At 50.5% G+C, this 123,182-nt stretch overlaps 3 protein-coding genes across 4 annotated transcripts; 1 reads left to right on the top strand and 2 right to left on the bottom strand.

Moving 5' to 3' along the window:
* Positions 1–38,505: 38,505 nt before the first annotated feature.
* Positions 38,506–65,547, top strand: NUB1 (negative regulator of ubiquitin like proteins 1; the record flags this gene model as incomplete). 2 transcript variants are annotated; one of them, XM_082847081.1, is made up of 15 exons in its annotated part: positions 38,506–38,576; positions 41,036–41,153; positions 43,629–43,796; positions 45,489–45,547; positions 46,570–46,640; positions 49,341–49,523; positions 49,720–49,811; positions 51,070–51,176; positions 56,482–56,668; positions 57,354–57,461; positions 58,179–58,331; positions 61,986–62,132; positions 64,080–64,175; positions 64,833–65,010; positions 65,264–65,547. In XM_082847081.1, 15 exons carry the CDS (start codon positions 38,506–38,508, stop codon positions 65,440–65,442), a joined length of 1,917 nt encoding a protein of 638 aa, XP_082703207.1. In that variant the 3' UTR covers positions 65,443–65,547. The 2 variants fall into 2 exon arrangements, with proteins under 2 accessions (XP_082703207.1, XP_082703208.1); XM_082847082.1 differs by lacking the exon at positions 38,506–38,576 and adding an exon at positions 38,644–38,705.
* A 4,805-nt stretch (positions 65,548–70,352) lies between these two features.
* WDR86 (WD repeat domain 86) lies at positions 70,353–94,322 on the bottom strand (the record flags this gene model as incomplete). The annotated part of the gene is made up of 6 exons (XM_082846192.1): positions 70,353–70,526; positions 70,858–70,961; positions 73,997–74,132; positions 81,239–81,659; positions 84,148–84,289; positions 94,160–94,322. The coding sequence occupies 6 exons, from the start codon at positions 94,320–94,322 to the stop codon at positions 70,353–70,355; spliced, it is 1,140 nt and encodes a 379-aa protein (XP_082702318.1).
* Positions 94,323–109,776: 15,454 nt separating this feature from the next.
* On the bottom strand, positions 109,777–117,404 carry CRYGN (crystallin gamma N; the record flags this gene model as incomplete). The annotated part of the gene is made up of 4 exons (XM_082846589.1): positions 109,777–109,909; positions 113,395–113,540; positions 115,230–115,478; positions 117,384–117,404. 4 exons carry the CDS (start codon positions 117,402–117,404, stop codon positions 109,777–109,779), a joined length of 549 nt encoding a protein of 182 aa, XP_082702715.1.
* Between the last annotated feature and the right edge of the window lie 5,778 nt (positions 117,405–123,182).

Below are 123,182 nucleotides of genomic sequence, written 5' to 3' on the forward strand. Positions count from 1 at the left end.
GTCACGTGTAGTTGGTGTTGGCCAGAGGGCCACTGTGAGAAGGTGAGGAGGAAGGGGAGGCAAGGAGAGGAGGAAGATGCCAGCAGGGGAGATGTTAGCAGCCCAGGGCTGGGAGGACGTGCCCTGCAGGAAGGTGGGAGACAGAGGGACAATCTGAAGGGAGCGAGGTGTCCAGGCAAGAGGATGCCAAGTGGAGACAGGGCAGGTGCCAGGCGGTGGGGAGGAGGGGAGGGGAAGGAGGGGAGGTGCCAGACACAAGGGAGGAAGGGAGGTGCGAGGCAGAGGGGAGGAGGGCAGATACCAAGCAGCGGGGGAGGAGGGGAGGGAGAGGATGCCAGTCAGAGGGATGGGAAAGTGCTAGGCAGTGAGGAGGTGACAGGCGTGGGGAGGAGGGCAAATGCAGGGGAGGGAGGAGGGGAAGGTACCAGGTAGGGGGAGGAGGCAGAGATGCCAGGCAGGGGGGAGGAAGGGGAGAACCAGAGAGGAGGCGGGAAGAGGGGCAAGAAAGGGAGTGGGGGGAGGTGAGAGTCAGTAGTGGAGGGGGGGTATCAGGAAAGGAGAAGGGGAGGAGGAAGCCAGGCAGGGCGAAGGGGGTGCCAGGTAAGAGGAAGGTGCCAGGAAGGGGAGGAGGGGGTAGATGCCAGACGGGGTGGGGGGAGGGACGCCAGGCAGACGGGAGGAGAGGAGATACCAGGCAGGGGGGCGGAGGGATGCCAGGCAAGGGAAGGAGGGGTGATGCCAACAGAAGCAAGACGGGTACTGCCAAGCAGGGAAGGCCGGGCTGCCGGCGCGGCGCGGCGGCGCGGCGTCTCCTCCAACGGCCTGGGGACCGCGCGGCGCGGGTCGCTCACCTGCTCCCCCGGGACCCTGGCCCGGAGCGCGGCTGCTCGCTCCCAGCTCGGCGCTCGGCTCGGCCCCGGCGCCTGCGCCGCTGCAGCCCTGAGCGGGGGAGGCGCAGGGAGCGTCTGCAAAGAGCGAGGAGCTTAATAATGAGTTAGGGATCAGAGCAGGCAGCGTCGCCCCATCCATCCGAATATGTGATCGCCAGGCTTGGAGCACCGCGGCGCGCCCTTGCCGGGCCCATTGTGATCTGCAGTCTGTGCACAGATGTGCCTTCGGGTCTGTGGATGCACCTACGCGCCCGTGGATTCACATAGACCGTCAGAGCGTCTGATGTGACCGCAGGCGTTACCTACTCTAGGACCATACACACGCACACACGCGCGCGCGCACACACACACACACACACACACACACACCCTGTGGGGCGGGGAGGGGGCTTCGGTTCCACTCCAGGTTCAGGAACAGGCTCTGACCCATGCCCCCCACCCCATTATGCACTTGACACCCATGGTCTAATCTGGGTTCCTCCCAGCTTTACTCCTGTCTCTGCGGGGACTCTGGCGGCCAAGAGAAGCCCTTTCTGGACGTCCAGCTAGATAGGCCGCTCTGGTCGCCCCACGGGCTCTCTGTCTCTGTGAATCTGAGTACTCTGAATACCTCATATCAATGATATCATACAGTATTTGCCCTTATGTTACTGGCTGATTTCACTTAGTGTAAAGTCCTCAAGGTTTATCCATGCTGTAGCATGGGTCAGAATTTCTTTCCTTCTAAGGCTGAATATGATTCTGTTGCCTGCAACAGAGAAAGACAAACATCATATGAAAATCACTTCGATGTGGAATCTAAAAAAATGGTACAAATGAACTGATTTACGAAACAGAAACAGACTCACAGACATAGAGAACAAACATGGTTACCAAACGGGAGGGGGGAGGGATAAATTAGGAGTTTGGGATTAACACATACGCACAACTATATACAAAATTCAATCATTCGTGAGTGAGACCTGGGGTTGTTCACTGTACTACTGCTTGAACAGCAAGAACTTGGAAACGTCTGAAGGTTCATCAACAGGTGACATAGTAAACAAATCACGTGACCAGTGTAAACAGGTGACAAGATAAATACACCACTCAATGACTCTATCAGAGTAGGGAGGGAATTCCCTGGTGGTCCCGTGGTTAGGATTCTGTGCTTTCATTGCTGAAGGGCCCGGGTTCGATCTCTGGTGGGGGAACTAAGATCCTACAGGCTGTGCAGTGTGGACAAAAACAAAAGACAAAACAAAACAAGGCAAAAAGACCAGTAGGGAAACCCTCTATGTACTGATAGAGAAGGACAGAGACGAATCTCAAAGATAAGACAAGAGAATAAAAGGAAAATGTGCAGAACAGTGTGTAAAGCGTGCTGGTGTGTGTGTGTGTGTAAGTGCATGAACACACACACACACACAGGCCTCTGGACAGATACAGGAGAAACTGGTCACAGCAGCTGCCTCTGGTGAGGGGCTGGAGGACAGAGATGGAGGGACCTTTACTTTCCACTGTGTTTTCTTTTGTAGCTTTTGAATTTAGAATACTTTACCCATTCAAAAAATAGGTAGTTTACAAAAATCGTTTATATCATCTTTTAGACTTTCAATATTTTCTGAGCACCCACTATGTAAAATCAGACCCCAAACCCATGAACCCACACGGGACCCTTTGTCTGTTCATCTCCCTCAGGCATTCTGCACTTCTTCCTGGAGCTGGTATTACTGTGGGCCTGGCCCTGTACTAGGCTCTGTGGGGCAGGGATATGAGACGCCGCTGGACCAGGTGGGGGATTAATATAGGTAAATAGCTCACTACACCAGGTAGAAGGAAGGAGTCCAGTCACAGAGGCCAGCCCCAATGCTGGGGGGGGTATGGCACGTAGAACGGAGGGTGCCAGGGACTGTGGGGAAGCAGGAATGGGGAGTTAGTGTTAATGGGGACAGAATTTGTGTTGCTAGATGAAAACAGTTCTGTGGATGGACGGTGGTGATTAACAGTGTGAACGTAGTTAACGCCACAGAACTGTACACTTAAAACCTGGTTAAGATGGTAAATTTTCTTTTATTTGTATTTTACCACAATTAAAAAAATTTTTTTAATGCTGCTAGAAAGGAAGAAAGATGTGAGATGTCCCTGGTGGTCCAGTGGTTAAGACTCCACGCTTCCATTGCAGAGGGGCACGGGTTCAAGCCCTGGTCAGGGAACTAAGATCCCACACGCCGCGTGCCCCACCCCCCGCCAAAAAAAAGTAAGAAAGACGTGTTTCTTCACCCTCACCACGTGTCCAGCATTATATCAGGTGTTTGTTCTTGCCAACAGCCCTGCAGGACGGACATTATTATTTGCATTTACAGAAGATAAAACACGAAGTCCTGGGAGGTCAAGTAACACGTCCGAGGCCATGTAACTCACACGTGGCAGAGCAGGGGTTCAAATCCATGTCCGTTGGGCTTCTTCCCATGCCCCCTGCAGGCAACTCTGGGGAAGAGGGTGGGGAGTTCGTTCATGGAAGAGGCAGCCTTGGTGCTGAGTCTTTTTTTTTTTTTAACATCTTTATTGGAGTGTAATTGCTTTACAATGGTGTGTTAGTTTCTACTGTATAACAAAGTGAATCAGCTATACGTATAGTATACATATATCCCCATATCCCCTCCCTCTTGCGTCTCCCTCCCACCCTCCCTACCCCACCCCTCTAGGTGGTCACAAAGCACAGAGCTGATCTCCCTGTGCTATGCGGCTGCTTCCCACTAGCTATCTATTTTACGTTTGGTAGTGTATATATGTCCATGCTGCCCTCTCACCTCGTCCCAGCTTACCCTCCCCACCCCGCCGGGTCCTCAAGTCCATTCTCTACATCTGCATCTGTATTCTCAGCCCTAAAAAGACACGAAATTGAGTTATTTGTAGTGAGGTGGATGGACCTAGAGTCTGTCATACAGAGTGAAATAAGTCAGAAAGAGAAAAACAAATACCATATGCTAACACATATATATGGAATCTAAGAAAAATGGTTCTGATGGAGCGGAGTCTTGAGAAGCCGGGCACCGGCCTGGTGAACTGAAGGGGCAGGCGAAGGAGCCTGCCCGGTGCGGGGGTCCAGGGTGCTCGCCCAGGAGTCTGTGCTTTGTCCCGGGCTGGTGGGCACCAGCAAGGGGCTGCTGTACCTTCTGGAGTTCTGGGCTTTCCTTGGGTTTTCAGGACTCGTCAGCCCCCTCCCTGCTTCATTGTACCCCAAACATACCCACAGACCAGGACAGGGAAGGTACAAAGATTCCAGAAAATGCTCTAAGAGGTAATCAGATTTTTTCTGATTTAGTGCTTTTCTTTTCTTTTTTTTTTTTTGCGGTACGCGGGCCTCTCACTGTTGTGGCCTCTCCCGTTGCGGAGCACAAGCTCTGGACGCGCAGGCTCAGCGGCCATGGCTCACGGGCCCAGCCGCTCCGCGGCATGTGGGATCTTCCCGGACCGGGGCACGAACCAGTGTCCCCTGCATCGGCAGGCGGGCTCTCAACCACTGCGCCACCAGGGAAGCCCAGTGCTTTTCTTTTCTTAAAGAGTCCTCCCTCAATTGTATAAACTTCAGGCGCCACAAATACCTGGACGTGGTCCTGACTGAACCCATAGAGCGAACTGTGAGTTCTCTTCTTCTCCTGGGCAACTTTTGTTTTCTCTGGAGTTCATAATTAGCTTAAAAAATACTTTATTTTTTAGAGCAATTTTAGATTCACAGCAAAATGGAGTAGAAAGGTTCCCATACACCCCCGAGCCCCCCCACCCCAACACACGGCCTCCCCCATCATCAACATCCCCCAGCAGAAGGGTACACTTGTAACTACTGATGAACATACACTGACACATCACAATCGCCCAAAGTCCATAGTTTACGTGAGGGTTCGCTCTTGGTGTTGTACATTCTCTGGGTTTGGATAAACGTATAAGGACACGTATCCAGCATTATAGTGCCATCCAGAGTAGTTTCACTGCCTGAAATCCTCCGTGCTGTCTGTTCATCTTTCCCTCTCCTAAGCCCTGGCCACCACTGATCTTTAACTGTTTCTATAGCTTTGCCTTTTTCAGAATGTCATATAGTTAGAATCATACAGGATGTAGTTTTTTCAGATTGGCTTCTTTCACTTCGAAATGTGCACTTAAGGCTCCTCCTTCCATGTCTCCTTGTGGCTTGAGGGCTCATTTCTTTTTAGAATAATATTCCATTGTGTGCATGTACCACAATAATAATTACCTTTTTTTAAAAAATGCTTGTTTGTTTGTTTGCTTAGTTTTCTATGTACTTATCAAATCAACCCCAAAGCTCTGCAGACTAACCAGACCTCTTCTCAGGGCATTCAGGCTCCATAGGCTCTTCTGGGGCCTTCTGACCTGTTCCACCTGGACTGGCTGCCCACAGCTGTCATCCTGGGATCCCCCTTCACGTTAATCTGGGGAATTCTCTTCACAGCTCTACTGTTCTTTCATTCATTCGACGAGTCGGTCGGTGTTGAGAGCTTACTGTATGCCTGGTGGTGTTCTGGGGACTAGGATACAGCAATGAATAAAATGAACCAAAAAGTTTCTTCCTGCTCGGAACTTGACTTCAAATGGGAAAGATAGACACCAAGTAAGAAAACTATGTGAGATGTTCATTCCAGGCATGCAAGCCTGCTTCAATGTTAAAAAATCTATCGGGCTTCCCTGGTGGCGCAGTGGTTGAGGGTCCCCCTGCCGGTGCAGGGGACGCGGGTTTGTACCCCGGTCCGGGAAGATCCCACATGCCGCGGAGCGGCTGGGCCCGTGAGCCATGGCCGCTGAGCCTGCACGTCCGGAGCCTGTGCTCCGCAACGGGAGAGGCCACAGCGGTGAGAGGCCCACATACCGCAAAAAAAAAAAAAAAAAAAAAAAATCTATGAATGTTGGGACTTCCCTGGTGGTCCAGTGGGTAAGACTCTGCCCTCCCAATGCAGGGGGCCCGGGTTCGATCCCTGGTCGGGGAACTAGGTCCTGCATGCATGCTGCAACTAAGAGTTTGCATGCCGCAACTAAGAAGTCCACATGCTGCAACAAAGACCCCGCGTGTCTCAACTAAGACCCGGAGCAGCCAAAATAAATAACTAAATAAATATTTTTTAAAAAATCTATCAATGTAACCTACCATGTTAACAAGCTAAAGAAGTAAAATCAAATGATCACATCAATCAATGCAGAGAAAGCATTTGACAAAATTCAACACCCATTCATGATGAGAATTCTCAGAAAAAGTGCAATAGAGGGAACTTCCTCAACTTGGTAAAGGGCAACTACAGAACACCTTGAGCTAACACTACACTTAACTGTGAAAAACTGAATGCTTTTCCCCTAAGATCCAGAAAAAGGCAAAAATGTCCACTCTCGTTACTCTTATTCAACACATTGCTGGAAGTTCTAGCCAGAGTAAAAAGGCAAAAAAAAGGAAAGAAAAGACATAGAAATCCTAAAGAAGAAATAAAAGTATCCCTATTTGAAGATGACGTGACTGTCTACACAGAGAATCCCAATAAATCTTTAAAAAAAAAAGCCCACAAACAAACAAACAAACCTCCTAGAACTAATAAGTGAGTTCTGCAAGGCCACAGATTATAAAAGGACACAAAAATCAATAGCATTCTATGTACTAGCAATGACCATGTGGACACTGAAATTTAAAAAAAAATACCATTTACAATTACTCAAAAGATGGAACTATTTAGTGTAAATATAACATGTGCAGGATTTATATGCTGAAACTACCCAATGATGATGAAAGAAATCAAAGAAAACCGAAATAAATGGAGAGACATAGCATGTAGATGGTTTGGAAGATCTGACCTAGTAAAGACATCAGTTCTTTCAAAATTGATATTCAGGTTAACTCAATTCCTATCAAAATCCCAGCAAGAGTTTTTGTAGATAAAGAGAAGATTATTTTAAAATTTATATAAAAAGGCAAAGGAACTAGAGTACCTAACACATTTTTGAAAAAGAAGAATAAAGTGGAAGAATCACTCTCCCCCATGTTGAGGCTTATTCTATAGCTACAGTAATCAAGACAATGGAATATCGGCAGAGGGATAGATACGTAGATCAATAGAACAGAACAGAGAACCCAGAAATAAACTCACACAAATATGCTCAACTGATTTTTGACAGAAGTGCAAAAGCAATTCAGTGGAGAAAAGATAACCTTTCACCAAATGGTGTGGGAACAACTGGACCTCCAAAGACACAAAAATGAACGCCACTTAACTCTCACACCTTATACAGCATTAACTCAAAATGGATCACAGATTTAAATGTCAAAGATAAAACTATAAAACCCTTAGAAAAAATATCAGAGAAAATCTTTGGGATCTAGGGCAAGGTGAACAGTTCTTTGACTTGACACCAAATGCACCATCCATAAAAGGAAAAACTGATAAATATTTTAAAAAATTGCTCTTGAATGACTCTGCTAAGAAGATGACAATAAAAGCTAAAGGATAGGAGAGAAGATGTATAAAACACATATCAGACAAATGACTAGTATTTAGACTATACAAAGAATGCTTGAAACTCCATACAATCCAATCAGAAAATGAGCAAAAGACATGAACAGACACTTCACCAAAGAGGACATAAGCGTGGTAAATAAGCCCATAGAAGGCTGTTCACTACCTCTAACCATTAGACTAGAAACTATCAGAATGGCTAAAATAAAAACTAGTGACAATACCTAATGCTAGTGAAGATGTAGAGAATCTGAACAACTCACCCATACATTACTGGTGGGAATGCAAACTGGTCCTCTGGAACAGGTTGGCATTTTCTTATAAAACTAAACACTCACTTAACACAGTAACTGCACTCTTGGGCATTTGTCCCAGAGAAATGAAAACTTATGTTCACCCCAAAATCTGCCTATGAATGTTCATAGCAGCTTTATTCATAACAGCCCCAACCTGGAAGCCACCCAAGCGTCCTTTGGTGGGTGAATGGTGGGTTAAACAAACTTGCATATCCATACCATGGGCTCCCACTAAGCAATGAAAAGGAATAAGCTATTGATACGTACAGCTACACAGGTGACACTCAAAATAAGTATGCTGAGTGAAAAAAGCTAGTTTCAGAATGTTACATACTGTGTGATTCCATTTATATAACATTCTTGAAATGACAAAATTATAGCGATGGAGAACAGATTAGTGGTTGCCAGGTGTTAAGGAGGGAGTGGGGATGGGAGGGAAGTGGGTGTGGCTATAAAGGGCAACTTGAGGAATTCTGTGGTGATGGAAATGGTCCTGTCTTCACTGCTATGCGAAGTTGGTAATGGCTCCTAGAGGTGGGTCCAAACCTAGTGCCCAGAACCTGTAAATGCTGCCTTCTTTGGAGAAAAGGCCTTTGCAGATGTAATTAAATCAAGGATCTTGAGATCAGGAGATTATCCTGGATTATCTGTGTGGGCTTCAAATGTCATTACAAGTGTCCTTATAAGAGAGAGGCAGAAGGAGATTACACATGCGTGGGCACGCACGCACAAGAGAAGGTGATGTGAAGACAGAGGAGAGGAAGGTGCAGCGGACCAGCCACCTGACGCTGGAAAAAGCAAGGAGCAGATTCTCTCCTAGAGCCCCCGGAAGGGGAGACAGTGCTGCCTACACCTTGGTTTGGGACTTCTCGCCTGCAGAATTGTGAGAGAATGAATTTCTATTGCTTTAAGTCACCTAGTTGGTGGTAATTTTTACAGTAGCCACAGATGACCAACATATTCACTGTATATTATACAATAGTTTTGCAAGAGGTCACCACTGGGAGAAACTGAAGGATAAACAGGGCCTCTCTGTATTATTTCTTACAGCTGTATGTGAATTGACAACTATCCCCAAATAAAAAGTTCAATTTATAAAAACTAGGGAAGGGAGATGAAAAGTTCGCTATGGGAGTGGGGTCAGGAGGGAACACCCAGTGCAAAGGCCCTGGGTTTACGGGCCTATGTATAGCTGGAAGCTCTGAGGTCAGAGAGATAATAGCCTGTGTGTGGATGGGGGGCAGGGAGAAGGGACCATGCAGGGCTCTGTAGGCTATTTTGAGAGCCTTGCCTTTTACTGTGAATGAGATGGGAAAATGTTGGAGGTCTGAGCAGGACAGACATGATCTGACTTATGTGGAACTGGACCAATACGGCTGCCATGCTGAGCCGTCACGGTAGGGGGCAAGGCAAGAGCGAGGACGCCAGACGGGAGGCTGTCCAATCACTCAGGTGATACAGAGACCGGATTTGAATAAAAGGTAGTAATAGAGATGGTGAGAAATAGTTGCATTCTGAGTATATTTGGAAAGCAGAGCCACTGGGATTTGCTCTCAGGTTGACCCTGGGTGTGGCAGTCCTGCAGGTTACAAGGACTGAGCCCGAGCCCCCCCGCCCCCCAAGAGGACGGAGCTGCCGCGCACTCACGGCATGGAGCAAATGCCGGGAGGAGCGTGTTTGAGAAGAGGTCAGGGCTCCATTCTGCACGTGATGCATGTGAGATGCTTGCTAGACATTCAAGAAGAGATGTCCAGTTGGCACTTGGATGTAGGCATTGGGCATTTAGGCTGGAAATGCACATATAGCAGTCAATGGTTAGGAAGTATTAATGCCACAAGACTGGATGAGGGTCCCAAGAGAATGAACATAGTTAGGGAAGAGGTCCAAAGCCTGAGCCTTGGGGCAGTCCAGTGTTAAGGGGTCAGATAACAGGAGAAACCAAGAAAGGATGAGAAGGGTCCGTCACAAATTAGGAGGAAAACCAGAAGAATGTAGCATCCTGGAAGGCAGTTTGAGGACGCATTCTAGGGAGAAGGCAGTGGTCACTGTGACAAATTTTGCCGATTGTCACTGAAGTCGAAGACCGAGCAGCGGCCACAGGCTATAGCCCTGAGGAGACCGTTGGTGAACGTGATAGCAACAGCCTTGGTGGGTCCATGGGGCAAAGGGAAGAAGAGGAGTTACAGACACAAGTACCCTTCAGAGAGGTTTTGCAGTGAAGCAGTAGCTGGAGGGAGAAATGGGGTGGAAAAGCTTTCTTTAAATTGGGAGAATTAAGAGCATGTTCGTAGCTGATAAGAAAGAGCCAGTGGAGGGACAGATAAATGATGCTGGGAGGGAGGGAACGATTTCTGGAACAACGTCCTTGTGTAGGTAAGAGGGGAGAGCACAGGTCATTCATCTACGACAGCAGTTTTCAACCTTGGGTGGACGTTAAAGTCATCTGGGAGCACTTAAAGATCTCCAGCCCAGGCCACACCCCTAACCCATTAACTCAGGGTCTCTGGGATGACTTAGCAGAGAACAGGCAGGAGGGGAGAGTTTGGGGGCACAGAGGCTGGTGGGCAGGCAGAGTGATTGTGGAAGAAGCTCTCTTCCGACTACTGCTGCTTCCTTGGTAAAATGGGAGAAAACTCACTACTGAGTGTGAGGCCGGAGGAGATTTTGGAAGCTTGGGGTGATGACCTGGGCGTGGGAAGATTGCAGTCATGTTAATGACAAGGTCTAGGGTGAGACTGTGGAAGCGAGTGGCTGAGGGAGGGCGGAGAATCAGGATCAGAGCGGGAGAGGAGTTTAAGAAACTGAGAGGCCAAGATTCTGGAAGGATCCTCTATGTGGATGGTCCGCTTATCAGGAATTAAGATGGAAGCAATGGTGGAGAGAGTGACAGCGAGCTAGAAGGATTCTCTCTGGACCCCAGACAGTGTAGGTGTGGGGCTGGGGGAGGGGCAGCTCTTCCTTCACCCCCGCCTTGCTATTTAGGCTTCAGCAAAATTGAAATTCCTAAAGATCCCAGATATTGTGTTGGAATTCCTGTTTCTTGTAACCCGTATCATCCTCTTTCTTTAATTCCTTGTTTGGATGGTAGTTCTTTATAAGTTATTATTATTATTATTGCTAAGACTATTGCAGTAGTCCCCTTCCTGGTGTTCCTGCCTCTAGTCTCATTTCATTCCACTTGCCCACTGACAAACCCCATGCCTTCTCCACATTTCCTCCAGAGTAACTTTCTGAACCACCAATCTGGCCTGGTCACTTCCTTGTTTGAAACCCTGCAACCACTCACTGCTCCTAACAATGCTATCACTTGCTGTGCCAAGCCCTGCTCTTTAATCTAATCCTCACAGTCACTGCAAAGGTGTGTGCTATCACTATCCTTATTTTATAGGGGACGGAACTAAGGCACAGAGAGGTTAGGGAGCTTGTCCCGTGCGTGTAGAACTGACATTATCATAGTACACAACGCCTCTCATAACTGGTCACCCTCTCTGTACAGCTTCCTTTCTTACCATTTCCTCCCACCTCAAACTTTATGCTTCAGTAAAGCTGAATTACTTAAAGGTCCGAAGATCAGTCAGGCTCCCAGCAGGAAGTCTATAGCACAGAAAGAAGGTTTAATTGAAGAAAGTTAATGAAGGGCCTCTTTGCGCAATGTGGGCAGGGCCAAAGGAACCAATAATGACGATGCAGCGTCCAGACACTAGCATTAGACGGAGACCAAGGGGGCAAGGAGAGGGGATGGCGCCCTCAGGACCACACGGGGTCAAGGCTGTGGAAGAGGGTCTGCGCAGCAGGGACTGTAGGGACACGCAGCCACTGTCGAAACCATGATAAATCCCCTGACCTACCTTTGATGTCCTGCAGTGCTTCCACTGGCCACATCCAACTAGAAGCCGGAAGGTGAGGGAGTCCGGATGATGCAGTCTGTCAAGGTCAGCCTCCTGGGACTCACAGCAGCCAGGAGAAGGACAGAGAACGGATCAGGAGAGACTTTTTGTCCTTCGCTTAGAGGAATAAATCTTGTGGTCCCACCCAGGGGAAACACCAGGTCCCAACAGCCACTGATCACAGTGAGGTGCTGTCAGTCAGTCATCATTCCAATAGGAATAGCGTTAGTGACCGACACTGCTCTGCACAGAAGGTAACAGGAAGAAAGGAAGAAAGAGAAAGTCCACTTGTTGCTGGTCACAAGACCTAAGCAGCTGCTCTTAGCTTCCTTCTTCCACTGCCCCGTCTGTATTTCCCTTGCCTTTTGACAGGGGTGGCCCCCGTATTCATTCCCATAAGATTCAACTTCTTAGTTGTCTTATCTTTCTTGAGTCACCAGTTTCCCACGGGCCATTATTTTTGGACTGAGGAGACTTGTGAGGCACTCCAGCAAACCCTCTGGTTCAGATACTGTTCTCCGTGGCCTATTCTGTCCCCGCAATCCAATTTCCCCTGGTAACTGCGACAAGTCAACCCGACCAGTACAGTTGGTTCAGCAGCGCGAGAAGCCCCGAAGTGGCTAATTTAATGGGCTTCCAATTTAATGGGATCAAGATTGTGTTCTCTGGGGAGAGTGTTCCTTCTTGTGCACTAGGACCTCCAAACCTACTGAGCCCAAGGTTATGGGGGAGAAGCAAACGTTCTGTAAGAGGGCTGTATGATGCAATAGCGAGAGAGGCATTTCTTCGTCCACCCTAGTCCTTCTGCAGATCCACACACCTAATGATTACTTCATGCCTCTCCTCTCTTCTTGAATCTCTCCAGGTTACACTGGAGACCAACTCGCATCTCTGGGGGTACCTGTCAAAGAACAGGCCCTGGGCTTCCCTGGTGGTGCAGTGGTTGAGAGTCCGCCTGCCGATGCAGGGGACACGGGTTCATGCCCCGGTTCGGGAAGATCCCACATGCTGCGGAGTGGCTGGGCCCGTGAGCCATGGCCGCTGAGCCTGCGTGTCCAGAGCCTGTGCTCCGCAACGGGAGAGTCCACAACAGTGAGAGGCCCACGTACCGCAAAAAAAAAAAAAAAAAAAAAGAAGAGGCCCTGTGTATTCTGGCTATGGGGGAAATAGCACCCTATATAGGTGGTTTCTCCCAGAGGAGACACCACACCCTCGAGGAGGGCACCTAGCCTTGCAGGGTGCTGGCCTGCAGTGGGTGCCAAAGCTGAGCCTTCAGGAGTCCATTCCCCAGTTCATCTAAACAGCTGCAACTGAGTATTTCGGTAACTGTGCACAGACCAGTGAATTCCTTGGGCATGAACTCAGTGCCACACATCTTTTGCTCTATAATGAGTTCCTTGGTTGGAGAGGATGTTGTGTGGGTTACCACGACAACGAATAGGGCATTCTGAAAATCTGGTGCCGGCAGAAGCTCTGCAAGTAGGGATAGAAAGTCTGTATCTGGAACAGGACTCCATTCCTAAGGGAACAAATGACTAGCTCCCTCCATGAAGGAAAAATACAGATTATTAGGCTGGTCCGCCATGTCGGGGATCCAGCATTGCTCTTTGTTAGTATTTATCAGTTCGGGACCTGAATGGAGATGATATGCATACTGGCCCTGGTGAGGAGTACCTACTGAAAAAGCAGTGGCGGGAGGGGCAGAGAGGCTGGCAGACATTCACAGGACAGACTGCTCATTTCATCAGCCTGATGACCCAGATCCTCTTCTGCCCCTGATGGGAACTTACACGACATCTCTGTGTCTTCACCTGGTGCTCCTTCTGGGACTTCTGTCCATGGGCCTCTTTCCCAGACTTCCTAGTCTTGACCATTAGAGGTGCCTGACCAGCCAGCCAGTCTGTTGCCCGTCGCTCATTAGTCGGTGTAGATCCAGAGCCCCGGCCACCTCTCTTCCAAAGCAAAGCAGACGATCAGACTGGCCGAAAGGGGACCACCGGGAGGCTCTCCCTTCACTACTGTCTTTCAGGACCATCCTTGAGTGGGACTTGAGGCAGTGGTCGCACCTCCATTTGACGGCAGCTATCGCACAAAGCCCCCTGTGAACAACAGACTGATTCTCCCTCCTCTGTTGCGTAGGCGTAGGGAGTTCCTCATGAAACTGTAGAGAGAATACGTTTCTGTTGCGTATGCCACCAAGTTTGTGGTGATGCGTCACAGAAGCCACAAGAAACAAAACTACCTTCCTAAGCCTCGGTTTCCTCATCTACAAAACACGTAGGGGGCCCCTTTGGGTGGGAGAAGAGACACTCCCAGGAGGCTGCAGCGGGGACTCACTCCCCAGGGCCCCGCCCACCCCACTCGGCCCCCCTCCTCTCCCCTGCACCGCACAGGTGCAGGTCAGCCCTGTGGGCCCCAGTACTATGTGACCCAACTGGCCAGAGATGATCCAGGTCAGCAGACCCGGGTCCTTCTGATCTACTTGGTGTCTCCCCCTCTGGCTGGGCTGCAACAAGCCTCCTCCAGCTCCCAGGGCCTCCGTTTCCCGCCACGTGGGCCAGAGGCTGGGAGGAAGCCTAGAAGGAGAGAGTAGCTAAAGCCAAGGGGAGAGAGGAGCTGAGAGCAGAGGAAGGGGTACTGGGCAGGGTGTCCTGTCGGGATGAACAGCACTGAGCAGATCAAGTGAGCCCACCTTGGGGCCACCTGCCAGCTCATCTCACCTGGGAAAGCCCTGCTCATCCTGAAGCCGGCACCCTGGTACCCAGAACTCCCTGCTCTGCCGGCCCACAACCTGCCCGGTCCTTGTTGGACTGTGTCCTCTCGAGAACCCCAGCTCGGCCAGAGCAGAGGTGGGCTCTGCCTTCCTCGCTGCAGCTCCCTGGCACCCAGCACACAGCAGGCACTTGTCGAGAGGACGAATGAAAGGGGCCGGCCTAAGATGGGGTCTGGAAGAGGCCAATTTAACGAGAACATCACCAAGGGACACATTGAGTTCAGCATTCAGGATAGTCCCCTCGAAGCTTCAGAGCTATTCTTGCCATCGTTCCCACCGCATCAATGAAGATTTGTGCCCAGGAAAGGTGAGGTAGCCTGCCCAAGGCCAGCCGGCTTGCCAGGCAGAGCCGGGCCTTGACCCCCCAGCCCGGCTTTGGAGCCCGGAGCAGCCTGCCAGTGGAGATCAGGGACAAATACCACCCTTGACACCCGCCTGCACGTGCTTACTGTCACCCCCCCCCCCGTTTCCTTGGAGGGACTGGCCCTGAAATGGGGGACATGTGAGAGGGCGGGACACAAGGAAGGAGCAGAGCAGGCCTGCCCTCCACTGCAGTCAGCGCAGGAGAGGAGCAGCCCCGGGACGGAGGCAGAAGGGCAGCTCGGAGGAGAGATGCGTTGCTCAGTTCCTTGCGCACATGGGACCAGCTGGGCAGAGAAAGGGGCCCAAGATTTAAGCCTTACAAACTGCACTGAATTCATGGGACCAGACAGGACAGCCCTGGAAGGCACTAGTCGTCCATTCTGCTCCTTCACCGTCCAGCTGACCTGGATTTGTTTTGGGGCGGGACAGAGTGGTCCAGGGTGGGGAGGGTGTGGGCAGGACCAGGGCTCCCCAGCCTGCCCCTCACTATCCACGTGACCCAGCTCTGCAGGAGTCCACACGAGGAAATGCGGGGGGGTTCCCTCTCCCCCAATATGCCCACCACCCCACGCCCTGTGTGGAGGGCCGGCTCTCTACCAGATCCTGGAGGTTCCAACCCTCCGTGCCTCAGATTCCTGATCCAGGACCTGCAGTTGTTCAACGTTTATGGTAATGACATTGTGACTACGATTTTTTAAAGTGTGCTTATTTTATAGAGTTACCAACAGAGAAATTTACATGAAATGATTGGATGTCTGGGAGTTGCCTTTAAAAATAAAATGGGTGGGGAGGCATGGGTGGACGGATAGGAGAAACTGGATTAGCCTTCGCTCTGCTTTGGTATATATTTGAAAATTTTAAAATTTCCACTGAAAACTATTTTCCCCTGAGGCTGCCGAGGCGGGAATCCTAAGATGCACCCTTGAGACCCGGCTGCCTCCCCCGCGCTGGGTTTGACCTCGGCGCCCAGGGAGGGCGCGGCGGGGACGCTCGGGCTCTGGCGCCACCTGGCGGCCCTCGCGGGACCGACACCCTGCGTTGCTTCCCGGGCGCGGGCAAATGGAGCGCTCCAAACCGGAGCCGGCCGCCCACGCCACGCCAGGCTCGGGCCCACCCGGTGCTGTCCTGACCTCCGGAAGCCCTTTCAACACCCCACCCAGCCGCGCCCTCCCAGTCCCCACTCTGACCCTCACTCCCCACTCCCCGTCGAGTCCCCTGGAGGGGCAGTTCTGGGGTGTGAGTGACGCAACACACCGGGGGACCTCCCGAGGGTGGCCAGTAGGCCCGGCCCACGCACGCGGCACATCCACTCAACTCCTTAGGGTCTCGCTTTTTGTAATTTTACCAAAATTACACAGACTAAAGTCAAATAGTTACAGGAAGCTGGTAAGAAAAGCAGCAGTTCCCTCCTCTCCACTTCCTATTCGCGGGGGCAGCTCTCTGTGCTTTTAGCTGATTCTTTTATGCTTTACCTCCACGTCACAAAACAACAGATTTATAATCTCCGCTTTTCATTTGAGGTGTTTTCTGCTAAGGATGGAGGATGAAGATTTAGCTCTTCTTCACCCCCTTACACTTCCTGTCTCCTCACCTCCCAGTTACATCTTATTTGGGGTTAGATCCATTTCCCCTTTAACAGGTTAGGTAACTGCTACTCACAGATGAGCCATGGTTATTCTTTCCTCTCTGCCATGTTTCATTTGCTGTGGATTTTATTAATTGTCTTGCGTGGGCTTTTGCTTCATGCTCTGTAGGTGTATCACTATTTTATCACCAAATTCTAACCAATTTACAAGTTGTATAAACTCAGCTATATTAGATATTCTGTTAACTTCAGTGTGTTGAAGAGCTCTTTCCTGGGGCCGTCTGCCCTGCTCTGATGTAAATGGGCTGGTATTTTCGTCTGGGGCCCAGCTGGTATCCTGGACTTACCCTCCTCTCACTTGGGTGGCAGCCCATTTCCTGGATCCTCTTTCTTCTGATTTCTTGCTTTATCCTCCCATTTTGACTGAGCACATCCTTCAGTAGCTTTCTGAGAAAGGGTGTGTGAGAGATGAAGTCTTGAGACCACACACCTGTGAACGTGTCTATTTCATCCTAACCCTCTGCAGCTGAGCTGGGTTTATAAATGTTGTTTGGGAATGACCTTCCCTCAGAGTTTTGAGGGCACTGCTACTGCCTAGTGTTGATAAGAAGTCTGAGGCCAGGCTTTCCTGTTGGTGCAGTGGTTAAGAATCCACCTGCCAATGCAGGGGATATGGGTTCGATCCCTGGTCCAGGAAGATCCCACGTGTCATGGAGCAACTAAGCCCGCGAGCCACAACTACTGAGCCCACGTGCCACAACTACTGAAACCCACGCCCCTAGAGCCCGTGCTCAGCAACACGAGAAGCCACCGCGATGAGAAGCCTGCGCACCGCAACGAAGACCCAAAGCAGCCCAAAATAAATAAATAAATACATTAAAAAAAAAAAAAGTCTGAGGCCATTCTGATCCATGATCTTTCCTATCAAATCTATTCTTTTTCTTTTTGGAAACTTTTAGAGTTTTCTCTTTATCCTTAGTATCCTGAAAATTCATGATGATGTGCTTTTGAGGGGGGTCTAACTTTACATTGTATGGGGCATTTAGGGTACTCTTTCAATATGTATTTCATGACCTTCGCTTCTGGGAATTTAGGAGAGAAAATAAAATTAGAAGATAAATCCAGAACACCCAAATTGCAGTTTTGGAAACAGGGAACAAAAAATATAGGAAAGAAATTAATTTGTAAAAATACATGAACATTTCCCCGAACTGAGTATCGTTAAGTCTGCAGATGAAAAGCCCTTGGAAGGGGCTTCCCTGGTGGTGCAGTGGTTAAGAATCTGCCTGCCAATGCAGGGAACACGGGTTCGAGCCCTGGTCCAGGAAGATCCCACATGCCGCGGAGCAACTACGCTCACCACAACTAGAAAAAGCCTGCGTGCAGCAACGAAGACCCAACGCAGCCAAAAAAAAAACAAAAACAAAAGTCCTTGGAAGTATTCAATGTGATGAATGAAAAAAGACCACGCAAGGCATGTGCTGGTGACATTTCTTGGCTTGTATTTTGAAGCTGCATTTAAATATTGCACAGAAATTATTTAGACCTTAGTCTACAGTTTGGGCACTAAGTGCTACGGCTGAAATGGGGGAGAATTGATGCTGTTTGGCTGCATGAAGATGTATCCAGGAAGGTTTCGCAGAGGAGGTGAAACTTGAGCTAGATTATACCGGATGGGTGGACAGAGAGGAAAGCTAGATGTTCCACATCAGGGAAACACTGAGCTTGTACTGAACCGGCAGGGTGTGCGTGTGTGCGTGCACAGGTGACTGTGCGCTGGGGTCAGGAGGCCAGGCTGGCTGGGATATCAAGGGAAGGGGAGGTGGGACCCTATCATGGAGGCTAGTCTGATCTGGCAGTAGCGGAGCCCTGCTCCTTATTTTCCACGGAGAAAACAATGGCCTTGCTGCGTTCAACCCAAGCCCAGTCACACCAGAGAGGACCCGGGCAGCTGAGGCCGACAAGCAGGTAGAGGTTCCTCTTGGAACGGAAGGGCAGTGGGTTCTGCTCATGTAAGTCACCCTGGGAGGACTCTCCACGACTCTCCCTTCTCTCCCCACCGAGTCAGAGTCTCGGCACCAGGAGGGATCTTAGAGCCACCCAGACACTGAGCAGAGGCCAGACAGGGCACAGGATTTGCCCGAGGTCACACTGTTCATTAGACACAGAGCTGAGTTTAGAACCCCATCTCTGGAGCCCCCCGCCCTGGGCTTTCTCCTCCCTGCCTGTGCTCAGGTGCTCACATCGGGAGAGGCAGCCTTTCATCTGAAGGTCACCTGCACTCAGCTGCTCAGCCTTGGGGGCATCATGGGGTGTCCCGCTGGGGAAGGAGGGGACAGTGGGCCAGAGCAGAGGGGGTGCTGTTGGCAAAATTTGACGTGAGGATCTGCATTTTAAGCTCATGTTGAGGATGTAAGTGCTAAGGGCAGTTACGTCCACTCTGCACGTGTCCCAACATAACATCCCATTGCTCTGCGTGTCACCGCCATATTCCCCAGGTCAGGGTCCTCAGGATGGCCCCTGTCAGAGGGTCCCGAGCAGCCAGCCCTCACAGGGAACCAGAGCCAGATGAAACACGGGTTCCGTTCAGAAATGACCCAGGTGCTCAGGTTGGCGTCCAGGTTGCTGGTAAGCAAGGTCTGGCGGTACTTACCCTCTGAGGTTGGGGTCAGCTCCTTAAAGGCTGGGGTCCAAGGACACCGTGTCGGGAATATGGGGTTTGGGGGTGGTGTCCCCTGTCCTTCCTGGCTTGTGATTTGATCTCTGACCACTTTCTTTTTCCAGGAAGGACAAGTCATTCTTGTGCTCCCTGGAGTCCCTGCTAATTTAATGTCATTTGTGTTTGCAGCCTTTTAGGTTATTTCACTTGTAAATTTCCCTCAATAATTCCAGCAACATTACTTTCAGAGTCCCGATTGCAGCATTTAAATTTTTTAGTATTCTGTGCACCTCCGTCCGAGATATATGGGCGCTGTCATCAGGGCAGCCAGGAAGGCCTCGGGGCAGCGGGATCTACCGCCGTTGCTTGTACAGGGGCTCTGAGACAAATGAGCTGCAGGAAGTGGTTGTCACTGCACTCGGCCGCACCCAAGGAGTGTCTGTAACGTGCAGCTCCTCACCAGCTGGTGAAACCCCACCTCATGGAAGCACTTACCACCCCACATCTTGGTCACTCATGGGAGATTATACATGTCCACACTTCTGTGTTTTTTAATAAATTTATTTATATATTTATTTTGGCCGCATTGGGTCTTTGTTGCTGCGCACGGGCTTTCTCTAGTGGTGGTGAGCGGGGGCTACTCTTCGTTGTGGTGCGCGGGCTTCTCACTGCAGTGGCTTCTCTTGTTGCAGAGCACAGGCTCTAGGCATGTGGGCTTCAGTAGTTGTGGCTCGCAGGCTCAGTAGTTGCAGCACACGGGCTCAGTAGTTGTGGCGCACGGGCTTAGTTGCTCCGCGGCATGTGGGATCTTCCCAGACCAGGGCTCGAACCCGTGTCCCCTGCATTGGCAGGCAGATTCTGAACCACTGTGCCACCAGGGAAATCCCACGTCCACACTTCTCAACTTCCAGCCCCGCAGGGTGTCCCCCTTGTACCACCACTGCGCCCCCAGACTCATTCTCCACCCTTCCTGTCTGGCTGGGTCTTGGGGCTGTGCCCCCAGGTGCTCAGGGGTGGACCGAGGAGGCCGGGCCTTCTGGTGCCTCAGGACGACTGCCCCTTCGGGCGGCCCCTCGCCCACCTCCAGCCTTCATGGGCTCTGCTAACACGACTGTCTAGGTCAGGCCTGGGCGTGGTTGCTGTCCAGGTAGGTCCCTTCTTGGGGCGGCTCGTTGCCTTAACCCTGCCCATAGGTCTGCCGTCCACTTCTGTCTGCTTGTTGCAGAACCAACCTCCCCAAAACTGAGTGTCATAAATGATTGGGTTTTTTTTATGCACCTGGGTTCTGTGGGTTGGGAACCCAGAAGAGGCAAAGACAGGAAAGTAGTCTCTGCTCCACGGTGTCCAAGACCTCAGCTGGGAAGACCGGAAGGCTAGGGCAACTCGACAGCTGGGGCTGGAATCCTGCGGAGGCTTCCTCGCTCACTGCAGGTCTGACAGTTGAGACCGGCTGTCAGCCAGAGCTCCTACACAAGCCTCTTGGTGTGGTCGCTCTACACGAGCTGGCTTGGGCTTCCTCACGGCATGGCGGCTGGGTCCCGGGAAGGAGCGTCCTGGGGAGCACAGTGAGGTCCATGGCATCTTATGATCTCACCTCACGAGTCCCCCAGTGTTACCTCCCCCATACTCTACTGCTCCAGGCAGCTAGAGCTGCCACCGCCGCTGCCTCTGGACACCGGATGTAGCTGTACCAGGGCTAAATGAGTCTGCATAGACCGACCTCGTTTAGTCACTAGCTTCCCATCTGAGGTCTGGGAGGGATGTGGCTGATTGGTGGAAGCTTTTATATGTGCTTGCCCTGTAGTTGCCAGGGAGGCTGAAAGGGTGAGGTGCCTGGCATTTTCTGCTTGGGGTGGGGGAGGTGATTTTTGTCTGATAAAAGGGTCTCTGTAGACACATGAATACAAATATATTAAAAGAGGTGAAGAACTTCAGATGCTGGGGTGGGGGAGGGAGTACTGAGTCCAAAGAAGGGAGGTTCAGCTCTGCAGCCCAGAGAAGATTGTAAGTTCTGACTTGTCTGTAACAGGTGTTGTTGGGATGTGCCCTCTGCTCGCCCCTTGGGCAGAGTATAAATTAAGTACAGTGTACATTTCCCCCTTTTTATCGATGGGAATGGTATGTCTGAGAAAAACTGGGATACCGTCTTTTAACTGCAATTTCAAAAACTGTTTCGGAACATTTTAATAAAATGAGTGAGAAATTATAGACTCTAGATTGCGGTTATAGGATATCTTCTTTTGGCATCTTTAAATTCAACTTAAAATCAGTAGGTTCTACAAAAGCAGTGAAGATGAAAAAGAAATTCAATATAAATTATTCTGACATTGAGAAGCAAATTATAACAACTTTCAGATCACATAAAAAGCAGTAATTGAGGGCTTCCCTGGTGGCGCAGTGGTTGGGAGTCCGCCTGCCGATGCAGGGGACGCGGGTTCGTGCCCCGGTCCAGGAGGATCCCACATGCCGCGGAGCGGCTGGGCCTGTGAGCCATGGCTGCTGAGCCTGCGCGTCTGGAGCCTGTGCTCCGCAGCGGGAGAGGCCACAACAGTGACAGGCCCGCATACGGCAAAAAAAAAAAAAAAAAAAAAAAAAGCAGTAATTGATTCAGGGGAAAATGTAAATTTTCAATAGAAGAAATGAATAGATTTTGGAATTGTTTGATGACCCAGTTAATGAATCGCATGAACACATTGGAAAAGAATGTAATTTCTTTGCTAATTTGACATGAAATGCTGACATTGACAACGACAAAATAAAACTCATAGACTGCCACTTCAGGGAGGTCATCCATGACACTCCCATGACGTTAATAAACGTCATTAATTCAAAGGGTTTTTAAGATTAGTCACTGAGCAAAATAACTCAAAATGCCCTGAAACCTTACCACTCATATGTGAAATTTGATAGAGATTTCCTTAAATGCAAAAGTAATCCTTAAAATTTACCAACAATGGGTTGTAAAGATGTTATTAGTCAGGGTCCAGTCAGGAGATAGAAACCTCACAGCAACTTGAACAAGAAAGTTTAAGATAAAGAATTAACTTTAACACTGTATACAAAAATAATCTCAAAATGGATTAAAGACCTAAATTTAAGACCAGAAACCGTAAAACTCCTAGAAGAAAACATAGGCAGAACATTCTTTGACATAATCAATATTTTTTTGGATCTGTCTCCTAAAGCAAAGGAAATAAAGGCAAAAATAAACAAATGGGACTTAATTAAACTAAAAAGCTCTTGCCTAGCAAAAGCAAATGAAACCATCAACAAAATGGAAAGACAACCTATTGGGGAACTTCCCTGGTTGCCCAGTGGTAAAGAATCCGCCTTCTAATGCAGGGGATGCGGGCTTGATCCCTGGTTTGGGGAACCAAGATCCCACATGCCGTGGGGCAACTAAGCCTGCATGCCGCAAACCTACAGAGACCACGTGCCCTGGAGCCGCACGCCACAACCAGAGAGAAGCCCACGCGTCACAACGAAGAGCCCGCACTGCAACGAAAGATCCCACGTGCCTCAATGAAGACCCCACGTGCCACAACTAAGACCTGACGCAGCAAAAAAATAAAGAATATAAAGAAATATTAAAAATAAATAAAAAGGCTTTGTTAACCTTAAAAAAAAAACCACTGATAACTATTTAAAAAAAGACAACCTACTGAATGGGAGAAAATATTTGCAAATGATGTGATGGATAAGGGGTTAATATCCAAGATAAAAACACAGCTCATACAACTCAACATGAAAAAAACAAACAACCTTATTTAAAAAATGGGCAGAAGACTTTAGACATTTCTCCAAAGAGGACGTGCCGATGGCCAACAGTCACATGAAACGATGCTCAACATCGCTTATTATCAGGGAAATGCAAACCACAATGAGATATCACCTCACACCTGTCAGAATGGCTGTCATCAGAAACAACACAAATAACAAATGTTGGCGAGGGTGTGGAGAAAAGGGAACCCACATACACTATTGGCAGAATGTACATTGGTGCAGGCGCTGTGGAAAACAGTATGGCGGTTTCTCAAAACACTAAAAATAGAACTACCATATGACCCCCAAATTCCATTCCTGGGTATATATCCAAAAAAACAAAAAACGAATTCGAAAAGATACATGCACCCCAATGTTCATAGCAGCATTTTTACGGTTGCCAAGATATGGAAGCAACCTAAGTGTCCATCAACAGATGAATGGATTAAGAAGATGTGGTACATATATACAAGGGAATACTACTCAGCAATAAGAAAGAATGAAATAATGCCGTTTGCAGCAACATGGGTGGACTTGGAGGGTATTATGCTAAATGAAATAAGTCATACAGAGAAAGACAAATACTGTATATCACTTATATGTGGAACCTAAAAAATACAACACACTAATGAATATAACAAAAAAGAAACAGACTCACAGATATAGAGAACAAACTATCGGTTACCAGTGGGGAGAGGGAAGGGGGAGGGGCAACGCAGGGGTAGGGAATTAAGAGGTACAAACTGTTAGGTATAAAATAAGCTGTAAGGATATATTGTAGGACACAGGAAGTATAGCCAATATTTTATAATAACTATAAATGGAGCATAACCTTTAAAACCTGTGACTCACTATACTGTACATCCACTTACTTCAATTTTTAAAAAAAATTTTTTAAAGAATTAACATTAACATGGGATCAGAGTAATAAAGGATTGGCTAGAAAGAAGTAAAGATGCTTACTTAAAGAACGCAGGCACAGCAGATGCAGGGAGTGGCCATCACCCCGGGTGAGACAGAGCTCCCACGGAAGCGGTCCCTCTGCAGGGCTGAGATCCAGAACTTCTTGGAGAGGGCTTGGTTCGCTGCAAGGCAGAGAAGTCACTGAGGTGCCAGGTTGACAGAACTTGCTGGAAATCTGCCCCTGTGGTGCCAGAAGGACCATCCACGGGGAGGTGTCATGCTTTAGAACCTGCCCCAAAGCCATGGGAGAAAATGCCAGGGGAATCTATTCACAGGACAGTGCCTTACGGGCCACAACCCCCCGTGAAGCTGCCCCGGGGGTGCCAAGGGAGCTACTGGCTGCTGGGAATCATTGGAGCTAAGTGCTGCGGAAGCCGCACGTACTGCTGGAAACCCTGTGTCTTGCAGGAGTCAGATGCTGGCGGATCCCCCTGTGCTACAGGAGATGGCCACCAGGAACGCACCTGAACCAGGAAGAGAAACCCCTTTCTCCTCCAGTGTCCCTACAGTGCCCTCTGCTGGCGAAACTTAACACATAGCAGCTGGCAAACAAATATTTCCAGGGTCCAGCTTAATTAATTCTAGAACAACGAAGAGATATTGGGAGCTGAGAAGCAATACATTGACAACTGGCACAGAAGGTGAAGGAAACTTTTCTAAATTACTAAATCACTAACTTTTTATCCACCATGGTGGAGGGAAGACCATCTTTTTTTTTTTTTTTTAGGGAAGACCATCTTTTTAATTTCTCTGACAAGATTATTGTCCTTTAAAGAGTTCGCCAAAGAAATTGTAGCCAGAAACTATAAAGAAAAAATGTTATAAAGGTGTAGCAGATAATTAATAATTCTATTTTATTTTTCTGGATTTTATAATGTTTGTGGTATTTTTCAACTTAAAAAAATTTGTAACATATTTTTCTCATTCTAAATATTTACTTCCATTCCTAATATTGTATTTAGTTATTGTGTCATTTTTCTCTATGAAAAAATGATGTTTTAAAATTATATATTTTAGAGTTCCCTGGTGGCCTAGTGGTTAGGATTCCAGGCTTTCACTGCCAGGGCCCCGGTTCAATTCCTGGTCGAGGAACTGAGATCATGCAAGCCACACAGCGTGGCCAAAAAAATAAAATTAAAAATTATATATACTTTAAACTTTATTGCCTAGCAGCATTCAATAAATGTTTGCATGAATTAAGATATATCTCCTGCTCCTTTTACTACATTATAGATTCCTTGAGGGCAGAAGTAGGGTTAAACTCAGAAAGGAACATCCGATCTAATTGGATGGGGAACTCAGAGAGGTCATCCAATCTAATCTCCTATGGACAGGAAGGAAAATGAGCCCAGTGCTCTTACTATCCTTCCCTGTGTGTGTGTGTGTGTGTGTGTGTGTGTGGTGGGGAAAGAGGACAGGGATAGAGAGAGAAGTGCTGCCTGAGCCCCTGCATCCCCGGGTGGCTGAGTCGGGCACCCGTCCACTCCCCTCCCCATTCTCGGCACTGAAAAGTGTGTTGGGAGCAGAGCCCCAAGAGGCTGTTCTTCAAAAATGGGAGTGGTTGGGGACATGTAATCAAAGTTTTACAAAGGTCCCGACAATCCCAGCAGCAGGCTGGGCCAGGGTCATGACGGTCGTCTTAAATGGGAAATCAACACATCAAAAGGTATGAACTTTAAAAAAGCTTAATACCCTTCACTTTCGCTCAAATTTTTGTACCGATTTATGTCTTCACCAACAAATTATGTAGAAGTGTATTTCCCAGCCCCCTCACCCTTGTCAACCTTGGATATTATCAACCTATGTCAGTCTAATAGCAGGCAAGTGATTTCTCATTGTGGTTAATTTGTGTTTAATTACTAGAGGGGTTGAACATCTTTTTAAAAGTTCGTGGATCATTTTAATTGTTCTTTTTTTTTTGGTGAAAACCTATGGTTGTTAGTTATTGCTGGGTTCCTCTTTTATTTAAGTGCTTCTTTAAGCTATTTAAAAGAGAAGTAGAGGGCAGATTCTACTAGTGGACGGCAGCCTAACAGTAGATCACTGAGTATCACGCCTGCACATAGTAGGTACTCAATAAACCTGTGGCAAATTAATGAAAGATCATCAAGCAACCTGCTTGGTGAGGTGTGTAGGGCACTATTCTGTCCTTCTTTTTTGCCCTCCTGATTGATTCCGAGCTTGGGTAGAGGAGTGAAATCTTTTCCTGCTTTTGAGGGGAGGGGAGCCAAGGTGGAGATAGGATGTGATGGTCCAGTACGAACAGGTGGACTGAATCCTACTTGGCTCATGATTTATAGAGATGATCCCAGAAAATACACCAGGGAGGGTGTGGCTTTCAGAACATGGCACTTTTAGTTCTTGCTTGATGACAGACTCAAGTTCTGAATCTCGCCACAGAGAGAGCCCTAAACTCGGGATGATTCCAAAATGTGGCAAGGTGCTGTCTTCAAAGTTACCCCTCACAATTTTCAATCTTCCACCTAAAATTTTCCATCACAAGCTTAAAAGGATGCAACTCCAAATTTAGTGCAGTTATTAACATATTTTAAAATAAGACTTATGTGACTCTTGGCTATACATGCAGTGATATCTAAATACCATAGCAATTTGATACCCACCACTTAAAAATACATAAACACACATCTTTGGTCAATTCATCTTTGACAAAGGAGGCAAGAATATACAATGGAGAAAAGACAGTGTCTTCAGTAAGTGGCAGTGGGAAAGCTGGACAGCTGCATGTAAATCAATGAAGTTAGAACACTCCCTCACATCACACTCAAAAATAAAACCAAAATAGCTTAAAGACTTAAATATAAGACATGACACCATAAAACTCACAGAAGAGAGCATAGACAAAACATTCTCTGACATAAATCATCAGTGTCCCAGGACAAAAGAAATAAAAGCAAAAATAAGTAAATGGGACCTAATCAAACTTACAAGCTTTTGCACAGCAAAGGAAACCATCAACAAAACAAAAAGACAACCAATGGAATGGGAGAAAATACTTACAAATGATGTGACAGACAAGGGCTTAATTTTCAAAATATACAAACAGCTCATACAGCTCAACATCAAGAAATGCAAACTACCCAATGGACATAAGACCTAAATAGACTTTTCTCTAAAGAAGACCTCCAGATGGTCAACAGGCACATGAAAATATGCTCAACATTGCTAATTATTAGAGAAATGCAAATCAAAACTACATTGAAGTATCACCTCACACCAGTCAGAATGACCATCACCAAAAAGTCTACAAATAATAAATGCTGGAGAGGGTGTGGAGAAAAGGGAACCTTCCTACACTGTTGGTGGGAATGTAAATTGGTGCAGCCACTGTGGGGAACATTATAGGGGTTCCTTAAAAAACTAAAAATAGGCTTACCATATAATCCAGCAATCCCACTCCTGGGCAAATATCTAGAAAAGATGAAAACTCTAATTTGAAAAGATACATGCACCCCAATGTTCATAGCAGGACTATTTACAATAGCCAAGACGTGGAAGCAACCTAAATGTCCACCAACAGATGAATGGATAAAGAAGATGTGGTATATATACACAATGGAATATTACTCAGCCATTAAAAAGAATGAAATGATGCCATTTGCAGCAACATGGATGGATCTAGACATTATCATACTAAGTGAAGTAAGTCAGAGAAAGACAAATATCACATGATATCACTTAAATGTGGAATGTAAAAAATGATACAAATGAACATATTTACAAAACAGAAGAAACAGACTCATAGACATAGACAACAAACTTACGGTTATCAGAGGGGAAAAGGGTGAGGGATAAATTAGGAGCTTGGGATTTAGAAAAAGAAAAATAAATAAATAAATAAAATAAAAATATATAAGTTCTTCTTTAACTGTTCCTTTTTCTTCCTAAACTTGTCTTTCCAACCACTTCCCACATCTAACTTTATCCTAGTATAATACATGCTATGTTTGGAAGTCTTTTATGAATTATTCCTATCAGGTTTCTCAGCAACATAAATATAAATTAAAATTTAAGGAAAGTTTATATCCTATGATCAGAAGTCTTTAAGTACTGAAAAGTTTCTTCTGGTTAGGGTTATCATTGCCATTATTAGTAACATGTATTTGATTAAAGCAATATATATGGGTTGCTAATTTTGGTAAATAATTGTTAAACATAAAAAAGTAAATTTTTATTGGAAATGCATCTCTTAATAAGGTGAATGAGGTTGTTTTTCTCTCCCAATCAGTTTATTTATCTCTCTACTGGAATAAGATACATTAACATCAGATCAGTTCCTTTTTTTAATTGTTATAGGTGCTGGTGCTGAGAAACTTCCACATAGATAAGTACAAGAGAAAGGAAGGGTTTTTTTTACATCAATGCCACAAAAGTTTTTGGACTCGAGTTATAAGCCAGAAATCATGCAGTGATCAGCAAGAAACTAACATGACATTGTAAAGCAACTATACTCCAATAAAAATTAATTAAAAAAAAAAGAAATCATGCCATGATCCATCATTAGCAATTCTTTTTTATGGTCTACCAGCTGATGATACAATCAGTTCTTGCGTTCTTCCTTGGTTCTGCGTGCTCCTGTGGTGTCAGCATCATCTTCCCTGGGCACTTATGCTGTCAGCCTGTGGCACTCCTCCGACGTGAAGAGGAGATATTGATACTTCCCACCGTACAGTCAGTGCGTGCTGCACTCAGTAATTTCACGGTGTGCAAAGAAAAAAACTGACAAAATGCTCAAACCCACCTTTCTGGGTAAGGTTTAGCTCAGTGGCCACCAAAGCACCTTCTGCCTGTTGGTTCCTGGGATGTCTGTGCAGGTATCTAGCTTTTGCCCGAATCTCATTTCTGTTTTGACACCTGTGCTTCCTCTACACATCCTCACTGCAAAAATCAGCTCCTGCTCCGCACTCACTGGAGTTTTCTTCTTGGTGACCACTCAGGCTGGCACATTTGCTGGAGGAGTTTCTCAAAACTCATTCTCCTTATATCTGCAGAAGGTGGACCCATCGTTGTCAGAGCTCTGAGCCTCTGACAAGTCCCCTGCACCACGTTTCATCTCTGTGCTCTGAGCCTTGTGCTTTCTTACGCATCCACGCCTATGCCTTCGATTTCTGTGCATGAGCACAGATGTCTCATAGTTATATCTCTAGCCAAGATCTCTCCTCTTTTAGTCATATTCTTCCCAGACATCCCTCTTGCCCATCTCAAAGACGTTTCCAAACTTAAATTTAATATCTCCAAAACTGAACTTTTGAGTCCTTCCAAACCTCTCCCTCCTAAAAACAAAAAACAGAAATGAAACAGGCCAGTTCTCTTCCAGGGCCTCCCATTCCCATTCAGTGACTGGTACTGCTGTCCACCCAGCCAGAAACGTGGGAGTGACCTTGACCCCTCTGTCCTGCCCACTTCCTGCAGCCCATCCCTTACAACCCCTGGAAGGTCCAATCTCTAGCTATGTCTTGGTTTGGGCCGCTCTTCTGCAGTCCTACCATGCACACTGGTTCTCACCATTTCAGTGGATTCTTGCCCCCAAGGGGCAGTCATGCTGGGCCCCACGAGGCTGGCTCATCCCTCCAACCTTGTCTGACATCATGTTTCCTTTGTTCTCTCTCTCCTCTAACCGCACTGTCTTACTTGGGGGGCTTCCTCCTGCCACAGGCTAATCCCCTTGTTGAAACTGAGTGCCCCTAAAACCGAGTGCCCTTACTAAGTTTATGACTAATCTCTATCCGAAACTTTATTCCCTTTGTTGTCCCACCCTTCTTCCCTTTCAGGACTGAGGAGTATCAAAGAAAAGGGGTGACTGAAGCCAAGCAGGACCCTGCAGGACCTTCCCTAGTACAAAAGCCCCTGTGCTCTGTGCTATGAGCATCCCGGGACCTGCCTTCTTCCAGCAGCCTCTCCAGTCTGGTTGCCTCTCCTGCCTGGCTCACCTCCCACACTGCAGCCTCTTTGGACTAAGGGGGTGTCCCTCTTGGTCAGACCCGCTCCAAGAGAGGCGGTCCCTTCTGGTCTGACACTCTCTTCATATTATGGGAAGGGCATGTATGGTTCCTAGCAAAGACAATGGGTATGTCTATGGTCGTGTAATGTGTCCAAAATAGATTCATCTTGAAATTTATGGAGTAATCAGAGAACAGAAACTTCTAATAAGTGTTCCTAGGGAATTATTATAAATTAGTATATATTTACTAGGCATCTGCTGTGCTAGGCACTGATGGGAGAAATAGAAATTTAAGATCAAGTCTCTCTTCCCTCAAAGAAGTAATATGCGCTTTTTGTCAAAATTAAAACAGTTCTGAGGTACAAAGAGTAAAAGTGAAAGGCCCTATTCGCTCCCTTCTCAATCCCTCTTGGTGAGATATTTCCAAGCTGTTTTCAGTGTTCTTAGAGGTAAATATACATGCATCTGTGAATGCACATACACACATACACCGGGTTTTTAATGGGACTATGCTGGACACATTGTTCTGTAACTTGCTTCTTAAGTTTTACACCTTCCCATGTTCTACGTGCATATAGGTCTACCTCATTCTTCTTAGTGGCTGCATCGTGTTTATAATAAGGACATGCTATCATTCATTTAACGTTGTGTATTGATGGACATTTAGTTTACTTCCAGTTTTTCCTTATCAGAGTCACACGCATAAGAAATTAACTTGTATAAATTCAACCATATGTGTTCAGCAAACAGTAAAAACAAACAGAGGAACAAGGAAGCAGTGAAAACAATGAGTAAGCATGCGTGGTGAAGAACACGGGTTCTGGAGCCAGACTACTGGATTCAAATCCTTCTCTGCCTCTTAGTAGCTGGGTGATCTTGGCCAAGTTACCTAAGATCTCTGTGCCTCACTTCCTTATCTGGAAAACGGAGGTAATGATGGTGCTTATCTCATCGAGCTCTTACGAGGATTAAATGATTAACACATGCAATGCGTTTAGAATAGTTCCTGGTGCATAGGGAGTACTAAATAAATGTTAACTATCATTCTATTATTATTATTAATTATTTACAGAGTAGAAGGTATAGAAGAAGTTTTATTAAATATGGCTAACATTTATGAATTGGTTAACATTACTTCAAAATTATTTTGGCTAAAAGAAAGTGGTGGGGTGTACCTACCTTCCCTGGTCTGCAGCTCGAGGGACACTGCAAAGTTTGGTAGAATAAGTCCAAGTAAGGTCTTGTTCCCTTTTCTTTTTCACTTAGCTTTTGAACCAGCAATGGTACAATTATAGATAATCTGAATAGTCTCTGTAGTGTGAATTGTGATATAACAAAACTTAAAGATACCTTTATGGATGTGTTTTAATAAACCCAGAGACAGAGGGCTGAGCCTGCCTTGTGCTTTGGGTCTCCCCAGTAACAGTGCTGATTATACCAGACTTGCACCTGCTAATGCAGCAGGTGGGGGGGGGGGCTTCCCAGCAAGGGTGAGGAAGCCGGTGGATGGCACAACCAGGAGAAGCAGAGACACACCTGAACAGGTAAACAAACTCCTGTTGCTAAGAAGGCAGTAAATCAATCAATCCTGTAAATCTTGGGGCTGCCCCAGATCCTTCTGGTCAAGAATTATAATCTAGTTTCCACGGAGTCCAACTGTGTTACCACGAGGCCCAATGAGGCTGAAGCTTCGGCTCTTCCTACACTCCCACGTGAACCATTACAGTAAATCCTCCGTTATCTGAGGCTCCTGAGTGAGTCTGATCTTTGACCTCACAGGGTCTAACTCAGACACTAGCAAATGGTTTCATAAAAAAGAAAATATAGGGCTTCCCTGGTGGCGCAGTGGTTGAGAGTCTGCCTGCCGATGCAGGGGACACGGGTTCGTGCCCCGGTCCGGGAGGATCCCACATGTTGCGGAGCGGCTGGGCCCGTGAGTCATGGCCGCTGGGCCTGCGCGCCCGGAGCCTGTGCTCTGCAACGGGAGAGGCCACGACAGTGAGAGGCCCCAGAAAAAGAAAAAAAAAAGAAAATACAGCCAGTAAGCAAACACCAGAAGGTGTTGGCCGTGCTAGTATGAAACACATACTAACATCACAAGAGCCCCAAAATATCTCCTTCCTCCTCTTCAGCTCTCCTCCTCTCCCTGCTCCTTCTTTTTCCCTTGAAAAAGGCAGATTAAAAAAATATTATAGTATCTTATAAACTTTCAACGAGTAGTAAATAAGTCACAGGGATCTAACGCACAGTATAGTGAATACAGACAAGAGTATTGTACGATAACTATGTAATGTGATGAATATTGTGACAATGGCAATCATATTACAATATATAAATGTCAATGTAACATCCTGTGCACAATGTTATATGTCAAATTTATTCAACAAAAAATTATAGTATCCAATTCTGGTGAGGGAGTAAAGAGAATGTATCAGTAAGTATGGAGAGTCTAAGATCTGTACCCTTTTATCTACTCATTCTACTTCTGGGAATGTCACCGAACAAAACAAAACAAAATAGAGCAACCAACAACCACAACAAAAACCCTAATTATAGAAAAAGCTTTACATCAAAGATGACCTTCACCACTGTAAATAGTGAATCATTAGAAACAACCTCGCAACTAGTTGTCTGCAATCAATGTCCAGTTCCCTTGCTCTGTAATTATGATGGAATCCCTGACCTAGGTCAGCACATGGCTGTCAAAATTTATGACTACATTTCCCAGCCTCCCTTGCACCCAGGTGACCATGTGACTAAGTGCTGGCCAATGGAGATACAAGCAAAAGTGAGGATATGGCTTCTGACTGAGGCTGCCCTACTCTCTGCCTAGAATGTGGATGTAGTCGTGAGCCACCTGGGACTGTGCTGATGTGGGCAGCACCTGGGGATGGCAGAGCAAGGAGATGGAAAAAGTCTCTCTGTCTGCACTGTGGAGCCACCATACTAGAGCTGGTCTGTTCCGATAAGAAAACTGTAAATTCAAATTTCCCTTTGTTTGTTTGTTGGCCACGCCACATGGCTTGCAGGATCTCTGACCAGGGATCGAACCTGGGCACCGGCCCGTGAGCCATGGCCGCTGAGCCTGCGCGTCCAGAGCCTGTGCTCCGCAATGGGAGAGGCCACAGCGGTGAGAGGCCCGCGTAACGCAAAAAAAAAAAAAAAGAACGTATGTTAAAGATTTTATTGAACTTATGAGGGAACTTAGGCAGATGTTATAAGGTGCCAAGAAGCACAAATTCATATGGAGTAAAGGAATGTTGAAATGAATGGAAAATGGAGGTAAAACTGGCTTTCCACAAGGTAGGAGGGAAGACACTTGAACCTTTACCTGAAAGGGCAGAATCTGCTTATTTACAGACAGGAATTCTGCATTGCTATTAGTTACCTACAGTTAGTTAGAGTTGTGAAATAGCTTCCTGGGTCTGATCAGGTGGAAGGGTGTGTTAACAGATAATGGGTACTTCTCCATCAAAGTACAAATGTTTTTCTCCAAAAGGAAGATTAAAAGAACCTTCAGTGATGGTATCAGCTCTGGACTACAGACCTCTGGACTCCTTTGAAGGGAGAAAAATAAACCCCTATTTTCTTAAGTAATAATTGTTGGTTTCTGCTAAACGCACCAGGGAAGTCCCATCACTTTTACTTTTTAATTTACACAGTGGTCCATCAATAAATTGAATGTCCACTCTCAGGGGTTATAAAGCAGCTTGCAGCAGACCAACGTTCCCACTAACAACAACTAGAAAAGCCAGAAAGAAACATCAGAATCCATCTCTTTGAAGGCAATGAAGAGCTGCTGAAGAGACAAGAACTGGAGGAGTTAAGACTCCAGAAAGCAGGGGCTTCCCTGGTGGCGCAGTGGTTAAGAATCCGCCTGCCAATGCAGGGGACACGGGTTCGATCCCTGCTCTGGGAAGATCTCACATGCCGCAGAGCAACAAAGCCCATGCGCCATGACTACTGAGCCTGCGCTCTAGAGCCCACGAGCCACAACTACTGAACATGCGTGCCACAACTACTGAAGCCCGCGCACCTAGAGCCCATGCTCCTCAACAAGAGAAGCCACCGCAATGAGAAGCCTGCGCACCTCAACAAAGAGTAGCCTCCGCTCGCCACAACTAGAGAAAGCCCACGTGCAGCAACAAAGACCCAACGCAGCCAAAAATAAAAACAAAACAAAACAAAAAGACTCCAGGGAGCAGAGAAACCCAGAGGGTGAGCAAATGTCTGTAGCCACTTTTATTTACCCTGAGGGCATCTGCCAATTCTGGACACAGGCATGAGGCTGAGGATCCAGACTTTGAATCCGCAGAGGGCCACTGCTGGGGACAGGCAAACAGCAGAGATTTGGGCAGAGACCGAGTGGGGAATTCCAAGGACATGTGCCAGATTCTGGGCAACTCTGTAGTTCAAGAAACTGAAATTTAAGTGGAAAGCCTCTGAAAAGCAGAGGAAGCTTTTGATAGACTTGCAAGGTGAAGATTTGCATTTGAGACCTTCTGGGGTGCTGGTGGGGTGGGTCGCTGCAGAGCAAACTCCAGGCTCCCAGGTGGAAGTTGGAGACACAGAGGTAGACTGAGCCCTACCAGGATCTCAATGCAGCTGTGACTCAGTACCAGATTGGCTACTCTTCTCATTGGTCTCGTGGAGGAAGGGGTAAACCCTCCCTGGAGGATAATAACATTTGAAGCCTCTACAACTTTTTACAAGCAAAATTTGGCATCTAGGGACTTCCCTGGTGGCGCAGTGGTTAAGAATCTGCCTGCCAATGCAGGGGACACGTGTTTGAGCCCTGGTCCAGGAAGATCCCACATGCCGCGGAGCAACTAAGCCCGTGCGCCACAGCTACTGAGCCTGCGCTGTAGAGCCCGCAAGCCACAGCTACTGAGGCCGCATGCCTAGAGCCCGTGCTCTGCAACAAGAGAAGCCACCGCAATGAGAAGCCCGCGCACCGCAACGAAGAGTAGCCCCCGCTCGCTGCAACTAGAGAAAGCCCACACAGAGGAACGAAGACCCAACACAGCCAAAAACAAATAAAATACATTTATTAAAAAAAAAATTTGGCATCTAATAAAAAATTACTGGATATATGAAAAACCAGAGAGAACAGACAATAGAAGCAGATCCACAGTTAATCCAGATACTGAAGTTACCTGACTTTAAAATTACTACGGTTAACATGTTCAAGAAAATAGAGGAAAAGATGGAGAATTTTACTTGAGTATTGAAATCTGGAAAAATAAATCAAATGGAAGCCCTAGAGCTAAAAAGTACATTAAATAAAATTATGAATTCAGTATATTAGACACAACAGAAGACCAGTGGTTTTAACCACTGGACCGCCAGGGAAGTCCCCCTCTGACTTTATTTTTAATTTTCTTGCATAATATGTGATTTATAAGGAGTTAAATTTAAAAAAAAAGTATTCTAGCATTCCACAGAAGTTTCTCAAACTGTAAGCCTACAGCAATGATCAGCTACTTTCTTGCCTCCATAGTCACCTTAGTTTTAATTCATCCCTAAATTTAAATCACAAAACAAATGTTGTATATAGAATTCTTTTTAACTTTAAAAATGGATTAAACAGTAGAACACAGATAGATTACCCAGAACTTAATTCAATAGTATTGATACCATGGTTTAATTTACTTCATCATCTCTGCCCGTATTTTATTTTATTTTTCAAAGTTAGTACATTGCCTACGTACGCATCTTTTGGGAGACAGATGAATGGAGTACTTGTGTTAAACATCTGGGGCCAGGATATGTCAGAGATTCAAAACCAGGACACAGAACATAAGGGCTAAATGCTTCTAGAATGATTCTACCCGAGTCACAGGTGAGCAGGTCGGGTCCTTTCTGAGAGTACCTGAGATCTATCCTCCCAGCCCATGTTTCCTGAGCCTCGGAGTAACTCTCATCTGATATTTTCATAACTTCTTTCAGCTTCTGTCATTTTCAAGGGTGAATGAAATTATGTATTCCCAATCAGATGGGAACAAACCTCCCTCTCCACCTGCTTGTTTTCTCTGTTCCTTCTACATTCCTCTCATCCAGCCAAGATGCTGAATAAAATGACCATATCTCCTAATATCAGTGAGACTGAAAACTTATCAGACTGAAAGTATGAATCATCATTCAAATTCCCCCCAAAATTCTAGTTTATAACCACTCCTTGGAAATTCCCATTTATGAATAGAAAAATCAAGAATGAAGTTATTTTCTTCTTAAATCCATTTCTCCATCTATAAAAAAATTAGTTTACCACACAACTTAAGCCACTGCATGTATATTGTTCTGATCCAAGCAACTACAAATAAAGCTGCACTGCCAAAACTTCCTATTTCTTTTCATTTTTTCTAGCAAGAATTGGTAACATTTAGCATTAAATTTCACTGTCATGCAAAGGATGTTTAAGGATTTTCTGGTTTTACTCCACGGGAAGTAGGATCAATTATGCAGAAGTCCCCTGATTCTCTATCACCACAAAACCCACAGCAACCAAAACACATACACAAATTAAGAAGAATTCTTCATCTCAAGAAATTGCAGTTGAAGCCACTAAATGTAAGAACAACAGAAAAGAGGCAGATTAATAAAATACAGTAAGAACCATAAAAGTTGAATTATGCGCTTTCATCTTGATAGATACTGCTATATCGCCCTCTTAAGAGTTGGACCAATTTAACCTTCCACAAGTAAGGTATGAGGGTGCCTATTTCCACATAGCCTTGTTATCATAGCATGGTATCCAATTTTTTTTCAGTCTGAGAGGTAAAAAGTGGTATTTTGGTGTAATTTTATATTTAGTATCTCATCATGAATGAGATGAGTAATTTTTTGTATGCTTACAAACCATTTGTATTTCCTTTTCAGTGAATCATATTTTAGTAGCTTTTGCCCAGTTTTCTATTTTGGTCTTTTTCTTATCAAATTGTGAGAGTTCTTTATGTACTAAAGAGATTTGTCTCTGATGTGAACTGGCAATATTTTCCCCCGTTTTGCCATTTGTCTTTCGCCTTGACTAAGAAGTTGATTTGGCCCAAGGTAAAGAACTTTAATTTCAAAGCTGTCCTAAGTGTTTGTGTACTCAAAGGAGGCTACGGAGGTAGGACACTCTTGTTTGGAAAGACACAGCCACCTGCCTGCTTCCTATGCCCTGTCAGGCCCGTGGGCAACGCCTGCAGGTCAGCAGAGGAAAAAAGGGAACGGATGTTGCTTGCATGGTGTGTGCAGAGTCCTCCCGGTGGGGCCCAGGAACACTGGCACACAGGGCACCTTTGGGAACACGTTTCTCTGCCCGAAGATGGATTTAGGCGCACATCCCACCCGAGGCTTCCCCCAGAGAGTGGGAGGGCACCAGGACGGGGGGGTCGTGTTTCCCTCTCCTGGTGGAGGGTGTCAGAGCGTGTGCAAAGCCTCTTTCAGACCATCCGCGGCTCCTGGTGTGATTCTAGACCCAACACATCCATTTTGGGAAAGGTGATGCAGGGGCTACTCGTGTCCTGGGGATTGTCCCGGTGTAGTGAGAGGACCAGGTCCTAGCGCACAGTTTCTCCACGGTGCCCCAGCGGGCAGCGGTACTGTCGTCCCGGGTGAGGTGGGGGCCAGGTAGCTTGCCCAGGTACCCAGGGCTGGAACCGGCTGCCGGGTGCCGGGCCCAAGCTCTCAAGCCCCAGCCCTCGGCAGTGCTAGAGCGGGTCCAAGGAAGGGCCTTGGGATTCGCAATGGAAGGGCCAACAGCCTCACCGGGGTAAACTTTCTGGGGTCTGAGGCGGATTCTAGCTTCCATTCCCGGGTCCTGCCAAGGGCGGGTGTAACCATCTCTCAAAGCTCGGCCAGGACCTGTGCTCAACCACCCAGGCTCTGCTCTCGACCTCTGAGCATTTCACACAATGCCCTCAAGATTTCATGCACTCTTGTATTTTTGTTTTTTGGCCGCACCACGTGGGATCTTAGTTCCCCGACCAGGGATGGAACCCGCACCCCCTGCACTGGAAGCGCAGAGTCCTAACCCCTGGACCGCCAGGGAAGCCCCTGTGCACCCTGGTCTTATTTCCTCACCTAGACATCCGACATCGGCCGCGCAGAGGTTTACGTGTATTGCCACATCCGACGGCAGAGCACTTCGGCAGCAGGCGGATCTCCACAGATCTCGTCGCCGACAGCGTGTGGGGACCGGGTCAGGAGGGCCAGCAATGAGCGGAGAGGCGCGAGGGCAAGGGACTGGGAAGTTCACCCAGGGGAGGCCCCGGCGGGGTGATGGACGGCGGGATGAAAAGCCAGACTTTAGGGGGAACATCACATCTGGCCCAGCCTGGCGGGGTGGGGGGGGGGCGGACCCGGCTGCAGAAGGTCCAGACTCTCCCTCGGGGGGGAAAAAGGGACTTCCTGCCAGGTGCTCTGGCCTCTTTCGAGGTTTCTGGAGAAACGAAGCCAGGCTCCATTTCCTCTGAAGTCAGGCAAACCGGGCCGGGCCAGCAGTCCCGCCCTGACAGTTCCTCAACCCTCAGAGGCTAGGCCGGCGGTTTCCCCAGCTCCCGGCTGAGGCCAGCAGCAGCTAGCCGTCCGAGTCTTCCCGCCAGCCCCGCCCCCGCCCCCCAGGAAGTCCGGGGTGGGGTCTTCGCCCCAGCTCCTTCTCGCTCTTCCCTCTGCCCGCCCACATCTTCCCCCAGCCTCCAGCCAGCGTCCTCGTCCCAACCCCGCCCCACCCTTGTTCCGCACTCCCACCACCCCGGTCCGTCTTATCCCCGCCCACAGCCTACCCACAACCCCGCCCCACATTAGCCCCGCCCACAATCCTGCTTCTCCGCCGCGTGGGGGCGGGGCGGCCCGGCGACAGAGGCTGCGGGGGCGGGGCCGGCCTCACCCGGAATGAAAACAAACGGCGGCCGCCGGCGCATCCGGGCATTCGGCGGGTTACGGTTGGCGCGGCGGTGGCGCAGGTGAGGAGACGGCGGCCGAGCGTCGAGTCCCAGACCCGGGTCTCAGCCGCGCCGCCTGGCGCCCCCGCTCCCCCGGCGCGACCCCGACGCCAACCCCGTGTGGGTCGGGCGCGACCGCAGCGGCGGGAGGTGGGCGCCCTGCGCGGAGGCTCGGCCGGGACTGGGGTCGGCGGGCCGGGGTTTCAGGTTGCGCCGGCTTTTCGCCGCGCCCTAGGTTTGCTCTGGGCTGGGCTGAGGTGCTGGGTACTTAAAAAGATTGAATAGTGTCTTTGGAGGGAGAAAGAGAAATATATGTATATATTAAAATTAATTAGCCATACAAAAAGCTTGAGTCATAACACTGTAATTCCAGATATGCCATTTGGGATTTATTTGCAAAGACAGATTTTCTTTACTGTTTAATGAGAAAACACTTTATTTTCTCCAGCCTTGACGATCTGATTCTGTATTTCTCAACTCTTTCCCATACTCTTATTTTTTAATACAAGATTCTTGTAATAGTCTGCCTAAGAGAAAAATTAATGTATTTTGAATGAATATATATATAGATATATATTTGAAAAGCTTTGGGGAAAGGTAGCGTTGATCGATTTATTACAAAAGTGAAAGTGAAATTTTAAAGGAACGTTTTATACCTTTTCGCTTTCAGTTTAGAGCAGTAGTGTTAATGAATTTCTGCTTTTGGTGGGGGGCTGTGTTGCCGAACATTGTATGGCATCCATGAAACGTTCAGTTCTCCAGTTAAAATCGGAAACTGATTTATTAAACCTTTTTCCCTTTTGATTTAAAATATGTATCCTCGTTTATTCGGTTGTCTGGAAGTGAAGTTTTGTAAGTTTCAAGACAGTGGTGTAATCTTTTCTCAAACATAAGTGGTGGTTCATAGACCCTCCTTGCTGTTTATTTGCTGGTTGGGTGGAGTGTGGGCTGCACACTAGGTTTAGGAAATCCCTTGAGACTTTGGTCATGTAGCTACTTGGATGGCAGAGGGCTGTGCATTCAGCCTTACAGATAGCTTGGCTCCAGTAAATGGCCCTCTCCCCACAAGTGATACTTTCGTGGCAATTTCTGAACATTTATCAGTAGAGAACTAACTTTGTGTAGTGGTCCTGTAAGTTATTTGTGTTTGGAAAGCTAATGCTTGTAAGTGCTAATATGCTTTTCTGTGTGAGAAGCAGTTTATTAGTGCTTGAAAATCTGGGGTTCTTTTGTAGGTTACCTGGATGCACACAGCCCCCTCTTTGATGTGTTTTTTTTCTTTATCCCTTTTCTCCCCGCTATCCTGATTACCCTGTTTCTTGCCTCCAAATTGATATAAAATAGATTTGAACTTTCTTTTAAAACACTTGTTTATGGAATACACTTAAGTTCTCAAACTTGATTTAAAAATCGGGTGAATTGAGTTTTGGGGAGTGTGGAATACAGGCCCTGAATAAAAAAAAGAAAGTTACTTATCTAGGTTACATTAACTCTTACATATTTTTTCACTCTCTAGAATGTGTCTTCATCCTTCAAGAGTAATAACTTTTGACTTTTCTTACTGCTTATCTGTTTTGGCTGTACTGCCCCTGTCAGCTGTTTGATCCTCTAGCCGCCTCACTCACCCCTTTGAATTGGTGTGCTAGTGAAGGTTGAGTAGGCAGCTCCATTGCTGTGTGTGATTCTTTGGGAGAGAGTAGTTACATGCACAGGACAGAGAAGCAGCAAGGGATTTCGCGATAGAAGGCAGAATCCAGTGGTCCAGTGTTGTAGGCAGAAGTCCCAGTGCTAGTTATGCTGCTGCCTAATTTTGCATCCTTGATTGAGTCATTTTACAAACTTGGGCCTTGGTTTTCTCATCTGTAAAATGATGACCCAGCCAGTATTGATTTGAATAGTATATGTAGATTTGCTTTTATGCTTTATCACAAAATAGCATGCATAACTTTCTAGTATTGTAAACACTAAATTTTTATTTTAAAAAATTCAGATATAGAAGATATTTGTTATGGATAGTTCATGGTTCAAGCTGGCTTTTCTTCATGTTTCCCTGCCAAGGTGATTGGTCTTTTGTGTTGAAATAGCCAATATACAGGAGAATTGATAAGCTCTGCATCGAATTGTTTAAGTTCACTACTTTAGGGATTTATCTTATCTTTTCTCTTAGAGAATAATAGCAGGTTAAGAAATAGAAAAGTGTAATAAACGTTGCTACATATTAGCAACTTTGAAATATGTATTTTTATGTAATATATATAATTGCATATGTAATACATATTTCAGTCTGTATATAATATATATATCTTTTAGAGAAGCCTGGAGCTAGTTAAAACCTAGTCTAAAAGTAATTTAGACTAAACTGGAGGAGGAGTGGAGGAGACCTCTGCTTACTCTAGAAAACCCATCAGTGTATTAGGTAAGTTATAAAACACTTTGAAATGTGGCATGGGGTATCAGTGATGTACTGTTTTGCTTTCAAGGATGGCACAAAAGAAATATCTCCAAGCAAAATTGACCCAGTTTTTAAGAGAAGACAGAATTCAACTCTGGAAACCTCCATATACAGATGAAAATAAAAAAGTTGGTTTGGCATTGAAGGTATTTTCCTTTTAAGACATTAATAATTAGTAGTGTTGTAAGTCTCCTTGGTAAGTAAGATTCTGAAGTCACCAGAAATTGCCAGGCACAACCAGGTAAACCTTTGGCATAACCAAAAACATGAGTGAAAAGCAGGTCCCACATTTTATTAGCAGTTGGCAAGCTTATTTTTATTTAAAAAGATTTTATTTATATGAGAATGGTATCTAATTATTTTGGCATATATCATTTCTAATACCTTCACGATGTTACCTAAGTTTATTAATCTGCGTGTTCCTGCTAGCAGGGCAGTTCCAGTGCCAGAAGCTTAGTGTGTGACCTGTTCAGCGTTAGTGTCCTGGTGGGTTCTCAGCCCTCCTTGCTACTGTGGTCTGCTGTAAAACAATGCTTCCCTCCCCCAGCTTTGTTTACACTATGGCTATCTGTTCATTTTTCCAAAATATATTTTCCTAATAATTATGCCTTGGTTTTTTTATGGTATCATCAGAAATGGCATCATTTTACATAAGTGAAACTTCTAGAAATTGAAGTTTGCCTGCCTTTCGAAGCTGAGGAACATTAATCATTTTTGATAGAAATCTATTATATTGGAATATCCTAGAATGTACTTCTCTGTTTTCTCAGTCTGAGTATATTGAGATAAACAGTGTAACATTTATCAAGGACTAAGAATTGTCAGGAGGGCATCAAATTGTCCTGTGTTGTGACACAATGACGTGCTTGGGAGGTGATAGTGATAGCTGTGTCAGGGTCTTAGGGTTTTCCTGTCTCTCTTGTTCCTGACAGGACTCACTTTTTAGTTTTTGCAAACCTTCTGATCTTTCTTTTGAATTTGCTTGTTATAATTTCTTGGCTTAGAAACTAGGTGTGGCATAATAAGAAAGCTGCTTTCTGTCCCCAGTTCCTGGCACGGAGCTCCTAAAACCCTTGGAAATTCCCGAGTGGTAAGGGTGACAGGGGCATCTTTTGTTCTAAGAGGCAGCTCTTTGGAGAGAGCTTCAGGGTGGGCCTGCTCGCCTAAAAGACCAGACTTTGATTAGAAGCTTGGAACTTGCAGCCCTACCCTCCAGCCTCTGGTGAGGGCAGAGGGCTGGAGATCAAGCTACTCACCAGCGGCCAGTGATTTTATCAATCGTGGCTACATAATGGAGCCTTCATAAAAACCCTTAAATGATGGATTTGGGGAGCTTCCAGATTGGCAGACACGTCCCTGCGCCAGAGAGTAGCACACTCCAGCTCCACAGGAACAGAAGCTCCTGCTCTCTGCACCCTTCCAGACTTTGCCACATGTACATCTCCATCTAGATGTTCATTTGTACTCTTTATAATAAACTGTAATAATAAGTAGAGCATTTTCCTGAGTTCTGTGGAGTTGTTCTAGCAAATTACCAAGCCTGAAGGGGTAGGGGTTGTAGGGACCCTTGACTTTGTAGCCAAGTCAGACAGAAGTGTGGGTAACCTGGTGCCTGAAATGAAGGCAGACTTGTGGGATTGAGCCCTTAGCCTGTGGAGTCTGCCTCTAACTCCAGATCGTTAATGACAGAATTGAATTGAATTGTAGGACATCCAGTTGGTGTCAGGAGGGGGAAAAAAAACCCTCACTGAGTAATTATGTTTATGTTTTCTAGAGAATTACAGAAAGTTTCGGGGTGTTTTAAATTTATTTTATTTATTTATTTTTGGCTGTGTTGGGTCTTAGTTGCTACGCACGGGCTTTCTCTAATTGCAGTGAGCGGGGGCCACTCTTCTTTGTGGTGCACCGGCTTCTCACTGTGGTGGCTTCTCTTGTTGCGGAGCACGGGCTCTAGGTGCACGGGCCTCAGTAGTTGTGGCCCACGGGCTCTAGAGCGCAGGCTCAGTAGTTGTGACGCACAGGCTTAGTTGCTCCGTGGCATGTGGGATCTTCCCGGACCAGGGCTCAAACTCGTGTCCCCTGCATTGGCAGGCAGATTCTTAACCACTGCGCCACCAGGGAAGTCCTCTGATCTGTTTTGTAACTTATGTGTATCATGAACATCTCCCCTATTATAAATATATACTTACACCGTCGTATAACCTGACTTGTTCTCACAAGTTAGGAAAATTAGAATGTTCTCTGTTTGTGTTTTTGGTTTTTTTGTCCCCACCCTTTAGTGGTATTGAACAGTTCATTATTCCTTAAAATAATTGTGTATATACTACAGTTACATAAGTCACAGCCCACCTTGCTTTTCCCCCCTAGTGTAATCCCAACTGGTCTTACTTTCTCTCTTGGGCCTATTTTCCTGTCCTTTCCTGGTTTTGATGTTTCCCTGGGTCCTCTCTAAACTCTACACCTCTCAAGATGTCCAGCCACAGTCTGGATTTCACTATAACAGGGGTGACCACCACTCATTAGTTATTTTGCCTTAGAGTCCCACGTGCACTGTTCTGTATTATACTTTTTTTTTTGAGTTGGTACTGTATTGATCTGTGTTTTTAAATTTTTCTTTATAGGACCTTGCTAAGAAGTACTCTGACAAGCTAGAATGTTGTGAAAATGAAGTAGAAAAGATAATAGAAGAAATACGTTGCAAAGCAGTGGAGCGTGGCACAGGCAATGAGCACTATAAAGCAACAGGAATTGCTACAATCGAAGTCTTCTTACCTCCACGGGTAAAAAAAGTGCGTAGTTTCCCCAAATTTACATAGTTACTAATACTTAGTTAACTTAATGATGTGATTAAATAAATGATGAGTTCTTTTTGAAGATACAATCCAAAGATAAAATTCTTTTCAGTTACTTTACATGTTGAACATTTACAAACTTAAAAGTCAATTTTATGGATTCTTAAGCTGGAACGTTTACAAAGTAGTCTGGCCTGCAGGCTTCAACATTCTTACATTTTCTAGAGTTTGAATGAACATTTAGCAAAAATGGGGAATAAAAGATTACTTCAGATTTTCTAAAACTGTATAGGACACATCACAAAGGAATTCGTCTTTTTTTTTCTATGCCAGTGGAAGCCAGAGGCAGAGCTGAGTGCCCAAGCAGGGCCACCGTAACCTGGGCCACCTGTGTCAGGGCCGCGTCCTCAGTAGTTGAAGTCCAGAAATGTTACTGAGGCAGGGCACCCAAGGGTGCCTCTTCAGACTGATCAATGTTAATTATTCTCAGAAGAAATGAAAATAAGTGTGTATAAGAGTTACCATATGACCCAGCTATTTTACTCCAAGAGGAATGAAAACTATGTCTACACAAAAACTTGTACATGAACGTTTGTAGCAGCTCAATTCACAATAGCCAAAAGGTGGAAACAACCCAGATGTCTGTTGGTGGATAAATGGAGTGCACGCATACAATGAATATTATTCAGCCATAAAAAGGAACGAAGTACCGATACTCTACAACATGAATGAACCTCAAAAACATTATGAAAGCAGCCAGACACAAAAAGCCACATATTGTGTTGTTCCATTGATAGGAAATATCTAGAGTAGGTGAATCTGTAGAGACAGAAAATATATTCATGGTTGTCTGTGGTGGGGGCAGGGGAGGGAATAGGAGGTATGGCACATGTTTGGTTGGGGAGATGGTGAAAATGTTCTGAAATTTGATTATGATAACGGTTGTCTAACTCTGTAAATATACTAGAAACCATTGACTCTTATACTTTAGACAGGGAACTTTAAGGTATGTAAGTTACCTCTCTATAAAGCTGTTAAAAATTTCTAGGAAAAACAAAGAGCTTTATTAGAAGAAGGAAATTATATATGTATCTATCTCAGAATGCCAGTTTGGGAATTTAAAGGGCAGTATGTATGTACAGGACTCTTCATTGCTAGAATCAAGTACCTGGGAAACCAGACCACCAGTCAGAAAGCTGATTGGTGAGTATGGAATCAGAGCAGATGATTTGCATGGTCTCATAGGTGTCGCTGGTGGTCCTGTATTTTCCTCTGAAGCCCAGCCATCCGAGAAGGAAAGGTTCCAGGAACATGTCTTGCTGCTCCCTCCTCACTGGGAGCGCCGAAGGGACTATCTCTTTTGCTCACTGAGGTGGCCCTAGTGCCAGAGGTTGTGGGATGGGTCCTGTGGAGCAGAGCCCAGCTCCCTTGAGTAGACAGGGGACAAACCCCAGTGAGCAGCTGACCTTCCCCCAGAGACTGAAGCCCTGCCTGTGGTGCCACACTGCTGCCCCCTTGAGGACTTCCAGGTCACAGGGTCAGCACACGTCAGGTTTTGTTCAATAGCTTCATGCTAGGCATGCGAGTATTTACATCATCTGATATCAACCTGTCTGGTTTTATAGGCAGAATAACAGCTCCAAAAAGTGTCAAATTCAAGTGCATTCTATTTGTCTTATTTTTAAATAGGATAGGAAAAACTTGTTGGAGACCCGACTGCATGTCACTGGCAGAGAACTGAGGTCTAAGTAAGTATCTGTGTGCCCTGTGCCCCAGGTGCTCTCAGCTCTTTTACACCCGCTCATTTGATCCTCCCTGGCCATCCTGTAAGAGAGATGGGGCAGGTTTGATTATCGTCACTGAATGGAAGGGAAAATTGAGGCTTTGAGGCTGAAGGACTTATTCAGGCTCACACTGGCATTTAAGGGCAAAGTGAGAACTCGGGACTTGCAGCAATCTCTTCACTTCCTGGTGTAACTTGAGATCAGGTGGGAACTCTGGATGCATGTACTTGATACGTGTTTGAATCAATGAATGAGTGATAGAAATAGGAGACAGCCTGATATTGGCCAGATCATTAGTTTTGAATTTTATTCCTTAGTGCACTAATAGCTTGCTGTGGTGTTCAGTGAAGTATTTCAGCCAGTTTCAGGCTGTTTGCCCATTTGTAAAAAGAAAAAAAATACCTGCCTGTCACATACCAGTGAAAACCTAACTTTTGAGACCTGGTCAATTACTTCATCTACTTGTGTATTTTTAACTGGTAAGTATTTTGAATACCTCCAGGGATAGCCAGTCAGTGTTTCTTAAAGTGATTTTTCTCATTTTCTTCTTTGGTCTACATGAGGGCTGTTAGGGATGGATTCAGGAAGCATCATTCATTCAACACACAATGAGCAGAAGATTATATGGAACAACTCCCCCTATTATGGGCTCCTCCAAGGAGACCGCAGAAGGTATAGAGGATGGCTTTTCTCCTGACATGCAGCTAGGGCCCTCCTGTTCAAACAGATACACAGCACCAGTGGTCTCTACTTCACAAGGAACCAAATAGTAAAACAGATAGTTTACAAAAGGACACTGTCTCTGACACAGTTTCAAATAACCATCTAGTAAGCTGACTTTATCTGAAGTAATGTTGTGAGTCAGTAAATTGGACTACTCGGTGTTTCTGAGAAGAATGTATAAAATAGCTATCATGATTAAAATCTATTTAATGGATAATAAATAACAAATTTGGTTACCTATAGTTTTCGGGTTTATTTTACAGGATAGCTGAAACCTTTGGATTTCAAGAAAATTATATCAAAATTGTCATAAATAAGAAACAACTTCAACTAGGTATGTTATGGCAAAGTATGCAGAATTTTTAAATCAAGTCAATAGAGAAATAATGACTTTGTATCTTTTTTTCTCACTCTTCCTCTGTTCAAAAATTTTGGGTGGCTTTATCACGTATATAATGCAAAACCAATTATTTTAGAGTTTACTAAAATAAAAATGTAAAGCAGGAAGCAACTTTTCCAAAGATACTCAGTACAGGTCTGGTGAAATGTTACAGAATGGAAGTCTAGGCGTGCTCAAAGTAAAATAGAGTTTCTAGTAAATTCTCCCTGAGGGAGAAGAGCTAAAGCTGAGTGAAGACGGGGAGGAGGCTGTGGTGGGGAGCGCTCCAGAGAGCCTCGTGTTAAAGCTCCATCGTGTGAATTCGAGGGATTGAAAAGGTCTAATATGGCCGAGTGTAGTAGGTGAGCGGAGGGTAGTGCTTCTTCAGGATGGAGGGCCAGGCAGTGAGGCCACACTGTAAAGATTATAGTGGTGCTCCTTAACCAAGGGTGATTTTGCCACCCAGGGGACATTTGGCGATGTCCGGAGACATTTTGGGTTGTCATGACTTGGTAGCAGGGGGCCAGGGGAGGTTGTGCTCATAACAGTTAATGGGAAGAGACCAGCAATGGTGCTGAACATCAAGGCACTGAACGGTCCCCACAACAGAGACTTAATGCAGCTCACGATGCCAGTAGTGCTGCTGAGGAACCCTGGACTTGAGCCTTACTCAGTATTAGAGGGCTTCTCTCTAGAGAGGTGGGAAGCCATTGATGCTGGGGAGCAGACACAATTATATTTGTGTTTCAAAGATCACTTTGGCTGCAGTAGGGGAATGGATGCGAAGGAGACACGAATGGCCTTGGGAGACCAGTTAGCTATTGCAGCAGTTTGGGCAAGCACTGTAGTCTGTTTGGTTTCCATTAGGTTCCTATGGCCTACGGAGAGTCAGGTTCACATCCCAGCCTGATGTAATGCAGCCTTCACAGCCTAGCCCTAGTCGTCCTTTCCAGCATCACCTCTAGCCATTTCCTGTTACCTGTTTTAGATATCTTTGAACTGTTTGTCATCGCATCTCTATGTTAATTAGTTTGTGGTATCCTTCATTGGGCAGAAATCCTTGATTTTGATGTTATCAGATCCATCAGTTTTTCACCTTATTGTTTGTGTTTTAAGAAGTTCTTTCCTCAAGCCCAGGGCTGCATGGATAGTCTCACCAGAGGTTTTTGTTTGTTTGTTTGTTTGTTTGTTGTTGTGGCTTTAAAATCTAGTAAGATGGGCTTCCCTGGTGGCGCACTGGTTGAGAGTCCACCTGCCGATGCAGGGGACGTGGGTTCGTGCCCTGGTCCGGGAGGATCCCACATGCCGCGGAGCGGCTGGGCCCATGAGCCATGGCCGCTGGGCCTGCACATCCGGAGCCTGTGCTCTGCAACAGGAGAGGCCACAACAGTGAGAGGCCTGCGTACCGCAAAAAAAAAAAAAAAAAAAAAAAAAATCTAGTAAGATGAGTCTCCCTCTTGGCTCTTCTTTATCATGGTAACTTGGCCATTGATGGATCTTTCTTTTTCTTTTTTTTTTTTCATTATTTATTTTTGGCTGCATTGGGTCTTTGTTGCTGTGCACGGGTTTTCTCTAGTTGCGGCGAGCGGGGGCTACTCTTCGTTGAGGTGCGCAGGCTTCTCATTGCGGTGGCTTCTCATTGCGGAGCATGGGCTCTAGGCATGCAGGCTTCCATAGTTGTGGCTCGCGGGCTCTAGAGCGCAGGCTCAGTAGTTGTGGTGCACGGGCTTAGTTGCTCTGTGTCATGTGGGATCTTCCCGGACCAGGGCTCGAACCCATGTCCCCTGCGTTGGCAGGTGGACTCTTAAACCACTGTGCCACCAAGGAAGTCCTCTATTTTTCAATATAAATGTTAGAATGGTTGTCGAGTTCCTAAATATATATATGTGTATGTATATGTACGTATGCATATGAATGTGTGTCCAACTAGAGTTTTCAGAAATGTGTTCAAATTTATATGCTCATAGTTCCTAATATTATTTTGGTATTTTATAATGTTTGCTATCTGTATTTACCCTTTTTCGTTTTGTTTGTTGTTTTTTTGCATCTTTGACTTAATTTTTGTTAGGTTTGTATATTTGATTAATTTTTTTCATAGAGCCAGCTTTTGATTTTGTTCATATTCTCTTTCATTCTGTTCCATTAACTTCTACCTCTGTCTTTATTCCCATTTTTTATATGAGGACGTGGACAGTAAGTGGTTCACTCAGGGCTATAGAGTTAAGAAGGGATGGAACCCAAGGTGTTTGTTTTTACCCACTTCAGTAAATTACCTCTCACAGTGCGCCGCTGCACTCTGGCCTCCAGTCCATTGCTGAGAACTGGATTATATCTCCAGCTAGAGGGTGGGAGATATCACGTCTCTCTCTGTAGTAGATTCTCAAACAGTTGATTGCTTTAGTTTGATCTTATGATGAGAATAAAGAAAATTACTAAGGATTAATTTAGTCACCTCATTTTCCCTGGCTGATTTTAACCAGTGCTTAACAATAACATAGGTAAACAGCCAAATTTAAACATCTTCTTACCAATCATGTGGCATGGTGGTTTGCAAGTGCTGACGCAGGCTTAAGGATTCCATTTAACATAGAAGATGGCCTATTACCCAGTAAATTTAATGACTCTTTTTATAACGTGCATTTCTGATTTTGACAGGGAAAACACTTGAGGAACAGGGAGTGACCCACAATGTAAAAGCTATGGTGCTCGAACTAAAACAGTCTGAAGAGGATGTGAGGAAAAACTCCCAGGTTGAAGAAGAAGAGCAGAATGAAGCCAGACTAAAAGAAAAAAGAATTCAGAGGACTAAGAGAGGCCTGGAGATACTGGCAGAGAGAGGTACACAGAGCTTCAGACTTTCGCTCAAGTCCTCAAAGGTGGCAGCAAATCACGCAGCAAATGGGCGGGAGCATGCGTGGGAGGGGAGTATCACATTTCTTGTTGGCCTTTCTTCCCCTACAGTCTAACATTTTTAATGTCACCATCATTGCTTTTTAACATTGAACTAATGGAGTTCCTTTTGGTTTTGTTGCAGCTGAGATGGTGGTGGATCCAGAAACCACACCATACTTAGACATAGCTAACCAGACGGGCAGATCAATCAGAATCCCTCCATCAGAAAGAAAAGTAAGTACTGTAAGAAATTTATGGCTTGTTCTTTGATCTGCTGTCAGAGCAGAAGTGGTTTTCTATTTGTTTTATCTTGGAATGTTATTATAAAGGATTAGAAGCAGCTTTCAGTCTCCAGCTCATAAACAGAGAACATGACCGTATGATGAGCACTGCATCTGGCCGGCTCACCCTGTGAGTTTCAGTGCCTGAGTACAGAAGGGCAGGACCTCACTGGCCTGGAGCAGTGGCTTCCTGTGGCAGTGTTTGTTTTGCTGTGGTTTATTTTACTCGGGGGCCTCATTCCCTAAGGGGCGGATCAGAAGGGGAGGCTGGGGCGCTAGGTAGTTTGGGGGAAGTGTGACAGATGATTCTGCCACCCCTTCCCCTGTCTCTCCACAGCCCCGTCCTCTAATTTGGAGTAAGGGTGAAGTGGTTTTACCTTTGAACATCTCCAAGGGGGTCTTTCTAGCAGCATCTACAACTTGGCCCATGAGATCAGTCTCTGAGCTGGAGTCCAGTAGCTTCTTATATGAAAAGCTTTAGTGACTGTGGGTCAAGTTAATTTTAATTTTTTGGTCTTTAAAGGACACTTTCGAGTTGGTTTCACTATATGAATTATGGATTTAAAATTAAGGATTAAAGTTACGTTTTAATAAGAGAGCTTTGTAATCTCATTGAATTGATTTTTTTTGGCAACTGTTTGCCCACTGCAGATACTACGTTCGTATATTAAATGATGATATTTAGATCTTTAGAGGAAACCTTTACAAAATGGAATTATATACAAATTCAAATCTAAAAATATTAATGAACTTTAAAGAAATTTGGATCACCTTGCAAAAATTGTTTTAGAAATGGTACAGTTGACAGATACTTCAGAAAAAAACCTGATTAAGAATAGAGAGTGAAATGAATGCTCTTTTTAGAAAAGATACAGTCATTACTGGCTGGTTTTTTATATGTTTAGTCTTATGGATACTAGAAATAGATCTAGATCAGCCGATACTAAAATAAAGTGATGAAAACGAAGGGACAGGTGCCGTTTCTGACCATTTCAGCCATGTTAAATTGAGTTCCTGGTTTCAGTGTTTAAATGAAATGAAGGTTTAATGCTGTTTTCCTTAATTTTGGCTTTTAGATTTAGTTGTGATCTTGAGTTTTTTGTCTGTTTGTTTTCACAATATTTGATTTCTTTAGGCTTAGTATGCTTTTAATATAATTCGTTTTATTATAGTTTAAAGTGATGTTTTTTTAAATCCTTATTTTTTCCTAGGCCCTTATGTTAGCTATGGGATATCATGAGAAAGGCAGAGCTTTCCTGAAAAGAAAAGAATATGGAATAGCCTTGCCGTGTCTGTTGGACGCTGACAGATATTTCTGGTAGGTGCTTTTGTACCTGGTGAAAGCAAGTTTGAAGGAGGATGACAGTTACACACAGCACCCTTCCCCCACCCCGTGCACTTCACACTCCGATTTTCACCCAAGATGGTTAACATAAAAGAGTAGTTATGGTGTAGACTGATTTGTGAACTGTTTCCCCGTCGCATTTCTAATTGATCTCTCTTCCCTGTAAAGCATTTTATAAACATAGGCACTATTTTTTTACAACAAGCATGTAGGGTATCATGTCTGTTTCTTATGACATGTTGTCAGCCTGCACTGTCCGTTATAAGGTCCCTGTCAGCTTTTCACTTAGTGATTTTGGTGTAGATGTTGATGAGCGTTCCCCAAATCCACTGTTTCATTAGGCGCTCCAAGATGGTGATAACGTATTATTCCTTCTGCATTTATTGCAGGAATTCTTTTGAAAAATATTTTTCCTTATCGCTGTTTGGTCCTCCTAAGGTACAATTTGTACAGAAAGACAGAATAAAATGCTGGGTTCTTTCTCTTTATTTTCTTCTTTTCAGAATAAATGAGTTGCTTCCCTAGCATCTTCCAAAGATGACATCACCGGTGAGGTTTCCCTGCTTTTTTTTTTTTTGCTTTTTTTTTTTTTTTTTTTCCGGTATGTGGGCCTCTCACTGTTGTGACCTCTCCCGTTGTGGAGCACAGGCTCCGGACGCGCAGGCTCAGCGGCCATGGCTCATGGGCCTAGCTGCTCCGCGGCATGTGGGATCTTCCTTGACCGGGGCACGAACCCGCGTCCCCTGCATCAGCAGGCGGACTCTCAACCACTGCACCACCAGGGAAGCCCTTTTTTTTCTTTTAAGTATCAGTATGAGCTCATGGATTTTAACACATTTGATACACTTCACACCTCAGAGCTTAAATTGGCTGTCTTCAGCTGGCAGGTGGTCCTGCATCCCTTTGACCCGATCCTGGGGTAATCTTTGTAGTCTCTGCTCTCTCGTGGCCAGAGCTGGTCCAGACTCATCATGAATATTTCCTGCCCCAGAGCAACAGCCAACACTTTCTCAAGGGCTCCTGGTTCCTCTTAATGGGAAACGGTACTGAGAAGCTATAATCCAGGCAGATGAAATATTTGAAAAATAGACTTGATGTTTGAAATATTCAAAAGGTAACAACGTCAGTGTTATTTTCTTTTCCGTTTTGAGGAACTCCCAATATATACAGTACATTCAAGAGGATAAATGTAAGTATATATAGTTTGCCAGCTGTACTGGCAGCACCCTTGTGTCTTAAGTGAACAAACTTAAATTTAAGCAAAAAGGGGGATTTATTGTCTAAAATATTTGGGAGGAGGGGGCAAAGCTGAAAGTAACCAGAACAAGGGCTTGGTGCCTCTCTGGTTTTCCTCCTCTGCCTCTTTGTCTTTGCTTTTTTCTGAGTGTCAGTTTTATTCTCTTCTGCTACAGGTAGCAGTGCAGGCTGTAAGTTAGGTCCTTAAATTCAGGTAAATTTTTTATTCGCTTCCATAATTGTTTCTAACTTTTTATTATGGAAAATTTCAAACATATAAAAATAGCAGCTAATATACTGAGTTCCCATATACTTGTAATCCAGCTTCAGCGGTTATTGAGGCATGGTTGACCTTGATCTGTCTGTATGAGCCTTTCTCAGTCTTTTCACCTTGGACACCTCCTTGAAATCATTATCAGGTCTCAGGGAGACCCTGAGTAAAAAAATAACTCCCTCTTCAGTTCATGGTACGTTAACATGCTCAGTGAGTAGTAGACATAATAATCCAATAATAATTGTCAGTGCCTTTTTAAGTAGAAAATACTGGTTTTTTCTACTGGGGATTTGTTCATGCAGGTCAACTTATTAGCGTAATTTTTGTGCGCCTTCCCTCTCTTGGTAAAAGAGATCAACTCTAATGCAAGTCAGCGGTGGAGGTGGAAGAAACTTAAGTTGTTCTTCCTTTGCCCCTTGATGTTTTTCGTGCCTGCTCCAAGTAGGCTCAAAGTTCTATCACAGCTTTCTTTTGTACATCTTGTGGTATGGTATGTAGTATGACTGAGAGTAATTTCTTTCCCCTATTTAAAGCTAAAAATGTAAGTTATACTTTTGGCCAAGATGGAGTAACAGGGACCGGATTTACCCTCTCCCCTGCAACAACTGAAAAACTGGGCAAAATGTGTAAAAACAGTGGTTTTCTGGCAATGCAGGACAGTGGTCCCTGAGGCGGGGAAACAAACGAGTGGAACCCTGTGAATTGTTTCAGCTCACTGCCTGGAGTTCCCAGGCCTCAGTGTGCGGAGGAGAAACCCAGGCAGAGCCTCCTGGTCTCCCCTGAGCGGAAGAGATGGAGCTCGGAATCCAGGGAGGCCACAGTGGTGGGAGGAGAGAGCTGCCTGCGGGAGAGTGCACAGGGCGCCCCTGGAGTCTTCTGCTGAGTGATGGTCAGCACAGGCCTGTGAGGTCATGCCCGCCCTGCCCCCAGGCTGGGAAAGCACCACCTCAGAGAAGCAGAGAGATCACAGAGGGCGGATAATAACCTGTGGGAAACGGGGCATTGGCTAGAGAATTCAGTAGGGTGTGGGAAGAAGGGCTAATTCTGCCCTACAGGCTGCTCTGGTCCCACCTAACAAAGCTTAAAACTAAGCCCTGAAAAGGTCACACCACTCTTTTCAAGTAACATGTTTTTAACTGCATCCCAAGCATCGCTTAATGGTATTTATTGAACCCATGTATCGAGAAACACACAAAAAAACTACACACAATCCAGTTCCTTACAGCCAGTAATAAAACTAAAAATGACTTTTTAGCCAACCTTCCTTTTAAAAAAAGCAGATACCTAAGCTTAGCTTACCTTTTTTGAAATTAATATCTTTATTTTATATAAAAAATATAAAACTCATGAGGCAAGTGTAATAAGTTTCTGTTAAATAACTGACTTGAGCCCAAATGGGATTTAATTTTTCTAAAGCTAGGCTCAGTATATTTTGTTTAAATCAACGTTATACATTGATTTTAATTAATGTTTTTAACATGAAAATTTATTGGCTATTGACTATTCAGGCTACTAAAGCAAAATCAATAAAAATATACTCTAAGACAATTTTATACAAGTCTTTAAATTTTTTTCTGAGTGACATGATCAGGTTCAAATATAGTCCTAACAGTTTCAAAATTATCATATACAGGTGATGTCATGATCTCTTTTATAGCCTATATAGGAATAAAAAGTGTTATGTGTTTAAACTAAAAGAATGAAACGAACGTCTTTAATGTGAGGCCTGTGCTGCGTTTTGGTTTTGGGTTTGGTTTTGGCTGCAGAAATACTCAATTCTGGGTCAAACTTATACGCATGATTTTATTTTTAACTGAAAGGAGGCAGTTTCTGTCCTCACTCTTGATGCTTTAGACACAAACAAGCCTGTTCACATGCGTGAGACTTTGAAAACTGGCTAAATGTCCGCTGCTTTCATGAGAATGGTGGGGTAGGCTTCTCTCCCAGAAACCGAAGGTGCCTACAGGTAGATCAGTAAATCTCACCTGGAGTGTAAGATCAGATCATGGTCCATGAACTTCTTCCTCTCCTCTCAATGTCAAGTTCTCAGGCCAAGCAGAAGATTCAGAGAAGGTGCCCCTCACCTGGTCATACATCTGGATGTGTGTGCATGTGTGTAAAATATGGTGTGTATGTTACAAAACGTTCACAAAGAATAGAAATGTTCAAAGAAAGAAACCGCAAATAAATAGGAAAATCCTGCTCTGAGAGATTGTTCTTACGCCCCAGTGGATTGTCTTGTACGTACCCTGGAGTGCAGGCACTCCACTTAGACTTCTGCTTTAAAGCATAAATGACAGAGACTTCCCTGTCATTGATGGCGCAGTGGTTAAGAATCCACCTGCCAGTGCAGGGGACACGGGTTCAATCCCTGGTCTGGGAAGATCCCACATACTGCGGAGCAACTAAGCCCGTGCGCCACAACTACTGAGCCTGCGCTCTAGAGCCCACGAGCCACAACTACTGAGCCTGCGTGCCACAACTACTGAAGCCCATGCGCCTAGAGCCCGTGCTCCGCAACAAGAGAAGCCACTGCAATGAGAAGCCCGCGCACCGCAACGAAGAGTAGCCCCCACTCGCTGCAACTAGAGAAAGCTGGCGCACGGCAACAAAGAGCCAACGCAGCCAAAATAACTAAAATGTATTTAAAAAAACCAAACATAAATGACAGAATCAGAGCTCTTCCCCGCCCCCCACCCCAAGCAGATTTTGATGGGCAGGATGGGAAGCTTGAGGGCATGCAGGTTTTGTAGTTTTATACCAGAGCAGTCTTACTTTTAGTAGAATACAAACAAAAACAGATGAGATCTTTAAAGTTTGTGAATGTTCCAAATTTTACTTTCTTATTGAAGAGAGTTCAAACTTGAGATCTAGATTTGCATTATGAATTTCTAACAATTACAATTTAAAATCAAAATAAATATTCTCGATGTCCATCTTTGTCAACCTTCCATTGCCTTGCTGTCTTCTCCCTTCCTCTGTATCTGGGTTCAGCCTGCTGCGACAGCTGCCGAGTAGCATTTAACCTGCACCTGGGCCCCAAGGTCAGCTAGGCATTCAGAGCCTGGCATTTGTCTGGATGGTTTTTCCCCTCCTTTAATGTGATGGGACGTGAATGCCTCATCAGAGTCTTCATCAACTGAGGCGTTCATAGTAAGGAAGGATTTTTTTTTTTTAGTGTGCTTTTAAAGCTTTGGGGTTCTAACTTCGGCTGTACATTAGAATTACCTAGGGGGATTTTAGAAATACAACATCCAGGCCCCACCTCCAGAGGTTTCTGTTATAATTGATATAGTGGGGTCCCAGCATCAGTATTTCTTAAAAACAAAAAAAATAATAGAAAAGGAAAGAAAAATTCCTCACATCCTGGTGATTCTAATTTGCAGTCAGGGTTGGAAACCACTGCTTTAAAGCATTGTCTCCCCACGTTTGCTGAAGGGTTCTGACACAGTGGCCCCGATTTCCGCTTCCTGCCAAGCCTCTTTCCCAACATGGCAAGGGTGTGTGTGTGCGTCTGTCTTGTCTGTCTGTCTCCCCCCCCTACCAGGGCAGGTGGTGTTGAGCTTCTTTTCTTGAGCCCTAACTCCTTTTTTTTTTTCCCCTTGGAAGGATTCAGATTATAAATATAGTTCCCTTCATAAACATTGCGATCTCTGTCTTAGAGTAGTCTTTGGAAATACACCAAAAACTGGAAAAAAAAAATTCCAGTAATTCACAAAAAGGTTTTTACTGCTTCTTGTCAGTGATGTCACTTCCTGTCTTTGGTAGCGAGTGCTGCAGAGAACTGCTGGACACTGTGGACAACTACGCAGTACTCCAGCTGGACATAGCGTGGTGCTACTTCCGCTTGGGACAGCTGGAATGCCTGGACGATGCAGAGAAGAAATTAAACATGGCCCAGAGATGCTTTAAAAATTGTTATGGAGAAAATCATCAGAGACTGGTCCACATAAAAGTATGTTGCTGTAATTAGTTTTAGGTATTAGTGAGCCCATTTGTAGAATTTGAGATTATTCCTGTTAAAGTGTTTAGACTGCTGCCGAAGGTGATTTATTTGATAGTAGTATGCAACGTGTTCTTTTTAAGCTATATTTTAAGGGGATTGTTAAACATCTTATAAGTTAGCCTGTGACCAGAGGAACACAGTTTTCTAGTCACAGAAACCCATTGATCAGCGTGACCGAGAGAGCTGGTGACTCTATTCATTAGAGTCTAATGAAAGGTTTAAATGCAGAAAATAGACATTTTGAACAGTGACAGTTCACACGAGTGAGTCACAGCTCCAGAGCTGGGCTTTGAATAAGGATTTTTCTCAGGCAGTTTCCACAGGTCATCAGAATTCTGCTTGGGAATTGCAGGGCAACATAAGAGATATTCCTGGTTTGGGCTTCTGCATACTTCCCTCCTGACCAGAGGGGGGCCCCCTGTCCTGGGCACCTGGAGATAGGTGTTCTGTTTGGGACTGGCGATGCCGTTGTACCCTGGGATCCTTACTTTTGCCATCAGCAATGGTGAAGCTAGAAACATTTTAGTAATGCCATTTTGCCCCTGTGGAGATGAAGGGAATTATAAATGTCAGTATTACAGACCTGTAATGAGAAATAAGACAGTTTTATCTTTTTTCCCCCCAATAATTCTAGGGAAATTGTGGAAAAGAGAAAGTCTTGTTTTTAAGACTTTACTTGCTTCAAGGTATCCGAAATTATCACAGTGGAAATGGTGAAGAGGCTTATGACTATCTCAACAAGGTAAGAAAGTGGATGCTCCAAAGTTGTGACCATTTTCACCTACTTAGTTTTTTAATCCCCAGAAGTTAAGTATTTCATGAACTCAGTGGTGTGTGACTGGTGAGGAAAGTGCACCTCCCTCCCAGTCCCTCCTTCACATATACCGTAAACACATCTGTATTTGCGAGAGTACAGGCAAGGTGCTGTAATAAGGAAACCTCAGAAAGCCAGTGGCTTTAATTGGCTAGAAGTTTCCGTTTCTCTCATCTGGCTGTAGAGGTGAGCAGCCAGGGCAGTGGGGCAGCTGGTGTCCTGTCAGTGCCTCTTCCAGCCAGCAGAGGGAGGGAGAGAGTCCGGGGCAAGCCTCTTTAGAGGGGTGACTCAGGAGGTGCTCCTGTCATTTCTGCTACATGCCATTGGCCTAGACCATCTGGCTACACTCAGCTCAAATTCAGGGGACTTTATTACCAAAAAGGAGGAGATAATGGATACCAGCCCCTCCCACAATCCTCAGCCTGTTTTCTCATGTTATACTGCATATAAGTCACGTGAGCAGAGAGGGTGTTGTCTGTTTTCATTTGCACTGGTTGATAATAGGTCACATTTAGAGGTTTTATCTAAAATCTGACACACCCTAATTCACACTGGGTACAATCCAATTTCCTTTAGGTTTTAGCTTTGTGTTAAGCTTTAATGTTACTATGGTTACATGATTCTTATATTTTTCTTTGTCTGTAGGCATGTCAGCTCTTTAAAGAGCTATATATTGATCCATCTAAAGTTCACAGTTTGATGCAGCTGGGATTTAGTGCCCAGGAAGCTCGGCTTGGCCTAAGGGCATGTGACGGGAACGTGGACCACGCAGCTGCCCACATCACCAACCGCAGAGAGGTACCTTAATGTGGTCTTGGCAACGCTTGGTTGAGGCCTTTGCCTTTGAGTAGGTGTGAAACTTGAGGCAATAGCAAAATTATTTCCAAAGTGCCTTAGCTCTCAGATATGAAAGAACAGAAAAAGAAAATTCCGTACTAGGTATTATTAACAAGGAGCTCTTTATTGCTTCAGACTCGGAAGTCAGGAGAAAAACTTGTCTTTTTTAATTGCATCAGTTTTCAGACAGTGCAGTTTCCTTCATTTTATTCTTGCTATGGTGGCAGGTAGCTCGTAAGTACAGTTATCCAAGCAGTCTTCTCTCTCTCTCTCTCTTTTTTAATCACGGTATATTTCTGGAAACCATTTTAAAGGGGTCTGTGTTTTCCAGGGAGCCATTGTTACAGTTCAGGATGTCATCCTTGCCTGGAAACATGAGTCAAATCATATGAACAACTAACATTATGTTATAAAAGCAAAGATTCAAAACTATAATCATTTAAAACAATTAGAGATAAGTACAGTAAAAAAAAAAAACTTTAGAATTTCAGAGTTGGAAGGAATGTTACCATATCGAACATGGTAGTTTTACAAATGAGGAAAACAGGCTCAGAGGTTGTCTTTTCCAGGGTCATGGGTCAAATTGGTGGCAAAACCTGAACTAAGGCTCTGGTTTTCTCCTGAACTGTCTAATTCCCATCTGAGAATAGCATTCTGAGTTTTTACAGAAGGTTCTGAAAAGCCAAAAGATACTATAAAATGGTAACCGTTACCACTTCACTTCCTAACTTTTTATAAGTAGCAAAAATAAGTTTTTTTTAAAAAATAGTAGTGTCCTATCAGATGTGCATTTAATGAATTAAACTATAAGCCCTTGGAGAAAATAAAAAAACAACAGAGTATATAGGGCAATTGACCGTGCTCACTCTTCCACTCAGTGGATGTGTAGTTGGGATGCTTTTGGTTGAAGGCAACAAATTCAGATTGGCTTAAACGCCCAATAAAGAGGGTAAGGGAGGGATTCACTGGCCTACTTAATTGTAAAGAGCCCAGAGGAGGGCTGGGTCTCAGGTTAGTTGATTCAGTGGCTTCGCCCTGTCGCTGAGTTCTAGTTTCTGTCTCTCTGCCTCCTCCGTGTTACCGGGGTCATCCCATCACACCAAGAGCATGGTCCGGGTCCCAGAATCCTCAGAGACGTTCTGAGCTGCTCACTGATTGGCCACCTTTGAGCCAGTCGCCGTGGCCAGGGGAGTGTCAAGACCTGACTGGCTTGAGCCTGTCTGCTTAGCTTAGGCTGGTCAGGGCCTACTTGGGGAACTAGTCAGCTTCCCACACCCTAGGGACAGCTGGGGTGGCTGGTGGGAAGACCAGCTCCGAGTCCCATCGCGTGTGAGCTCCCGTGAATCTGCTGTCCTCTCAGTTTCTGAAGCTCCGGGTTTGAATGTCTCACTGAGTAGAGGGTAATAGGTGATTCCTAAAAGTTTGCTTTTTTGTACCTCGTGGCCCTGAGTACGGGCCAGTTTCTCATCTGGCAAAAGAAACAGACTAATGAAACTGAGGTCACTTGACAGTGCTGAAGTGTTCCGAGGCCGTGAGAGGCAGCGTGGCGGCCTTCCTAAGGGATGTTCAGTCTTTTTGCCTGTACACAGCCGTGACTTTAGAACCCAGTTCTCTCACAACATTTGACCCTACTGTGTCGATAAGACTTCGCAGTGCAATGCTTATTGTCATTTCCTTGGTTTATTTTATTTTCCTAATGCTAGTATAAAGAGAAATATCATGTGTATCTACATGGTTAAGAGAAAACTGACTTAGGCATTTGTAATAAGGAAAAAGTGTTCTTTGAGGCCCCAACTTTGTGTCAGCTCTGAGGCCCGCGTCTGCTGGCTGGCTGGCTGGGAGGGTCTTTCTCTGCTTGAATGTTAATCGTCCTTCTTATTAGCCTTTTGAAATACAAGTGGAAGAGGCTGGAATGGCAAGCAGAGGATGGGACGGGGTAGAGGCATTTTACATGGTGTGTGTGTGTGAATCAAAGTGGAAATGTGAGTGATACGGACTACTTCCGCCGGCCCGCGTGGGTCTTGTGGTGAAGCGGGAAGGGTCAGCTGGGAGGCAGAGCCGGGGCCTGGGAGCTGGAGCTCAGGAGCGCTGGCTCCTGACTGGGTGTGGGGAGGGGCCGCTGCGGGACTGGAGCAGGTGCCTGAGCTGCCGGGCCTGTGCAGAAGGGTTCGGAGTCTCGGAGACTGGCCCAGAGGAGGCAGTTAGAGGGCGCGGTGGGGGTGCGGACCACAGCCCCGGGGAAGGGGGTGGGCAGCGGGATGGCAGAGCTGCCCAGCCGTCGTCAGCCCCGCTTGCCCACAGGTAGGTTCTCCACTGTTGTAAACAGGAAATTACAGGCTGAGGTTGTCTTCATCCCAGGAAATGTTGTGGGCAGTCACCCCTTCTGCCTAGTCCTACTACCAGCTTGGAGTATTTGGTTCCGTGGTGAGGATTCCTTTCTTCTCCTAAGAGGTGAGGCCGTGTTCTTGCTGTAAGAATGTAGAGGGGACCCTTGTTGCTTGGACTGAACCATGGAGGTAGGAGGAGATACATCAAAGGAAAAAGCTGTTTTCTCTGCTGTTCTCCCTGTGTTGGGCCGAGGGCGGACCGTTTCTAGAATGTGCAGAAGCTGTCTCTCTGCTCTGCTGTCGGTGATGACCTTGACTGGGGCACCTAACTGTCTTGAGAGATTTCTGTCTTCTCATTGGCAAAATAATGAGGTTGGATTCAGTTAGTGGTTGTCAAACCTGTTTTAGTTTTATTGTTTTAATCAGCAGAAATCCTTTTAAAATGATACTTGTGGGAATTCCCTGGCGGTCCAGTGGTTAGGTCTGGGCGCTTTCACTGCCGGGGAGATCCCTGGTCGGGGAACTGAGATCCCACAAGCTGCACGGCTCAGCCAGAAAATAAATAAATAAATAGAAATAAAATAAAGTGATACTTGCTTTCAAAACAAACTCAGAACTCTCCTGATGAGGGCTGGGGTGGGAGGAGGAGAAGAGACTGAACCTGTGGCCTTCCTCAGGCTCTTGGAGCAACGCCCGGCACCTGAGCCTCGGGGTTGAGAACCACGGGGGTAGGTGACCTTTGTCACCTGGCATTGAGCATTCTTGGGGTTTTAAGTGGACTAAGTTCTTACTACCCAGGGAGTGGTGGGTGGATCGGTAGCTTGGGCGCCATCTAGGACCCACCCACCCCCTCCACGGCCCCCACGTTCAGAGTCACATTTCGGTAAGATCCCAGGTGACTCAGCAGAGGCTGAGAAGCCCTCCCACCCATGCAGGAAGCTCCTCCCCCTGCTTCCTAGAAGAAGGCACGTCCACCTCTCCGGGGGTCCTCAGGATGTGCCTGCTGGTTCCCAGGGGCCTGTTCTGGTGCCAGGTGGTGGTCCCCGAGGTGCTCTCTTCCCTCCCTGGCCTGACGTCTCCGGCTCCCGCTGGGCTTCCCCGCGAGCAGCACACCCCTGGTCTCTGCCCTAGTGGCCCTCATGCTGGGTGGGACGGGGAGAGAGAAGGTCACCTCACCTTGTGGTTTTCACTTTGCCTGGTGACCCTGAGACTCCTATAGAGCATGGATTGAGAAGGCTTTCTACAAAACCGCAATCCCTAACTTGGTAACTCTGCTGTTTTCCTAAAGAAATTGGACCAAATAAGGAAGGAGGAAAAAGAGAAGAAAAGACGCCGCCTGGAGAACATAAACTATTTGAAAGGAATGGGCTACTCCGCTCGTGCAGCCAAGCAGGCGCTCCACCAGGCCAGCGGGAACCTGGAGGAGTCCCTGCAGGTAACCCCTCCCCAGCCTCTGGCCTCCCTGAGCAGCCCTGCTCCCGGCCCAGGCACCACCCCTCCACTTCTTCATTGAAGCTGCTCTTTTGTCCTTCCTGACGCCAGGAGCCCCACGGCTGCGGGCCTTCCTCTTCATTCCTGGTTTGGATCTAAGGGTCGGAACTCTCTTGTTCTCGAACCCAGTGGCAGAGCCAGCGTGACGAGCCCCACCCACCTCAGTGCCTGTCCACGATGCCGCAGGGCTCGCAGGGCAGGAACTTTGATGAGGTTTCTGTTTGCAGCGGGAGTTTAACAGTAAGGTGGAAGAAAGGTGATTGAAGTTTTAATGTAATTTTTTTGAATTCAAATGTTTTCTTTGAATATTTAGTTTTATTATTTAGTCAGTAGTACATGTTGGCAAAGGGGCTTTTTAAAGAAGTCCTCAGAAGTGACTAAACAGGTTGGGATCCAAATTAGTGGTAACTCTGCCCAGGTCCACGTCCTTCCAATTTTTGTTCAAGGAGCAGACAGGATACTTAATGAGGCAGGCGCTGTGCTGAGTCTCAGTGGAGATGCCGCCTGCCCTGGGGGAGCCCACAGGCTAGTGGGGAGACAGACGCAGAGAGCACAGTGGCGTAAGGGCTACCATGTGGGAGCGCAGCACTGGGTGGGGAGGCAGGAACTGCAAGCTGAGCTGGGGGGCGGGTCACGGGAGGGGGCCCAGCAGACGGAGGAGAAGCGGGGGCAGCGCTAAGGGCTGAAGCATGAGGCCGGAGGAGTTGAGCCCCGGGGTTGCCAAGGCCTGGGTTACACCTGCTGGAGGTGGGGCGGGGTGGGGAATGGCCAAAGATGGGGCTGGACAGGTAGGCAGGGGCTAGGCGGGCCGCGTCACCTTGTTTGCCCTGCTGAGGAGTTCACACTGAATCCTGCAGGCAGTGGGGAGCCTGCCCTGCCTTTGCCTCTTATTCTCAAGACCTCCCGTCCTGTTCTTCAGAGGTCCCCATTAGTTGGTCTGTTAACCCTTGGACAGCATGGGTCTGAAATGCGTGGGTCCACTTACGCGTGGACCTTTTTCAATAGTAAATACTATGTATAGTACTTCACGATCTGCAGATGCGGAGCAACTGTGGATACCGAGGGTCCACAGTAAGTTACACTTGGGTTTTCCACTGCGATGAGGGTCAGCGCCCCTAACTCCTGCGTTGTGCAAGGGTCGACTGAATTTTCAAATATATGTATTAATATATTTTTTTAATTCAAAATGTTATTTGAATATCTAATTTGATTTCTTAGAGAAATTTAAAAATTCTGAATATGTGAAGGGACTGATGGGGCTCAAAACTTGTTTTTAATTATACAAATAGTACATAAATGCATTTGATCGATATAGAAGTATTCAGTGTTAAAAGGGAAGTTCCCCAAAAGGGCTTTATAAGGTTAAGAGTAAGTATCATGTGACAGAGAAATCAAGGGTCCAAAGAACTCTGCTCTTCTCCTTGACATTGTAAACCTAGAGCATGTCACCTTCCAAAGAGAAGTCACATTGGGCAGCCCTGGACTGCTTATAGCTTTCCGTTTATAGCTCTTTATGACCTTGTCACCCCTAAGGCTGAGCTGCAACAAGCTTGTGTTTTCTTGGAATCCTTCCGCCTGCTCTCTCAAATCCTTTCCTGCTTCCTCAGATGCGATCTTTTTGCCTGAATAATCTTGTTCATCCTCCAGACCTCAACTCAGACACGACCTTTGGCGGGAGCCGCCTTTGAACAGCCGCCTCTCCAGCCGCAGCCTGTTCAGGGGTCCCCGTTCTCTGCTTCCACAGCACCCTGAGCCTCGTCCACCACAGTTTCTACACCTGTTCGTGTGTCCCACGGCTGTGCCTGCCTAGCGCGCGACAGGTGCTCAGTCTCTGCCTGAGTGACCGAGCGGATGTTAGTGATGAGTAACGGGTGTCCCTGTACGTTTTTAGATTCTGCTCAGTCAGCCTCAGATGTGGTGGTTAAACGATTCTGGTCCGGAAACCAACAGCCATCAGGAGAGTCCTTCTCGGGAAACCATTGACCAAGTGAGTGCAAGCGCCTTGTGCCCCTCTCCGCCCGCACAGCCTCGTGTGGGACTGGCTGGCGGGACAAGGCTGGCGGCCAGGCAGGGCCGAGCCCTTGGCTCCCGGGGCTCCAGGTGTGAACAGCCCGCCCGAGGGTGCAGCCTCTGTGCAGCAGTTGCAGCGGGTGGACGCGGGGCACAGGCATTTCCTTCAGAGTAGGAAACAGGGAAGCTGTGGGAAGGTTTTCTTCGGGCTTTTCTCCTCTTTCCTACACACGCCTCTTGGTGCGTCGCCTCCCGTTCCCCTGCCTGTGACCTGCAGGGATGTCCACGTGTGCCCCCCGTCACGTTAGCCTGCCTAGTGTGCTGCAGAGACCTAGCTAAGGGTCCCGGCGACAACGAGCTCTGTGCACGCAGCGCTGCCTCTGGCTTGCGAGCCGGCTGCCTTTCTGAGGCGACTGGGCACCAACGTGGCCGCCTCAGGTCTTCCTCCTTCCTTTCCAAGCTGCCTCACGCGCACGTTAGCTCGGGAAGGCCGGTGGTACATGCGTGCGGTGGGTTTTGGGAACGTGTGCCCCCGAGACCTGGCTCTCCCGGCTCTGCGTGGGGGCGGGAGTGCCGGGTGCGCGCTGTGCCGTGTGGCCTGGGCCCTCGCCAGTGCCGTCCTGCCTTCTCCCAGCTGGTGTACATGGGCTTCGACGCGGCAGCGGCTGAGGCTGCCCTGAGGGTGTTCCGGGGAAACGTCCAGCTGGCGGCTCAGACCCTCGCTCACAACGGTGGAAGTCTTCCTTCTGACCTGCGGCTCTCGGCGGAAGATTCTTCAGCAACGCCACCCACATCCCCATCCGATTCTGCAGGTGGGTCTGCGATCTCTGAAGACCGACGGGAGGGACTGTCTGCTCGAGCGGAAGCCGGCAGGCGGGGCTTGGGGCGGCAAAGGCTCGCGGGGGCGGCGAGGGGCGTTCGCAGACGTGCACGCTTCGGGCTGCTCGGGCGCTGTGGCGCGGGAGGGCCGAGCTGGAGCTGACGTGGGTCCCTTTGGTCCCCGTGGAGGTTTCTCTTTCTGTCCTCCTCCCTCAGCTCCCCTGTTGCTGCACTTCTTTACTGCAGGGACCTCTAGCGCCTCAACAGATGAAGATATGGAGACAGAGGCTGTGAATGAAATCCTGGAAGATATTCCAGAACATGAAGAAGATTACCTTGACTCAACTCTGGAAGACGAAGAAATTATTATTGCAGAGTACTTATCCTATGTAGAAAGTATAAAGACAGCAGCAAAGAGAAACTAAGTGATGAACAGAAGTGAGCACTAAGTTTCTGCTCATAAATTCTATCATTATGAAGAGTGTAATGCAGGTCTTTTTTTTTTCTTACGCTTTATCTGATTTTGCTCCAGAGTGCTTCCTACCTGGGGGCGGGAGGGGTAGGCGGGGAACAGGGATGTAAACAGAGACTTGGTGGGGTCCGGCGGGGGGTGGCAGGTGCCGGTCCCCAGGGTCCGTCTTGGGAACTGAGCTGCCTCTGGCCAGATCTTGCAGTTCCCAGCTGCCTTCAGGTTCTGCAACCCTAATGCCAGCCTCCCTGCTCTGTTTTTTCCCCACCCAGAAATGGGAAGGACTGGGATAGGGTGGCTGCTAGGGAAGGGATCCAGGAGGAGCTCATGGGAGCGAAAGCGGGCCCTGTCTCCTCCTCTTCATCCTGCCCTGCTCTCCTGCCCTCCTGAGCCCACTGCTCGATCGTCTCCTCCTTCCCGTGATGCAGCTCTGCCTTCCTGCTTCAGCCTCTCTGCCCCGTCCCGAAAACGTCCTTTAGATCCTCAACCACTGCAGGTGCTCTGGGGGGCCTGATGATGAGGCATCGGCTCCCACAGCCACACCAAACGGTGGCAGACGCCCTCAGCCTGAAATGTCTGTGTTTTGTGCTTAGCTTAGTAAAGTAGGCACTTGAAATTCCAGGCTGAAATTCAGAATATATATGTATTCAAAGTTCTTCTTTACAAAAATAAAATCTTTTATTAAATGGTAAAGTCTTAAATGCTAACCAAAGCAACTTATTTTTAATTAGCATTTTTAGATGCATTTCTGTCCTATTAAATTCACTGCTGGCTAAGGTAAGATACCTGTCAGAAATTTAGGTATATTTTCTCCAAGTCTTTGTAGGGTTTCTTGGGTATATTACGGAAGACTGTTTGTAAAGGTATGTTGTTAGCCTCTTAACAGCTCAAATAACCGTTCTCATTGCACCCTGCATCCCTCCATAAACGTGTATTACATGAAAAGCCTGTCCAGCACCAGGACGCAGCCAGCAGCAGCCGGTTGCTGGATGAATCAAGTGTCAGGTGTGTTCCCAAGGCTCTCCCTGCCTCCGGGAGTCACCGGAAGCCCCTGTGACAGGGCAGGTGGGCCACGTGGTTGCCGTCAGGGGGCTGGCCGAAATGCTCCAGCTTTTTCAGGAATCATTTTCAACAAAGCTTGGAGAGCAGTCCAGTTTGAATGGGTGGAGATCTTTTCTTGTCATTCTTTTAAAATGGATGATACAGATGGAAATAAAAGGTGGAAAATATATTCAAAAATTGTCAGCCTAACTTTGCAATGAGTTACTCAAACTCCTAAACTGTTGTGAGTGTTGAAAATGTCTGGGTGGTCTAGAGCTTCACTTAGTTCGAGACGTTTGCTTCCGTTGACTTCTGTGAGGAAGTCAAATGTATGCCCTCAAAAGCACCATCGATGTCTGCTGTTAAAAGATGAAGTGTATGTGGGGGAGGGGAGACTGAGTCGGGGAGGCGGGGTTTGCTTCCTCAGCGTTGGAAGCGGCCGAGAGCCGAGGCGATGAGGGGTTTCTAGCCTCATTTGAGACCATGTCAGACTTGGATTGGGGGCCTAGGTTGCAGCTTCTGGCTAACAAGTTACTGCCCTGGGCTTGGGCCAGGTGTGGCTTCTAGCTTCCCAAAGTGCTTCCTAATGATCTTGGAAAAGGCTAGGGAATTCAAGCCACACTAGCAGGTCTAGTGCTCCATTTTCCTATGAAGAGACACAGAGAAGCCAGTTCTTGAGCTTGGGACAGTGCAGACTATACCCTCCCCACGCACTGGGAGACGGGCTTCTGTCCTGGCTCTGCCTCTAGCTGGTCGTATGAAACTTGACAGGTGGCGACTGAGTGTCACTCCCTGCTCCGGAATCACTCCCTGCTCTGGAATGCAAGAGAAGGAGCAAAGGACATTTGTGATGAAAATGCTGTTACACAGGAGGGAGTGTGCTCAGCCTGAAGTCACAGGGGAGATGGGTTTGGGGGGGTTCTCCTTGGAGAGTCAGAGGGAAAGGACATTCCAGACCTGGGACAAATGAGATAGGAGCTGAGTGTGCCACATTCATGGGGTCGCAGGGGCTGTTCTAGACCCAGAGAGGGTGTGCTGGGGGAAGAGACTGAGGCTGGGAGGATTGCCGAGTCCAACTACAAAGCGCCCTGAAAGGCAGGCGGGGGTCTAGACTTGAGTGGTGAATACCAGGGCCGTGAGAGGGCTCCGAGCAGGATGGCACGCACAGGCCTGTGAGGCCGAGGGGGTCAACGACGGGAGGCTGCGGCGAGAACGTGCTGCACTCGGTCAGATCTGATGCCCATCGCTTTTATGAATTTCTGTCTGCTCTTGACTCTGGTGACAGTGCCATGTCCTGTCCTTGTCTTCCTGCCCATATGTCCTATAAGTACTTCCTGTCCTTCCCCTACCCAACTGAAGGTATTTATCAGAGGCAAGACTGTATCATCAAAGGCAAAGAAACATCTTGTGGTTATCTGGTCTTTATATCCTCAACATCTAGCAAAGCCCTCTGTGTTACTGGAATAAAAATTACCCAACAAAATTGATACAACTTTAGCCAGATTCATCAAGAAAAAAAGGGAGAGGGCCCAAATCAGTAAAATTAGAAATGAAAAAGGAAAAGCTGCAGAAATACAAAGAACCATAAGAGACTGCCACAAGCAACTACACAGCCATAAAATGGACAACCTAGAAGAAATGGACAAATTCTTAGAAAGGTACAATCTCCCAAGACTGAACCAGGAAGAAATGGAAAATATGAACAGAGCAATTACGAGCACTGAAATTGAATCTGTGATTTTCAAATCTTCCAACAAACCAAAGCCCAGGACCAGACGGCTTCACAGGCGAATTCTACCAAACATTTAGAGCAGAGCTAACACCTAGCCTTCTGGAACCCTTCCAAAACATTGCAGAGAAACGAACACTTCCAAACTCATCCTATGAGGCCACCATCACCCTGATGCCAAAACCAAAGATAGCACACAAGAAAATTACTGAAATAAAATTTACCCAAATATGTCATGCTATATAAATGCAAATTAGCGGTTTTTCACTTCTTACTCTTTCTCTGGGAGAGGCACGCTGGAGAAAACGAATGCAGCAGCCGTTTTAGGATCTGCCCCCAGTGGCTGGATAAGCTGCCTGCCCTGCTAGCGAGAGCTGTGGCCCCAAGGAGCGAGAGAGTCTGGTTACTCCGACTGCCTCTGTCAGCACAGCCGACTGAGAAGGTGACGAAATCGGCGCAGGTACTCAAGGTGGTTCTCTCTGCCTGCCCTCCCTGAAGTGCGCTTCAGCTCCCCCGAAAGCCCCTCGGGGTGGGCCTGCCGTTGTAACCGCAGCCTCGGGCCCTGGAGAAGAAGAACCGCTAGGAAGTGAACGCTCCCAGACACAGGCCGCGCACGTGGAACCCCTCACCTGTACTCTGTGCTGAGCCCCACCCAAAGAAGGCTGGGTGATGCCGCTTCTGCAGGTTCTTCTCACAGGCCAGCCTGTTTTCCTGGCGAGGCCCCTGGGTTCCCAGGGTTTGGGGGTCGGGCCTACAGCCCATCACAGAGGTATGCGACCCTTTCTACCGCCCCTGGTGGCAATACCCTGTACGTGTTCCCAAGGGGGTGGGATCCACCCATCAGGCATGGACCTGGGCACCCCAGCGAGCAGGTGAAGCCCGTCCTGCCGCGCATCTTGCATGAAGACACTGGCGCACCCACCTCTGCATCAAGGGCTGCCTCTGCCCGTGGAGGCTTGTCCTTGGCTAGACGCTGAGCTCTCAAGGGCAGACACTGTTCTCTGCAGCGTTTCCTCTTCCTGCACGGGGCGGGGAGCCAGCCAGGGCCTGGCATGGAGGGCCCTGTGGTTGCGGAACATGGGCCCCTCCCGGTGTAAGAGGGGCTGCTGGGGGCGGCTCCCCTCAGGGCCTCTTAGGGTCTGAGCCCCACTTCCCCTTTCATCCCCTCCGGGCAGGTACTCCAGCTGCCTCCTGTGTACACCTCCAGGGCCTTCACCACGCGGGGCGCGAAGCTGCCCCTGTGCGGGTGCCCTTCTGCTCCACACCTGAGAGACAGAGCCTCCTCGATTCCGGCGGGAGCAGCACTGGGTCCCCGCTGTCACCCAGGCAGCTGAGGAGCCGGTTCCTTGCTCCCTGGCCTCTCCCATGCCACTCCCCACTCCAGTGACGCTGCTGTGACACTGGAGGGGCTGTGAGGCCACAGCCCCTCATTTCACCCCAGGGGGCCAGGCCCAGGCGAGTGTGAGGCCCCTGCTTCCCGGCACCCCTTCTCCCTCTGAGATGGGGCTGGGACACCGTGGGCAGAACAAAAGACGACGTGTTGCAGAGCACTGTTAAGGACCTGTATTTTGGTTCTTCACAAATGGACAATTTGCCAAAATAACGACAGTCTGCGGCTTTTTTCTTTGGCCGCGCCGCGCGGCTTGTGGGATCTTAGTTCCCCGACCAGGGATCGAACCCGGACCCTCGACAGTGACAGCGCGAAGCCCTAACCACTGGACCGCCAAGAAGGCCCGGTCTGTGGCTTTCTGAAGCGTCCGCTTCGCTCCGCGGGCAAGGCTTGTCCTCGGAGTACCTCGGGCGCCGGGACCGTGGGGCTGGACACCCTGAGAGTCGGGAGGGTCCCGGGAGGGCCGGAGAGCAGGCTGAGGGCTGGGCTCCGCAGGGGCTCTGGCCGAAGGGGGTGGGACCGAGAGGCGGGCTGGGGACGCGGCGGCAGGCAGGCATGGCCTTCCCACGGGCGGCCTGGCGAGGGCTTCGGAAGTCAGCGGACGCGGAGGACAGGCACCACCGCCGCCCCGGTCCTTGCCCTCGGAGCCCCCGGTGCCGACAGCCGCGTTCCCTCCGCGGGTCCGTGGGCGGCCGGGCGGGGCGTCTCAGGCCGGCTGCAGGGGAGCGGCGGCGGCGCAGCCCACTTTGTTGCTGAAGAGGCGCGAGAGGCTGCGCTTGGGAGCGGCGGGACGCGGCGGCGGGGCGCGCGGCAGGCCGCGCACGTCCCAGAGGCGCAGCGCGCCGTCGTGCGAGGCCGTGTAGAGCACCTGGCCGTGCACCTGCGGGCGCGGGGCGTGGGCGGCGCTGGAGGGGGTGCGCCACCGGCCCCCAACCCCGCGCCTCCCCGCAGCTACGGGGTCACGTAGGTGCAGGCCCCGCCCTGCCTCGGGCCAGCGGCGGCCCGGGCCTCGGCGTGAGCCGCGAACGCCCAGGCCGCCTAATGGGAAAGGCTCAGCCCAGCGGGCCTCGGCCCCGGGGAGGCGCTGCCCGCGGGGGAGCGCTGCTGCCTGGCCCCCCCTCCCCACTTCCCCTCCGAAGCAGAGGCGCAGGCGGGTTCGCCCTCGCTCAGCCAACCAGCCACGGGCCCCCGGAGAGAGCTGGAGCGCCTACCTGGATGCAGTTGATGATGAAGGCGTGGCCGCGGAACACCCTCCGCAGCGCTCCAGACTGGGCGTCGAAGGCGCGCGCGCGGGCGTCCCCGCTCCCCGTGAACACTGTGAACACACGGCGGCACTTGCCTCCCGCCCGAGAGCCCTCGTCCCCTCGGGACTCCGCAGGGCGGGGGGCGTGGATGGACAGGGCGGGGAGAGTGCCGGGAACCCTCTCCGGGACCCATCCGCTCGCCTCCCAGGGATGTCATAATTGCAAATGGGAAACAGCAGAAGCCCCTTTAAAGGAAGGAGGCGGCACCTTCCCTATCTCAGTACTTTCCTGTGAGTTCAGGGTGACGCCCAGGGTCCCGGAGGCGCCCTCTGTGGGCTGCAGCCGGCTCTGCAGGACTTCGGCTGCCCCATCGCCCTTGGGTCAGGTCAGCCTGCCAAGTCCTTCCAGGTGCTTCCACCCCTCCCGAGTACCACCTGGGCCCAGCTTCCTACTCAGGCCATTTGGTGGAAACCTTTGGTGAAGCTTAGCTTCCCTGCCGGGTGTTTCTAGCAGCTCTGAAGCCCCTGCCTCGGGGGGTCATCCCTCCCCCCACCCCCCACCGTCTGAGCAGCCTCTTGGGGCAAGGACCAACCAGAAACTCATTTCTCCCCCTCCTCAGTAATGAACTTGGCCCTCCAAACACAACCCAGCGCCTCCGGGGTTCACTAGAGGGCCCCTGCCCAACCTCTCCCAGGGGGAACCTCCCGATTCTGCCTCCCTTGGGCTTTTTCCTACATTATAACTTAGTCCAAGAGTTCTCAAACTCCCGAGGGCAGGCTGGGCCCACCTGAGTTTCTGATTTAAGGAGGTCTGGGGTGGGGCCTGAGAACCTGCATGTCTAGCCAATTCCAAGTAATGCTGATACTGCTGGTCAGGGACCACACTGACGGCACTGGCCAGAGAAACTCCCTGGTCCACTTATCATCTTAGCCCGGGTTCTTCCAGAAGCTGACCCTGACACTAGGTTTCGAGTGCAAACAGTTCATCTGGCAGGGCATTGCAGGAAGTGGGGAGAGAAACAGGAAGGAAGGACTCCCATGCAGGTGTTTAAGGGAGCAGGTGACCGCTGGGGGCCCTTGGGAGAAGGGGCGGACAGGGTCTCAGAGTTGTTCTACACAGGGACAAGGACACTGGGCTACTTATCCATCAACTCCCAGCCCTCCCATGACCTGCCTCACAGGAAAACACCCTCGGGCGGAGGACCTCAGGTGCTGCAGCAGGAAGTGCCCCTGAGCGTGGTACCCATAGCATCTGCTACAGCCACCCAGCAGCCTGAGTGAGCCACAGTAAGCACCCCCTGGGGGCTCCCTGTCCTTGGGGTGTCTATTCCTTATCCCGTTTCCTGTGTCACCTGCCTAGTCCCAGGTTTGCTGCTAAAGCTACTAGTGAATGTGGACTTGGAGGGAAAGTTTCATTTCTCGTTCTCTTCAGCTCCTTTCCTGCCTTCCCCTCCACCAATGCACTGTGGTTACTGGGCATCCTGAGGGTGGGAAGAGGGTCCAGAATTAGGTCTGATCATCCTGTAGCCTGTTGACAAAGACCAAGGACCAAGTTCCTTAACAGCGGGCAGCAGGTAGGGTCTGTGGGATTTGCCGCAGCGGCAGGTTTCATCCCAGCCTCTGCCACCGGGAGGCGCTCTGGGCAACGTTCTTCTCTTTAAATTAGAGGTCCCCGACAGGAGCAGAGCCATAATCACACTTACAGGCTTGGACACAGGAACAGGAAAAAAATCATTTTTCTGCGTCAGACACCTAAATCCTGAGGGCATCTCATGCTCTATTTTCGGAAATCCATTCTATCTTCATCTAACACCTGTGCTGTGAAGTCAACTTGAATTTTCCACTGTGGCTCCTCCCCCACCCCAGTCTGCTCCCTCACTGCTGTGCTAGGAAGATGGTTCTCAGGCTCAGCTTCGCCTAGGGGGGCTGGCTTCCTGCTGCAGGTGTGTGTGTGTGTGTGTGTGTGTGTGTGTGTGTGTGTGTGACAGAGAGAGAGAGAGAGAGAGAGAGAGAGAGAGAGAGAGAGAGGACGCTGATGGCAAAATATAACATTGGGGATCGTTTTAGGAAAGAGATGTCCAGGAACCTGGGAGCCCCATGCAGGTGTGGTGAGGTTGTGGGTTTTGCTTCCCCAGAACAGTGCCTGTCTTCTGCATGTGTCTGGGGTGTAAACAACTGGCTAGTTGGACAGAGCCAGGAAAGCCCAGATGTGTGACAGTTTGAGACCTGTGGGACAGAGAGCTTGCTGACTACCCAGTAAGCCACACTGCCCTTCTTTCTTTCCAAAATAACCCTGATTAATCCTGGTGGCAGTATCCCCAGATAAGGGTTTTTATTATTCTGTCTCTTTTGCAGGCAGTGGTCAGAGAGATGTATGCAGAAGTCTTTGGGTGGAGTCTCCAGGAAGGATCTTTAAAGGGGCCTACTCATCTAGGAGACACAACCTTTTGCCCTTCCCCTCCTCTTCTTCCTGCCTGCCTAAAACCTATGATGGCTGGAGCTCCAGCAGCTATCTTGAACCATGAGGCCCCCCCCTTAAAGATGGCCGATACATGCTAAGGATGATGAAGTGAAGTGAAAAAAGGAACCTGGGTGTCTAACAACTTTGTGGAGCCATCCGTTCCAGCCTAGACTGCCAGCCTCTGAAATTCTTCTACCTCAGAGAAAAATAAACCACTATCTCATATAAATCCATCATCTGGACTTTATCTTATCTGTAGTCAAACCTAATGCCGAGTGAAGCCAAACCCATGCGGCCCTCAAGTCTGACTGGAGTTAAGTGGTGTCACCGTCTCGAGAGTTAGAATGTGTCCCTGAGACCTGCTGTTGACCTGAGGTCCTCTGAACAAGCAGGTCGCTGCACATCCTAGCGGGGTGAAGGTGGGAAGGAGCCCCTACATCCTTATTTGGAACTTCTTTTGCTGGAGGAACAAACACGTGCACTGAGGGGCCACAGCCGCCGCCCTTGGCCGCTGACCAAACTGAGTGGCAGCTGAGGCTCAAAGAGGGAGGAGTGCAGAGAGGTCTGGGCAAGAGCGGATGTGCTGGGGGGCGGGGCGTGAAGGGGACAGGCAGGCTGGGGCTACGGGGAGGGCGGGGTCACTTACAGGTGCCCGCGTGGTACTTGAGGGCGCTCACGCTGTGTCTGTGGGCCGCGAACGTGCGCACACGCTCGCCCGTGTCTGCCAGCCAGCACTTGACCGTCCTGTCGGCGCTGCCCGAGTACACGTGCCGGTTCACCAGCTGGGGGGGGGGGGGGCGGAAGGGAGGGTCGGCACCGGACACGGGTACCGCTGACCGTAGGGGGCACCCCGGAAGCCCCTCCAAACCTCTCTCTATGGAACGTGGAGAGGGGCACGTGCAGGTCTCAGTGGAGACACTGTGGACAAGCCAGAAATGCCCCTGCCCCTGGGTCGCCCCCCACCACTACCCACTCCAGCACCCAAGGTCACGATGCTCCTCTCTTCCCCTCAGGGCCGTGTAGCTCAGGCAGACCCGGCTTCAGATCCTGACTGGCCCTTGGCCAAGTCAGTCACTCTGCTCTCCAGCGGCTTCACCCGCAGACAAGGATCACGCCAGACCCTTCCGTGCTGCTCAGACACGACCGTACAGCGCTCGGCACCCTAAGAGTAAGGACCAGAAAGTGTCGGCCGGCACTGCTGCTGCTCCTGCCAGGTGTCTCTCCTCAGCAGTTTCCTACAGCTTGGCCCCCGGGAAGGTCAATGTGACTCCACCTGTAGCTACTTCGGTTCCCTGGTACTGTTCCAGCTGAGAAAAGGGCACCCAGGGCAGGGCTTTCACACTGGACTTCTGCTTGGGGAAGGGAGATAGGAGAAAGCTCTAGAAGTAACCTGACAGACCGCGGTGTGTGTAAGGTAGCCCTCTGCTGGGACCGGAGCTGAACACCCAGGGGCCGTCATGGGGTCCTCCCCCCTGCCCCTGGACACAGGTTCCCCCACTTCCCGCTCGCCGCTGCCAGCTGGAGTGGCATTCACACCCCTTCTTGGCGTTGCAGGAGGTTAGGAAAGGGGCTGGGAGACAAAGGAAGGGCATGAGGAAGTCTCCCTCCCAGGAGCACCCCTGCCAAGAGGGACAGGGTACTAGCGTGAGGGAGGCCCAAAGACAATTGAAATAATTCTGCAAATTTCCCTACAGCAAACACCACGCAGCCCAGAGAGCTCCCGACCAGCACAGCACCTCTGGTTATCGGAGACACGGACGAGAACCGAAGGCTGGCGGAGTGGGGTACTCAGCTGCCGTTAGCTGGCTGACGGCACCAGGCCTCCTCCCACTTTGCAGGGCCCAGGAAGAGGAGGGCAGGCTACAAGCCCCTGAGACAGCCATCCAGGACGCCGCTGGGGCCCAGGGGCCGCTGGAGGCTTAGGAAAGATGAGGTCCTTCTCCCAGGGGCAGCAGGCGGCGGGCCTAGTTTGTTTTGCGGGATCTTAGTTCCCCGACCAGGGATCGAACCCGTGCCCCCTGCAGTGGAAGTGCAGAGTCCTAACCCCTGGACCGCGAGGGAAGCCCCTGGAATGGGCATCCTTAACTCATCCCCAGTCCTCCTAGCTCGAGCACACACTACCTACCCATCTTGGCCACTTTCCACTCCAATTCCCACAGCTGACTCAGTTTCCCCATATTACTTCCCAGTTTAAATCCCGGAGAATAGGACTGTGGCCCAGTGCATCTTTCCACCCCACAGCCACAGCACAGGTCAGACTTGGCCTTGGGCCAATCGCTACGGCAGAGGGGGTGGAATCTCGAGGGACACGTATACCTCTTGGAGGCAGAGACTGAGGGCGGACCAAGTGGGCGACAGGCCTGGCCTGCGTCTCTCAGGCCCCGCCCTCCGGTCCTACTGGGGTTACGACTGGCCCAGCCAACGGAGCCTGGCTTCTGGCCTCTCCCGCTGGCGGTCCACTCCCCGAGGACAGGGCCACGTGCGATGTCCGCACACCCGAGGGCTCCTGCAGAACATCGCCCAGTCCTCCCTCCGTCTGCACCACCGTCGAGAAGGGCAGGGGGACCTGCCTGGCATCCCCACCTGCTCTCGGCCTTCGGGGCGCCCCCGTCAGCCCTGTGCCTGGAGCCTGAATGTGGCCCGGCTTCCCCAGGTGCACACGTGTCCTCGCTGTGCCCTGAGATCCCTGCACACACACTGTGCTCCCCTTTAAAAGTCCTCTCTGTGCTGATCCCCCCTCATCTTTTGGGGGAAAGCCACCCTCCAGGACCCCTCCTCATGCTGCCCAGCACTGTCTGCATCCTGCCCCCGAGGCCGACTGCCACTGGCTCCCAGTGTTTCGACTGTCCCCCCACCAAGTGTCACTCCCAGAGGCAGCCCCAGACCTCCAGGGACCACACTCTCCAAACAACCCACTGAGGCCCCCAGACCTATAATAAGGGGAGTGGGTACGGGCAGCCTGTGAGGTGGAGACCCCAGTGGCACATCTAGACCCCTCGGCCTCTGCAGCTCTGTCTGCCCCGCCCCGTGAAGGAGGCACCGAGCGTCCACAGCGGCCGAGACAAAGGGAAGACGCCTCCTGCGAATAGCGGGTGTCCCGACGACGCAGGGCCTGGCGCACGTGCTTAAAAAGCAGCACACTTTCAAAGCACAGATCCTGAGCCCTGAGGCTGATAAGCGGGCAGACGCCTCACTGCGTGCTTTGGCTGGTTTCCCGAAAGGACACCCACGGGGAGCAGCAGGGCAGCCCGTGGAGACCAGAGAGGCTCAAGGCAGATGGGGAAAGCAGGACAGACCCTGACAGGGCGAGTCACAAAGGCCGGTCCAGCGGAACTCCCTCCCAGCAGCCAAGGCAGCTCCGAGAGGACGGGACGGGGCTTATGGGCCATCTGCCTGCGTGCGATCCACCCAAGCAGAGGGCAGGCCTGGGGCTCTGCTGCTGCGGCCCCAGGGGCGCGGCCTTGCCCTCCCCTCCGCTCACGACAGGCCACGCACAGGGCAGCGGGAAAGCAGCAGCTGGGCCACGTGGTGAGCAGAGGGCCAGGTGCAGAGCACAGCCAGGCTCCGGGCACTCAGCCTCCTGTCGGAAGAGGCTCCCCGACTCCAGCACGGTATGGGGCCAGACACACCTTATGAAAACTGCTTGTTAAAAGCACAGGTTGCATGCTCAGTCCTGGGTTCAAATCCTGTCTCTGCCCTTTACCAGCTGTGAGACCTTGGGCAAATTGCTGCCCACTCTGAGCCTCCGTCTTCTCATGTACAAAACGAGAGAAAACAATCACCCTTACAGGTGGCCGTGAGGCTAAATTCAATAATGCACACAGCCTGATCTAACCCGGGAGCCGGTGCGCATCCCTAAAAGGCAGCCCCTCGGGCTTTGGCAGGACAGTGTTTTGTAGGAAAAGAACGGAGGGCCTGACGACGCTGCAGATGGGCAGATGCGTGCCCCGAGCCCTTGGGCGGCCCCACACCTGGCAGAGCCTTTCCTGTTCCTCTCTGGCTGTACTGGAAATGTTTATTTTAATATCTCATTTCAAAGGTGGGTACATAGGTGTCCCTCTTACCGTTTGCTATACTTTGTTTGAAATGTTTCATAACTAAAAATTAAAAAATATGAAGGGACAGGAAAGAGTCTCCACTTTCTCCTTCTTCACAAGGACCCCCCCGGTTGAGCCTAGACCCTGGAGCCCCTCCAAAGAGCAGGGGTAAAGGAGCGGTCCCCCTCGGCGGTCAGCGGGCTTGACCTTGAGTTTGTTACTTGGAAGTGAGCCCTCACCTCTGCTCTGGCCCACCTTCTCCGTAGGAGGCCTGTGCACTCCTGCTCTGCCCCCACCTGGCTTCTGGAACCCTCTAGGGTTCACGTGCTTGACCCTGGATACACATCCCACAGTGAAGAGGAAAGGCAGAGGCCCCCCAGGGCTTGGCCGATTTCTTGGGCCTCGCCTCAGCTCCCGGAAAGTTCAGAGTGGGCCGCAGGCCTGCAAGGAGGAGGCAGGATGCTGCAGGGAGTACCTCATCCACACGGGCCGATGGTTCAGAGATGGGCATAGGAGGCTGCATAGCTCTGTGAGCTTCCTCTCTTCTCCCCAACCTCTGAAAAGGTGGCCCCCAAGTTTATCTCAACACACAAAAGGGCCTGACCTGTTTCCCAGGGACGGTGTAAACACCACAGCTCCATGCAACAGGCCCCTCCGGGATCCCAGCGGACACCTCACACTCAGCCTAACGGGAAACCACGGATGACAACTCCCTCGCTCTCCACCTGCCGGCACGAGCGCTTCCTTCCTAAACAATGCCAGAGGCCAGGCCGCAGGGCTCACAGAACCATCCCGGAGACCCCCGGGAACCCTGCCTGCCTCTGCAGGGCATCTGGGAAGGCAGCCCACCGCTCGCCGAGCTGGGGGGGGGGTCGGAATTCTGGGACGTCCCCAAGGAGAGATCCTTCCCTGGCTTAGGTGGCTCAACCTGCATGTGGACGTGCAGGAAAGGGACAGAGGAAGGAAACAGACATGCAGACGTGAACCGAGGATCACCTATTTGGAGAAGGTAAGGTGAGCAGGGGCGGGGGGTGGCGCCCAGCGGTGACAGCAGGGTCCCAGGGACGGCCCCACGTGGCCAGGGTCTCACGGGCTGGGGCCGAGACTGACAGGTGGCCCTGCAAGTTTCTGATGGCAGCGGGGACGTGGGGAAGTCCTCCTATTAAAGAGGCAGATGGGGGGGAAGGGTCTTCCCCGACCCCACGGTGGGGAGAGGGAGGGACCCTGGAAAGCGGGCAAGGCCAGCACACCCAAAGGTCACCCGCACATGCGTCTCCCAAGTCGCGGTAACCTAGATCTGAGTTTGTACCGGGGAAACACAGCAGGGAGACGCGACGATACAGCATCCAAGCTACAGGGGACGTCTGAGGGGATGTCATATCAAAGCAAAGGAAGCCTGGACGGCCGGGAGTCAGCAGGTCCTCCGTTTCTCGGGAAGGCGCCAGGCCATCTGCTGTGGAGATGGTGGCCCTGGACCTTATCGAGCAGAATCTTATCCCCCAACTACTCTGAAAAACGGGGGCTTTTCTGCCTCAGTCCCGCCGTGGGGCGAAGCAGGCTGTGACTTAACAGCTAATGAAGTAACTAACCAACAAACCAAATAACCGCGTGTTTCCTGAGGCAAGCGCCACTGCTGCCCTGGCGTCAGCGCGCGTGCTGCCTTTGTGCTCGTCCCTTCAGGCTCTGCGTTAGGACCGGCCTCTACAGGGGGCCCGCTGCTCCTGACGCTGGGGGCGACCCTCCCCGCCCAAGCCGACAGCGCGGGCCCTGCCTCCTTCCAACTCTGACCCCAGGGGCCTCCACACACTGCACTGTGCCCACCCTCACCCCGCCCTGACCCCAACCCACCGCCCAGCAGGGCCCTCCCCCCATGCCCACCCCCTACCCCCCACCCCCACCTGGGACCCATCCTGGACAGACCCCGGTGTGTGCTCATGGGAACAACACTGACTTCACTCTGGGAGCTCCCCACCCCACCCCAGTGGCACCCCACACTACGAGCTGGCCTGGCCTTCGAGCTGCTCACAGTCTCCTGAGTACCCTCCTGCAGAGCCTGCAGGGCTCCCACCAGCTCTGTTCCCGGGCACATTCACTTCCACTGCTGTGCGCGACGCTGGGCTCCACGCCCTGCAGGCTGACTCCAACATGGGAGACGGACTTGCCCCTGGGCGGTACCAGAAGACTGAGCCCAGAGACCCCACGCGCCCTCAGGAACCCAGAGCCCGTCCCTCCATGCCCCGCCCAGGACGCATCCCCACTGCCCCCTGCACACCTCTCCCCATCACACACAGTGCTGCCTCCCAGGTGCCCGCCGGTCCTCCCTTCGCCTCCCCAAATCCCAGGATCAGATACCAGGTGGCTTAGGGACCTGCCGTAGAGCACAGGTAACTCTACTCAGTACTCTGTAATGGCCTAGATGGGAAAAGAACCTAAAAGAGAGTGGATATATGTGTATGCATAACTGATTCACTTTGCTGCACACCTGAAACTAACACAATATTGTAAATCAACTCTACTCCAATAAAAATTTTTTTAAAAAAATCAAAGTTAAAAAAAAAAAGAAAAAGAAAACAGGTGGCCAACTCTTAACTCAGTAACAACCAGCCCCCCGCCCTGCCCCCATCACTAGAAAAATGCAATTTATCCAACCAAACATGGGCCCTCTGCCGTTCACCAGGGGCCAGAGATGATTCTGTCCAAGCAAAGTGGAGCCCTTCTCTACTCCACTGGTCCTGGGGCCCTAGGGCTGCCCTTCACCTCGAGAACCCAAAACGGGCCTCCTGGCCTGGCTCTCCAGGGGACTGCCACACACTGCTTCCTGTCACCTTGAGGCCACCCCCATCGCTTCATCGGTGGCTCCCCAGAGGCTCGGTGCCTCTGAGCACTGCACCCCAACCTGCTCACCTCGGGTGTGGGAACTGGCCTGGAGAAGGAAAAGGGCTGTGGCCACGACCCGGGCCAGGAACATCCAGACCCTAATATCTAGATAGAGGGAGGGACCGTATGCTGCAGACATGCCCGCCAAGTGCAGGCCACACATCCTCATAGCAACACAGGCTTCATAGCAACAGTATCACAGGCTGACGGGCGTCAAGAACAGGCTCTGTGGCAGGCACTGCGTCCGCTGTCAACTCACTAAATCCTCACGACAACCCGGGGTGGGCACAGCTCCACGCCCGTAATCCCTGATCCAAACCTCGGCCGACGTGTTTCGGGAGTTTTTGGATTTGAGGAACACACTCGTGTTTCCACAGCAAAGGTACACGTAGTCCCAGGAAGTGAGATTAAACTTAACTACAACCAGCCTCATATCAAAATGAGTTTTGATGCCAAGCCTAAGAAAAAACCTTCCTTTTTTTTCAACTTTTGGATTTAGGAATTATGGACCACAGTTTGTGCGTAGACGTAATCCTCACTTCACACGGACGGAAACCAAAATTCATGTGTTGGCAACAGCCCTACCCCTGGTATCTGTGAATGTGACTGTATCTGGAAATAGGGCCTTTAAGGACGTAATTCAGTTAAAATGAGGGCATTAGAGTGGAACCTCATCCAGTATGACTGGTGTCCTTACGAGAAGAGGGAATCTGGAAGCAGAGGGAAGACGGTGTGAGGACACCAGGGGAATGGCCGTCTACCAGCCGAGGGGAGAGGCCTCAGAGGAAACCAACCCTGCTGACACCTTGATCTCGGACTTCCGGCCTCCAGAGCTGTGAGCCAATCAATCTCTGCTGTTTAAGCTGCCCAGTCAGTGGTACTTTGTTCCACAGCCTGAGCTGACTGGTACCCTGGGTGGGGCGGCAGCTCAGAGGAGGAGCCAGGGGCCTCCCTGGCAGCCAGGCCGGCCTCACCTCCAGACAGATGACGGAGCCCTGGTGCTCCTGGAACACACGCAGCTGCTGCCCACTCAGGATGTCCCAGGCTCGGACGGTGGCATCTGTGCTTCCAGTGAAGGCCGTGTGGCCAGGCGTGGCCAGCACCAGGCAGAGCACGGCACCTGTGTGGCCCCGCAGTGTCTGGTGGCAGCAGCCGCTGGCCACCTGCCAGACCTTAGCCGTGCCATCCGTGCTGCCTGTCACCAGGAGCCCCCTGGCCACGGCCTCCTCCGTGCACGGAGCCCCAGGGAGGTCCTGGGGGGCAGAGTAGGCTAGAGTCAGCACACAGTTGCGGTGGCCCCGGAACTCCCGGGCCACCTGCCCCTTGTCCACACTCCAGGCTCGAGCTGTCCGGTCGTAGGAGCTGCTGAAGAGCTGGTTGTTGGCGACCAGGATCCTGGTGGCAAGAGGGGAAGGGTCAGGGGTCAGAGCGCACAGGGCTGCCCGGCAGGCTGGCGTCTTACGTGTTCAATGAGCCCACGTGATGGGTGAGAAGAGTGAATGGTCCCAGTGACTGGGAGCCCCAAGTCTGAGAAAATCTCAAGGCTGAGGAGTCTGAGGCCCCCTGCAGCAGGGGAACAGTGAGGGAGCCAGGAGAGCCCACGGGGGGGGGGGGGGGGGGGGGCGGGGGGGGGAGCAGAGCCTGCCAAACAGTAACTATTCATGACTCCTATTCTCATTTTGATGTATGCTAAGACTTTCTCTGCAGAAAATACACATCTGTCTCTAGCATAGAACTCTGTGTATAACTTCAAAGGGCATGAGGGTGGACCCTAATTTACACACCACCCCCAAAGGGCTGCGGCCTGAACCTGGAATGGGGCGTGTCATCTGTGTGGCCACAGAGGGGTCAGGACCCCCATCTCAGTCTCAGAGGCACCCCTCTTTTAAAAGGTCTTGCCTGGGAGCCTAGCACGGGCAGGAGGAAAGATGGACACGGAACAGAGCAGACCTTCCATCCGCGGCCTCTCACCTCTGGGCGGTTCTCACTTCCCACAAGTCATTAAGGATGCAGCACAAGAAAAGCACACTTTCTATTGATGGCTTCTTCCCTAATGCCAGGAGGTACGGTCTTCACCACATGTGTGTTTCTAAAGGAAAGTGACGACGCGGTGCCTCGGGTGATGTTCTGGCGGCCCGAGTCCTGCCGGGTGTGGCCTGTGACGGCAGGGACGCCGGGCCGGGCCGGTGCCCCCAGAAGCTCACACACCTGGCCCGGCTCTGAAAACATGAGAACTGTAGCCCATGTTCTCACCTCAGGGCCATCACGCATTTGTGAGCAGTTACTTAATAATGCAGATATGCACCTAGAGATGTTTAGAACAGCCAACTGCTCAAAAGAGTGTGTGTGTGTGTGTGTGTGTGTGTGTGTGTGCATGAGCGCATATGTGTACGTGTGTGTGAACATGTGTGCACTCGGGAGCGTCTACACCCGGCAGAGCGTCATTCCCGGCCTTAATTGTCCAGATTTCCTTTTGAGGAGCCACTGATTCGTTTCCAGGTACAACCGGAGGGCCGGCTGGTCACCTGAGATGTGGCTTTCTCCCACCCACCCCATCCTCTGTCAGCCCTTCCAGCCACTCACAGCCTCACTAGAGGAGGCGCCCCAGGCCCACACTTCTCCTCAGTCACAAACTTCTTTCTCAAGAAAGAGTGTGGAAGAGGCCAGCAAGAGCTCAAATACGGGTCCCAGTTCCAGCCCTCCTCCACCCCGGCCTGCGTGGTGCTGGCTGGTCTCCCAGGACCCCGGGCCTCGCCTGCTCTATCTAAGGGGTGTAGGTGAGATAAAAGCTCAGCTGCAGGAGGCGGGGGCTGGGGCAGAGCTCTATGAGGTCCCCAGTGGGGTCCTTCCCCACTCAGAACCATCGAGCCAACACGAGCCTTGTGCCTCTCTGCTCAGCGATGCTCCCCTGTTCCCGCCCTGTGGGAGCACCGTTCCGTCTACAGGCAGCTGGTACTCCGGGCAGTTAATGATCGGGCTGACCCACCGCTTCCACCCACCGTGTGCTGGAACATTAGGCCGCACGGGTCCCACCTGGACCCAGGCTCCACAAAGCTCACGCTGCCAGCATCCCCTCTGGCTGAGAACATCCTTCCGTCCCTGCCCCCCACCCTGCCAAATGCCCGCCTGCACTGGGCCCTTTCCCTGCTTAGTTCGCTGCCCGGGCAGCTGCCCTTCCTGGTCAGTGAGGTCACGAGGGCCCCGGTGCTCAGACTCCTGCTCATACCGGGCACTCCCTCGGGAGTTTGCAACGGGCCCCAAGTTGCAGAGATAGTGTCCAATTGATCTGATCACCAAGGAATTTCCATGGCTCAGCTCAGACCCAAACTCAATACATTTTTGCAAAAATTCAAACCTCCATGAGAAGGAAGGTCTGGGATATCTTCAACAGCAACACGGAAAGGAGAGGTTTAAAAACACCCTCGACTCCCTCTTCAGAACAATCCCCATTCTGCCCCTCCTCCGAGCCCCCAGTCCACCATCAGGTACCAATTAAGCCATTTCCTGTGGAATTTGTTCCCTCGGTGGGAGCTGCAGCCTCCAACCCCTTTCCCTGCACCCAGCTGGGGGCAGCTGTGCTGCCAGGGCCATGGGAGGGCTTTCAGGCTCTGGTCTAAGTGTTGGTGGTGCCTCCCTGCCCCACCCCCACCTCCCAGCCCCCCCAACCTGCAGCCCTGGGCAGTTAGCGCTTGCTGCGCTGGGGACACTGCTGTCCTTCCACTGCTGTTGCTCCGGACTACCTCCCCGCATGTCCACACGTGTTCCCCAGGGAAGCTAAGTTCCTCCAGGGCAGGGGCCCCACAGCCTACATCTCTGTCCCCTGGGACTCGGCCGGGTACCATGAGGAGAGGCCGAGTCCTCCCCGCCTGGCAGGCACACCGACCTGTTTACAATGGATGTGTGTCCCCGGAACACCTGCAGACACTGCCCGGTCAGCACATCCCACTTCCTGATGGTGCAGTCAGCACTGCACGTGAAGGCGGCTTCGTCCTCCAGCTGGCAGAAGGTCACATAGCTTTCGTGCCCTGCAGGTGAGCGGGGGAGATGTGAGCACAGCAGGGCATGCCAGCTCCCGTTTTTCTTTGAGAATGTTTGAGATGGGGAGGAAGGGAAGAAAGCAGGGGGCGGCGAGTGTTTGCAGCAAGTCCAGTAGTGACTAGCGTGTTGAAATGATGCTTTAAGTCTGGGAGAATCTCAGGAATCGTGGGGGCCAGGAGCAATTCAGGCGGCACTTAGCCTGCCCTGGAATCCTTCCTCCCTCCTCTCCTTCCCTCCCCCTTCTTAGTCGTCTCCTTTTAGGCTTCTTCAAACTTTTCAGCTACTTGTATTCACTCCGTCATTCAACAAACCCCATGTTAAGACGCAGGAAGTACAGAGGCCAAGGGCATGGTCTTCGGAACCAGAATGCCTGGGCTAGAAGCCTGGTGCTGCTACTGGCTGCCCATGGGCAACTTATTTCACCTCTCTGTGCCTCGATTTCCTCACCTGAAATGGGGAGAGTGACAATGCCTATCTCACAGTGTTCCTGTGCGGCTGTGTAAACGCTAGGCGTGAGCTGTTCTTACATTTGGGGACAGACACTGTGGTAGGCAGAATTCTGGCCCCGAAGAGAGCAGGTCCTAATTGCTGGAACCTAGAAATGTTACCTTTCTTGGAAGAAGACACATTTATAGATGCAATTAATTAAGGATCTTGAGACGGGGAGATTGTCCTGGATATCAGGGTGGGCCCTACACGCCATCACAAGCATCCTTATAAGAAGGAGGCAGAGGGACTTCCCTCGTGGTCCAGTGGTTAAGACTCCATGTTCCCACTGCAGGGGGCCCAGGTTCGACCCCTGGTCAGGGAACTGGATCCTGCATGTCGCAACTAAGAGCCCACATGCTGCAACTAAAGATCCCGCATGCCGCAACTAAAGAGCCCTCATGCCACACCTAAGGCCCGGCACATCCAAATAAATAAATAAATACACACATAGAGGAGGCAGAGGGAGATCTGAGGACACAGAGAAGGCACCATGAAGAGAGAGCAGAGATTTGCAGGTGCTGGCCCTGAAGATGGAAGTGATGCGGCCACAAGCCAAGGGGTGCAGCAGCCATCAGAAGCTGGAAAGGCAACGGCATTCTCCCCTACAGGTTGCAGAAGGAACCCAGCCCTGCCAACCCCTTGATTTCATCCCAGTGACACTGATTTTGGACTTTTGGCCTCCAGACTTGTGCCGGAATAAACTTGTTTTAAGGAAACCCAGTGTGATCATCGGTCACAGCCGCTGCAGGACACAAATACAGAAACAGACATAATTAAAACACATTCCCTGCCTTCAAACAGAGCAGCCAGCCCAGAAGGAGGGACAGTCAGTCGAGCTTGATACGTGCTGGGACAGAGCGTGACGAGGGTCGACAGAGCAGAAGCCTGGGTGTGGCAGGCAAGGAAGGGTCTACGCAGTACCCGTGTCTGTCGGCAGAAGAGGAAGAGCATCTGGGAGAGAAGCTAGCACACACCAAAGCAGGAGGGGCCCCTGGGGCCAGAATTCAGGCATTTGGCAGAAACGGTGGATTAAGTAGACACAGTGAGGGTGGAGGTCTGGGACGGAGGGAGGGCCCCGCAGTATGGGGTCTCGGCCAAGTGCACCTGGTCATCCTCTTACGGGGCAGTTGTCAGATCTTTTGACTCTCACCCTGGCTGTGGGGTCGATGTTTACCACTCGACCATTATTAAGCAGCCCAGGAATCCTCCATCCTTGGACACAGTAGGGCCTGTTTTTCAGGTAAAAGTGTTTCCATCTCGGATATAAGCACTTCCAACAGCAAACTGAAGCTGACTCTACTGGAGAAGAATTCAGGGACCAGAAAATCAACGGAAGCAAAGGAATGTTAGACCTAAGAGCCACTTCACAGACGAGGAGACTGAAGAATTCAAATAATAACACATGGGAGCGTCATATTTATTACTTTAAGGATTTCGATCAGATTATAACATTTCATCTAGATGTCTGGTATCTTGTAGACGGGGAGTTAGAATCTCCTGGGTAGTTTCAAGCTGATTCACACTTACTTTTTTTTCTTTTTGGCCCTGGGGTCAAGCTTAGTTTCTCTTGGAAGGACCCAACTTCCTGAGTTCTAAGAAACAGAATTTTTTTTTAAAGTAAGAAAGAAACGTTTTCCCGTCTTCTTGGATAGCACATACCAGGCCTCTAGGAAAACAACATTTGCGTAAATTAAGTAAACACGGGAAGAGATTGCAGACTGTTTCCCTCAAAGTGCACATCAGTTTAAAAGTCGAGGGCAGGGCTTCCCTGGCGGCGCAGTGGCTGAGAGTCCGCCTGCCGATGCAGGGGACACAGGTTCGTGCCCCGGTCCGGGAAGATCTCACATGCCGCGGAGCGGCTGGGCCCGTGAGCCATGGCCGCTCAGCCTGCGCGTCCAGAGCCTGTGCTCCACAACGGGAGAGGCCACAACAGTGAGAGGCCACGTACCGCAAACAAACAAACAAACAAAAAGTCGAGGGCAAATGTGTTTGGCAAAACACAGCCCAGCTTTTTGCCAATCCCAAAATGTTTATAAAATATCTGAGGATTCTCAACGAGCTTCCCCCGAGACCGGATCAGCCATCAGGAGGGGTCGGGAGGACGCAGCACCATGAAGAGTGCCCAGTGCTAACCAAGGCCAGGAGAGGCTCCCTCGGGGTGTCACTCCCATGCCAGCTCCTTCCGTCCCATCTCAGCAGCATCTGACAGCAGGAAGGCAGAGCGTCATGTGAACCCGTCAACCAGGCCAAGAAAAACATTGAAAATCCAAGCGTGGCACCTAGACTCGGTGACACTGCAGCCATTAACCAAGACGGTGGGAGTGGGGCAGCTTTTCTGATACGCAGAAGTAAAAGAACGGATGTATACACTGATTGCAAATCAACAGAAATATAAACAGACTTGAAGAAAAGAGGTGATAATAAAAAGTTTTTCAATGTAAAAAAACTCATCCCCGAAGCTGGGCCCGGCTGATCCTCTGCTCCCTCAGGGGACTGGCCAAGCTGGCGGGGGTCCCTGCATCGCTCAAGGCTCTCCCCCGCACAAGCCCCTTCTCCAGCACAAGACGCCCATCTCACATCTGACAACCCAAGAAAGCGATCCGGGCTCAGAGCCCTTGCAGCACAGGGGCCCTGGGGGCTGCGGAGCGCGCCCCTGACTATAATCCACAGGCTATAATCCAGAGACCAACGACAGGGCTCCACCGCCCCAGCAGGATCACCAGGGGTGGAGGAGTGAGGGCTCGGAGAAGGGAGGGCCCATCATGTCTCCAGGGACCACAGCGCCTCGGCCACAAGCTGTTGGAATTGTGCAGAATAAGCAAGAAAGCCAAACTAAAAATAAATATTTTTGAAGGGATATAGAATGCAGATAAAATGCGGTTATTCTGTTCAAAAGAATATGCCGAGGCTCAGGGTTTCCTGCCAAGGTAGCCGGCCCTGTCTCCCCGCTTGCACGCCCCTGGACTCGCCGGAGGGTTAGAGTCCAAGTGCCCCCTCCCCATGCAGCAGCAGCTCGCCGCGCTGGAGACCAGGGTCTGCAGGGGCAGAGGGGCCTGGAGTGGGCACGGCCCAGCTGAACACGTCTTCAACTCAGCATGAAAACCCTGCTGCCCCTGGCGTCTTTCGTCTGCCCCCGTGGGTCCTCGTCTTCTCCAGCCTGCGCCCTGCAGCGCCCCCCACCCGCTGTGGGCTCCCGGTCTCCTCCGCTGCCCGCAGGGTTCAGACAGTCGGGAGCCCCAGGAGGGGTCTCTAGCTCGGGATGCGCTGGCCGAGGCCCTCAAACCACGGTCACGCCTCCCCGGAGGGAGCCCCCCTCCCCAGCCGTTTCCAGGCGGCAGTGACCGCTCCCACCCTCCCTCCTTCAGGCCTGGGGATGATGACAGCTCCTCTGGTACTCGCCGTAAGTACAGTGGTTCCCCACACTCTGCCCACATTTTACAAGCGTCCCTTTATTAGACTCTCCTCGAGTTACCATTCTGAGGTACCAGTTGTTTCCTGCCGTTGTCTGAGCACGGGAGCCCTGGCTGGAATGGACGGGGTCTGACAAAGCCACTGAGGACGCAGGCTTGGGCCACCCGCCCCCGAGCTCCCAGCCCGGGCTGATGCTCTGCTCACTGCTGCCGCCGCAGGGCCTGTCCTCAGCCCAGCTTCACCCGCTCCACAACCTTGACCAATCTCTCCGGCCTCCATCCCCATTCTCCTAAATCCGCACCCACAGGGGAGCTCACCTGCCCCAGACCGTGGTCTCCGCAGAACTTTAGAGTGAATTGCCAGTATGGGCCTCCTTCACATCCATACTTAAACTGTTTTTTTTTTTTTTTTTTTTTTTTTTGCGGTACACAGGCCTCTCACTGCTGTGGCCTCTCCCGTTGCGGAGCACAGGCTCCAGATGTGCAGGCCTAGCGGCCATGGCTCACGGGCCCAGCCGCTGCGCGGCATGTGGGATATTCCCGTACCGGGGCACGAACCCGTGTCCCCTGCATCGGCAGGCGGACTCCCAACCACTGCGCCACCAGGGAAGCCCAAAACAAACTGTTTTTTGATGGAATTTTTCCTTGACCAGGACAAAGTTAATAACGATTTGTTTGTGTCTGAGAGCCTTCCCTGTGCTCCCACCTGCCCGTTTAAAACTACGTATGAGATGATTCAGCAATCCCACTTCTGGGTATATACCCAAAAGAGTGGAAAGCAGGGCCTGGAAGAGATATTTTCACACCCATGTTCACAGCAGCATCACTCACAATGGTCAGGAAGTGGAAGCAGCCCGTGTCCACCGACGGATGATGGATAAAGAAGAGAGATGAGATCCACACGGCAGAACAGCCTTCGGCTTTCAAAAGGAAGGACATGGTGGCCCGTGCTACAACCTTGGGGACATTGTGCTGAGTGAAATGAGCCAGTCCGCAAAAGACAACTAATATGTGATTGCACTTATACAAGGCACCCAGAGGAGTCAGGTTCCTAGAGGCAGAAAGTAGAACAGTGGGTGCCAGGGGCTGGGGGAGGGAGGAATTAGGTTATTGTTCAGAGGGGACGGTTTCAGTTTTACAAGAGGAGAAAACCCCGGAGGTGATGGTGGGAATGGCTGCACAACATTTTGAGCGTTTAATGTCTCTGAACTGTATATTAAAAACGGCTAAGATGGTGAATATTATGCTGTGTGTTCTTTATAACAATTAAAAATTGTCTCAGTTCCAGGTCCTCCTGGGCCAAGAGGTGAACCCTGACTACCCCAGCCCACCAAGTTCCTGCTCTTCTGAAGTGCACACAGCCCCTTAGTTAAGCAGTCGTTCTTTCAATCCAATCTGCAAATTCCCTGGGGCGGGATCCGAGACTCTTGCAGCTTTGAATCCGACACAGGCACCCAGCGCAGTCAGGCCAACAGGCAGGTGAGGGGGAAAGGGCTCTGGACCCAGAGGGAGGAGCGCAGAGGGCTGGCAAGCCTCAGTTTCCTCATCTACAAAACGGGATGATAAAGAGTTGTGGGAGGCAAATGAGGAAGAGCTTTGGAGCTGGCATGGCACAGTGCCAAGGGGTGCTGTGACTCACTTCGGGCGTGAAGGATAAGACAGCAAATACATGAGCTAGGAACTCTTCATTAACTGGCTTGATGCCCACCATGACCTTGTGAGATTAGGTTCCTCTTGTCATCACCCCCAATTCACAGATAAAGAAACTGAGGCACGGGACTTCCCCGGTGGTCCAGTGGGTAAGACTCCACGCTCCCAGTGTGGGGGACCCGGGTTCAATCCCTACTCGGGGAACTAAATCCCACATGCATGCCGCAACTAAGAAGCCCTCATGCTGCAACTGAGGATCCCGTGTGCCGCAATGAAGATCCCGTGTGCCGCAACTAAGACTTGGCGCAGCCAAAATAAATAAATAAATAGGGCTTCCCTGGTGGCGCAGTGTTCAAGAATCCACCTGCCAATGCAGGGAACATGGGTTCGAGCCCTGGTCCGGGAAGATCTGGGAAGATCCTCTGGCCCCCAACTGCTTCTGCACCGTGAGCTCGTCTGCAGAAGGAAAACGCATGGCAGGAGCTGCCAACCCAGGCCGCTCTGCCCGAGAAATCCAGGCCTGACCCACCAACAGGCTCTCCTTTGAAGCCTTCTGTGGGCCCTAAGCTATGCAAGGAGCGGACACTCACCCCGAGGTGGCAGTGTCTACAATGGCAGTGGAAAGAGCCTGGATTTGGAGTCAGGAGGCCTGCAGGGTCTGCTGCTGATCAGCCGTGTGGCCCCGGGGGAGCACAGCTTCCCTGCAACTCTGTCCTGCCCAGAGCAGGGGCCACACGGTGGGCGAGAAGCCTCTCTGCCACCCACCAGCCGCAAGACCCTGGACAAGCCCTGCAACCACACTATGCTTGGGGCGTGCTGACAACAGCACCTGCCTCACGGTGTGCGTGTCTAGGAGACACTTAGAATATGCTGCATGTTCTCCTGTTCTCATCTATAAACTGGTGTTATCATAGCAGCACTATTCACAATAGCCAAGACACGGAAGCTACCTGAATGTCCACCAACAGATAAATGGATAAAGGAGATGTGGTGTGTATACACACACACACACACACACACACACACACACACACACACACACACACACACACCCCAGAATACTACTCAGCCATCAAAAAGAATGAAATAATGCCATTTGCAGCAACATGGATGGACCTAGAGATTATCATACTAAGCGAAGTAAGTCAGAAAGAGAAAGACAAATACCATATGATATCACTTATAGGTGGAATCTCAAATACAATACAAATCAACATATCTACAAAACAAAAACAGACTCACAGACATAGAGAACAGACTTGTGGTTGCCAGGGGTGGGGAGGGAAGGAATGGGAGCTTGGGATTCGCAGAGGCAAACTATTATATATAGAATGGATAAACAACAAGGTCCTACTGTATAGCACAGGGAACTATATTCAATATTCTGTGACAAACCCTAATGGAAAAGAATATGGAAAAGAATATATATAAATATATATGTATAACTGAGCCACTCTGCTGTACAGAAGAAATTAACACAACATTGTAAGTCAACTAGACTTCAATAAAATTTTAAAAATAAATAAATAAACTGCTGTCAATTGTTATTTTATTTTATTTTTTTTTTGGCCGTGCCACGCAGCTTGTCTTAGTTCCCCAACCGGGGACTGAACCCAGACCCTCAGCAGTGAAAGCGCAGAGTCCTAACCACTGGACTGCCAGGGAAGTCCCTAAACTGCTGTCAATTCTATCCACCTCACAGCTGCAAGGGTTAATACCATAAGAAATATGTACTTAGAAGGGTATTTATAAAATACAGGGCACTAAAATGTCAAGACATTTTTATTAATATTTCACTCATACAAAAAAAATCCTATGGACTTCCCTGGTGGCGCAGTGGTTAAGAATCCACCTGCCAATGCAGGGGACACGAGTTTGATCCCTGGTCCGGGAAGATCCCACACGCCACAGAGCAACTAAGCCTGTGTGCCACAACTACTCAACCCATGCGCCACAGCTACTGAAGCCTGCGCGCCTAGAGCCTGAGCTCTGCAACGAGAGAAGCCACCGCAATGAGAAGCCCGCGCACCGCAATGAAGAGTAGCCCCTGCTCGCCGCAACTAGAGAAATCCCGCGTGCAGCAACAAAGGCCCAACGCAGCCAAAAAAAAAAATCCCACAGAGGAGCAGTTGGCAGGTCCTTGCTTACCATGGGGGCCACACAAGGATTATCACACACCCAAAATGACTCTCTCACAAGTCTATTAGTGCAATTTCAGGATAAGCAAAGGTTACTTTTGTCCCCTCTGTCCTTGACAATTCTCAAAGTGCAAACCCTTATAAAAGAAACGACCCTGTCAGCAGTTTTTCCGTTTGATAGCGTTTTCCCATGGAGTGGGAAGGCCTCCAACTAGGGCAACAGAGGGTCCAGCGTGGCCTTGCTAGGAAGCAGGTTCTGGTGTCCTGAGGGGACGAGCCGCTGTGAGGGTCACTAAAGTGGGTGTGAAGGGGACTTGCCAGGCACAGAGCCGGGTGAGGATGGCAGGGCAGGGCTGGGCAGGACTGTGGGCCCTGGGGGCGGAGCCGGGTGCCCACGAGGCCAGAACCACCCTGGAAAGGACTGGAGCTTCCTGAGGCAGAAACTGGCCTACAAACGGGGCTCCCACGAGGGGTCCCAGGCCCAGGGCTCCCCGGGCCAGCCGATCAGCAGAGTCACCTCACAGCCTACCCCCAAAGGCTCAGTGAAACCCAGACCTAGGAACCTGCATCTCTGAAAGCCCTCCAGACACTCTTCTCATGTTTGGAAAGCAACACACACTGGATTTAAATTTTCTAACAGATCTGCACCTTGGCAGTGTGTGTGACTCTCTGTGCGTGGTGGCCAACTCCCCATTACCTACACCAGCTCCCAAACAGCAGGCAGTCCAAGATGCATCCCTACTGAGTTTTGACGTAAAACCAACAGGGTGCGACTTCCCTAGCGGTTCGGTGGTTAAGATCTGCCTGACAAAGTAGGGGACACGGGGTCGAGCCCTGTTCTGGGAAGATCCCACATGACGGGGAGCAACTAAGCCCGCGCACCACAACTACTGAAGCCCGCACACCTAAAGCCCGTGCTCCGCAACAAGAGAAGCCATCGCAATGAGAAGCCCGCGCACCGCAACGAAGAGTAGCGCCCGCTCGCCGCAACTAGAGAAAGCCCGCGCACAGCAGTGAAGACCCAACGCAGCCAAAAAATAAATAAACAAAAAATAAAACCAACAGGGTGGGACTTCCCTAGCGGTCCAGTGGTTAAGACTCTGCGCTTCCACTGCAGGGGTCACAGGTTCGCTCCTCGGTCGGGGGGGCGGGGGGGAACTAAGATCCCACGAGCCTCATGGCCCAGCCAAAGATAAATAAATAAATAAATGAAATGAAATGAAAAAAAGAAACCCAGCAGGGTCAGGATCCGCCAATACGGAAGCTAATTTACTCCCTGTGCCTAGATGAGCCAGGAGGCCTGGGGCAGGCCTCCCAGGATTTGCTGATTATGGTGGAAAAACCAACAGTGAAAAATAACTGTGCACACGGTGCAGGCAGCCTGGTGCTTCCACAAGGGGCTGTAGGAGCCACTCAGACGACAGACGGACCTCACACTCCTGTGCCGCAGGCATGTGACAGGGACCCGAGGTAAGAAAAACGTCCACCTCCCCTTGAGTAAGCCACAAATATAAATCGGTGTGGGTAGGCTGGCAGGGCTCTTTCGTAAAACAATTTTTACGCCTATGTGTACCTCCTGCTATTTCATGGACTTTCCAAACATGCCAAATTGCAGGTGAAATGAGGCAGTGAGAGAGCAGGGCAGGGGGGTCGAATGAGGGAGGGGGTTTTCGACTCTGCCCCACCATGGGCTGTGTAAACCGCTGGCGAACTACCTAACTCCGTGCCTCAGTTTCCCTGCCTGCACGAGTGGTGGGAAAACAGTACCACACCATGCGGAGTGCACTCCGCAGTGCCCAGGCCGATTAACAAGCCACCGTTGTGACTACAAAGGCCCCGAGAGAGGAAATGTTCAGCCAGAGGTCACAAGGCCAGTGAGAGACGAGGGAAGCTGAGAGGGGCAGAGCTGCGATTTCTTTTTGTTAAAACTGCCGTGATGGAAGGGATTTCACCCAGCGGTTGACAGGTGATCTGCGCCCTCGCAGCCTCGCCCCTCGGCTCACTGGCCCGTATCGCAGCCCCCTCTGCACTCCCACCCCACCCAGCGCGATGGGCGCGGGCTGGACTTGGGGGAAGGGGTCTGCGGACAAAAGCGCCCAGGTCTGAGGCAGGCGAGCGGCAGAGAGGAGGACAGAGAGAGAGGTCGGAGGACGCGGCCAAGCGGGTCTACCTTGCAGGAGGGCGCAGCACTGGCCGTCCGCGGTGCTCCAGAGTCGGGCCGTGCCGTCCTCGCTGCCCGTCAGCAGGCGCTGCCCGTCGGGGCTCAGGCTGAGCCAGTTGATGCCCCCGCGGTGGTCCGCGCAGACCCTCAGGGCAGACCCTCCGCCCCCCATCCCGCCGGTCGGGCGGCGGACTTAGGAGGAGGCTGCGCCCCGCTAGGGAGGGGCGCCCGGGTATCCTCGCCGCGGCTCCCTGTGGCTGCGTCCCGCGGCCATCGCGGGGCCCCCGGCCCCCGGCTCCTGCGGAAGCACGCGGCGCGGGTGAAGCGCCGGACGCTTGCTCCCGTGCGCCCACCCGGCCTCCCGGCCCGCGGAGGCGGCGGGGGCTGCGCTGCGCTGGGCGGCCCACTCGGGACTCCCGGTCCCCGGGTGCAGCAGTCGCAGCCCCACCGGCGCGGAACGCCTCCCTTGCCCGCGCCCCCAGGGAAGACCCGCACCCCACCTGAGCAGAGGCGTCCCGGGGCGCGCGGGAAAGCCCGGACCTCTTCTCGGGGCGCCGGGGACGGGGAGAACACGGGAAGCGGAGCGCCCGCGTACGCTCCCCGGCCCGCTCCGCGCGCTCCGGGCGGCCGAGGCGAACAATACAGTTCAGCCTGGCTCCTCCTCAGAGACCACCCCTCAACCTGTCCCTCCCACTTTCCTGGCCTGCGCTCCCGCCCCCGCCCTCGCCCCCGCCCTCGCCCTCTCGGGACAGACCTCAGCCCGCGGTCCCCGCGCCCGCCCCTGGGACGCTGCGGACCGCTCGGCGTGCGGCGGTTCCGGCTGCCCGGCCTGCGCCTCTGGGCTCCCGCCCCCTGCCACCCCCGCCAGGACCAAAGGCCGGGACGAGGAGGAGGAGAAGGAGGTGGACTGCAGGGTCTGGGCTGGGGAGACGCTCACGCCGGGAACTCACCCGGGCCCGCGGCTGCGCGCCACCACCAGGCAAGTCAGCTCCTTCCAGGCTCCCAGTCCTAAGGACCCTTGCCAGAGGGGCTCTCGGGGGACTTGGGGTCGGCCCTGCTTGTTGAAGAGCGCCCTTAGTCCGCCCTCGCTGGGGAATCACGTGCACACCCCGAATCCTAAATAAATCCCGCAAGAGGAGGGGGAGCCCCCCCTCCCCACCCCCCCCCCCGCGCTCCCAGGCTCGGCGCGCATCTCTGACTGTCCACCGAGATCTCTGCAGGAATCCGACGCCCCGGGCAGCGAGACCTCCTGGAGCGCGGGTCTGCGTGTTCCCATCAGGCAGTTCCGGTGCCGGCTCGGCGGCCGGGGGCGGGGGGTGGGGGTGGGGGTGGGGGTGGGGGCGGGGGGAGCGGGGTGACCCCCCTACTCGGATCCTCCAGGTCCTAAAGGTAGCAGGATTTCCCCGAACCCTCCAGGGCTCTTTAGAGAAGCTAGCCAGGCGATCTCAGATCGGATTTGTATCTGTGTGTTTTGGGGGGCGGGGAGCAGGGTGGCTTTGGAAAGCTAGCCCTCATCACGACGACCGGACCTTCTAATGGTTGACCATGTCCAGACTCCGAAAGAAAAGCCCATAATGGGGTCCCATGGGGCATTGGGCCATTTATTCTCCAAGTGGTCAAAACTAGAGAAACACATTCTTTCTTTCCCCAAATTTGTGAATCACCTTGCAGCTCTGCTTAAGGAGTGGGAACTTAACTTCGCAGGCGATGGGGGCCACTGAAGGGTTTGGGGGGGCGGGGGGGGGGTTAGACGTTTGGAGACGTTTGGAAAAAGACTGGTGGAGGTGGGTTGAAAGGAGGCAGGAGGGGGCTGCTGGGATCCAGCAGGAGAGAGGAAGGCAGAAAGGGCAGGGATATTCCAGAGGTGGACTCTTCAGAAGCTAGATGCCTGCTGGGAGGAAGGAGGGACTCTGGGAGTCCCCACTGTGCCGAGAGACTGGGTAGATGGTGGCTGATGACACCCGTTCAGAGGATGCTTCTCCAGGCTGATCATGAGTTCATTTCAGGACCTGTGTACTTAAAGGGGCCATTGCAACGTCCAGATGTGAAGACTGATGGGCATCTGGCCATACAGGTGTGGCCTACAGCTGAGGCCAGGCAGCGAGGGTGGGAGTCATGAGCATGCCTGGGAGCTGCTGCCCTTGGTGAAGGTGAAGTGAAGAGTGAGAAGACATAGGAAGAGTTTACACAGAGAGGAGCTGATACCGAGACCAGGGTTCTTGGCCTTCCCCAGTCAACAGAAATTGACTAGAGGCCAGACAAGAAATTCAGGCAAGGCTTTGTTGGGGCCCCTGCTGCAGCAGGGGGGAGGGGGGACACACAACAGGCTCCCCTGCTCTCTGGCTCCCTGTGTGTGGGGGTGAGCTTGCTCCTTATATGGGGTGAGGGTAGGGGTCTGGGGGTCAGGCTGGAGGGGTGGCATAGGTGTTTTACCCACCCTTCTGGTGGCGTTGTGTGCAGGGGGCATGCAGAGTACCCTGCTTTTGCTCCTGACTCCCATCTTCTGCTCCGGGCTCTTCAAAAGTGGCAGTCTGTGGGTTTTTTTGGTCTTTTGTAGCTTTTGCCCATAGTTTGCCCCGACAGCTCATGCATGCAGGTTTTTTTGCTTTTTTTGTTTTTTTGCGGTACGCGGGCCTCTCACTGTTGCGGCCTCTCCCGTTGCGGAGCACAGGCTCCGGACGCGCAGGCTCAGCGGCCATGGCTCACGGGCCCAGCCGCTCCGCGGCATGTGGGATCTTCCCGGACCGGGGCACGAACCCGTGTCCCCTGCATCGGCAGGCGGACTCTCAACCACTGCGCCACCAGGGAAGCCCTCGCTGGGTCTTAGTTGCGGCAGGCGGGCTCCTTAGTTGTGGCATGCAAACTCGTAGTTGCGGCCTGCATGTGGGATCCAGTTCCCTGACCAGGGATCGAACCTGGGCCCCGCATTGGGAGCGCGGAGTCTTAACCACTGGCCCACCAGGGAAGTCCCAGGTACTGGGTTTTGATTTGGGGTGATGAAGAAAGTATGACTAGATAGTGGTGATAGTTGCACAGCACTGTGAATGTACATACTGTCACTGAAGTGTACAATTTAAAGTGGCTACAATGATAAACTTTGTTATGTGTATTTTACCACACACAAACACAAAACATATTGTATTATTGGAAGAAAAAAGAGGGCTTTGTGAAACCTCAGTATTATTACTATTATAATTAATGTTTGGAAGACGATTATCAGAGAATTAAAATTATTGTTTGGGGAATAATACATGGCCATATACCCTTAGCACCCTGTATATACACATCCCACACTATGAGTGTTGCCAGGGTCCAGAGAAGGATGGGACCAGCATTAGATATTAGAGAGTCCCCTAGTCTCTGAGCAAGGGTCCTGAACCAGAATGCGCTGGACCACTGGGCTCAGGTCTCCCCACTCCCCACCCCCCTCATTCCCAGGATGACATGCTCTCAATCTCCTCCAAGGAGTCACTGTCCATTCTAAAAAGAGTCAAGTTTTAAAAACAAGAAGGCTTCAAAAACCAAATCTCCCTCTCATGACAAGAAAATCTCTTTTACTGGCCACTGTTTCACTGCTGGCCCCCAAAGTCAGGAGTCAGGCTGTCTGGACAAGAGAGTTGCCACTCAGGGACTGGACCAGAGGAAGGTTCACAGACTCAACACGCACATGGCTCTCCAAGCTCACCCCACATCCGGCACTGGAATGTCTGGGCCTTTCCTGGGTGTCTGACCAGGGCAGTGTTAGTAAAGACATGGCTATTCTGTAGTATTAAAGCCAGCTGGTAAACATCCCATCCCTCCAAATTTCATTTTATCTCCCCCACAGACTCTTCATGGCAGCTTTGGAGAAATATCAGAGGCTAACGAGACAAAGAAAGGCAGTTTTTCAACAGCTTTCAGAATTCACCAGCTTTGACTTCAAGTCTGGCTAATGTGAAGTAATAGGGATTGGATTTACCCTCCTGCTTCCTACCTGAAACAACCAAAAACCAGACACATAAAATATGTGAAATGGTTTTTAAGACACTGGGCATCTGGCAACAAAGGACAGCAGTTCCTGAGAGACAGGGACAAATGAGGTGAGTCCTATGAGAGGCCAACTTACTGCCCTGAGAAAATTTCCAGACCTCAGAGCAGGAAGGGGGAGGCTGGATGGAGCCCAGTGGACTCCCTGAGTTTCAGAAACAGCTGAACAACTAGGACAAACAAAGTGCCTAGAGTTGGTTGGATAAAGTACCAGAGAGCGGAGACCCCTGGAGACCTACGGAAGGTCCCTCTCCAGTATGCAGCTGGAGACAGATTAACACGTGCACAGGAGGAAACTACCCAAGGTGGGAAAAGGATTACTGCCCAACCCCACACAGGGTCGAGAGTAGTGCACCAAGGACATGAAAACAGTTATTGTAACTGTATTCCATGTGTTCAAAAGGTGATGTAGAAACAAGGAGTCCCAACAGAACTTCTAGAGATGAAAGCAATGTCTGATATTAAACAACAGCAACACTGGATGGAATTAACAGCAGATGAGGCATTTCAGAATAAAATATTAGCAGTAGAAACTATCCAAAACGAAAAGCAGAGAAAAAAAGAATTTTAAAAACGGAAAAAGTATCAGTAAGCTGTGGGACAACTTCACGCAGCCTAATATGTGAGTAATTGGAGTCCTTGAAGAAGTGGGGAGAAAGGAGGGAACAGAAAAAAAATATTTTATCCATAGCAGTAGAAACTATCCAAAACGAAAAGCAGAGAAAAAAAGAATTTTAAAAACGGAAAAAGTATCAGTAAGCTGTGGGACAACTTCACTCAGCCTAATATGTGAGTAATTGGAGTCCTTGAAGAAGTGGGGAGAAAGGAGGGAACAGAAAAAAATATATGAAAAAATAAGGGCTGAAAGTTTCCAAATTTGATGAAAGTTATAAATTCACAGATCCAAGGAACTCACCAAACCCCAAACATAAGAAACACAAAAGACACAGCTTCATCAAGAAGAATATATAATCTGATAGCCCTGTATCTATTTTTAAAACTGAATTTGTAGTTAAAAGGTTTCCACAAACAAAACTTAAGGCCCAGATGGCTTCACTGGGGAATTGTACCAAATATTTAAGGAAGAAATAAGACCAATTCTCTACAAATGCTTCTAGAAAATTGAAGAGGAGGGAATGCTTCTCAGTTCATTCTGTGAGGCAAGTATTACTCTGATATCAAAATCAAAGACATTATAAGAAATAAAATTATATGCCACTATCCATCATGAGCATAGATGCAAAAGTTCTAAACAAAAATTTAGCAATCGAATTCAACAATTATATAAAAAACATAAAACATCAAGACCAAGTGAGATTTACCCCAGGAATTCAAAGTTGGTTTAACATTAAAAAATCAATCAATGTGGGCTTCCCTGGTGGCTCAGTGGTTAAGAATCCACCTGCCAATGCAGGGGACACAGGTTCAATCCCTGGCCTGGGAAGATCCCACATGCCACGGAGCAACTAAGCCCATGTGCCACAACTACTGACCCTGTGCTCTAGAGCCTGCAAGCCACAGCTACTGAGCCCACATGCCACAACTACTGAAGTCCATGAACCTAGACCCCATGCTCCGCAGCAAGAGAAGCCACTGCAATGAGAAGCCTGCGTGCTGCAACGAAGAGTAGCCCCTGCTTGCCGCAACTAGAGAAAGCCCGCACGCAGCAAGGAAGACCAAACGCAGCCAAAAAAAAAACGATTGTGCTTCAAAGTACACTATCAAGAAAGTGAAAAATCAGTCTACAGAATGGGAGAAAATATTTGCAAATCATATCTCTGACAAGGCTTTGGTATTCAGAATGTATTTTTTAAAAATCGTACAACTCAACAATAAAAACACAAATAACCCAATTTAAAAATGAGGAGAGGATTTGAATAACATTTCTCCAAAGAAGAATACAAAATAACCAATGAACGCATGAAAAGATGCTCAACATAAACTAGTCATTAGAGAAATTCAAATTAAAACCACAATGAGATACCACTACACCTATTAGAATGATTAAAATGAACAAGTCTGATCATTTCAAGAATTCTTGTTGGCAAGAATACGAAACGACTGGAACTTTCATATACAGGCTCACCTCGTTCTATTGCACTTCCCAGATATTGCCTTTTACAAACTGAAGGTCTGTGGCAACCCTGTGTCAAGCAAGTCTGTCGGCACCATTTTTCCAACAGCATCTGTTCACTTTGTGCCTCTGTGTCACATTTTGGTAATTCTTGAAATATTTCAGACTTTTTCATTGTTATTATATTTATTACACTGATCTGTGATCAGTGACCTTTGATGTTACTATGACTTGCTGAAGGCTCAGATGATGGTTAGCATTTTTTAGCAACAAAATATTTTAAAATTAAGGTATGTACTTTTTTTAGACATAATGCTATTGCACACAGTACACGACAATATAGTGTGAACATAACTTTTATATGCACCAGCAAACCCCAAAATTTATGTGACTCACTTTATTGTTAGATTTACTTTATTGCAGTGATCTGGTTCAGAGCCCACATCTCCGAGGCGTGCCTGCACATCTGATGAGAATATAAAACAGTACAACCACTTCGGAAAACAGTTGGGCAATTTCCTAGAGAGTTAAACATACACCTACCATATGACTCATCCATTCCTCTTTCGCCAAGAGCGCGAAAGCATCTGTCCATGTGAAGACTTGCACATGAATTTTCATAGCAGCTTTATTTCCAATAGTCAAAACTGGAAACACCCCCAGATGTCAAGGCAAGAGTTTAGCTGAGCTAATGCTGCCTCAGCCTCCATTTTTTTGGCCGGGGGGCCTCCAGGGACCTTCCTGCTGTTCCAGGGGGCCCGTCTCTCCTTCCCTCAGTGTCCTGGTCTGATCCCTTCTACCCTTTCCGGCCCCAGCCCACGGTCCCTCCCATTACTCAACAATTAAATATAGCACAATTATTCTTGAAGTGGAATTACTAGGCTTCCATTTGCTGTTAAGGGGGCCAAGGGAGCTCTTCCCCCTACATTGCAGATTTCAGCCTCAGAAGGAGAAATGTTTGAGACAGAGAGACTTTCCTAAGCATCCTGATTCCCCCCCCCCCCCCCCCCCCGCGCAGGTGGCAGCCATCTTTGGTTTATGGTTTCAGACCGACTTTGCCAACTCCTTGCAAGTAATTACCTGAAACTAACCCATCATTCATACTCTTCACCAGCATCCTGCTTGCATCAGCTTACGAAGAGGTAAAACCAGGTCTCTGTATTCGCCGGCCAATGGGAAAGTGACGATTTACAAGGGTAGAAACTTTCTGACGTATTCCCCACCCCACCCCCAAACAGCACTAAACAAACAAAAATTCCTGTGCTTTTGTAATCTTTATTTTATTCCACTATAATTGAGTGACAGTCCTAAGGCAGGCACAACTACACGTTGGGTAGTAACTTTTGGCTTCCCTAACGACTTCTCAGGATAATTATCATCTTCCTGATTTTACTGATGAGGAAACTGAAGCCTCGCGAGGTTAAGCAAAGTCGCTCAGCTGGTGAGTGGAGATTGCATATCTGTTATCGCCAAGTCTAAGGGCGTGTCCACCAAATGACAGAGTCAGTGGCTTGGAAGGAGCAGGCCCACCCTCTGTGCTAACACATAGAAGGCTCGTGGTCCTGCCTTTCGCTCCAGTCCCGCTGAATTTTCCTAGAGAGATCTTGGGCACAGATCTGGCAAGAGTGCCTTTCCCCGAATATTCAGATGTGGGTGATGCCCTAAGAGCGTTTCTCTGAGGATGAGATAAGCAAGGCGGCAGTCAGTTTCCGGGCGGACACACTTGCCGTCAGAGACCTCAGAGCTTCTGCACGTGGGCCCCCGTGCTCTTCATCTGACACACTGTGGCAGCCTGGTCAGAGTGTGTGTGTGTCTGCATGTCTGCATGTGTGTGTGTGTGTCTGCATGTCTGCATGTGTGTGTGTGTCTGCATGTCTGCATGTGTGTGTGTGTCTGCATGTCTGCATGTGGGTTTGTGTGTGACTCGGAGGGAAGGTCAGGGAGCTTGCTGTAGCAACATCTGTTTTCACTCATTCCAGACGATTTCTAGCTTCCCTCAAGACCATGCGTTTGCTTGCTCTCTGTGTGGATTCTGAAGCCAAGTGTAATTCGTACCGGGGTTGCTAATCCTACAAAGGGTATTTACATGAGTTTCGGGTTCTTTCGAGTGGAGACCAGGGCCAGCTCACCCCTAACTCCACACCTGCCTGTATTTTGCTGGGAGCAGAAAGGGTGGTCGACCAGGGGTGTCAGTCAGCATTCTTTGGCTGAAACGAAAGAAGCTGGGTTTGGGGAGTTTAAGCAAGAAAGGGGGATTTGTTGGAAGGATAGTGAGTGAAGGAGAGATGAACACCCAGATTAAAGAAGGTCAAGAACTCGGGAAAAGCCAACGTCTCGGCAGCCAGAACTTGAGGAATGCATCTCTGGGATGTGGCTGTGAGTTTACTTGGCCCCAGCCCTCCTCTCTCCTGGGGTGATTTGGTACCAGATTTCATTTCCAAGGAGAGAGAATTAATTGCCCTACCTCGAGTTTCATCTGTTTGGGAGCAGGACCCTGTGACTGCTGCCTCAGCAGAATCACAGCAGCTGTAGTAGACCCAAGTTGCTCCCTGCCGGCGACCCTCTGGCAGGACCCTGTGACTGCTGCCCACTGCTCATACACAAACACCCTTCTCTCCATGGTCGCTGATGAAAAAGGCCCCTGCCTCCCAGGGACCGCCCTGTGGGAACCTCAATGCATCGCCCCACTCCCAACGGATGACAGTCCAAAGAGCCCCCGCCCACCCAGCTTCCCAGGCCCCTAAGTGGTGTGATAGGGTGGCTGGTCTCTGAGTCCAAGAGCATGAGGCATGTTCACTCGCATCGAGATAGTCTTTTTTTTTTTTTTTTAACTTTTTATTTTATATTGGAGTAGAGCCGATTACCAATGTTGTGATAGTTTCAGGTGCACAGCAAAGGGACTCGGCCATCCATACACATGTATCCATTCTCCCCTCCCATCCAGGCTGCCACATAACATTGAGCAGAGTTCCCTGTGCTCTACAGTAGGTCCTTGTTGGTTATCCATTTTAAAGATAGCCGTGTGTACGTGTCAATCCCAAACTCCCTAACTATCCCTTCCCTCCACCTTTCCCCCCGGAAACCATAAGGTCGTTCTCTCAGTCTGTCACTCTGTTTTGAGATACTGTCTTATCTTCTATAACCTATGGACGAAATGATAAATCAGATACCAAAACCCTACACTACTTAACAAAGAGAAGAATATCTTTAAGATGTGCGTGTCTGGGTCTGAAATCTAGGAAAACCTCTGCTGTGGTTGATGGCAGGAGTTAGGTACGGGCTCTGGAGTCGGCCGGCTGGAGCTCTTTGCTGCTGTTGCCACTTCTGGTGCAGCTCTGGACAAGTTACTGCTACCTTGTTAAGTCTACTTCTTTAGCTGTAAAAGAGACAAGAGCCACATACCCACCTCATTATAAGTAAAAAATAGTTTAGCACAGTGTTTTGGGCATAGTAGTTGCTCAATAAATGTTCGCTGTGTTGTCATTACTAGTATTTACTGATAACCAAGTATGGCCAGGCCCTGCTTCAACAGCCCGATTAGATTCGCTTAGAATTTGCTGAATGTTCCTATGTAAACAAGTGATGTTAAAATCTTCTCCCCCACAGAAAGTTTACTTTGGCATGATGCCACTGGCCTACCCCTATGGGATGTGATTAGCAAAAAATTCCTAAGAAACTTGTTCTTTTCTTTGCGGGAGGGATCTGCTGAGGACGCAGCTTGTGATGATCAGCATGGGTCCTGAGGACCCAGGGAAGAAATTCATTTCTGGCCGGAGTCCCAGGAATCTCTGTGCTTCTCTGGGGAAATGGGTTTATCTCTTGGACTCGGCCTCATGGAATCGATCTTGTTTCCCTGCTTGCTTTGGCCCAGTCCGGGGTCCCTCTCCAGCAAAGAATCTGGAGTTTGCTTGCTACATAGAGCATTGTGGAAGCTAACCTTACCATGGCCTCACCTTTTTTCTTCTTTTTCAAAAGTCCAATGATTCCGTCATATACCTTTTCCATCTGATTTGTTGAGGAAGGTGGACACTCTCCTGGCCGTGGCAGCCAGCCCCCACGTGGTGTCGTGGCGCTTGAGCCCCACGCCTCTCTGTGTGAAGGGCCCTGCCGTCTCAGAGGCTCCTCTCTGGCAGGCCCCAGGAAAGGATTTCCACCAGCCGCCCCGTTTGGGGGGCGCCCCATTCCTGCTGGCTTCTCTGTCCACGTGAGCCGGGAGCCCCGGGGCCCAGGGTGGCCTGGGCCCAGCTGTGAAGTGGACACGCTGCCCTGCTCCCCAGGCCAGGCACTCAGGGGCAGCCTCCCCAGTCCTCGATGGGAAAGGGACCCAGGAGACAACCTTCTCAGTCCCAGTGCTGGGGTCTCTGTCCTGGCTGTTGTGGACTCTGGGGTCCGTGGAGAGACGGGGTGGCTTTGTCTTCCTGTCCACTCCCCAGACTTTGGTCCCCAAGCCAGGCAGCCTGCAGCATCACAAATGCCCTCCCCCTCTTGCTGAAGTGGGACCCTGCCACACGACTGATAGCTCACCTGGCCCCCGCCCCCCACCCAGGGTCCATAGTCCTGAGGGCTGCATGGCCAGGAGCGGGGTTCTCACCTCTGACCGCTCAACCTGCCCCCGCCACATACGCTGACCGAGGGGCTGGTCTCGGCGTCCAGCGAGGCTGGCTCCAAACCCACAGGCCCGTCCAGGGCAGCCGCCGCCCAGCCCCCTCCCCTCCCGGCAGAGCCGTGCCAGGGCACAGTGTCCGCTGGACTCTTAGGGATGTTTTCAACCACTGATTCCAAAGAGGGGCTTAGCCTCCGGCAGCAGGGAAGCCAAGGGCCTATTTACAAAAGAGCTCATTTTACAGGTCCAGGCCTCACAGGCCCCAGTGCAAGGCACTCCCTCGGTGTCATCGGGCTCGCCCCGACATTTGTGTGGCTGGGCAGGGACTGGGGGTCAGGAGGTCAGGGCTCAGCCCAGGTCCTCACCCCGGCTCTCTGAGCCACCCTGCGGGAGGAACGACCCCTTGTGCACTTTCCATTCCCTCGGCAGCCATCGCACAGCACTGGATGGGGGGTGAGGGGTGCGAGTGAGAGATTCCCCAGGTACGGTCAGTTGTGGGCAGGTGGAACCCACGCTGTCCTCCAGAATCTGGGGAGGCTCTTCGACAGCCCTCAGCCCCCCAGCAACGAGAAGCCAGACTTTGTCTTTATTGTGGTGACATACACAGGACAGACGATTTACCATCCGAACCATTTTCCGGCGCACAGTTCATTAAACACCTTCCGTCGTTGGGCAACCATCACCACCATCATCTCCAGAACTTTCTCATCTTCCCAAACGGAAACTCTGGAGCTACATTTTTAAGGTCTCTCATTCAACAGGTTTTTATTGAAAATCCCTGTGGTTTCTTTCTTTTCCTTAAAATAAATTTATTTATTTATTTAATTTTGGCTGCATCGGGTCTTTGTTGCTGCGCGCGGGCTTTCTCTAGTTGCAGCGAGCGGGGGCTACTCTTCGTTGAGGTGTGCGGGCTTCTCATTGTGTTCTCATTGTGGTGGCTTCTCTTGTTGCAGAGCACGGGCTCTAGGCGTGCGGGCTCAGTAGTTGTGGCTCGCAGGCTCTAGAGCGCAGGCTCAGTAGTTGTGGCGCACGGGCTTAGTTGCTCCGCGGCATGTGGGATCTTCCCGGACCAGGGCTCAAACCCGTGTCCCCTGCATTGCCAGGCGGACTCTCAACCACTGCACCACCAGGGAAGGCCATCCCTGTGGTTTCTTGAGGGAACACAGATCTGTAGGTCTCTGGAGGTGGAGACAGGAGGCCGTGTCAGGGAACATAGGGGGTCCTCAGGGGCGCAGGGGACCCCGGGCTCACGGGGGTGGGGGTGGGGCAGCGGCAGCGAGGTTGTGGGAACATCTGTGGGGTTTTCAAAGGGAATGTTTTTCCTGTGATCCGACGGGCCTGATAAACAGCGCATGCGCGTTCCTGGTCGGCAGGGGGCGCGGGCCGGGTGGAGGGGGCGTGGAGCGGTCGGTGGGTGGGAGGACTGATGGCTGAGGACACGAGGATGGCTCTGGGAGCGCCCCGGCTCTCCAAACCGCAGAGTTGAGACAGAAGTATGTGAAGCATGTGTGAGTCTCTTTCGAAGGCGCTGGCCCTCGGTCCACCGACCCCCTGGACAGACATCAGACAAATTACAAGTCTGCCCACAAGCACTTTGCTGGGAATCTTGTTTTTCTTCTTGAGACAAAAAGCAGATTTGCTGACAGATTACGGAGCAGAGGGCTGGGGTGAGGGGGAGGTCACCTGGGAGCACAAGCCTATTGGTGAAGCACTAAATCACCAGTTAGTGAGGTGCTGGGGAACTGGATGAGTTTAGAGAAACCTCTGGAACGAGGGAAGGGCTGCATGCGAGGCTGGCTCCTCCCCTGGCTACCGGGGACTGGACCGAGCTCCTCAGCCAGGGGGATTCTTCCTTAATTCCCTAGGAGGGGCTTATCTTCACTGTACAGCTTGGGAAACTGAGGCACGGGGCAGTGACTTGTCCAAGGACACATCCTAGTGAGTAACAGAGACAGGATCGGGGCGGAGACCCAGAGCTGGCCCTTAACGCTGCTCCCCCCGCGTTCTGGGTGACGTCCAGAGCATCACTTACTACTGAGAGCCAGTATTCATACGGCACCTTCTCAGGGTTACTTGTTCGGCCTTTACAGCTGTATACAGTTGGAACAACAGACGCGATCACACTCATTTCACAGAGCAGGAGACTGAGGCCTGGAGAGACCATTTGGTTCATGTTATAGGCTGAAACGTGTCCCTCCCAAATTCGTATGTTGAAGTCCTAACCCTCAGAACCTCAGAATGTGACTGTATTAGGAGACACAGGGTCTTTCAAGAGGTGATTAAGTTAAAATGAGGTCGTCAGGTTGGACTCTAATCCAATATGACTGGTATCCTTACAAGAAGAGATGAGGACACAGACACGCACAGGGGAAAGGCCGCATGAGGACACAGGGAGAAGACGGCCCCCTGCAAGCCAGGGAGAGAGGCCTCAGGAGAAACCACACTTGCCAGCACCTTCATCTTGGACTTCTGGCCTCCAGAACCGTGAGAGAAAACATTTCCATCATCTAAGCCCCGTGCTGACTGATACACCTTGCACCCAGTTCACACCAGGCCCCGCTTCTCCCCGTGATGCCTGCTGACCAGGGTAAGGACGTCTGGATTCCCTTCCTCATGGGCCATGGGGAGTTTGAATGAGGTGATGCAGGGGACTATGCTTTTGAGTATGTGATTGCTACTGGGTGGACTACTGTTATTTTAACTATTGTATCGATAAAATACACCTGTATATGCAAATGTGTGTGCAGCGGAGTGGCTGGGAGCAAAGGTATCAGCGAGACCTGGTTTGAATCCCGACTGTTGTGTGACCTTGGGCAAGTTGCTTAACCTGTCTGCGTCTAGCTCTCCTTCATCGCGGTGATAACAAGCATATCACCATCTTGGTGTTATTGCACAGTAAGTAAAATTACACAGGTTCCCCTAGTACAGAGCCTGGCATCAAGTCAGAGCATAAAAGAAAAGCTCCATCATCAACATCAACACGGGGGGGGGGGGGTGGGGGGTGGGGAAAGGGGTGTGAGATCCTGGAAGCCTGGGGCCAGCCAGACCCGCTGGCCCCTCCCTTCCCCACTGGCCCCTCCCCTCCCAGGCCTGATGTGGAGCTCTGAGGGTCAGACAGTTGCAGGAAAGAGCAGCTGAGCAGGGACAAGGGTATGGCTGTGGGCAGGGCCTCCCACACGTGGGGACGAGTGTAGCTGAGGTCACACGGAAAGCACCACATCCCCGAACAAACGGGCAGAGAAAGGGAAAACAGGAGCATGGTTTTCAACAAACCCTCTTCTCGACTCACACGAGGCGAGGTACTCCGGGCTCAGAGATCTGACTGGTTTGCCGTTAGTTTTGTGGTGGTTTCTTTCTTTTTTTTCTGCTTGGTGTGCGGTGGCAGTTATGCTTCTATCATTTACACGATAAGCCAGTCCAAGTTAGATGCAAGTTTCAGAAGGATTCAAGTGATAAATGTGGAGAAAAGGAAAGCATATAATAACTTGAATACAATTGGAAAGGGTTCCTAATAATAGAAAGAAAAGTCAAGAAAAATCAATAAATCATTTTCCTTAGCACTGAAAATGTGTATATGTAAAGCATACGATAACAGATAAAGATAAATTGGGATAAGTAATTGCAATATATGACAGATAAAGGCCTATTTTTACTCCAAACTACGGCTTTCCATCAGCTCTGTGGTGGTTTTCAGTTGTTGGTTGGGACGGTGAGCGCCGCTGCTCAGGATTCTGGTGGGCAGCCGTAGGTGGGGAGCGCGGAGTTACCTGGGCCACTCCCAGGATCCAGCAGGCCCTCTCTCACTGGGGACAGGAGGCTGGACACTGAAGTATGGGTGGGGAGGCGTCGGGGGCCTCTTATTCCCGGAAATCCCACTACCTCCCAGGCCAGGCTCCTTCCTCCCTCTCTCCTGGGGCTGTGACCCCTATCAAACCCACCCCAGCAAGGTGGGCCCAGTGTCCTGCCGAGGGCCTGGGCCACAAAGAAGCGCCGTGGATTCACCCTCAGGATGGAGAGAGCCTGGGCCCTGGGTGGTGCAGCCCTGCAAGCAGCTGCGGGTGAGCAGATGCTCTCTGCTCCCTTCAGCCCTGAAAGCTTCACCCCTTCAGCTTCCTCCTAAGTCTCCTACCCCTCCGTCCCCCCAGAGCCCACCTGTTCAGGAAGCAACTCCCCCTCGTCTTCCCCCAGTTTCTCTCTCCTTACAGGATACAAGGAGTGATGTGTCCCTGGGATCCAGCCACTCCTTTCAGAAGATCCTCCCCTATAAACTACAAGATCCCCCAGAGATGCAGACTCAGGACCCCTGGGTCAGGCCTGGCTGTGGAGTGGACCAGACCACGCGGCCTGGCAGCCCCTGTCCCTGATCAGGGAGACTAGAGCCCAGAGGGAGCCCCCAACTCGCAGCAGACGCCCTCGGTTCCCTGCCCCGCCCCATCCCCATCACATCCTTGCCCTGCCCCCATCACGCCTCCCCCGCTGCCCCTTTCTCCCCTAACTGGCCTGTGGGTGGGGTTCCTGGAAGGGGAAGCACCCTGGCCCCATCCTGGTTCCACTGGGAGCTGCTCTGGGACCCGAGGTGGTGACTCCCCATGTAGGACGCTGGCTTTTCACGTGTGAAGTGACAGGATTGAACTCCATGACCTATAGGTCCCTTCCAGCCCTAATGCTCCCCCAGTGGGTGCCTCGCAACGTCCCCCTCTACCCTTCCTGGTCGGTCCCTCCCACGCCGGGGGGTCCTGCCAGCCCCTTGCCCAGGGCCTGGGGGCCCCCCGCCCGGCTGTCCCTTGGTCACGAAGGGCAGAGGAGTCACTCAGCGCTTGGCTTTTATGACGTTTATTTCCCACGGTCCGAGTCCCGGGCGGGCTGGGGGGACTGTCCCTCTCTCCGGGCCGCTCCTGGTCGCAGCCACCGGCGGGCGGGCGGTTAGAAGTTGGCCACCCGGCGGAGGGACTGGACGCGCGCGCTCTGGGCCTCCCAGTCGGAGAAGCTGCGGAAGTCGCCCCGCTCCACCAGGTACATGCGGCCGCGGTAGTTGGGCTCCTCGTACAGGACCCACCTAGGCCAGAGGGCGGCGGAGGTCAGGGGCCCGGTGCTGAGCAGCGCAGGGCCCGGCCGCTCCTGTCCTGGCACCACAGCCGCGCGTGCCCTCCTTCCCCGCAGCCGCCGCCCCGCGCCCCTCCGCCCCGGGCCAGCCCTTCCCGCCGTGACCCCATCCCCGTTCTTGGCTTATTTCTCCGCCCACCTCCCGCCCGTCCTTTCACTGTCCCGTGTGTCCGGGCCAGTGCTCGGTGAGACACTTTGCACCCAGGGGTGCTCAGTTGACATTTGAAACTGACCAGTCCAGAATGTTCATCACAAGGGCCAGGAGTGGTTCCAGGACGCACGTCCACTCTCATCCTCCCGCTCCCCCGCCCACACACCCCACTCCTTCCTGCTCCGGAAAAGGGCTGTTTGCACCGACAGCACTCAGCACGTGGCAGGGGGCCTGGCACAGAATGGGAACTGATTACTATTCATTCGTTCCATCGTTCAGCAAATGTGTTCCTGGGTCCACGCGTGCGCCCAGCCCTGCTTCAGGCCCTGGCGAGTCTCACATCAGTCAGACCACAGGTTCCTGCGGTGGGGTGAGGGGTGAGGGAGGCAGCTGCACGGATGAGGGATCCTTTCCCTCCCCATCGCAGCTCCCAGCTCCAGGGCAGCTGCTAACAGGCCGGGGAGCAGAGACTGGCGACAAGGACACGGACTGGTCTAGGAGCACCTATGGCTGGGCTCTGGGCCAGGGCAGGAGAGAACAGGGCCGCTCATCACCAGAGGCTACGGGGCTGCAGGTAACTGGGAAGGTTTCTCTCTTGGAAGGGGCGGTGGGGGGATGGGGCCCCCCCGAAAGTCATCTCTGCCTGCGGACCAGAGGGCAGGGGGTGTGATCTGAGGAGAGGCCTCCGGACACGTGGGGAGCGTGGCTGTCGCAGCCCCGTCCCTCCACTGTCCCTGAGACAAGCAGGCAGCTGGGAGGGCCAGGGGGACCCCCCCCCCCACTGAGCTGGGCTCTGGAGCCTGTGCTGAGGGGCGAGGGGGAGGCGGCAGGGAGCACGGCGGGCCTCAAAGCCAACTTGGTCCACACCCACTCTGTCCAGGGCGGCCCTCTCCACCTCACTCTGGCCTCTTTCTCTTTGACCACTGATAGAACACAGCGTTTTTCTCTGTCAGTCACAGAGGGGCTGGGGGCCTTGGGAAGCAAAGCAGGCCTCAGTCTCCAGGCCCCCGACAAAGGGGCTACACACCCAGGTCTGGCTGCTGGGGTCCCTTCTGGCCCAGGCCATGGGGTGCTCTGACCTAAGGGTTCTTGTCCATGGACCCCAAAGCACTCTGGTGCTGAAGGAGGTTTCTCCCCAGGAGACACATCCTCAGAATCTGTGAGCCCATCCAGCACAAGGCCAGCTGCCACTCACCTGCCACCACCGTCCCTCTCCTCCCCCATCCCAACCCCACATCCGGAGCCTGGCACAGTCCGCTGAGGGTCAGGGGTCGGGCATGAGAGAGAGGTGGAGAGTGGGAGTGAGTGGGGAGCACTGGGCAGGCCGGGCCCAGTCTGGCCTCTCCCCACCCCTGGCCCCGCCGGCCTCTCCGTGCCCACCGCATCCCCCACCCTGTCCATGACCTCCCCACACTCCCGCACATGCTGAGGCCGTGGCCTGAGGCACCTCCAAGGGAGTCAGCCCCTCCCTCCCTCCCTGGAGGAGCTGGGAAGGACCCCCAACAGTGTCCTGGGCTGCCCTGGAGCATATGGGCGTCCCCAAAAGGAAGAAGAGGAAGGGACCGGCTAGGCCTCCGCAGGAACCCCTCACCCTCCCCTGCTTCCTGCCGTGGGAGGGAGGGGCGCGCCGTCCGCCGTCGGCACCAGGACTGCACCCTTGGGAAGTGGGCCTCGAGGTGCTGGCATATCTCTTCCAGGTGCCCTTCAGGACACGGGTCTGTGGGGACAGGCCATTCCTGAGCGACTTGGGACCCAAAGAAAATGGCTCCTGGCAGGTAGGAGGTGTGGGGAGACCCACCTTGCACCCCCAACCTCAGATGCCCGGAAAGCCCTCGAAGGAGGTCACGCCCACACTAGGGGACCCTGGGGGGCACCACTGGGCAGCTTTTCCTTGCCAAGGGCTTACTTTTTTTTTTTTTTACAAGTTAAAGTCACAGGAGGCCAAGGACGAGGGCTCCATGGGGAGCGGAGCAGAGCCGGGGTCCAGACGTGGGACCCACTGCAGGCAGTGCCCGGCGGAGTGCTCGCCCCTCTGAGCACCATCTCCGCTTAGGTGAAGTGGGGGGTGAAGTCCCTACAGTCAAATCTTAGCTCCTACCTTCCTGCCTTTTTCTCTAAACAAGCCCCTGGAGTCCCGGGGGTGGCTGGAGGGGGACTGGGCCTCGGGGCTCAGGACACCTTCTACACAAAGGTACGACTCTGGCCTCACAAGACACAACTTAGCCAGCAAATGGTCGTTTTGGAATTCTACCCCCGGATTGCCAGGTGCCATTGACTGAGGGCAAACCTGGAATTTCTGAAAGGCCTTTGGGTCAGGGGCCCAGGGCCCAGCAGCCAACATCTGACCTCGCAGGGGAAGGTGGGGAGTTCTTCCTCCAGCTCGGCCACGTCCTCCTTCAGTCCCTCCCATGACCACTCGCTTGCACCCTGATCCCGTGCCTCAGAAACACAGACAGCAAAGGGCTCCCGTAGCTGCTGGGAGAAGAGCCAGGCTCCTGGGACGCACGTTTCGGGGCTCTTCTCCTGGGACATGGGGCTGAGATCTGGGGAGACACCCAGCTCTAGATCAGGGACAGTCTGACTTGAAGCCAAAGGCCTGGCTGCAATCCCAGTGGGGCCACTCCCAGCGGGGTGGGGTAACTTTCTGGGCCTCAGCTTGCTCCTCTGTAAAATGGGGCAACGCTCTCCACTCAGCTGGGCAGATGGGGTGTGAGCAGGGGCTGTGAAACTGGCACAAAGGGTGTGCACAATGGGCGTTCAGATGCCCTTGGCTGGTGGAAGGAACCAGGTGTGCAGGAGTCGACGGAAGCACAGGGTTCTGACGGCTCTCTGGGGCTAGGGCGGACGAGCCCCCCTGGGCCTGGGGAAAAGCCTCCCAGCCGCTCTCCATCCCCCAGAAGTGAGCCACTGTGACATCAGCTCCCCGGGAGGCCGGCGTGGCAGGGCGGGGCGTGTGGTAGGAGAGGTCCAGTTCGGAGTAAATAACGGGTGAGCGTGTGGGCAGGGCCGCCCTTGCCAGAGCAGACTTCTCCCAGCTCGAGAAAACCAAAGCGCAGTCCATGAGCTCAGCCTAGTCACAGAAAACGGCTAGGGCTGCAAAGGGCCCTCCTGCCATCGAGGCGGGCCTTTGGGGCCCCGCGTCCCCTCACCATGGCCTTCCTGGGCCAGGGGGACAGATGGGGGAGGGAAAAGGTCTCTGGGCAGGGGACAGGCTGCCCCCCTGCTGGGGTCTGATCCAGCCCAGCAGACGGGGAACTGTGGTCAGCGGCCACGCGGGTTCTACTCACGCGCCGTCCCCGTACACCTTGATGGCGTTGACCCAGTTCTTGGCCCAGCCCTTACTCTGAAGGAAGGGACAGTCGTCCTTGAACTCCAGGCACTGGCCCGTGAAGTTGCAGCCCTCGAAGATTTCTAGGCGGAAATGCTCCCCATGCTGTGGGCCCCAACAAGTGGAGGAAGGAAAGAGGGTGAACAGTGGTGACGTTTCCCATCATAAACAGGAGCCCGTGTGGGCAGGAGCTTGGACCCACCCAGCACCCAGGGCACCCGTGAGTTCCTGGGCTGGGGGGCCGGTGAGTACCCCGACCTCAACGCACGCCCCTCAGACCAGAACTGCCGCTCATTCTTGCGTATGAGATTTGGTTGGATGAAAGGGGTCTATTAGTTTAAAAAGATTCAGAGCCCCTGAACCAGTCCAGTCGCTTCGTTCTTCAACTGCAGAACCCAAGGTCCAGAGAGGGCCAGACCTCCTGGGACAGCGGCCGCCCTCGGACCGGCCCAGGCCACTGGGCTTCCTCCTGCCCCAGACATACCACCGCATTCCTCTGCCCTTCACCCCTTCCTGGGCCACAGGCCACTGGCAGCCTTTAAATGATAATATTTTACAAACTGTAATAGAACGGTTATTAAAACACGAAGCCAAAAATCTAAAACAAATAACAGGGATCTCATTTGCTGAAATCCCTGCTGGCTCCCTGGGACGAGGACATACATCTCCCCATAAGATTCCCCGTATTTCCAAAGACTGAGGTGGGCCAGCTCCCCACGGGCTCTGGCGCCGGCGGGGGCTGGGTCTGCGCCACAGCTGGCCCCAAGGACAGCTCTTCCGAGAACAGCATTCGAAAGATACCCAGGGTAGTTTTCATATAAATAGCATTATGCAAGATCCAGGGCCAGCCATGTTAATTCTTTTTTCCAAATGTCCGTGACCTGGTGGAAATCTTAAGAAAGCATTCTTACAATTTGAGAGGCCAACACCCAGCTGGTTTTGCAACCCATGTAGAAAAGAGAGGGGTTTCCACACAGGAGGCCCCTCCCCTGGGGGTCCTCAGATGTCCGTCCAGGAGAGGGTCCTCCCGCAGTCACAGGGCCGAGACTCTCTGATAAGTTGTACACCCCTGGTCTCAGGAACCAGCCATTTCCCACCCTAGCTTCCGGAGCTCACAGAAGGTCAGTTAGGACTTTAAGATGGAAAAATTCTAAGGAATGGGAATGCCCAGTCTGAAACCCTATACCCTGAGGGCAACTTCGCCATGGGGGAGTGACACCTCTCACTGGCTCTCCCATGTACTGGGCGGCCCTGTGAAAAGGCAGCCACCTGCTGGCTCCTGCCCCCCCATCCCCGCTGCCTGGCCAGTGATACCTAAGCTTCCTCCGTCGGCCACTCCATTGAAGGCTCCTGAAAAGCACTAGAAGATGACCCGCTTGGGCGGACGCACCAGGACCACATCAGCCTTACTTTAGCTGAATGTTCCCCTATCTGGTTGCAGATCCAAACTTCTCATGTTTTCAAAAGCATTTTAAGTGGAAAACTCAGCAAGATTATGGCATCAGAAATTGAAAGTGGTTTCCTGATACATGGCTGAAAATGCAGGAATGAAAACTCCCAGGGGCTTTCCTATTGGGTCCCCACGCACGGGAGTGGCTGGGTCTGTGTGGGGACATCTCTCGGGCTTAAAGATCTCACAGTCTCATCCGTTCCTAAAGCTGGGAGGGCCCTGCTCCCCCCACCCCCACCCCCCGATTACTCATCCCACGTCTAACCAGGCCTAACTGGGCCCTGGGTCACTCCAGCAGGAACCGCCCCCACCCCGGCCAAGTGGAGTGGCCCAGGCCCACTCACCATTCCAACAGGCCGACAGGAGCCCATGTGGTCGTTGTGTCTGTTCCAGAGGTAGAAGTCGGGGTAGTCGCCGTGCTCCAGGACGAACTGCTGGCCCCGGAAGTCGGGGTGATCGAAGCAGACCCAGGCCCCACTCTCCACACGGACAGAGTTCACCCGGTTCATAAAGCCTCGGTCTTGGAAGTTGTCACAGTCCCCGAAGACCTCCAGCTTCCGCCCCGTGAAGTGCTTGCCCTCGTAGAGAGTAATCTAGAAAGGCCAGGTTAGAGGACCCAGGAGTCAGGGGCTTCTCTCCTGTGGCCCAGCATCTACCACTGAACCCCAATTCCCAGGCCCTGGAGCCCCGACCTGCAGCATGCAGTAGGCGCTCAACACTGCCTGTTGCCTGGGTGAGGGAACGCCTGGATGGCGGGTTGAGGTCAGACCCAGCACCCGGCTCGCCCCACCCCAGGAGGCCATGGTTGAGCAGACGGATCTCAGAAGATATGAGGGACAGGGATTTCCCCTTTGTCCAGGGGCCCGTTTGAAAACAGGGTCTTTTCAAACTCCCACTGCATTTTTTAAACTCAATTTTTGTTTATTGTTAAAACATAACATCCAACGAAATGTTTCAAAAGAAAACACTTCACCTACAACCCTATAACCGAATATTCACTTTCCAGAAAGTCAGGTTTCCGAGACTGGGCCCCTTAACAGGAGATATTGAATCCAACGAGCCAAGTCAGGGCCTGGCACGGGATTAAAGGCTCCAAAGAGGGCTTTTTCAATGTAACCCCGTCCCTTTGTGTCCTAGGCCCCTCCTCTGGGTGACATGCATGTGTCAGACCTGGAGCTTTCTAACCCAGCGGTCAGTTCAGACACTGTGTCCTATGGTGAGGTAGCACTGATGGGTAGTCCCTGTTCCCAAACTAAACATGAACCAGATGGTAACTGGACTTGCTGTGGTGATAATTTGATAATGTATAAAAAAATATACAATGTTATACACCTGAAACTAATAAAGTCTTGTTAGTCAATTGTACTTCAATAAAAACAAAACAAAACAAAAACAAACAGAAGAACCATACCAACCCCAAAACTCACTCACTTTCTGCAGAGGAACCGAAAATTCCAACTCTCAATAACTCTTTGGGTTTCAAGAATTGTGCTCCTAGAAGGGCCCTGGCAAAGTAATGCTGCCTGGGGCCCAGTAACTGTGGTCATGATGTACGTGTACTGTTCTACTGATGGTAGAACTGCTCCTCTGGGCCCCTCGGAGTTAGGCGAGGCCAGATGCTTTGGCCAAAGGGATGTGTGTGGACGTGGAAGCTTTGAACACCACGCACCACTTCTCGCTCTCCCTTTCCCTCTGCTGATATCAAGGTGTCCCTCTGCAGCACAGAGGAGGGTGTGCAGACCACAGTGGAGGTGAGCTCTCGGCGCTGTCGCTGAGGCATAACCCAGCCCCCGCAGACAGATACAGTAATGCTCTCACCCACTAACCTTGAATGTAGCCCCTGGAAACCAAAGGCAGTCTCAGCTTAGCTAGAACAGGGAGCCAGGGAAGGGGGTAGAGATCCAAACTTGCCACTCTTCCTGCACAAGGCAGGTGTGATGGAGGGCTCCCCCCGCCCCCAGATATTCAAGGACAACTGGTCACCCACAGGATTCGAAGGTCCCTCAAATTTCAACATTTTGCAGAGAACCTGCCCCAAGTGCCCCTGAGCAGATCCTGAGGAAGGAGCAGCCACGTTCGAACAGCCTCAGGCAAAGAAGCGGGGCCCAAGGGCTGCAGGGCAAGTCGAGGATCCCCACTCCAACCCCAGCACCCCTTAGGTCTGAGCACTGTCCCTGCGCCGGGCTCTGGGGCACCGTCCCTGCGCCGGGCTCTGGGGCAGGGGCTTGGCGCCGCAGAGCCAGTGCTGGAGACACTGGGTGGAAGAACTCCCCACCCACATCACAGAGGCCCTCAGCCGGGGCCAGGCACCCCGTTTTGTTCAGAAATTTAGCCCACTCTGCTCGGGGTTGTCAGATGCAAAGGGCATCAAGCGGGTTGGCCGCACCTGTCCCCGGCCCCCATCCTCAGCACAAAGAGCAATGAGGGCGGGTGTCTGGGCCCCTGCGGTCACCCTGGGCGGCGGCGGACGGACTTAAGAGGTTAGAGTGGGCACTCACCTTCCCTGAGCGCTGCGCCATGGTGCGCCTCGTGCGCGGTCCCACCGGCCCTCGGGGGCCCCAGATATAGCGGGCGGCGCCCTGCTGGCTCAGCGCCGCCCCGACAAAAGATTTGCTGGGCCGGCGCGTTAGTGCTGTCGGGCGTGCTAAGCCCGCGAGGGGCCGCCCGGCCCGTGGGACCCAACCCGTTCCCCGCCCCCTCCCGGGGGTCTCCCTGGTGCTATCGCGCCCGCCAGCCCAGCCAGCCCCCAAGGCCTCCTCTCTCGCCGGCCCTGCTGAGTCAGGACTGGTGGGCCCCGCCCCGCCCCCCGACGCCTCTGCCCTGGGGTGGGGTTCCTCAGGCTCCCCTCGCCCTCCCTCCTCCGCACAGAGCCTTACCAGACCTCCCGCCGCGCGCTCTCCCACCCGGGGACCGAGACTCACATTGCTACTGAGTTCGCTTTCTCTTCGAGTGAACAAGGATGGACCCCTGCTCCAGAGGGCAAAGAAGACAGCCCCTGCCCGCCCCCCTGCCCGCTGCTCTTGTCCATCCCAAGTTTGTGTACCCTACCCACAGGGAGGCCAGACAAACCGAAATGTTGGAGCTCGGCACAGAGGAGGGTTTCTTGCAAGAACCGGCTGGCTCACGCTCAAAAGGCTGCAACTCCCTGCTGGGTTTCAGGGAAGGTTTTTTTATAGGCAGGGTGAGGGAGGGGAGTTGCAGGGTGTGAAGTGGTCCGGCTCCCGCACAAGTCTCTGCTTGGCTGACGGTGAGGTAGTGGGGCGGTGTCAGGTGCGGTAGAGTGCGGTGGTGTCACAGGGGTTAACGTGATCAATCAATCGTCAGGCTCCAGTAGGCCTGGGGGCTACGTGCCCATGGTCATCAAGTAGTTAACTTCTTCCTTTTGGTGGGGATTTTAGCATCTGTAAAACAACTCAGGAAGTGTGCTTCAGATGCTGTTATCTAGGTACTTCAGGGAGGAGCTAAGGATTCTGTGACGCCACATGGCTGATTTACCGTTCAAATTCTTACCAGTTCTCCTGGCCCCACTGCTCTCTCTATCACTACATGTTCACATCCTTCCACTCATTAATTCTTGAGCCAGGCTTTTGTGACTCAGGGGAGGCCTGGGAGACTTACAGCTTTTCTACAGACAAGAGTCAGGCAGAGACATGCGGGGGAGGGGTCTGTCAGGAAGGTCCAATAGGGTTCTGCTCTGTTACACTTCGGTCTTAGCTCCCAGCCCCACCTTAAATTTTCTGCTCCAGCAGCACCCTGGGCTGCCCCTACATCTCTATGCCAGGCTGTGGTCCTGCAGACTCCACTTCTGCTGTTTTGCCCCCCAGAGTGCTGTCCCTCTACCTCTGCCCCTCTCCGCCCAGTCCGTGCTCACCCTTGGTCCGTTGAGGTGTCACCCGCCCCGACTCAAACCCCACTCGCCGGTGGGCCACAGTGCTCTGCACCCAGACCACCCTGGACGGCAAGGACGGGTTTACAGAAACACGCAGCCTCACCCCAGCGTGGGACTTTCTCAGGGCACAGACGTTCTTGGCACATAACAGAGGCTCAAAGATTGTTTGTGGAATGAACAGAGTCAACACTGAGGCCACAAGATGCGCACCCCCAAATTGCCGGGGGGATGAGACGTGCACACGGAGAACAATGCAGGGCGGTTAGCTGGGGCAAGGGGCCAACCCTGAGCTCGAAGGAGAGAGAACTCATCCAAGCCATGGTGACCCCAGGGGGCTTCACAGAGGACAGGGCAGAGAGGACGCGGGTGCAGGGAGCAGTCTGAGCTGTTCTTAGGAAAGAAGATTTTTATCACCGTTTCACGGATGAGACACTTCAGGTCCAGGAAAAGGAGGTCATGGACGATGGAGGCACAGGGGTGACCTTGTCCCTGCTCTGAGAGGCTGGCACATGTAGTGCAGACACTACCACCTGCATGTCACCCTTGCATCCAAGGACAGGCCTGCCAGGGGGCCTGGCCTGACTGCCATCCCCACCGGCATCCACACTGGCCAAACCACACATTCTAACGTTTGCTTCCAGACATGGGCCCTGCTGGGGAAATGGAATTCAAAACAAAATCTCCCAACCCAGAGAGCCTGTCCATATAGGTTGAGGAGAGAGAACAGTCGTATTACTGACTAAGCATTAAACCAAGAGATGATGCGTCCCAGGCAATCTGTACAGTGACTGCAGAGACAGAGAAGGCTCAGCCTTTCAGAGTCAGGCAGACATACTCATTATGTACATGTTCTCAAGATATAATTTTCTCGTATCTTTACGCCCAGATACGAGAAAATTAATAGGCTCTGCAGTTCAGAGTAAGGTGGCAGCTGAAGTTAAGCCCCTCTCCTCCCCGGAAACTGGGAGGTGGGACATTATGTTTCAAACAGATAGCTCCCAGCTGCTACAGGAAACCTTCAGAGTATTAGATTGGCAAGAGGTTTCTTTAGCCATTAAAAAGGTGCACGTAACACACCACTGTAAAGCAATTATACTCCAATAAAGATGTTAAAAAAAAAATGGTGCCCATACATGTGAAAAAGACAAAGAAATTCTGGAAGAAAAAGGGGAAGGGGAGTCTCTTCCCTTGTATTCACCTGGGAAAATTAAGCCCCTTATTATTTTTTTAAATATAGGCTTTAGTTTTCAGAGCAGTTTTAGGTTCATAGCAAAATTGAATAAAAGTATAGAAGGTTCCCATACCCTCCCCACCTCCACGTATACCGTCTCCCCCACCATCAGCACCACACCCAGAAGGTACGTTTCTTGTAGCTGATGAGCCTATATTGACACATCGCTATCACCCGAAGTCCACAGTTTACATTACAGTTCACTCTTGGTGTCGAGTTTTGACAACCGTATAATGACATGTATCCATCATTATAGCATCATACATATACATACAGAGTATTTTCATTACCCTAAAAATCCTCTGTGCTCTGCCTATTCATCCCTCTCCCCCCGCCCCAAGCCCTGGCAACCACTGATCCTTTCACCGTCTCCATAGTTTTGCCTTGTCCAGAATGTCATCTAGTTGGAATCATACAGTACGTCCTCTTTTCAGATTGGCTTCTTTTAATGAGTAATATGCCTCTGCATTTCCTCTACGTCTTTTCATGGCCTGATAGCTCACTTCCTTTTAGCACTGAATAATATTTCATTGTCTGGCTGCGTCACAGTTTATCCACTGACCTACTGAACGACATCTTGATTGCTTCCAAGTTACAGCAATTACGAATAAAGCTGCTATAAACATTCATGGGCAGGTTTTTGCATGGAGATCAGTTTTCAGCTCCTTTGGGTAAATATCAGCAGTATGTATCCAGCGAGTCTGGATCATATGGTTAAGAGTATGTTGAGTTTTGAAGAGACTGCCAAACGGTCTTCTAGAACGGCTGCACCGCTTGCATTCCTGCCAGCGATGAATGTGAGCTCCTGCTACTCCGCAATCTTGCCAGCACTTGGTGGTGTCAGTGTTTTGGATTTTAGCCATTCTGCTAGGTGTGTAGCGGGATCTCATTATTTTCAGAGTGTCTTATCTTTAATTTGTATTTGCCGTTACTATGCCAGGGCCCACAGACGATGCACACAGGGGATGTGGGCAGAATTCAAAACAGAGCAGTGATTTGGGGTATTTTCTGCAAAGAATACTGAAAAATGACCAGTCACAGGCCTCAGAGAATTGGTAAAAAATGAACCTGTCGATAAGATGTCTGCAATTTTAACCTCTATTCCCCATTCCCAATGCAAAATCTCAATTCTCACTCAGGATTTTCATTATAAGGAGGTCAGGTCTGCCAAGACTCACATGATCTATGTGTGCCTGAGAAGAGCTCCTCCCCTAAATAGCTATCAATACATACATATACAAATACAAGACTGGCAAAACCTCACCAGTAGAGACTCATTTCTTTGAGTGGATCATCTTCAAAGCATTGTTAACATGTACTTTGAAATAGGTGAGATCTTAAGCCACATATGACAGCTAGTTGGGGACAAAATACTGGGGGAATGGGCTCAGCGTAAGTGTGGTGACAGTGGAAGGAGAAGGCTGAGGGTGCTACCTTGATTTTTAGAAAATCTCAATAACATGCAAACTTAAAAGCTGTCAGTAGCTGCTCAGTGTCAGAAAGTTGCAAAATGTGTGCTGATTCAGTGCCCACCTGCCTGCCTCCATCCTCCTGCCTCTTGTTTTTTGTCAAGTCTCTCTCCCTTTTGGGCAATTTAGAGCACAGAGAGCTCTAGAGAATAAGGAACAATGACACACCCAGGTTTGTCAAATATTAATGTGTTGCCATGTTTATGTCAGGTTGATTTATTTTCTTTAAAGAAAGAAGTCATCAGAAGCTTTTCCTCCCCACATATACCCACTACCGTGATGTTTGTGTTTATTATTTCTTTGCATGTTTTCGCATCTTTACTGTCTATTTGTATACAGGGAAATAATACACATTTTTACAATGTGGCAATACTGTATACGCATCCTTCTGCAATTTGTTGTTTTGTTGTTAGTGACCCCAGTTTCTGAAACGGTGAATGAATAACTCTTGGAAAAGTCTCTCAGAAAACTAAGTAAAATCTACCATCTAGTTAGTAAATTGCATGCTGGGAAAATTCAGTGTATATTAAAATCAGGCAAAGAATACTGTCTTTTTTTTTTTTTTTTTTTCTTTTGGCCGCGCCACAAGGCTGGTCAGATCTTACTTCTTCAACCAGGGATCGAACCCCTGCAGTGGAAGCACGGAGTCCTAACCACTGGACCACCAGGGAATTCTGCGTTTATGGGTGAAACTGTGGGACAATTGCTCATTGCATGTTGCAGGGTATCAAGAATCCTTGGGTCCTGCCTACTGAAGGCTACCCTTCCTCTGTCATTCTGACAAATGGAAACACCTTCACATTCCCAAAAGAACCCAGGGGCCAATCTCGCCCCCTTTGGGGTCCACACCTTTAGTAAAATTGTCAGGGGAAGCATGAGCACACCTTCAACTCCACAGGATGAAGCAAAGGCGCCCCAGACCCGTGCATTTGTGTTCAGCTTCTCAACATCGTCCATACGTACATCATGTTTGCTCTGCTGTTTACTGCTTACTCATATCCTTTGCTCATTTTTCCCGAGTCCTTCCTGACTGATGTGTGTGTGTTAACCTGTTATCTATTCCTTTGTGGTACGTCTATTAGTCTGTTATCTGTTCCTTTGCTTTTGTGTGTGTTAACCTGTCATCTGTTCCTTTGTTGTGTCCGTGTGTGTTTTAACCTGTAATCTAACCTATTATCTGAAGACCTTTCCCAGTTTGTGGCTTGAACCACTGGACTGGGACCCATTTTTATTGGACAGGGAGGGAGAGAACACCTTTAGCCAGAATCTGTGCCCTGTCTGTGGACTAGCCGGGACCTCAGCCTTCTGGGTTGAGGGGTGAAAACATCCTCTGGCTTGCTCAGTGTGAGGTCCCACGGGCCCGGGGTTCCCTGCTCTGCCCGAGTTCAAATCCACTTCTAGGAGATGATGATAAGACATCTCCCTCCCAAAAGAGGGGCCAGAGGTCTCCAAGGGGGAACATTGGATTGGGGTAGGGAAGAAAAGGGTGGTAGTGCAAAGGCTGGACGCGTGGGTCCTGGAAAGAACCCCCTTGTCCCCCATATCCTATCCTCAAATACTGCACTGCTTAGGTAAGTGAAAGGCGCTGAAGCCTGACCCCTAGAGGTGGTTACAGTAACTACACTCCCCCTCCCTCCCAGGGAAATTGTTACGGGCCAGGTAGTGGGAAGACATAGAATTATAATAAATTCAAAAATGGGGACAATAA

Source organism: Leucopleurus acutus (genome assembly GCF_964270905.1).
Source record: "Leucopleurus acutus genome assembly, chromosome: 9".
NCBI classification, from domain to species: domain Eukaryota; kingdom Metazoa; phylum Chordata; class Mammalia; order Artiodactyla; family Delphinidae; genus Leucopleurus; species Leucopleurus acutus.